General features: G+C 36.6%; 1 protein-coding gene across 3 annotated transcripts; it reads left to right on the forward strand.

Annotated features, from left to right (window-relative positions):
* The first annotated feature begins 44,603 nt into the window (after positions 1–44,603).
* Msr1 (macrophage scavenger receptor 1) lies at positions 44,604–108,072 on the forward strand. Of its 3 annotated transcripts, XM_057752911.1 has the most exons (10): positions 44,604–44,764; positions 52,051–52,156; positions 54,835–54,948; positions 63,895–64,304; positions 66,177–66,363; positions 68,685–68,765; positions 73,395–73,484; positions 75,779–75,832; positions 96,808–96,996; positions 107,251–108,072. In XM_057752911.1, the coding sequence occupies exons 1-10, from the start codon at positions 44,666–44,668 to the stop codon at positions 107,382–107,384; spliced, it is 1,464 nt and encodes a 487-aa protein (XP_057608894.1). In that variant the 5' UTR covers positions 44,604–44,665; the 3' UTR covers positions 107,385–108,072. The 3 variants fall into 3 exon arrangements, with proteins under 3 accessions (XP_057608894.1, XP_057608896.1, XP_057608897.1); XM_057752913.1 differs by lacking the exons at positions 96,808–96,996; positions 107,251–108,072 and adding an exon at positions 77,978–80,550 and having other exon boundaries at positions 44,607–44,764; XM_057752914.1 differs by lacking the exons at positions 96,808–96,996; positions 107,251–108,072 and adding an exon at positions 77,414–77,923 and having other exon boundaries at positions 44,607–44,764.
* The last annotated feature ends 36,107 nt before the right edge of the window (positions 108,073–144,179 follow it).

Below are 144,179 nucleotides of genomic sequence, written 5' to 3' on the forward strand. Positions count from 1 at the left end.
TGGTACATTATGGAGTCTAAATCATAGTTAAATTGGTTACAATGCAATAATTTTTAAAGATCAGTTAATTCTGAACAGGCTGAATATGCAGCATGCAAGCCGAATGCAATCATTGTTATTAATGATATCAAAACACTATTAACTTGGTTGAAGGTTGGATGAAAGATCAATTGGTAAAGGCAAGTTTCAAAAACCTTTTTTTTTCAGAAAATTAATTCTCACAGAGACTGTGTATGACTTTAGAGTCATAAACATTTGCATGGACACTATTCCGATTCAGAAACAGAATTTACTGTTATTTTTTAAGCCTTTGTATGTGCTTGCCTTTTCCCATTAACCTGTCTTTCGCTTTGGTGGAACTCTGTCTCGGTGTTTGTAGCGTCATTTCTTTGTCATTAACTTTGTGTCATATGACTTATGGAAATATTTGAGTGAGAAATTAAATATAGAAAAATTGATAACAGGCTCATACAGAGAGGGCTTAATGGCCAACAAAAAAAGACAGGTAGTGGTGTCCAACAGCTAACAAATGCAAACAGATTTTTGTCTCCTTAAATGTATTCACAGTCTTCTTTGTTCTTCCTCCCAAAGATTACCCTCACTGAAACGTGAGGCATCTGATAGTTATGGGCTGTGCTCTTCTGCTTGCTGCTGTTATGTCCTAGCTTCTGTGCATTCATTAAATGTAAGATCTTATGGAGACTGACAATATGTTCTGCCTTGTAGCCTTCTGGGGCTCCTGTTGCCCACCCTGTCTAAAGGAATTTCATTTTACCTGCAGCACAGCAGGTGCTCTGCTTCCCTTTGTCATTTATCCTCCACACATTAGCAAAAGTTCTGTATTTCAAGGGAATTTAAAAAAAATCCAATTTACTGCTACCAGAAAGGCTCAGTTCCAGGAATGCATTTGTAGATAATCTACCTGGATGTTAAGTTATTACTGTCTTGATTGATGCTTACAAAACACTCGTGTTTTTCCCTGTCATCTGCATCAGAGCTATACCACAGACTCACGGTACTAATGAGCAAAAACGGTATTTTTCTCATGAGTAGTTGAGCAATTTCTATTAATCAAGAGACAATATGAGTTGAAAAAGGTAGGATGAGAACATGTGTAATTATATAATGTATCTTCCTGAAGTCATAAAATGGTATACATGTGAGACAAAAGGATGTGAGGATTACAAAGTGAACTCTTCAAGTTGATAGAGAAACAAATGAAAGTAGTAATAAAACCTCATGTTTCACTTTAGTGTACTTTGATTTTTTTCTTTAGAATGGCTATAGCAGCTTTGCCTTCCTCATAGACTTCTTGAAAATAAGTTACTACACTTTATACAAGCATAGCATCTGTATTTGTAGCTATAACATACAACAGGGCTATTTTGCTGTTTTAATTTGTAGCTTAGAGCGACAAGGATAGAACTGTGTAGAAAGGATAATACTAACCATAACTTTTTATGTAATAAACATTAAGTGCTATTACATAGCAATCATACATTTAATAGAATGGCTATGGTAAGTAATTAAGATTTAGGTACAAAATCCATATATTCATTATATGTATTATATGTCTCCTTATGTTCAATCCTATTTTCATTATAATTAACTCAGACTATATCCTTGAATGCCCATTAAATAAATGTAACACTATAATTTTATTAAAAAGTGAAAAGGTAGTTTAAAAAACTTTGCATAATCATAAAAGACATCAGCAGGATTTAAAAAAAAAAACCATTCAGAATGTTAGTATCATTGTTTAGAAAAATCTCCTAGCAGACTTGAGTAGTGTAACTCAATGGCTCAATTTGTACAAGTTTCATTGCCAGCATAAAATAAAAAGAATAGAAATAAACAAGGAGAGAACACTAAGATGAGCTTAATTGGCCTTATAATAATCTGATTTATTTTTCTGTAAACAAAATTGAAGCAAATATTAGTGAGCATGGAGCATGGTTTTAAGATGTACTGAATATACAGAGCTTCAAAGTTTGTTTGCAAATTTCAGTCCAACTGAGTGAATCCAGCACTTCCCTAAGTCAAAGCAAACTGAGTGTTGAGATTAATGTGGAAGGAGGTGAAAACCATATAGAACTTTCCAATGTCCTCCGATGGACTAAGGAATCATTCTCACAATGCCATTGTGACATAATGTTTCCTTCAGTGCACAAGAATGAACTGCTTGATGGCAGTCCCTAAAAAATAAACAATATTCATAAAAACATTCACACTAATTTTTGTTAACTCATTTATCTTTCAAAAGCATGTATCAGTTATCATATTTTGGGTAGTTGAGCTTAAAAATTATGTCATCTTTAGGTAGATAAAAACATTTTCATTTTTGTATATTTTGCTCAGTAACTTTTTATTTGGGGATGAAATTAAGTTAAGAGAATAATGTGATAAACCCTTTGATGGTTTGAAAACTCTCTAGTCATATTTTTTCAAAAATTCCTTTTCTAATATCCCAACAAAATAAAGATTAGCTTTATTTATTCTTGAGCCTTTGACATGCTTGCATTTCTTTTCTTTCTGCATGGCCTCTGCTTTGTTTCTTCACAGAAAAAATATTTTAATAATTATTGATTTTTGTATTTATTTAAATAAAGAGGAATTTCAGGAGGGGAAAATAATTTCAAAATACATTGTGTGACAAATTCTTAATTAAAAATATTTTTAAAAACCAATATTCTTTCTGTGTAATTCACCTGTTTAGGCTCTCATTTTAACTTCATACCCCACACTTTTAATATCTGGAAGTTATATTATACCTATGTTGTTTTCAGATCTGTTTGCTCATTCCCCATAATCTCTAACTCACATTGTTTCAGGCATTAGAACGAATAAATTATACTTTTCAGAAACTCTGAGGCTTCTGACAGTTTCTTTGCCAATGTTTGTGTCCTATCCAGTTCATTGCTTGTGTAGCTGTTTTATCTTGTATCACACTTCCCTCTTTTTTAAATACATACACATACTTGCACTTGCTGACTTCCAGTCTGCATGCTAACGAGAAACTTTGTCTGGAGTGTGCTTTCCTGCAGATGATATCTATCCACTTTGCTAAGAGTCTGGATGTTTCAAATTGTAACACCTAAAAGAAAAATGGCAACAACATTGCCCTCCCTGAAGAAATATAGATAATGTGGAAGCTCAGGGCTGGTTCTCAAATAGGCCATTCAAATAAGGCAAATAGTTGACACAAGGCAGTGTTTTAATCTGAGCATTAACATATAGCTAGTTATCAAACTGTTTCCTAGCTTTATTTCTCACTATGACTAAGTTTAGTGTTGTTTCCGTGTGTGTGTGTGTGTGTGTGTGCGCGCGTGTGGGTGTGTGGGTGGGTGTGTGGGTGGGTGTGCCATTTGTATTTTGAAAAAGAAAAGTTGGGATTCTTCAAGATTTTCCTGTCTATATCGTAGAGACTAAATGAAGGTAGTCTATGCTTCATTTGTTAGGAACAACATGCAACATTTGTCTTTCTGGATTACTTCACTCAATATGATCTTTTCTGATTCCATCCATTTACCTGAAAAGTTAATTATCTCATTTTTTATTTACAAATAGAATTCCATAATGTATAGGCACCACATTTTTATCTACATTGTTTTCATTTCTTAGGTATTATGAGTAGAGCAAGTATCTGTCAAGTCCTTCAGGCATATTCCAAGGAATGGTATACCTCTGTCATATTGTTCATCATACCTAATAGGTAAATTCAAATCAGAACAACTTTGAGATTTCATGATACCCTAGTCAAAATGACAAAGATCAATAAAAAAAATTGACAACACTGGCAGGGAAAAGGGTCATTCTATGTTGGTGGGATTTCAAATTGGTTCAATCACTATGCAAATAATGTGGAGAATTCTCAAAAAGCTAAAAGTAAATCTACCAGGTGATGGCTAGTTTTTGTTACAACTTGGCACAAGGTAGAGTCATTTGAGAGTAGAGGACCTCAGTTGTTAAAATGCTTCCCAAAGATTGGACAATTGGCAAGCTTGTTTAAGGCATTTTCCTATAAGTGATTGATGCTGGAGGACTCAGCCCATTGTGGGCGTTGTCACTTGTGGAGTGGTGGTTTTGGGTTATATATGAAAGCCGACTGAGCAAGCCATGAGGAACAATAGAGTAGGCAGCATTCCTCCATGGTCTTTGTATTGTCTCCTCCTTCCAGATCCTTGTCCTGACTGCCTTGGATGATGAGCTATGATAAGGAAGTATAACTGAAATATACCCTTTCCTCCTAAAGTTGCTTTTGTTTTACCACAGCAAGGCAAACCCTAACTATGACATTCATCTACTTTCATCTGCTTATAGTGTTGTTGCTGAGAATATATGTCTTAATAATACGTTCAGAACTAACAGAAACTGATTCTTATAATGACCACAGAAAATCAGCATCCATATCTGACTGCTTTTTGGCCCATCTTTGCCTGGAGGCTTCCAAACAAACTGTGGTTTGTCAGAAGTGTGTGTGCTTACATTTGACTGGATGCTGCTGTATCACTTTTTTTCAGTATCACTTTTAGTTCACGACAAACACATATCTTCCAGAAAGCAATGAGGTTCTTGAACTTTATAACGTGTTCTGTTTTAGTTAGAACAAAAGGAGAAACAGTACATGGGAGACAGGAACGTGGAATCATTTCTATGGTATACTCATTTGGAAAACTTTTTAACTTAAATTTACTCTTAGTACCAATGATTTTATGTTCAATGATGTACATACTGATAATATTTCTTTGTACTTTTTCTGTTTTGGGGGCAAAAAATGAAGAAGCAGCATTTCACCGTTATCTAAGAGAGCAAAAAGTATTTACAGGCCTCTGTAGAGATTTTCAAATTATTCTTTCATTTTTTAATTTTTCTAAGTTTTAAAGACATTAGTTGCAATACACATCACATCTTGTTAAAAGGAACTATTTAATAAAATGTATTATCTCTTTCTCTAAGGAATAATAATACAAGTTAAGTGTATCTGAGGATGAAATAAAAAATACAATCTCTCTCTTCAAAGGAAGAAAGTAAAATATACATATACAGTTATTGAGAATGCCATATTGAGTAAAACGTAGATAATCTTCTTCAAATATAACCTTTTTCTTTTAAAAGTTCCTCCCATGACAGGAAAATAGTCTATAAAACTTCTTTCTCTAGTATCTTTCCAGTATTAAAGCTGTACCGGGATGCTCTTACAGATATCTATCATTCTCATCTTCATGAAATCTTTTGACTTATCAGATATTTTTTTGATTCTATCTGTGAGGCATAATTTAGAAAAATAACATTTCTCCCAAAAAGAGTGTTACCCTCAGGGGAGTTAACATTCCTTTCCTCTGCTGAAGATACACCACATTAACAATAACGTAGCAGGAGACTGAAACAAACGATTTTCTGTGAAAACATAACCTAACAGTATTCTGTGTTTGCTATCTCTGAGGAGTTTACCATGTGTGCATTTTATCATAGAGATAAAATTAATAGTTGCTGAAATCTATGATAAATTTTGCACACAGGGTTTATAAAAAAAAATCATAAAACACAGAAGCTCAAGGGACCTTTTGATACACCAGCTAAAGAATAAGCTGTTTAAGGATGTTTAAAAAATAGGCAATAAGCCAGGCGGTGGTGGCGCACGCCTTTAATCCCAGCACTTGGGAGGCAGAGGCAGGTGAATCTCTGTGAGTTCGAGACCAGCCTGGTCTACAAGAGCTAGTTCCAGGACAGGCTCCAAAGCCACAGAGAAACCCTGTCTTGAAAAACCAAAAAAAAAAAAAAAAAAAAAAAAAAATAGGCAATAATCATGAAGTTGATGAAAACCACTAGGAATATCGTGTCACAAGAGCAAAGGAAACATCAGAAAGGATATGTTTTGTGCAATATTATAAAATTAGAAAAGTAATTTATGCAAAATATTTGAATAGGTATTTGCTGTATAGATGTCATTGATGGTGTTCATGTAAGGCTCTGTGTGAATTAGAAGACGAAAATCAGATGTGTGGTATGGGGAAATTGAGAATGAATAGGAAACATAAGTATCATAAACTTGGAAAAACATATAGATATTACTGGGTTATGTGTTAGTGTGACAATAAGCAGAAAATTAACCAATAAGTACTAGGAAAATACCTGAGTGATAAAGTAGGGGTTTTTATTGAATAAAAATTTGATTTCTTATATTTTGATCATGCTTTCTTGAAGCAGAGAAAATGAACAATGCCAAAGTATGAAGAGACAAGGACAGAACTCAAAAGACCACTGTTAACCAATATCAAAAGAGAGAATGTGCTCATAAAACTAAAAATATGGCTATCATTTAATCCATTTTACCACCCCTGAGTATTTACCCAAGAACTCTAAGGTAACATATCCCCAAAAATACTTTCACATCAACGTTTATTATAAAATAATTCCCAATAATGTTCAATATTCTCTTGGTGTCATAACAGAGGAATGGGTTTTTAAAATGAAGAGAAGAGAAGAGGGGAGGGGAGGGGAGGGGAAGGGAGGGGAGGGGAGGAGAGGAGAGGAGAGGAGAAGAGAGGAGAGGAGAAGAGAAGAGAAGAGAAGAGAAGAGAAGAGAAGAGAAGAGAAGAGACGAGGATGGAGCTGAGAAGGCAATGTCTTGAGGAAAATCTGAGAAGAATGAGGGTGTGGGACATGTATATGATCAACATATATATGGGCATGAAATTTTGAAGGAAGAAAAAACAATGTTTAGAAACTGTGTTTCACTAGAGACATGGCTCAGTCATTAAGACTTGTTTCTGCACGAGACTCAAGACTGGATTTCAGATCCCAATACCTACAAAAAAAACTGAAAATTTTTCCTGGCATGCCTGTATTCCCATCATTGGGTTGAAGGAGCAGATCCAGGAAGTCTTCTAAGGCCGACAGAGACCAGACTAGAAAAACAAGACAAAATGAATCAAAATCACAAACTACCTTCACATGGAATAAAGACCTTGATCCTCCCTCAAAGGAGAAGGAAGTGTGTGAGAGAGAACACCTACTCCAATTTTCTTTCTGTTTCATGATTAAAAAAACTGAACAAACCAAGATGGGTTCAGAGAAGTGTTTATTTGCCTTCAGATCTCAATTATAGTATCTCACAGGGGAAATTAAAGGTAGGAATCCAAGGCAGAAAACCAGAGACAAGAACTGAAGTGGAAAACTATAGGAATGCATCTTGCTGGCTCACTGTCCGTGGAATATTCCATGGTTTATTTTCTTTGCTTTCGTATACAGCCCAGGGCCAGCTGCTCAGGACTGATGCCTTCCACAGTGAGTTGGCCCCTTCACATCAATCACTAATTAAAAAAATGGCCACAGATGAGTCTTCAGGTCAACCTAATGGAGGCAATTCTTCATTTGACATCTCCTCTTCCCTGACGACACTAGTTTGTGTCAAGTTCTCAAAACCAAAACATCTCATATCCTCTTCTGAACTCTCCTCATATGTACAGAAAAATACACACACACACACACACATACACACACACACCACACACTATATATATAACGACAATTCAAGCACATAAAAATACAAGTTTATGCCCAACAGCTCTTTCATAAAATAGAGATAATTCTTTAGAAATCTGATAAGTGCCATTAATCATAATGAATTTAATTCATGCACAAGACTATCCAATATAGTATGTAATCTGCATTTCACATAGTTCCTCATTCTCCTATTTATTATTTCTAAGATCACTTTTATTTCATGTGTATATAGGAGTGCCTGCATGCATGTTTGTGCACTAACATGTGCATGCCTAGTGTCCACAGAGAACAGAAGATTGGTTTCAGTCTCATGGAACTCGACTTTCAGGTGTTTTTGAATGACCATACGGATGAAAGGAGCTGAATCCATGTCCTCGGCAAGAGCAGCAAGGGCTCTGGACCAGAGTCATCACTCCAGCGTCTTTTGTTCATATTTATGAGTTGTTATTCCGTATTAATCTACGCAAACCATTTATTTCCATTTCTTTATTATATAGTGTACTTTACAAAATGTCAAGTGTGCTCATCAAATCTTCTTGTGTAACAAATGTCTAGCTAGCATCTGAGGAGGCCTGTAATGAATATTGTTTGCATGTTTATATAAACAAGGAGATGAAAACACTGTTCAGTACATTCATCTTATAATTCTCACCGCTTGTAGCTCTGTGTAGGGTTTTAAAACTCAAATATTATAATATTTATTTTTGAGTGTGTCCATCATTATCCTATAAGCACACTGTAGTTCAAGTTCAAAGGTGTGTAGTTTATAGAGCTACTGCTGAGCAAAGCACTATTATCCAGCCACACACTCATTAGTCTGTGAAAAATAAACAGCTTGTTTATGCCGGTGATTCTGTAGCACATATCGGCTCTGCACTTATGAAGATAATTTTAGAACAAAAATTATTTAAACCAAAACAATTGAATTGAGATGAAAAGTTCATTAGTGCGATGGGAAAAAAATCAATGAAACTTAAAAAAATTTAAAGTTAGGAAGATTTCTTTTTATTAAATGGTCAGAAATCCCAACAATATGATCATTGAAAGAAGACTACAGCGCTGGGCAGAGCTTCTTCTCGCCCTCTCTTTCTCCAGAAATCATTCTCTAGTCTCCTGTAGCATAGCACCAGTTTCCACCTTCCCTCACTCCTTCCCACATCTCCTGAACATCCCACATACCATTCCCTTCTACCCTCCCTATTCACACTCGCTGCTATACCCCAGCCCAACTCCAGCAGCCCCCCTCTGCTCAACCACATCCTATGTCTGGCAGAAACCTAGGAAGTTTTCCTGAAGACTTTCTACATCTCTATTCCCCCAGAACCAATCCCCCAGCCTCCTCCCTAGGGCTGCAACAGAACATCAGCTTCAGTTTTCCCTCAGTCCTGCCCACATCTGTGGTTACCACAGACCTTCGCCTTCAAAACCCTGTTCCCTAACTTGTTCTTTTGTCCCAGAACTGATCTCTGTTGGGACCAATTGAGTCCTGGCCTTCAGCTGCTCTTCCCTGTCTAGAGCCTTCTAATTGAAGTTACTAGAAGCTGTGCCTAGCCTAGAGGATCAGAGGATGGGATTTTCACCTGTTGGCCATTGACTGCAGGGTATTTAAGCCTCCATGGTGCTATTAAAGAAGGGCTTTTGTACCAGCGATTGGAGGTCCGTGTGTTGGTCTGTCACTGCGTGTGTTTCCTCAACCTCCAGCCCCTTGCCCTAAGCTCGCCAACTGGGTTCTAGAGCATAGAGCGCAGACGTGCGGGGGGGGGGGGGGTGCGCGGCAGAGCTCCAGCAGGATTTCCCTGCTAAGCCAAGGGCTGTGCTTCTGAGAGCAACAAGAAGACTGAAGGCAGACCAACATCTCGCCTAGTGCTCCTGAGATCCAGGCGCCCCCAGTCTCATCTCCAGCTCTGTAGCAGGTAACCTACTGTGCTCTCCATTTCCTCTCTGACACAGTGTATCACAAAAAATTTCTCCTCCAACCTTCCTTCCTCCAACTCATCCCAGTTACTCAGTCTCCAACTTCCCAGTGAACATTCTAGCAGAACAGGCCAGAAACAGGCAACACACAACCATTACACTCTCAAAATCCAGTTAGGAAACAGAAACCAAGAAAAAAAAAATCTACCCAACAAAGACAAATTCAGAAATCACCACCTAGATCTTTAATCATCCCAAACACAGATGCTAAGATACCTGTGTAAAAGCACAATCAATAATAGCCAGGACAATATGTCCCCAATAGATCTTGGTGATCCTACTACAAAAGGCCCTTAATTTTCCAACACTGCTGGAGAAAAAGACTTTAAACACCACTTATAAATATGATAGATGTCCTTAAGGAGTAAATGAAGGATTCCCTTAGATATATCCAGAAAAACACAAGCAGTGTAAAGACATAAAACTATTCAAGACCTGAAATTGGAAATAGAATTGATAAAGAAAACTCAAACTAGGGAGATGCTGGAAATTAAAATTTTGGGAATTTGAACAGTAACTACAAGGCATTCTTCACCAACAGAACACTAGAGATGGAAGAGAGATCTTCAGGCATTGAAAATGTGATAGAAGAAATGGATATATAGATCAAAGAAAATGTTAAATAAAAACAAAACAAAACCTGACACAAACATCCAGGAAATCTAGGACACTATGAAAACGTCAAAGATAATAATAATAGGTATAGAAGAAGTAGAAGAAGAAACACAGCTCAAAGGTACAAAAAAATGTCTTCAACAAAATCACAGAAGAAAATTTTCTTAATGAAGGGGGTGCATACAGAGGTACAAGAAGCATAAGAAACATCAAGTAGATTAGACCAGAAAATAAAGTTCCCTCAACATACAAAAATTAAAATATTAGACATCCAGTTAAACAAAGCATATTAAAACCTGCAAAGGAAAAAGACCAAGTAAAAAGCACATCTGTTAGAATTAAACCTGACTACTAAATAGAGACTCTAAAAGACAAAAGGGCCTGGATCAATGGGTTGCAGACTCTAAGAGACTACAAATGCCAGCCCAGACTACTATATCCAGTAAAACTCTCAGTCACCATAGATGAAAAACTAAGATATTTCATGATAAAGTTAAATTTAAACTTTGTCTATTTATAAATTCAGTCATACCAAAGCTGATAAAAGGAAGTCTCCAACCTAAGCAGGTTAACTATGCACATGAATACACAGGAAATAAATATTTTCTTAGAAGCAAAATCAAAAGAATGGAAACCACACACACACACACACACACACACACACGACCACCAAAACCAACAACAATACCATCAAGATATCGGGAATCAGCAATCATTGGTTATTGATATTTTTCAATATCAATAGTCTCAATTCCCAAATAAAAAGACACAAACTAACAGAATGGATGTGAAAAGAGAATACAGTCTTTTATTGTGTCCAAGGCACACACTTTAACATCAAAGATAGATATTAACTCAGGGTAAAGAACTGAAAAATGATTTTTCAAACAAATGGACTTAAGAAGTAAGCTGGAATAGCCATTTTAATAACTAACAAAACAGACTTCAAACCAAAATAATCAAAAGAGATGTGGAAGGACAATAAATATTCATCACAGGAGAAATCCATCAAGATGACATTTCAATTCTTAACATCTATGGTCCAAACACAAGGGCACCCAATTTTATAAAAGAAACACTTCCAAAGCTTAAATCAGATTCTCACACAAAAACAGTGGGAAATTTCAATACCCCGTTGTCACTAATGGACAGATTTCCCAGACAAAAATTAAATAGAGAAATACTGGAACTAACAGAGACTATATACCAAATGTACCTAAGAGATATTTACAGAACATTTCACACAAAACCTGAAAGAGATACCCTTTACTCTATACCTCATGGAACTTTCACCAAATTGACCACAAATTCCAACAAAAAGCAAACCTTCACAGATTCAAGGACATTGAAATAATTCCCTGCACCTTATAATGTCCCAGGGATTAAAGCTGTATATCAACAACAACAACGAAAACAACAGAAAGCTTGCCAACTCCTGGAAACAGAATAACTCTCTATTGAATAAAAAAATGGGTCAAGGCAGAAATTAAAAAAAAATGTAAAAAATAAAGATTTTGTAGAATTTAATGAAAATGAACACACAAAATACCCAAAGTCATGGAACATAAGGAAAATGTGCTAAGAGGAAAATTCATAGTACTTACAACCTACATTAAATAATAACGAGGTATAATACTAGCAGCTTAATAACACACCTGAAAGCTCTAGCACAAAAAGAAGCAATAACATCCAAATGGAATGAGGGTAGCAATGTTCAGACTAAAGGCTGAAATCAATTAAGTAGAAACAAACAGAACAATACAAAGAATCAGTGAAATAGAGAGGTGGGTCTTTGAGAAAATCAAGATAGACAGACACTTACCCAAACCAAATAAAAGGTAGAGAAATAATATTCAAACCAACAAAAGCAGAGTCAAAAAGGGGGACATAACAAGAGACACTGAGGAAAATCCAAAAATTACACACATATGGGCATCTGATTTTGGTAAATAAGTCAGAAATACATACTAGAATAATAAAATCATCTTCAACAGATGGTGCTAGTCAAACTAGATGAATGCATAGAAGAAGGATAAAAACATATACATGTTTATATCCCTCCACAAGACTCAAGTTCAAGTGAGTAAAAGACCTCAGCATAAAACCAGGTACACTGAAGCTGTTAGAAAAAAAGGGGGATAGCCTTGAATGCATTGACACAGGAGATAACTTCCTCAATAGAACACTGACAGCACAGGTACTAAGATCAACAAGTAATAAATGGGACCTTATGAAACTGAAAAGCTTCCGTAAGGCAAAGGACACCACCTACTGGACAAAGTGGCAACTTACAAAGTAGGAAAAGATTTTCATCAACTTCACATCTGATAGAGGACTAATATCCAAAATATATAAGGAACTCAAGAAACTAGATATAAAAAGTTCAGTTTAAAAATGGATCACAGATCTACTCAGAGAATTCATGACAGAAGAATGTCAAATGGCTGAGAAACACTTAAAGAAATGTTCAACATCCTTTGACATCAGGGAAATGCAAATAAAAATGACTTTGAGATTCCATCTTACACCTGTCAAAATGGTTAAGACCCTCAGGTCCAGTTAAATAGAAAGAAGAGGGATTATATGAGCATGGGAGTGTGGGGATCAAGATCATGATGGGGGAACCCACAAAGATAGCTGACCCAAGCTAGTAGGAGCTAGCTCACAGTCTCTGGATTGACAGCTGGCAAGCCTGCGTGAGACTGAACTAGGCCCTATTTATGTGGGTGACTTTTGTGTTTCTTTGTCTAATTTGTGTAACCCCTGGCAGGATGTGTACACCAGGTGCACGAGATAGCTTTTTGAAACCCTTTCTATATAGTAGGATGCCTTGCTCAGCCTCAATGCAAAGGTCTTGGCCCTGCCTCATTTGAACATGACAGACTTTATTGACTCTCTATGGGATGTCTTACTCTTTCTTAGGAGTGGATGGGGAGTGGGTTGGAGGGAAGTAGGAGGAAGAGAGAGGAGGGAAAGGAGGGGAAACTGTGGTTGGTCTATAAAACATAAAGAAAATTTTAAAAAAGAATGGCTAAGATCAATACGCAAGTGCTAGTTCATGTTGATGAGGATATGGACCTACGGGAGCATTTCATGTCCTTACCATATTGCTGGTGAGAGTTTGAACTTGTAAAACCACTATGAAAATCAATATATTGGTTCCTCAGAAAATTGGAAATCAATCTGCCTCAAAACTCAGGTATATGACCACTGTCCTTATACCCAAAGGGTACTCCATCCTACCATAAGGACACTCATTCAACCATGCTCACTCTGGCTTTATTCATATTAGTCAGAAACCACAAACAACCTAGCTGTCCCTAAACAGAATAAATGGAAGAATGGATAAGGAAATTGTGGAACATTTGCACAATAGATTATTAATCAGTTATTAAAATATGACATCATGGAATTGGTAGGCAAATGAATATAACTGGAAAAAAATCATTCTGAGTGAAGTAGCAGACCCATAAGAATAAATATGATATGTATTTACTTTTAAGAGGGTATTGGCAATAAAGTAAACGACAACCAAGCTAGACTGTAGACCCAGAGAGGTTAGATAAAGAGGAGGTGGGATTGGTGGGGGGCAAGATACAGGGAATTCTCTGGGAATGGGAAATAGCATAGATTTTATAGGCAGACTGCATGAAGGTGGGGATGGCATCAGGGATGAAGATCAGGTGGTGGGAATGGAGTGAGAGAGAGAGAAAGTGTTTAGAGGAAGAAGTCTGAAACTGGGGAGACATTTGTGAGATGGGGTGGAAATCCAGTGCAGTGTAAACTTCCTGGCATCTATGAAGGCGATCTCAACTGGACAACTTTTGTAACTAAGAAAGATGGATATGAGCTCACAAAGACTGAGGCAGCAAGCACAGGGCCTACACAGATCTGAACCAAGTCCTCTGTGTGTATACTGTATCTATTAGCTTAGTATTTTTATGGGCCTCGTGAGAACAAGTGGGCCTCTGGTTCTTGTGCCTGCTCTTGGGACTCTTTTCCTCCTGTTGGGTGGACATGTCCAACTTTGATGTGATAGTTTTTACTTCTTATTATATTTTATTTTGTTGTTATCTCTTAGAAGCCTGTTTTTGTCTAGTGAGAGACATAAAGGAATAGATTCAGAGGGTAGGAGAGGTGGGGAGGAACTGGGAGGAGTAGAGGGAGGGGGAAATTGCAATCAGAATATATTAGATGGGAAGGGAATTTATTTTCAATAATTGAAATAAATTATAAAGAAAACTACCACGATGATAATACCAGTTGATGTGGAAACTTGGATAGAGAAAACCTAACAAGGTCCAAAAATGAAGGACTACAGGTAATTAACGACTATTGAGAGGCAGAAAACTAGTTTCTCATGGAAGGAAGGAACTCCCTGATAGACTATTCAGCCCAAGTAGTCAATTGTAGTTTCATATAAGCAACACTAAATGATCTTAGCAGCTCAATCACAATGTGTGTGTGTGTCTGTGTGTGTGTGTGTGTGTGTGAGAGAGAGAGAGAGAGAGAGAGAGAGAGAATAATTATGAAATTATGAAGAGGCCATTATTTTGACAGGAAGTTGAATAGTACAAGAGCTGAAGGGGAAGAAGAAGAGGTGTAGAAATTTTATGTACATACTATCAATAGTCATATAAGACATTCTAAAAATTAAAATGAAATATATACTACTGCACTAGTCTTAATTCTAAAATGAAATAGATATTTATAAATAGCAAAATGGGAAAAATAAGTGAGAACATAACAGCTCTCGTCAATGTGGGAGAGCAGCAGTTCACACAGAGACACTAGGAAACTCTTTGCTAAGAATTACTTTAACAATTTCCAGGAATTGTAATGTGTAAGCATGTGGTAGTTTGAAAGAAAATGACCCTATAGACTCATAGGGAGGGACACTATTCAGAGGTGTGGCCTTGTTGGAGTAGCTGTGGTGTTGTTGGAGGAAATGTCACTGTCACTTCCTGCTGCCTGGCAATTTATATATAGTACTTTGAACTCCAGCATTCTTTCTCCAGCATTTTGTCTGCCTGCATGCCACCATGCTTCCTGCAAAGATGATAATGGACTAAACTTCTGAAACTGTAAGCCGACCTCAATTAAACATTTTCCTTTTTAAGAGTCACATTAGAGTTCTACTCAGCGAAAAAAAAAATGACATTTTGAATTTTGCATGCAAATGAATGCAAACAGAAAACACTATCCTGAGTAAGATAACCCAGATCCAAAAAGATGAATATGGTATGTACTCACTCATTAGTGGACTCTAGCCATAAATAAAGGACATTGAGCCTTTAGTTTATGATCCTAGAGAAGCTAAATAATAAGGTGAACCAAAAGAAAAAACATGTATTTATCCTCCTGGAAATTGGAAGTAGGTAAGATTGCCAGGCAAAAGTTGGAAGCATGGGGGTGGGGGTAAGGGGAACGGGAGAGGAAAAGAGAGAAGGGAGAAGGGGAGGATTGGGGAGAGCTTGGGGGAGTGGGATGGTTGAGATGGAGGAAAGGTGGATATGGGAGCAGGAAAGAAGATATCTTAACTAAGGGAGCCATTTTAGGGTTGGCAAGAGACTTGGCTCTAGAGGGCTTCCCAGGTGTCCAAGGGGATGTTCCCAGCTAGGTTCTTGGGCAGCAGAGGAGAGTACTGAACTGGACTTGTCTCATAGCCACACTGATGACTATGCTGAATATCATCATAGAACCTTCATCAGGCGATGGATGGAGATAGAGACAGAGACCCACATTGGAGCACTGAGCTCCCAAGGTCCAGAAGAAGAGCAGGAGGGAGAAGATGAGCAAGGAAGTCAGGACCACAAGGGGTGCATCCACCCACTGAGACGATGTGATTGATCTAATGGGAGCTCACCAAGGCCAGCTGGACTGGGACTGAACAAGCATGTGAATGTGGCTGACAATGGGGGCTGACTGTGAAGCCAATGATAATGGCACTGGGATTTGAATCTACTGCATGTGCTGGCTTTGTGGGAGCCTAGTCTGTTTGGATGCTCACCTTCCTAGACATGGATGGAGAGGGGAGGGCCTTGGACTTCCCACAGGGCAGGGCACCCTGACTTCTCTTAGGACTGGAGAGCAAGGGGGAGAGGGGGAAAGAGAGGAGAGGGAGGGAAATGGGAGGAGGTGGAAATTTTTAATAAATAGATACAAAAAAGAAAAAGGAACAATGGTGACAACAGAAAAAAAAAAAAAATCCTAACAAGACAAAGCATAACTACAGCAGTCCTCGGAGCAACAAAGAGACTGGATCAAGATTGCAGAACTAGTTAGATATCAATGCACATTTCATTTGTAATTGAATGCTTGCCTAGTTTGATCCTGAAATGTCCCTCAAAACTCTTCATGCTGAAAACTTCTTAACACCTTTGGCACCACTGGAAGATAGTGAAACCCTTAAGAACTGACACCCACCAGAATGAAGTTAGTTTATTAGAAGTATGCCACGACAAACTATTGCCTTCCTGTTTCTCTGATTCTTCGTTTTCTAACCACTATGAGATTTCTCCACCATCTCTCTTAAAGTAAACCCTGTACAGGAACCAAAGTAATAAATTCAATCAATTATGTATTGATACCTCTGAAACCATTACTCGACAAAGATACTTCACTCTGCAAGTTGACTACATCAGGCACTTCACTCCAGAGATGAAAGCTGACTAACACAGAAGCCATTGGATGCTGTAAATAGGGAAATATGTGCAGAAGGCAATCATTGAGCGCATAAGAAAAACAACACTATAGTGACATTTTTTTAAGGAAAGAAATCAGTGACAGTGATTACTCTTGTTTTGTTTCAGTTCGCTGTCATTTGGCATGTTGCTACTGAAATTGTTTTCCTTGTTGGATAATCAATTTTCAAGTGTTGCTCGTCTTCATGTATAGGCAAAGCTTTCCAAAATACTTGTTGAAATGCTGCATCCTGAATGCTTTCAGTGTGTTCTGAAAAGGAGAGTGGTTAAGTTAGAAAGGGTTAGGCATTTCATTTCTTCACCTGGATCTAACTCAGGCTTTGCACTGGTCCTCCTTTTAGTTCACGTCCAGTGCTAGAAGCTTGTGAATTATATTATTTCACATTAAGAGGAGACTTACGAGACTATTCTCAGTCTGCTGCATGAAATTATCCAAATGGATTATAAATCATCTCTTTATTATCCCACAGATGCTACTGAATTGTTTAGATAGGAACAAAGTATTGGAGTCTTTTATTAGGTTGGACAAAAGTGGAAAAACAATAAAATGCCCAGAAAATGTGTCACAGAGGAACAATAAAGTCGTGATAAAAATGACTTGGGTTTTGTTATTCATTTTTGATATCTGGCATCCGGTGCTCAGGAAATGTGCAAGAGGGTCTTGTATAGTAGACAATAAATTATTCAAAGAAGTTGAGTTGTAGAAGTTAAGCACTAAAGTCTTGAGATCTGTGTGTGTGTGTGTGTGTGTGTCTGTTTCTCTCTCCCTTCTATTTTTGGCAACAAGGGACCTCAGTTAGAACATAATAAAATGGAATTTGAGAAAGAAAAGCAAAGCCTAAAGCAGCTTACAGCCATCGTGCAGTGAAACAATGCAAATGCAGGCAGTAAAATCTGGAGCATTTGAAAGTCCCAGAAATGCAGTCCAAATGACAATCTCTAGGAGCCAGGCTACGCATTTGCTCTTGGCGATTTTTAGATGTTGTGCTATTGCTCTATTTACATATCTCTTGTAGCTACAGTAACATAACTTTTCTTCTGAATATTTTATTTTTATTGTTGTGAAGAGTGTAAAATATTAAACTTGTTGATATAGAGCCTAAGACAAAAATTATATCCAAGTAAACTCTGAACATAACTCTAAATAAGAGGCAAAATGTAAATATGACACTCAACTATATGGCCCACAAATAACACTTGGATTTTCCTTGGATAGATTATTCTAGTCCCATTGTAAGCCATCAGCACTATTGTGTTTTCTCTTGGGAAGTAACATTTTACACCTTTCATTTGACTTATTTGTTGGATTTTCATTCTAGTGTAATGATTAATGCTAAATGATGCTTGTTTTGTTGAAGTCACCTGAAATGGTGATTATATTTCATAAAGAGTATTCCAGTTATGTCATTTGTATCATTTATTTTATGAAACACAAGTCCAGCAAGCCAGGAACGAAGGGAAACATGTGTAATTCCAGAACCTGGGAGATGGTGGGAGGAATATGCAGTCTTCCAGGCTATTCGGTTCCACATAAGGTATCCTTCTCCCAGTCCCCAACTCAGTAATATCTAACTTCCCACAAGTTAAATTTCAATTCACTTTATATTTGCCATTTCAAGTCAAACATGGTAGTGTACTCCTTTACTCTCAACCATAGGGAGACTGAGGCCAGTGGATTTCTATGAGTTTCAGGAGAGCCATGGATACTATACTACACAGTGATACCCTCTTTCTCTCTCTTCCTTCCCCCACTCTCTCTCTCTCTCTCTCTCTCTCTCTCTCTCTCTCTCTCTCACACACACATATACAAATGATTTTACAAGTCTCTCATTTTCTAACTTCCTTCACCAAACCCACTCAACACAAAGCTCAGTTATGAACATGGCTTTTTTACTTGTTTATCTTCTAATACTTGTTTAGGTACCCTCTTTTCTCTGAGAACTTTCTTGCCTTTGAATCCCAAGGGCAAAACACTCCTGTGGCCTGCAATGAGCACACACGTTAGAAATCAGCACACTATGCAGGAAACAGGGGAACTCTGCTGGTGGTGATGCCCACAACTGGGGATGCTGTACTGCTTCTAACACAAAGCTAAAGGCACTATGGCTCAGAAAGCTGTGAACATGCAGGATGATAAGCACAGCGTGAAGACTCATCAGTTTCCATTATTCAATACCACATTGTCAGGTATTACTATGGTTACTTTTCAAAATATGTGGATCTCTTTCTTTGGGTCTTTGGATCACAAATAAAATTTGACAAATCTCCTTTGTTCAGCCTAGATTCACCCCTGGGCTCATAAGATCAGGAGGTGTCATTCTTTACAGACCATGGCTAAATATAACTGTGTGGTGTTCTATCACCCTTGGCCTCCCTCTAACCCTGTAGCGTGTGTCCTCTGCACTACCTGTTGGTCACATGGGGCAGGACCAACAAGGGATAGACCTGGGCCCTGAACTTTCCCAAACTGAGATGGTGTCAGAGTACTAAGGATTTTTCATTTCTTTTACCATAAGTCATCTTTATAATTTCAAATATCTCCCCAAATACCTCCATCTTGGAAGCAATGGAGTTGTAAGGAGGATAAGCTTCTGAAGGTTGATTGTACCCTGCATGGGGTGGTTAGGGACCCACTGCAGTACAGAGAAAGACATGAGTCTTTTGTGATCATTGGTCACACCACACAGCCGATTTCCTTACATTGTCCCTTATCCTTTGGTGTGCAGAGGTACTCTGATCTCCCATTTTCTGTTTAATGAGTTACTTAGTAATGAGACATTACTTTCTCAAAAGATTGGATTTGAAAAGGAATGAGAGTAGAGACAACAGAAGACAAAGAGACAACAAAGAAATGGGAGAGAAGGGGAGGAGAAAAAGAAGAGAAGTTGATGCTTTGCATACAGATGCTGGTGAACCTTCTGAAAACAGAATTGAAGGACTTTTAGCTGGACCTAGCCAGGTCTGCAAGTGTTAAGGTACCCAGCTACTCACTAAGACTGGGCTTAATTATCTTTTTATAGTCACAGAGAAAGTAGAAGCTGAGTGGTTATCAAATGAATGTTAATGATGCAAAATATGTTTTCTATGTTAATCATCATTACTGGAGAAATTCTATTATCCTCAGGGACACATACACAGTAAATGTATAATTTCAGAGAAGTATCAGAGTTGATTAAAATTTCTACATGCTGATATCTTTGGTTCACAACCTTTGTAAATTAGTGGTGTGTGTTGGTCTTTTTCCCCCCACTCTCCATATGTGTGTGTATAAATATACACACATATAATCATTATGAATGCAAATTATCATTGTTCAAACTGCCATCTTGTTGTTCCAAAGATATCCTCTTATTACACAGGGCAGAGGGGTATATAGGAACATATGCTTTAAAAACCCCCATGTGCTCATAAACGCAAATCCTACAAGCCTTTATCTCAGATCACTTGCAAGCCAGCACTTCTGTATGCCTCGTCCTGAACATAAGGCAATGAGAAGGCAGTGTTTAATCTATCCCCTGTCATCATCACATTTTCCTCCTTATGGTTAATGTTTCTAACATGCTGTTTGAAAGACATAAATCAAGACACCATTGCCATGCTTAAATCCAAATTCCTGGTTTAGCATCCCTTCCTGGCTTATCCCTTGACAGTTCTTCAGCGTGCATTCTCGTTGCCTTGTACTTCAGGCACCTGGCTTCCCCTACTCTGGTCACACTAGCTTGTTCCTCCTTCTAGGTTGTGAAGTCAAACTGATGGTGTTGGGGAGTTTTCCCAAGCTGCCAAGAAGCCTAGGTCTCAATCACCTTGCCAATATTATATGCTCTCTCTTTAAAAATTGTTCCCCACGCATCTCTTCTATCTCAGTTACTTTATGCTGTGTCTTATGTTCTTCACGGCCATCATGATTGTGAGCAAGTTTCTTCCTTACTTTTAAATCACTTTATGTAAGTATTTTCTCTGTTTTATTTTAATTTAAGACAAGGAAATTCATGAAGTGTAAAGCCTGCCGTTCCCCTTACTTAGTATTAAATAAATGTTGAGTTGAGGTCCAAACATTGTGATGAGATTAAGGGTAATTTTTGTAAAAATAATATGGTACGACTCTACACCCATTATTTCTGAAATGATGCTTCATAGGTAAATAATTTCAATTCGAATATCTGATTTACTTTATTTAAATTTGAATTCCTTTAAAGCCCTTTTAGTTCTTAGTGTTTTGTTTGTTTGTTTTATTTTTTTATCTTAGCTTGAGACTTAAACAATTAGATATTACTTGAAGATACACACATACACATTTGTGAAGTGATTTTGAGAACAATATACTGTATAACTCAGTGCATATTTGAAATTTTGTTACCTAAAAATTCAATGCGGCACGCCGACAATCCTCCATACATATCAAATGTTTCCATGATGGCATGTTAAGGAGATATATCCCGAGGAGAAGCCACGGAAATACTCAGAGGCATGTGCTGGTCTGAGATTGTCACAGTGGAAACAGCTGTGCTGCTCTCCTCAGGAGGACACTGCACTTTGGATCATCGTTCTACGCTATGTTCTTTTTTCTTTATGTTTCTAGCCATCAACTTAAGGGAATGTTGTATTTTTTTTCTCTCAGTTTTTTTTTTTCCATTTTAAAAGGAACTAGGTATGGATAATCCACATCATTTTATTTAATCAAGCTTCTGAATTCAATTTCGAAGAGTGACCTTTTTATTTTGCCAAATTAAAATAAACACTTCTGAAAAGACTTAAGTTCTGTTTGTCCATTTAACTTATTCCGCACATAGGCTTATTTTTTCTACACTATCGTCATCATTGGCATTATTACCATCATCATCATCATCATTATGAGAGAGGACCCCTGTATCCCAGTCTAACCTCTCACTCCCTAAGTAGCCAAAGGTGATTTTGAATATCCAGCTCTTGTGCTTCAACCTTCAAGTGCTGGCATTTCATTTCTGTACCTCCATACCTAGGTTAGGTAATGCAAGGGATCAAACCCAGGGGCTGCTCATGCTAAGAAAACTCTCTATTAACAAAATCACATCCCTAGATTTTTTTTCTCACTTTTAACTCACAGTGTCTTTGTCCTCTTGGATTTCAAAATCTAACATTATATTTAAAAAAAAAATCAAAGCCGGGCGGTGGTGGCGCACGCCTTTAATCCCAGCACTCGGGAGGCAGAGGCAGGCGGATCTCTGGGAGTTCGAGACCAGCCTGGTCTACAAGAGCTAGTTCCAGGACAGGCTCCAAAACCATAGAGAAACCCTGTCTCGAAAAACCAAAAAAAAAAAAAAAAAAAAAATCAAAATATTTGGAATCTTTCTCTAAAAGTAATTTATACCTGAAAATGATAATAATTTAAATCCTGTGCATATTTTAATGTTTTCTACATTAATCTCTTAAACAGCTGCAGCAAAGAATGACAAGCAGGGTATGGCTTCAATATCTACCTCGTGGTTCTTTCCAAGATATGTGCAACAAACCATTCTTCTTTAAGATTTCCAAAATAGCAACCATGTTAAATTTAATTAGGTATCATGAGGTGTTTGAGTTACAGTTAAGAGTAGTTTGGAGAAACTTAAAATCCACAAAAAGCTAAAAAAAAAATCTGCACTTGCTTAAAAGTCAATAGACCAGAGACATATTAGATTATGTTACCTCCACTAATGTGCTTGGAGAAGATAGGATGTTTAATACGCCACAATCCCCATTAGAGATAGTATTGTGGTTTTTAGGTTATTAGTCATCTTTTATATGTAAGTCCACATCCTCGTTTCCTCATAGTCAAATGAAACTAATAATAGACCAGGTGAAAGCAGTATAATTTTATATCTGGATAATGGACCTCAGGATGATCCCGCTATATGATTCCATTATTATTCACAAATGGGCTAGTGAGAGAAATCCAAACTAGTCAGAGCTGACTGCTTTCTGCTCTGTCTGAAGGCAGAAGAGTGGTGGCTCCTCTCATCTGTGCTCATCACACCCTTTGCCAGCTGCTTTTGTTTGCATGCCTTTGTCATTCTTATTACGTAACACTGGTTAATTGTAGCACAATTGAGCCTTAGAGACTCAATCCCATTTTTATTTAATTTTGTCTTTCATAATTTCTCTCTTCTCAATTCTCAGTACTCACTCTCATATCAATAAGGAATGTATTTACGGCTTTTTTTCAGATATGTATATGTCTTTCTTTACAGGTTCATCAAAATATGGTGCTAAAGCATGTAAAAGGGATTCAGCCACAATACTGAATTCTGTAAAAATGAAAACTTTTATCACTGAGGCAGCTGCCCTCAGGAAATAGAAAAGTTGATACCACAGTTGAATGTGCACCTATGAATTCCACACTCTAGCAATCCCCCCCACACACACACATATCATCACAAATGATTTTGTCTTACTCTCAACACTTTCTAAATTCCTGGAATCCACAGTCTTTGCCTGTACTTATCTCTAACCTTATATTCTTCCTCTTTAGGCCAGTTTTCCTCAGTCTTTTTCTCCATAATCATGCATCCAGATGGTTCCCACCGTCATCAATGCAATGCGGTCGGTCATGTACACATCTGGATCTTCAAGGGTAGCATGGCAAATTCTTCGTCTTATCTACTTGTCGTTATCCTTCATCTTTCCACATCCCCTTTCCTCACATAATAGTGACACCTCTCTCTCTCTCTCTCTCTCTCTCTCTCTCTCTCTCTCTCTCTCTCTCTCTCTCAGAAGCATTGGAGTGAAAAGAACACTGATGAAATTTGATTTCTCTGACCATCGACCCTTGTGGGATTTCTGAAAATCCTGACATTACCTAGAATATGGTGGTAGTTCAAACCAGCTGAGACTAGAATTTAATATCTCAATGCATTTCTCGGCGACTTTGCCAGCTCTGTTGATATGCAGGAAGGGAGCTTTAATATTTCATTGAGTTTCTAGAACAGGATGTGAATGCAAAGGAAAATTATTAAAATTCCCACAGCGATTCAGAAGTAGGTGATCTGCAAGATGTTTCTGGAGCTAAGTTTCCTTTTCTTTGAGCTGAGCTGTTGTCTGTGAAGCACCTCTAGGAGTACTGGGATTCTCCATGGGACCAAGTAAGATTGACTCCTCTAAAGCCTACTGTATGGCATCCTTGTCATGAGTCAAGACACAAGAAGTTCTGGAAAGCATTTCTGTAGTATGAAAATAGGATGAAATTAACTTACATTTCTGGTGTTAGCAAAATAGTTTGCGTTTACTAAAGTTTTCTTTCCTGATGGTTTTATCATCCCAAACAGTATTTAGAAGAGCTTATTATACTCATGAAGTGTGTTAATACCAGCTTGAACATGAAGCAGGACAAGAGACTGCATTCACAACTCATTAAATGCCTTCTACACACTTCTGCCTATTCTGGTACTTCAGGGCAAGAGAGACACTTTTCTGTTTTTCCAAATGGTTTTATTTTTTTTCTTGAGATATTTTCCCACTCTTGATCTATTTTATACTATTATTTTACTCTAAAATATCTTTTATGCTATATTTAGTCTTCTAATTTTTAAATTTATTTGCACAGTTTTCATTATCTTTTAGATGTCTTGCTTTTAAAATATCCCATTTATAATATATTATATATATATAATTTTATCTTTTATTTTGTTTATTTATTCATGATGGTTTGATTTGTGTGTAGATTTACCGCAACCCAGAATTACCTGGAAAGGGTTTCAACTGAGAAATTATTTAGAATGGATTTGGCCTATCACTGTGTCTGTGGGTAACTGTTTTCATCGTTAGCTTATGCACAAAACACAGTCCATTGTGAGCAACACCATTCCCTCTTCAGAGGATCCTGGTCAGTGTAGGAGAGAAAAAGGCTAGGTGAAAGCAGGTAGGAACCACATGGGTGCATTTATTACTTTCTCTTTCTGACTATGGATGTGTCATGACCATCACAGCTCCTTGACTTTTCAATCATGGACTGTAATCTGAACATGTAAACCAAATAAACCATTTTCCTCCCTAGTTTTTTTTTTTTTTTTTGGGGGGGGGTGTCTCGTTATTTTATTACAGCAGCAGAGATAAACTAGAATGACCTTACTTATATTTTCTTAACTTTTCTCTCTCCATTCTTTATTTTATTCACACTTTTGTCTTAGCCAACTTTTAATTTCAATCTTCAGTCTACACATTTCAGCCATTTTCTTTTTTTATATTTTTGCATCCATTTTATTTTCTCATTGTTACTTTCGATCAGTACTCAAAATCACATCTATCCTAATACCTTTAATATATGAGATCTTGGGCTCAGGGCTCTAATCCCATTGTCTCAGTAAAAAGAGTATGGTTTGTCTAAAATGACATTGATCTCTTGAGCAGGTAGAGACATCTTTTATTGAGCTACCACATCTGCTCTTTTCATAACTGTAATGACTAATGTACGTTTCCTTAATCACTTTTAATGTCTTCTAGGTATGAGTTTTCTCTGAATTCTCACCTTAAATCTGGCTAAAATCAAAGAAAAACAGCAAACAAGGATAGACGAATAGTTCCGTTTTTAAGACCACTTGCTGCTTTTGTGGAGAACCTAGGTTCAGTTACTAAAACCCGCCTGTGAGCTCACAACCCACTTAAACTTTAGTTCCGGGAAATTCAACACTGTCTTCTGCCTTTTTCAGGTACCAGGTACATACACACATATGTACAAACACTCATGATGTAAAATAAAATAAATCTTTAAAAGAAAATGAAGCATGAAAACTACAGCCTTGATGTTATGATCTCTTAAAAAATTTTCCAACAAATAAATTATTCTAATCCTGATGAGTTCAGCAGCATTAAAACTTGCCAGAATTAATGGAGAGTATTTGAAATTGTAACATGAATGACTTACAAGTCACTTCATATTCCTGCCTAAAACCTCGTGAGCTTGGCCTCCACTCTCTGCATTTCTATCAGCGTGCAGGCATTCTGAATTCCAATAATGCCATTAATCTCTTTTTAAGACCTCCTAGGGGCATCCCCACTCTGCAGTTAGAAGCTCTTCCACAATCCTCTTACAACTGAGTCTCAGATTCCTATGAACCACATTGTCAGGTTTATCAAGACAACCACAAGCTCAGTAACAATTTTCTGCAGTGGTTACTTTTGCCATTACTGTAGTGGAATATCCGGCACAGGCAAGTAAAAGAGGAGGTTTATTTGGGCTCACAGCTTAATGATAAGGAATGCAGAGCCAATGAAGCAGCTCAGGTGGTGGTGGTGAAAGCCAGTGCCAAGCTCATTCTTATTTTGTTACGGAGAATTAAAAGCAGAAGTTTTATTTTCTTTAGTTTTTTCGTCATAAACAGAATAAAAGAAAATTTAAATTTGCATCTCAAGTATGTGTTTTGATTGAAATCTTGCAATGCATGTTGTATCAGGAATCATCTTAATATAAAATTCTGAGTTTTTAACACAGGAGTTTAGCAATGGCATAATTTCCCTTTCTGTATAATAAAATTAACCTTCTACATTAGATGGATCAAATCAGGAATTTGCTTTAACTACTCTGAATAGCTAAGCATTATACAATTTTATGAAGCAAATTACATGTTAAATTATGTTCAGATAATTAAACCAAAAGTCTGAAAAGAAAATTGTTTAGCTTTTAGGTTAAGAAAAATGTGAACTATTTATCAGCCACATTGATGTAAAGATAACAATGAAAAGATCAAATGTGAGAGTTAAAACTATTTAAATTATTGAGCATTATGTAGTATAAATTTGTATTTATGACTGAGGAAAATCATATGGCATTATAAGTGCTTTCTGTGTTTGTGATATTAACTAAAACTACACTGGAGCCATGTTTAGTGAGACAGTTTTATAACACAATAAAAAGATGAATAAAACAGAGAACAAAGGCAGACTCATACAAAAGGTGGTCATTTGATTAGTGACCCAATTCATATCTAATGTAAGTTTATATAGTTATGGCTCAGATACAAAAAAATCCATAGATATATAAAATATAAAATATATGTATAAATAGATTAATTAGTCATCATGGAAATGACAATCATGTACACTACAGAATGGGTAAAATTAAGAAAGAGAAAAAGATAATGCCAAATTTGTAATAACATAGAGCATCTGAAATATCAATTTTCTACTAGTATGTGAATTATCACAAAATTTTTGGAAGAAGTTTATCTGCTAAGTTTGAAATTATTATATCCTTTATTATTCACAAATTCTTTCTCTATAAAGTGTGTCCTATTTACCTACACTGTGATCGTTAGAAGATAATTTGTATAATAGAAACTTGCCAAACCTAATTCCAAGAATGTTCATCAGCCATGTATTTCAAATTAGCACCATACAAACAGTTATAGTGAAATGGATAAACAAATTTACAGCATTCATTGGAATTCTAACAAGTGAAACAAGAGACCTCCAGCAGAAGGTTTCCATTCTAAGACCTGATATTGTAGGAAAGAATGGGAGTCTAACATAAGCTGCGTGATTCCACTCATAATTACAAAGAAGCAAACACCAAATGGCCTTAGATGTCTGCATTTTGAAATGGTTTTCAGTCTGATAATTGCTCAATTCATCACATAGAAATGATATTTTGATAACTAATAAGCAAATATAAACATTCTTATTATTGAATGCTGCACATAATTAAAGATATTCAAGTGATTTATGGATTTTTTTGGTAGAGCTACTAAGGGCCACTTTACTTATACCATGAATGTATATCAGAAAATGTCAGAACAAACTAACAAGTAAAAACACCTATATTTGAAATGCACAATAAAAATCATTCACATTAAATTCTAACGCAATTTAGCATCTATTTATTATTATTTTTGGGGTTTCCATTATGATTTGAGTAGACATTTATAACATCTGTCCTAACAATGAAACAGGACCTGTAGCCATTGTCTCAAAAGTATCTTCAAAAATCAGTATGTCTGACTCAACTAATTTCTTATTATTCCACATAGACCAGCGAAAATGCCAAACCCAAGGTTAGTGTAGCTCTAAAGGCCTCAGAATAAGTCAGCATCAATGTATAGCATAAACAGAGCACAGATTTACATCAGTGCGTAGGTATTTCAATTGCATGTGGATTTTCTCCATTTCCTGCAGGAAATACTATTTATAAATACAGCAATTTCAATGTTTATTCAGACTTCAGATTTTTACTGATTGTGGCATAATCTGTATGATAGACACCAGTGCATAGTAACTGGAAGAAAAGCATAAGTATGGAAATTGAAGTCCTTGCATTTTGAACTTGGTTTTGAAAACAACCTTTTCCATAAATGATTCATTGGAAATCTTCTGTGGTTTATATCCAAAAGTAAGTATTACCAAGCAAGGATATCAGGGCATGCTGATACTAAAAAAAAATATTTATGCCACATGTAGTCATGAAGCAAAATGTTTTAAGACAAATATCTAATAATATTATAAACACATTAAAGTAGAAATAGATTAGAATGGAAACAAGATTTGTCTGAAAGCTAATAGTTTCCAAAAAAAGTGAATTATTACATTTTTCAAAAAGACCAGGAAATAAAGTAAAAATACTAAGATTTTGCTGATGTTTTTACATAAAATATTTAGTGTCTAGGGGCTTGAAAGATGACTTGGAGTTAGAAATCACTTGTTGCTCTTCAAGAGTGACAGAATTTTAACCCAGTCACCCATATCACATAGCTTACAATTGGCTGTATCAATTTTGTATATACACAAATAAATAAATGTAAAACAAATAATAGTAGCAATGATTTTTTTTAAATTTCAAAGTTGTTAATATATGAACGTTGAGTCCTCTTTGAACTTTCATACAGAAATGGGACTTATATTTTAAAAGAAGAAGTACAGGTGTAAAGAATCCTCAGATAAGAAAGAGAAATGTGGAAAACATTAATGTCTGAACAGAACACCGTGAGTCTTGACAATTCTATGACATAAAGGTTGGGCTAGGGGCAAAGTAAGGACAGAAGCCAGGAGATTAACATCCAGGTCTTCTCTTCTAATCCATGGGTACACATCTGCAAAATGTTGAGCAAATGTTATAGTGGCGCCGTGGGAAACTGTCAATATTGATAGTGCTTACAGATGGACCGAACGTACAAAGTGAAAACCAACTGGCCTGCGTCCAAGAATCCTGATTGCTGTGGTCTTTGAGAATGGCTCAATTCAGCACGCATTTCACTGAGTGCATCATTAAAACTGAGTCACTTTCATTTAACCATAATTTGTTTGATATGAAAAACGACATGTTCTGTTTTAGTTTCTTGAGTGTGCTCAGATCATAACATGCACACTGACACCATCTTGCTACAGAATCCAGTCAATCAGAGAACTGTGTTGAATGGGAGTTTTCTCTCTACCAATCTCTGACAAGACTTAAAAGGCAACTGTCTATAAACTGTCTAGTAGATTGTTGTTGTTAATACACCACTGCTGTTGTGTTCTCACAAACTGATCAGACCTCCCAATAGCATTTTTTTGAAAACTATTCACTATCTTATGGGATCCCTCACTTTAGAAACAGGCAATGTGCTCTGAGTGCAGTAGTGGGGCACCTTGATACCAAACAGGCAGCTTCAAAGGATGAGAAGGAACCTTAATGTATGTAGGAGATTGTACTCACCCCATTGACTTTTAAACATTCTATACTAATCTTTTAAGAATCTTTTATAGTCATGCCTAGAAAAATAAATGTAGTATAAATAAACATAGTATAATATAAAATATTAGAAACATTAAAGACCTCAGTGATTTACTTCCTTGTAAAAATAACATCAGGCATGCCTTTTTCTCAGTTGCAGAGTGTAAGCATCAAGTTTGCTTTAATAATTCAGTATAAGCCATTCTAGATTTTCCTTAAACATTTGATTCTTTAGCTTTTAAGTGGTGCAATATTCTTGAGAGTTCCTTTGATGTGGACTCATTTATAGCATCAATTTTTTCAAATTATTTTTATCGCTACTTTGGCAATTTTCGTAAAAATTTCCTTTGTTCCATTCCTGTTGCTGAATGAAAACATTTCTAGACAGTGGGTGTCTCAATGTCCCTGATTTCAACAGCTCTTGTGTAACTCTATTTGTATTCAGTTTGAAATTTGCATCAAGGATTCTCTGTTTTTGTTTCTTCACCAAACTTTCATTTTCCTCAGCATTTCCTCCTTTTGTATTCAATTTTTATAAACTGTCATTTGAAGTTTCACTGAAAAACAGGCAAACAGAACCATTTTCGTTGTTTTTTACACATGAAATTAGAGACTATGCAATGAGCAATCAATTAAACACTAAGGAATTGTTGACAGAGATTTCTGTCCCACCAGATCTTACATCCGTTTAGTCCCAAATAAATGCACAGAGACCTACATTAGTTATAAACTGATTGACCTATTAGCTCAGACTTCTTATTAACTCTTGTAACATATATTAGCCCATAATTCTTGTATGTGTTAGCCATGTGACCTTGAATGCTTGGGACAGAATTTCAGAAGTAGAAAAGACTCCCAAGGTCCAAATGAAGAGTAGGAGGGAGAACATGAGCAAGGAAGTCAGGACCCCAAGGGGTGCACCCACCCACTGAGACAGCAGGGCTGATCTAATGGGAGCTCACCAAAGCCAGCTGGACTGGGACTGATGGAGCATGTGATCAAACCGGACCCCCTGAAAGTGGCAGACAATGAGTGCTGACTGAGAAGCCAAGAACAATGGCACTGGGTTTTGATCCTACTGCACGTACTGGCTTTGTGGGAGCCTAGTCAGTTTGGGTGCTCACCTTCCTAGACCTGGATGGAGCAGGGAGGACCTTGGACTTCCCACAGGGGAGGGAACCCTGACTGCTCTTTGGACTGGAGAGGGAGGGGAAGGGGAAATGGGAGGATGGGGGGAGGGAAATGGGACGAGGGGAGGAGGTGGAATTTTTTAATAATAATAATAATAATAATAAAAGAAAGCTGAATCATTTACTAAAGTTATACAGGGCCCAAAGGAAGCCTTCATGTAACTCTTTCAAAGAGTGACCTAAATGTTCCTCGACCAATGAATGAATAAGGAAAATGAGATACATTTACTCAATGGAGTACTACACAGCAGAAAAAATAACATCTTTTATTTTGCAGGAAAATGGATGGAGCTAGAAAACATCATTTTGAGTGAGGTAATCCAGACTAGAAAGACAATTATCACATGTACTCACTCATAAGTGGTTTTTAAACATAATGCCAAAAAAAAAAAAATTACAAGTCACAATCCCAGCGAAATTAGACAACAATGAGGACACTAAGAGATACATACATAGATTTAATCTACATGGGAAGTAGAAAAAGACAAGATCTCCTGAGTAAATTGGGAGCATGGGGACCTTGGGAGAGGGTTGAAGGGGAGGGGAGAGGAAGGGAGAAGAGCAGAGAAAAATGTATAATGATATGTTCTACTTGTTCTTTATAAAACCAAACATCACTACCTCCAAGAAGTACCCCAAAAAATACTCAAAGGAATAAAATCTGGCAGACGGATATGTTACATTTTGTAGAATTTGGAAAACTATAAGGCAGATTATTGGATCTATTTTTAAAAAGCAACAACTAGGTACAAACATTGGAGAAATTTTACCAATACGTCAGTATAATATTTCCAAAGAGATTATTTATATGGGAAAATAATATGAATGTTAATGAAGGTTGGTAGATTTTTAAATTTTTTCTTTGACTTTGCATGGTTGCTCACTCACATTTGTTTGTTTCTTTGATATCTTGTGACAGTATCATATTGTGCAGGCAATACTTGTAACATAGGAAACACATAAGTTATTCTGCATCAACCTCACCATGCTAGACTTAAGGTAAGAACTACTGTGCATAGCTTCTTTTGCTGTATTTATTTTTTCTTAATTTTAATATTTAATTTATAGTTTGTTATTAGGCAGCAAACTAAATGGGAGGTACAGTAGATACCAAGTACTTTTATACGTTTTGAAAAAAACATGAAGTTAACATTTGGCTTCAGCCACCATCCGAAAAGAACTTTAGTTAATATTTAATTTAATAATCACTTGACCAATAATAATCTTTGGCTCAGTAACTTTCTTACCTAATGTTACATATCATGTTCTAGATGTTGGATTGAAAAAAAAAAAGACCTAAGCACCCTAGTAATATATGGGCACTAGTGTCACTCATATTTTTAAAGTAAGAATCTTGCGTACTCAGAAAATTGAGGCAGGAAGATTACAAGTCCAAGTTAGCCCGGGCTCCATAGTAACTTCCAGGCTAGACTGTACTACACAGTGAAATCCTGTTTCAGAACAAAATGATAATATATTAATAATAAATAATTTATCATTAATGATAAAAATGTTTGGTTCCTTGGCAACACTGAAGGCAGACAGAACTGAAGATTTAATAATGTGTTTCTTAAATAATAAAACTATATTTTTTATCGTAATAGATTTTCAGTAGCTGATTTATACTCCGTCATTACTCATTCTTTATTATTCACTTTTCCATTATGTATAAATGGAGGAAATGACTTAGATGCAAGACATTTATTTCAAAATGTAAATGTAATAATGTCCCAGCACCAATTTTAAGGTAATTCTCTTTCATCTTCCTTTGACTTATAGATACACTCACAAGAAATGTAGTGTTTTTCTTCTAAGTCATAAGATAGGCTATCTTATATGCCTGTCTCTACCTCAGTAAACAAAAATAAAAGGAACAAATATTAAAAAAAAATCTTCTTCATATAATGAAGATACAGGAATAGAAGACTGCTCCCTCGGGTTATGGTAATGCCATGTGAAGTGCTATGTAAATTTGTTGCAAGCATTATAACAGATGGAGATGAACTCATTTGCATTTTCAAAAAGCTTTTGCATAGCAAAGCTATATCCTTAATATAATTTGTATTCATATATAAATAATAAAAAACTTATCATCATTCATATTATTTAAAAAATGCAATCTTGAGCTACTTATTATTGTTTTGTTTTTTCATTTTAGACATTTTTTTCTTATTATTCAAGACATCCAACTGACTTTTTGTCCTTGTGAGGTCTCCTACACTTTGGCTAATTACACGACGTGACTGTTTTCTCTAATCCGCATCACTATGTTCACTGTTCTTAGATGCATTTAGGAAAATCTTGTCTTGAAGAGAGCTGTAGGACATCATACCACCAGAGCCTATTTAATGATGTGCTAACTACACTTTTAATCATGGACTTAGTCAATGAGGATGATTGTCTCGAAATCTCTCAGATCGAAAGAACACTTGAAAATGGGTGACCCCTAAAAATGACAAGATATATCTCGTATCCATGACAAGTATGGGAAAAGGAGTAAATAGGGCAAATTATTTTGAAAAACAATCTGTGTGGTCGTAACTTCCGTGATTTGGTAGAAATAACAGGCCATTTAAAAATGGAATTGAAGAAGTTTAAGCAATTAAACTTTGTGTCTTAAATACCGAATTGGGAGAGAGTAGGGGAAATTTAGAGGAAGAAGAGATGGAAAGACGGAATAGAAAAAGGAGAAAAGAAAAGAGATAAGAGAAAGAAATATAGAGAGATATGATAGTCTTGGATAGAAGCTAAAAAAATGATAATTGGTATCTTTCACTTCTTACATCAGCTATTTTCTCTTTGTTGGAGAATCATTTCCTTCTCCTTGGTCCCTTGTTGGCTATCTAGGCTCAGTGATTATTCAAACTGAAGCACAAGCATCTAAAACCTAAAATCTAACATTTACATTTAGGAAAAGTATGCAATGTTTGTACCATGGGGTCTGGGGTTACCTCAGTCAAGTGATCATTTCTGGCTTCATCCATTCACCTTCAGGTTTAATTTTTCTTAACAGCTTAATATTATTGCATTGTATTAATGTATCACATTTTTATTATTCATTAAGTTAGTGGTATTACACATGCTCCAAGCAGAAGGCCCTGAGGTCTTTTCCAGAATACATAAATAATTAAATATGTAAGAGTCCACTGTTTATAAAATACATGGCAATAAAAATGAGTTATATATTGGGGGATATAAATATGATGTAGTATTATAAAATTTTTAATTTAATATGTATTAGGAGTATATGTATCCTTATTCTTCATTCTGCTTGAAAATTTGGACCAAGAAATAATACTAAAAAAATAAAACAAGAAATTTAGGAGAGCAAAAAATTTATGGTGATCTATTTCTCTGTTACTTCTTTCCTGCTACCTCCACCTTTTTTTTTTTTTAAATCTTCTTCTAAAAGAAAGTATTATCTGGTGATTAGCTCATCACCAGATTTAATCAATTATAATTCCATAAAATAAAATGCATCCACTTCTGAAACTTTTAAAATTTGGATCACCTATACAGTACACTCCTTATGGGAAGTAGTAGGGTCTCATACGTCTGTGTTGCACAATATGTTTGTTTCTGTAGAATCAGGTGAAGCTCTGAAATCTACAAATTCAAGTCTACATCTCCAAGGGTTGGGTTTTGTTTTGTTGTTCAATAAGAATCCATCATTATCTGCTGGAAAGAAGTCAGAGGTAATCAGTGTACTCTTATATGAATGGTAAGGCCTTTCCAGGAAGGTTCACTATGTGTTCTTTTGTTGACATATGGAAAATTCAGTGTGGACCCAGACCAGATCCGTTCTGAAAAAAAAAAAAAAAAAACAAACAAACAAAAAAAAAAAAACAAATAAAGTACAACTGTCTCTTTCACCCTTGAATCACTTCTCTCTCTGTTGAATGCTTGATTCATGTGTATGTTGACTGAAGACTTTCATCTCCAGGAAGAAAGCTGCATAAGGTACACTATTTTTTTTTTTTTTTTGTTCTTACGAGGTGAGTTTGATAGAATGTTTTGTTTATGAAACTCTTAACTGGGCAAAACCACAAAATATTTCTTTTCTATATACATGCCCAGTAGAGGGCACCCTCCCACCCCACAAGGATCCAGTTGACAGCTTCTGAACAGAAATCCTTCATTTGTACCTACGGCACTTACCTTTCTGTAGAAGCAGCATGAAGTGATGAAGTGATTACCATCTTCTGTCCTGGGGTCTGCCTAGAGGAGTATTTCAGTAATTCCGTTTGGCTCTACAACCAGGAGGATTGTCACTCTGCACCCCAGCAAACCAATGTGGATCCTGCCAATTAAAAAATATTCCTTCTCGTTATTCATTTTGACTTTGTACTTAGGGAAAACAATCCCAGGATAGGTTCACAGTATCCAGAGATATAGAAAGGAGTTAAAACTTAGCACACAAAATTATGTGTGTTCTGACATTCTAATGTCAGTGCTAATCCTTAAAATATATTTAAATAATATTTGAGAATTTTATACAATGTATTTTGTTCACATTCTTTCCCCCACATCTCTTCCCAGATCTACCCCCACCTCCCTTCATTCTCATCTTCATATCTTTATCTCTCTTAAAAATAGAACAAAAACAAAATAAAGCAAAGCAAATGGCACAAGGAAAGCATGGGGTTAAGTGTGTGTTGTCCAATGGTTCCAGAGAAAGGGACCTGCCTTGGAGTGTACTTGTATACTCAATTGATGTGGAATTCTCCTCTGTATGCTGTGAACACCAGTGGATAATAAAGAAACTGTTTTGAGCCCATGATAGGGTAGAACAGAGCTAGGCGGGGAAAACTAAACTGAATGCCGGGAGAAAGAAGACAGAGTCAGGGAGAAGCCTTGGAGCCCCGCTGAAGACAGATGCCGAAACTTTGCCAGTAGGCCACGAATCTCATGGTAAAATGTAAAGTACTGGAAATGAGTTAATACTAGATGTAAGAGCTAACTAGCAATACACTTAAGTGATCACCCACGCAGTGATTTAATTAATACAGTTTCTGTTGGTTATTTCTCGTCTGAGCTGCTGAGCAGCTGGAATGACCAAGTAGCTTCCATACAACATTCAATGTCATTCCATCAAAGATAATAGTTTTCTGTCTCCAGCGGCTACTATTTGCAAATAGCTTCTCACCTATGGCAGGATTTATGACCACTTTCCTTTCTCCAACTGGAATCTGTGCGTGTCTTACGTACACCGCCTCATTCTCTATAAGTTCATATGTGCAGTAGACACAATATGTCTGGGAAATCGCTTTTTTTTTTTTCTGGGAGTCATCTATCACTTCTGGCTCACTCAATTTTTCTGCATCATTTTCAACATAGACGCCTGAACCTTGAGGGGAAGGGTATGGTGAAGACATCCAATTTAGGGCTGAGTGTCCCAATGTTTTTAAATTTATTTTTATTTCATGTGTTTGAGTGTTTTACTTGCATGTGCACTTATGAGCATGTTTGTCTGGATCCTGCAGAGGGTATCAGATTTCCCTTTTCTGTGAGTCACCATGTCAGTGCTGGGAACCAAACCGAGATTCTCTGCAAAAATAAAAAATGTTCTAAAACTCTGCTATCCCTCCAGTCACTTGCATGTATTCTTATTGGACAAATAGAGTTATCTTATTAGCATGTACCCCATGTATGAAGACAGGTCCTACCTTTAAAGAAGCTGCTAAACCAAATAGACCCTAATCCTATCGGACTAATGTCCTTAAAAACAGAGGAAATCTGGTTAACACACACATATACACATAAATATTCACTAAGATCACACAGACATAGAATAATAATATATAAAAACACAGAAAAAAATGGTGGAAAACCAAAGCCAGGAGACTTTTGGCTGAAACCAAACCTCTTGAAGCATTGATCTGCCTTTACATCTAAACCTATGAAGTGTAAACTTCTGTTTTTAAACCACCCAGGCTTTTATTTTGTTACTACACTCAAGGAAACGAGTAAAACTTTCTATTGCTCTTCTGCTGCTGCTGTGACATGTCTACACAAACAGTGCTTAAAAAGCAAGAATTTCCTCTTCTATAAATTTATAGATTACGCGTTCCAAACAGATCTCCCAGAGATAAAAATCAAGTTGCTGATGTGGTTGCATTGCTTTCTGGATGCTTGAGAGAAAAATAAAATCTGTGTCCATTTTTACCCTTCCCCATTTTGGGTCCCAGGCACAATTTTTAGCAAATAGCCTTCATTCTCCATCATCAAAGCCAATGATTTTACATTTGTCTGGCTATTCATTCGGAATATATTTCCTCTGATTCTCCTACTCTTTCTTTGTTTTCAATTTTTACTTTTATAACTGTGATCCCACGGGATTCACTCAGGTAATTCATAATAATCTTGTCATGTCACCTGAGTGATTTCAATGTAAATGTAATTTTACATACAAATGTGGTTTCCTGTTTGCCCTGAAATGGGTACTTCTTTTTTACAAATTAGGATGTGGACATCTTCAAACTGAGGGAGATATTAGACAATACTTTTCTGCCTCCCAAAACTCCTGTTGCCAGTTTTCTGGAACTTTCTTTCAATTCTCCATCCCTTGAGATATAGTGGAGCTTGAACCTGTGAACTCTAGAACTAAAATGTTCTGGATGCTCAAAACAATAACAAGTGTCAAAGACAGTGTGAATATAAGAAATATTATTATCAAAATCTTACAAAACAGACCTAGACATTTTGGTTTGCTTGCTTATACAGTCAAGTAATTACTTAAAACTCTATAAGAATTCTATGACTATGCTTATCTATTTCATTTTTGGGTACTTGATGTGGAAGTTCATATGGAAATGAACTCTTCTTCCTTCTGGAAATCTGCTGTTTGGCTTCCCCTTGACACAGTGCAGTCAGCAGCTGGAGGTCAGGCAGACACTTGACTCTGAATAATGTGTCAGCCTTCTGGGGCAAAGCAGAAGGCTGGCACAAGGTAGAGAAAGCATCTGAAGTAACAAAGGAGAAAAGTTCTGTTTTCACTGAGAACATCAAGCAACATCCTCCCTGAACACTAGTCTTGAACAAAACGGCTTTCATGTCCTTCAGAAATTACTTAAAAATAAAAAGACAACTTATCTGATCCTGAATGTGTGTTTTCTCAAGTCCACATTAACTGAAATTGTGCAAATAAACTATGATTCCACTACTTATCCTATAAGATATAAACATAACATTTGTATAATATTTATCCTCTCTTTAATTGATTTTATCCCATTTAGTCATTTAACAGTTAGGTACTTGCCAATGTTTGCTAGCCTGTTTTACAAATACATAAAAGGCACAAATAGAAGACTCAAGATTTTATGTTGCTTGTAGCGAATACTGTAGGAAAAGAAAAAAGAAAATACGAAGGAAATATCATGGTCTCCTGTCAGGTGTGAGCTAGAAAAAAAAAGCTGAATCTGGATGACATACCTTAGTTTCCTAGGGAAAAAGTCAGAAGAACACCACATTTTCCCAGAAGCAGAGACTTAGTTAGCTGGGAGTCAAGCAAAGGTTTGATATTCTTAGTTCAGGAGCTTGGGGGCCAAGCAAGAGTTTCTGTGATTCTTATCACCTTCCCCACGATTCCTCTTTAAAATTTGCTAGTGAATCATGCTAAGAGATGCGGGGAACATGAAAAGCCAACCTTTATTGTCCAATTGTAGGCAGATCCAAGCACAAGAAACAGAATGTAGCTTTCAAGATCCCACTGAGAATAAAGAGCAATAACGTCTGGAGAAATTAAGGTGAGAGAAGATGCATAGAATATGCCATTGTGTGTGATTATGGAGGGTCTAAGGGACCCTGGTGATTCAGTGGGGAAAACTTCAAACAATATACATTCTGATACCATGTTCTGTTATTGACCAGGCAACCCTAGAGAATATATGAACTTGTTGTCAAATTTTCTAATTTTAAAATAGAGACAAATAAAATGGAAGACATGAAATGTTTATAAAATAGTTTCTAATTCACTCCAATCCACCCATCCAAGATATAGCTTGCCCATTCTCTCTCTGTCTCTCTGTCTCTGTTTCTCTGTTTCTCTGTGTGTGTGTTTGTGTGTGCTTATGACTGGCTATGTATGTGCACATGTGTGCACATGTATGAGTGTGCATCTTTATGGAAACTCGAGGTCTGTATCAGTATCTTCCTTAATCACTCTCCAAATTGTGTTGCTGCTACTATCTTTGGAGGACAGGTAATCTTATCAATTTCTCCAAAAGGGCTAGACTGGCCGCATGGTGAGCCCCAGGGACTCATCTGCCTCTGCCTTTCAGCATGTGAATTGAAGGCTCTCACTGTTGTGATCAGCCTTAAAGCTGGTGCTTGGTATCAAACTCTGGTCCCTAGATCCTTTACAAAATGAGACATTTCTACAGACCCTGAATTCTGTTTGTGAAATCCCTGGGTTGACATCTCAAGATTTCAGCATTTCTGGGCATGCATTTGCTTGCTGTTTCTTAGATTTTACTTAGTGGACTTTTTCACAACTCTTAAACGTACTTAAGCTGAATCCTGCCCTCATTAGGATTCTGAAATCATACTTGCCTCAATTCAGTACAATGTGTATTCATATGTCTAAAATAGTACCCCCAAATAGATTCATATCCACATTTTTTTTCTTACATTTCTGGTTCTTTTTAGTAAAGTGTAATCGTAAGGAAAGGGAGAACCGGGGATGTTGGTTGCTGTAGATAGCTGACGTTGCAAGGAAATCCGCCACTATTGTTTTGTAAATGCTTATTTTATACTTCCTTAATTGTTGAAGAACTGTGTGGCCTGCGGTGTTTAGCATTCACTTATGTGAGGTTGCTTTAGTGACGTGTTGGCCTTTGCTTAATGTTCCCTACAGAAAAAGCCTTCAAAAGCTAAAACCTCCTCTAGTATACTCTTGTTTTGCCTTCTCTTTTGATTTTGACTTTCCCTATATACTTCCTTTTAAAAACTAATATACATAAAAATATGTACATACAAATGATATAACATGGGCTTGATAGATTACATTTAGAGATGCATATGTATACAAAAACACACATGTGTGTCTATGAACCAGTTGTAATCCTGATCTTGAAGAGGCCAGAATAGGATGTTGGAGCCATTGAAACTGGAGTTTCAGAGGGTAGTAAAGCAACTGTAAAGGAACTGAAAATTGACCCTTGCTATAGCCCATGCTCTTAACCACTGAGCCATCTCTCCTGAGAACCCCTCATGCACACAGTCATGGTTTTGTTTTTTTTGTTTTTAGGTAAAACCACAATGTTTGGGAGCTTCTAAGAGCCACAAGTTCTAGGCTACCTCATTTTGCTTATTTTAGCTTTCTGTTATTTTTCAAAATTAATATTTAAGTGTACTTGTTATAATACAAATGCTGAGTCCATCAGCACCAACCGGCTAGGACTCACCAGAAAACCAAAGTTAATTACTCTTTGTATTGGTGATGTTTGTTATTTATGTGACAAAATAGCTGGCCAAAAGCAAGGAAGGTTTCATTTGTGCTGTGGTTTAAGAAGAAACCACATGAGAAGGAAGACGTGGCAATGGGAGCATGCAACATCTGGTTACATTGAGAGCCTAGGCGCTAAGAAAGAGAGAATTGCTAGCAGCTAGCAGGCATCCTTTTGAGTCAGCCCTGAAGCCCAATCTGGCTTATCAAATGGTGGCTCACAGCAGTCAGAATGGCTCCTCCCTTCTTACTGAAATCTCTCTGGAAACACTCTCACAGACACCTCAGAGGCATTTTAAGTTGACAGTGAAGATTAACCATCACACCACCCTAATAATCTATCAACTAAAAGGACAAACAATAGAATAATTTAACTCAGAGAAAGATGCACCCAATGGATCCCAATAAGAAAAAACAAAAGAATCCAGTGGTCCCAAGTTTGTCTTTGGAGAAGGGGTCCTGGTCAAGGTTGGGACTAGATGATCCTCATCTCTTCTCTAACTCAGAAAGCTGGCTCTTAGACGTGCTTGCTTCCTGAGGCTAGTTCTCTGGTTTCCCTAAGATTGTTCGTGCTCCAGTAGAGTGTTTTGCATTTGATATGTGCCTTCGATTATGCTTGCCAGAAAGTGAGGTGTGATCTGTCCTGTGACAGTTCTATGGGTATTTGTTCTTTGTCATAAATGTAGCTATGATTGGTACTGCTCCTGGAATCCAATATAAATTCAGATTTGTCTTCCTTCTCTGGTCTGAAACAGAACATTGTAAAATCTCGCAGTAAAACATCTAGAGGAGACAAATGCAAAATGTGGGCTTTGGGGCTCAAGTGAAGAGCCATGGATTCTTTTTTAAAAAGCAGTTTCTATGTTATATTCCTACAAGTTTGAGCCTCCAATGGATTCTGCCTGAGGTAAGCCAATTTCTGCTCAGCTTCTCTCAGCCAACATTTTGCATTATTTTGGTAGTTCTATATAGTCATAATATTTACTTTAATATATATATATACATACATACATACATATATATACATATATCCACTCCAGAATTCTCAAACTCTGTACATAAATCAGAACTCATCTGCTTGATTTCAGGACACACAAATATTAATAGAAAATATCACATATTTATGTCCAAACATGAATTTATTATTATTTTTATTATATGCGTGTGTGTGCATTTGTGGATTTGTGCATGTGAGTGCAGTATCTGTGGAATGCAGAAGAAAGCGTTAGATGCCATGATTGAAATTGCACACAGCTGTGTGCCACTTGACATGGGTGCTTAGAATCAAACTTGGATCCTCTGGAAAAGCAGTATATATTGCTAATTCCTGAGCCTTGTCTCCAGACTCTGTATGTCATATTTTATCTCTTACAACTAATGACCAGTTGCAAATTTAAACATATAAGTAACTCTTAGAGAATGTAAAATGTTATGTCTTTAGTTAAGCTTGTGATGCAATGAACCCTAAAGCATTCAACTCAGCTTTTCCAGTCCAGTTCCCTAATTGAAGATAACATTTTACTGAATACTAGGCAAATCTTCTGCAGTCTTCACTGTAGATACATGTTTAAAGATAGAAGAGATAAAGTGACTAGATCCATCCATGTGTCATGAGACTAATAATAGGTGACCACCCAAAAGGCCTGAAATATGCCTAAGTTTGTGATTGATTTTTCCATGCAATGCTTCTGATGAGGACTGCACACACCCTTCTATGGTACACATGCTGAACCAAGATTATGAAATAATGTATTTTGACACAATCTGAAGTCAGTATATTAGACTACCAATTCCGGCAACTCACACCTCAAGGATATTGAAATTTTACTTAAGTATGTCTTAAAGTCATACTTCCTTTCTAAAGAACATTTAAGTTTTGATGAGTTTTGGGGATGACACTTCACAGTACACACGTGGAGGTCAGAGGGCAGTTTGAAAGAATCAGTTCTCTCCTTTCACCATGTGGATCCTGGGAGTAAAACTTAGATGGTCAAGTGTGGGGGCAAGCACCCTTATCCTCTGAATCTTCTCCTTGGCCCACCACACTTTCTTAATCAGGCCTGGCAGAGAGACTGTAAGTAAATAAGACAATAAAGCCCCAGGTCCTTAGACATTCCTCATTCCTTCCCCAATTTCAATTAGCCCTCCATCTGAGTTTAGTCTTTTCTCCCTGATTTCCTGGTAAAGAGTTAGATATTGTACCATATTACACAATATCTAATAGATAATATAATATAACACATTATAGAATTACAGATAAGCATATTTATATACAAACAAAATGCGTGGATAATTCATATTTTTGTAGGTAGAAGAAATAGGATTTTTTTACATGAACCATTAGATGAACCAGAAAATGAGGAAACAATGAAGACGGGAAGTGGTTAGCATTGTGAAGTACAACTAAATATATCACGCTGTTGCAGAAAGGTTAGACATGCAACTGACTCTAGTCTAAGTTCTCAAAAAAAAAAAAAAAAAAAAAAGAAAAGAAAGTTGGAAAGTTGGTGTCATAATTGGTGACTCCTTGAGTGTGATGTTAAAGATCTTATAATATTAACCGGTTATTTCCATTTAGCAATATAGAAAATCTTTTTTTTTTCTTCCTGAGACGAGATCTCACTAGATGCCTAGGGGACCTCAAATTCTGTATCCCCTTACTCGGTCTACTGAATGCTAGGTTCAGAGGCCTGCATTGCCATGCCTGGGTAGTATGTGATTCTTATACTCCCGATATCACAGGCCCCGTACCCTATAATTATATTTATTCACAAATAATAATAAAGAAAAATGAATGAGATCTTGTGTCTGTTCATGGTTCCTCTTTCTTTAAAATTTTATGAGAAACTTCTGCTGTGTGGCTATGAAATAGCCCAATAGCCTTGGGGCTAGTTCAGTGTGGGTGGGTTTATAATTCTACTTTTTTGTTTAAAACGTCATGGCTAGAAGTTATATGCCCCCATTTAAATATTTCTTTTGCTATTTTTCTTTTAATTAAAAAAGTCGTGATGCTAGGGATTGAGCCAAGGCACCTTGGCTAATACTACACAAATGCTCTACCACTGAGCTATATATACACCTGGCCACTCGTGGTATATTATTCATTACCTTTAGAATAGGTTCGCCATACTGTTATCATAAACACTAGTACTATTACATTGTCATTTGTGTTTTCTCAAATGCTTTTGTCTTGTTTCTACCACACATTGTCAACTGACTGCAGGTACCTTTGGGCTTACTGATTTGTTCTATTGTTGATTAAGAAACATGATTCCTACAATTATTTCTCTCCCTTTTCCATGAGGTTCCAAGCTCCAAGGGGAGGAACTCTATGGAAATCTCCACTTTGAAATCTCTCGCTGCCTAATGCTGCCAGAAGAAGCCTCTAATGGCGATGGTGTACTGAATCAACTAAGCAGGGCTCATAGGGGCTCACAGAGTTTGAAATGGCAGCTTGGGGAGCCCCATGGACCTAGACTAGATACTCATCATATATTACAGTTGTTGGCTTGGTGCTTTGTGGGGCTCCTAATAGTGGGAGCTGGGTGTCTCTGACTCTTTCACCTGCTTTTGGGACCCTTTGCCTTCCATGGGTTGCCTCGCCCAGACTTGATATGAAGGTATACACATAGTCTTACTGTAACCTGTTATGTCGTATTCAGTTGATAACCCCAAGAGGCCTTCTCTTTTATGAAGGGGAAGGGAAGAGCAGTAGAGATGGAGGGGAGACAGGCACTGGGGGGCATTGGGGGGTGCTGGCAAGTGTGGAGGGTGGGAGGCTGATGCAGAGATGTAGTGTATGAAAGAACAACATTTTATTTTAAAAAGAAGAAGTGAGATTCCTTCTATTTGGAGCACCAACCATTGCTTGTGGAACATAATTTGTGTGTCTCCTTTTAGAAATAATAGCTATAAAAGCTTAACAATGCAACATTGAATTTTTAATTGTGTCATATTTGAATTTGTGGAATGTGAGTGCATGAACAAAACAGAACGTACAAACTCCTGACCATGTGTCAGAAAGGTAAAGGGTTCCCTTCCCATTCAGCTGATATTTTAGCTTGCTTTAGTCCGATATGCTCGTAGATAATAAAGAAAACGATACTGCTACCAACATTACAGAGAGAGCTGGAGTGAGCTGCAGCGCTGTTGTTTTCCATTGTTAAGTGCCAATGACTTTCCTTATGTTTTGTTTTATGCTTTTGTTTTACTCTTTTCAAAAAAGACCAGGGGGAAAGAATGGCAAAGAGGAAAAAAAACAACAGGGATTCTTCTCTCAGTACTGTATGACTGCAAGATGCGATGGGAAATAACGGATGCTGGAGAGGTCATACATAACTTATGCACCAGGGATGACTGGTATGGGGTTAATTTTGACCTCTGCTCCAAAATTCTTGCTCTTCTTTTGCTTTAACTTCCCTTTTTCTTTTTACAATATCCTGTGAGGAAAGGGGAATGAGTTATCTGACAAATTTAGATTTTGCAAACTTGTGCATGGATGAGACGGCTATTGAAACACATTTCAAAGAAAGATTTTCAACACACAACTGTGTCATTTCCTTTCCTTGTGGGCCAGATGCTGAAATACTATGTGATAAAAATTTTAGGTTTCAATTGTAAAGAGAGGGAAGCAGATAAATCACTGCGGTCTTCTTTTCCAGCAATGACAAAAGAGGTATATTTTAATTTATTTTTTTCTGAAATTACTTCTATTGATGGTGTGAGTCTAGTCTGTGTACATGTGAGTGTGTGAGGGGAGAGAGAAAGAGAGAGAGCGTAAAAGAAAGAGAGAGTGCTGATTAGTAATTTCTAGCAGAACTCTTCCTCTATCACTAATAGTTTGGTTTTGTTGTTTAACAGGTAAGATAATAGTAAAAATTCTTGCCAAGGTTTTCATTAATGAAAACACAATAAATATGCCTGAAACAAACTACTTTATGGTCAGCTTAGCAAGTAATTCTGTGTGTTTTGCTAAAATGTTGGCTTTATTCAAACTATGTTTAATAAATTAGTTTGTTCCTTTCTCTTCACGTGACATGTATGGTTTTAACCAGATGGTTGTATTAATCTTGACTTGTTCAGAGAGTGATATTGTCTGAGTCTCTTCTGTAGATAGTTTTTGAATTGCATATGGGGAAGGGATACAAAGAATAAAATACAACTAATATAACTTGAGCATCCTACGTAGATTAAAATGATATAGGTAACTACTATATGAAGAGGAGGGGCTCTTACTTTAAAAGGAGAAAGAACTATAAAAAATCAACTCATGGAGATGTTACTATTTAGAGTGATATTGATTGATGAGTAAAACTCACACAGCATAAAACTGGGCTGGTGTTATCACTGGCCATGTGGAACTTGGGCAGAATAGTCACCGAGCAAAATGGTGAATGTTTAGGGTAGTAGCTGAGAGCTCACATTGTATAAGTACACTATCTGCTTGTTTTCAAATCCACCACTTCACTTCCAACTATATAACATTGAGTAAGTACCTAAACCATTTAGGTGTTACTGTCCTAAGGTGCAAAATAGAGAAAATCTGATTCTATAGTTCACAGAGCTGCCTTGAAGGTAAAATAAGTAAGTCTAATATGGTAATATAGAATTGCAAAGCAGTGCTGAGTCATATATTGGCATATTATTCTGCATATCAGGTAAGCTTAAAATGATTTTTGCCTCTGTAGTATTCCTTTACACACACACACATAATATTATAAAAATATATATTTTTATATTTCAAAATTGTTAAGATATGTGCTTTATTTCTTAAATACCACTTACCTAAAATATGGCATATTTTCTTTTCCACTTGGCATGCTTGTTAATGCTTTATTCTTTATCTTTCTGTTTTTATTTTTTGAGAATTTTATAAAATGTATCTTCATCACATGTTTTTTGTCACTTTCTGCTATTAGATTAAAACGTTGATGCTCCTTCTATTTCAAAGGATAATTATCACTACCATCAGGCACATATACGGTTCAATTGCTAACAGAAATTTTTATACACTCATCTCTTCAGCATGGAAACAATGCTTGCCCAAATATACTGATTTTAAAAAATGATGCAAATTTTCAACTACTTATGTATAAAAACAAGGTTACTATTTTAAAAGATTAAGGTCAATTACACTGAAGCATTTTGCCTCAATGTTAAGAATTTGGCTGTAAGAAGATCACAGCAAATATATGTAGAGATTTATCTTAGAAAAAATGATGCACAGTAAATATGAAAAGAGAGTGGCAGTAAGCATGGTCACAAGTCTGTGATCTAGTTACTTAGAATGCCAAGGCAGTCAGACAACAAGCTCTAGGCATGCTTGAGCTACAGTGTGAGTTCAAGGCCAGCCTGGGCAATTTAGTGAGATCTTGTCTCAAAATTAAGAGAGTGTTGGAGGTATAGTTCACCTGTGACACCCTTTGATGAGCAGACATTTGTCCACAAGTCCAATGCTAGGACGACAACAGCAACAACAAAAACAAATAGTTAATAGATGACATACACAAATCCCTTACTTAGTTACATATGGGTTTAAGAAAATGTCCCTGTATTATTGTTCAAGCAATGGATATGAACAGATAATACCTAAGGGGTACAGTAATTAAGAAATGATTGATTGGAAATATCTCTTCTACAATAATGATAAACATGAAAACAAAGATGTCATAAAATAACACAACTCTTGTTAATATCTAAGCAAGTCTATGGTGATGAATTCGATTTATAATCTCCTTATTTACATATTGCTCAGACATATATGGTATTATACTATCTTTCTAAACAATAGTAGATACCAGAAAATTCACAATAGTTTTCAGTTAGTCTAGTGGTTCAACAAAAGAATATCAAAAGAATAAATTTAACTGACCACAATAGCTATGGCATCAAAGTTTATATTAGAAAAATTATGTGTTCCAGAAGAGGGGGGGGGATAAGAAACTATCTACTATACATTCTCATGTTTGGTTAAATATCATGTAGTTCATTATTTTAAATTTAAAAAAGAAGATCAAAGAAGGAGGAAAACATGATTTCTAAGCTAAATGTGTTACACCCATCAATATGCGCACTACAGTGCTCACTGTATAAATCCAGACATATGCTCAAAGACTAAAGTTACCCATGATGACTGATGGCATTTTACTGTATCAAAATGACAGGATGGTAGAAGTTGACTTCTGCCTCAGGTTTCCATGTCCCTCATTGTTTTAATGATAAACTGGAAAGCAAAAATGAAGACTGTGGTTCGTGTGAACCACGGAGTTCTTTCATATGGCTTTCCTGTTGCTACTTCCATGAACTTTTGACCCTTTATAAAAAGCTGACACGGTAGAGAAGTGTTTTGCTTCTCATGAGAACACTCTGTGCATAGATTGTACAAGCTCAAAGAATTCCCCGATCCTTTATCAGTGCAGCTGGGTGTGGCGGGAAAAGCCACTGGATGTGAAGCTGTTTGGTGTTTGCAAAGTGCATTTAGCATCGCATGAGAATGCTGACAAGGAAGGACTCAACCTGGGTATGTGCTCTAACATTTACAAAATTTTCCTAGTAATAATCAGAAGAAAGTTGAAATAATCCAATTAACTTAATAATAAGTTCCTTTGGGATGAGATGGGATGCACTGGTGATATCTTTTGTGTTAGGGAACTAACTTCATGCAAGTCAGAAAGAAACATGTTCCAGGGAAAAGCAGAAATTTTAAATTTCGCATTTAAGAAATATGAACTTTCCTGAGGTACAAGCAGATCTATGAAGCCCAGTCATCCTAGAAAACATTTTTTTATTTATATATGTAAGTTTTGATTTTCATTTTGTTTTGCTTTATCTTTATCTTCATTTTATGGCTCTGGGGATCAAACACAGATCCTTGCATCTGAAATGCAAGCACTGAGGTCTAGCAAATAGGGAGAGACAAAAGGATAAGAGCTGGCCCTGGCACACTCACTGTGCAGGTATGGGGGAAGGCACAATAGCACACCTGTAATCACAGCGTTTAGGAGTCTGAGGGAGGAAGAGTGTGTGTTAAGGTTAGACTGGCTGACCTAGTAACACATTGTCTCTAAGCAAAATCATACAGAAAATAACAAAAGGTTTATCTGTATCTGAAAGTACAGGATCGTTTTGCTAACTTGTCCACTAATCAAGCTTGTTTGCAACTTTGTTTCTCAATTTTGTTTTTTTGCAAATGAAGCTTTCTGCCCGTTTCTCTTCCCTCCAACACAATTTAAAGGGCTAAAACTATAGGGAGTAAATTGAGAGAAATAGGACAATATGTGACGAATTTTTGTTGCTGCTGTTGCTCATGAAGATGTTTTTGTCACGAATATGAATGTTTATTAAAGCCATCCCAGCAGTAGATTGCTGAGAGCAGATGTTGCCCACAGTGAGGAAATCGCTACATCTACGTTCAGAGTCGATGTTCATAATGCTCAGAGAACTGTGGGTGTCGAGGAAAATACTGTGTGTGAAAAAATACAAAGATGAGGATTGGGAGTGTTAGAAGTTGCCATCTTCCCAGCCACACTTCTACCATCTTTGAGATCATCTGTGCCTACTTGTTAGCGTCTGTCACCACTGAGCCTGTGGACTGTTGACATCCTCTCGTCAAAGTGTGAATGAGGGAGTGGGAAGGCTCACTGGACAGTTACCAGAATATCTGGCCACTCTTCCAGCTATTTGCATGTAGCTATACAAGTGGGGTTATGAACTCAGGAATGGTCTAAGGGCTACATGTAGGCTCGTAATTAGTATGGAAAGGAGGCTTCATCTATGCAAAGACGTGAAAGAAATCATCCATAGACTTGCCAGAGGAGCTGCACTAAAGTCCGCCATGTTTCTATAAAAACCCATCAGCCATGCACTTTAAGTAAGCCCAGTAAATCCATTGTTTCCCAGTGTGAACTGTGATGTTCTAGAATAATATTGTCATTTATCACTAGAATCTAAAAGGAGGGAATAGACATTGTTCCTATATCTTTCACAAGAAACTTCAGAAGCTGGGAATAACACTGCAAGAGAATCAGAGATGTGGTGATCTAAAAACTATTATTGTTGTTTAGAGGGTAAAACCTAGCTTAGATAAACATCCTACCAAACTAATCTCCCACACCTGCATCACCCTGGTGTAAAGCTAGTAACATGTCCCTGCAAATGTCAGTAGGATGTGGATGAAACCAGTGGCCAGTTGTGACTCACAAGAATGAAAGTATTGCAGACAAGGACCAGGACAGAGGCAGTTTGTGTTCCTAAGCCCAAAGGGGCAAGTCTACTTCTGGATCTAAAAGACAGCAAAATATATATACATTAAAAAGGAAAATTACTCTAGTACAATTTTATCCAAAGTATTTCAGTCTGGCTTCATCTTCCTCATGTTAGTGTTCTAGCTTGTGGAGAGGCTGAGACAAAGCTAGGAAATATACACCTTGGTTTTGATGGAAGCTCAGGCTGCCTAAACTAGAAGATAAGCCTGCCTCAGATTGTCAATCGGGATATGAATTTTCAGGGCGTGACAGGATATTTTCTATAAGAGGATGAATACTAAAAAATAAAAAGAAAATTGAAATACTAAGTTCTTGTGGAGCCTGTTACATTAATACAGGGTCAAGGATGGTATTGAGGGACCCTAGAATTAAAGTAAAAACGCCACAGAATCTGGATCACAAAAATTGTAAAGATTTTCCGTATGCAAAAGAACTCACCCCTGCAGTTCCCTGGTTTTCTAAACGTCCACCTCACTTGGCAAAGACAAATGCATGAGATTAAGTCTTAGAAAGTCTAACACAGTTATCCACTCAATACTTATAAAGGATATTCAAGGTTCCAGGTTGCCTTAAGCTCTGGCAATACAATGTTGGACATAAATGGACACGGATCTGCCAGCTTATATTCTAGAAGTATGTTTCAGGTACATGTGTCTTCATCTTTGTTCATAAACATTCCTCCATAGACAGTAGAGTGAATGGCCTGCAATGTTTCCGTTGCATTAAGGGGAAAATGAATTCAGGATATCTCAGGGGGCATGCTAGAGCCTTCTTTACTCATTTGGAGAAGGACCAGTGACAGCGAGTAGCAAAATGATTTCAGTAACAGTGAGCAAACACTTTTCCATCCAGTTTTTTACCACCTGGCCTCTGTATCTCTTCTTGTCTCCAAGTCCCTGCCCTGTCTGAGGTTCTGTCTTGACTTTCTTTGGCAAATGAACAGCAATATGAAAGTATAAACCAAATAAACCCTTTCCTCTCCAACTTTCTCTTGGTCATGGTGTTTTATTGCAGCAATAGAAAACCTATTTAAGATATTTTGTATAAGCCGGGCGGTGGTGGCGCACGCCTTTAATCCCAGCACTCGGGAGGCAGAGGCAGGCGGATCTCTGTGAGTTTGAGGCCAGTCTGGTCTAGAAGAGCTAGTTCCAGGACAGGAACCAAAAAGCTACAGAGAAACCCTGTCTCGAAAATCAAAAAAAAAAAAAGAAAAAAAAAGAAAAAAGATATTTTGTATAATTGGAAGTAAGAATGAGACCTGTTACGTGCCTGGTAAGTGTTTCAACACTTGGTCATAATTAAATTTATAAATATAAATATAAAAGTGTACATCTTAGTGAGTACTATGTGGTAATTTGTAAGTATTGTGTCGAAGTAAAATAATGTTAAATATTTCCTTTTAGTGAAAACTTTCAGGATTCTTTTTGCTATCTTTTGAATGTGCTTTCTTAACTCTCACCTCAGTGTGCAATCCCAGGCCAGACATTTGCTCCTCTCACTATGACTTGCAAATTATTGACCCTCTCCACTCACATATGAGGAAGTCTGTCATGGTGGCCCATTTAGCTCCATATTAAGACACTCAAGGGCTTTGATCACTGACAACTGCCACTAGAGATAAAGGTATATATTGTTCAGTAGAATAGTAATTGAATTAAAATGATACAAGAACAGACTTATGTTGTGCAATGTAAACATACAAAGAAAGAGAGAAGAGTTGGGGAGAAAGAGGAGAGAAAAAGAAAAGAAGGAGGACAAGGGGGAGGAAATGAGGGAGAGAGCGCCAGTTAGAAGGGAATGAAAGAAAAGTTACCTTTTCCTGTGCATTTAAATCTAATTACTTGACTTTATCTTTCTAAACAGATAAGCAGATGCCCTGGCAAGGAAGTCTGGCTCACTAAGCTGTGTGTAACGAATCAGCCCAGAAAGTCACAGGAAATATTTGTCCCAAAACATGAGGCTATTTGTTCTAAGGGAAATCATTTGTTTTCTCTTTAGCTAGTTATTTTTCTGCCTGTTGAACAGTTTTGTCCTTAGAAAAGTAAGTCTACTCCTTTCACACGCAAAGACCACATGCCTGTGAACACAGATGCCTTTCCACAGAGAACAGCACAGCGAGTCCTCAAGAATCGGACCTCTTCCGTCTGTTTTTCATATGTTTGTAACTTATGTGTGAGTGCATGTTTGTGTGCATGTGAGTGTATGTCTGGAGGTAGTGAAGTTAAACATGTGAGCCTGTTCGTGTGTGTACCTGTATGTGAAAACCAAAGGTCAACGCTGGATATTGCCTTCTGCTTCTTTGCACCATCTATTTTGTGACAGGATCCCTTACTCTCTCTGAGACTCATCAGTGGATCACACTGCCTGGCCATCATAGTGCTGGAGATCCTCCTGTCTCCATGTCGGATCACTAGGACTGTACCATGTCTAGCTTTTTGGGGGATGATAGGCATCCAAATTCAGGTATTCATGCTTGATCAGCAGGCACTTTTTTGGCAACTATCCACACAGGCCTATAAATTTGATTTTTTAATACTTCAGTGAAAAGTCAAGAGAAAGATTAATATTGTGCTTTATATGGCATGTGTATTTAATTATACTTTTGCTTGCTAAAATTGAATATTAATTATAAATAAAACACCATGAGAAACCTCAGCAATTTCATATGGGATTCGTGTATTCTGTGTGTGTTTAATAGATCATAGAGCAACAGAGGCTCTTCCCTGATGAACCAGAGGATGCTGATAGCTACTCAGAATCTGTGAAATTTGATGCTCGCTCAATGACAACATTGCTTCCTCCCAGTAAGTAGAAAATGACAGTGGCACAGGTCCTGGGTTGAGTGGCTTAAATCAGTGCAGATTTGTTTGTTTGTTTGTTTTGTCACAGTTCTCTGTCCCAGAAGTCTTTTTTTTATTAATTAATTTATTTAATTATTAAAGATTTCTGCCTCTTCCCCGCCACCACCTCCCATTCCCTCCCCCTCCCCCTCCCCCAATCAAGTCTTCCTTCCTCCTCAGCCCAAAGAGCAAGAAGGTTTCTCTGCCCTGTGGGAGGTCCAAGGACCACCCACCTCCATCCAGGTCTATTAAGGTGAGCATCCAAACTACCTGGGCTCCCACAAAGCCATTACGTGCAATAGGATCTAGAACCCATTGCCATTGTTCTTCAGTTCTCAGTAGTCCTCATTGTCCATTATGTTCAGCGAGACCGGTTTTGTCCCATGCTTTTTCAGACCCCGGCCAGCTGGTCAAGAAATTAGACCGTAAAAGGTTAATCAATCCAATTATAAAATGGGGCACTGAGCTGAACAGAGACTTTTCAACAGAAGAAGTTCAAATGGCCAAAAGACACTTAAGATCGTGCTCAACTTCCTTAGCAATCAGGGAAATGCAAATCAAGACAACATTAAGATACCATCTTACACCGGTCAGAATGGCTAAAATCAAAAACACCAATGATAGCCTCTGCTGGAGAGGTTGTGGAGAAAGGGGCACTCTCATCCATTGCTGGTGGGAATGCAAACTTGTGCAACCACTTTGGAAAGCAGTGTGGCGGTTTCTCAGGAAAGTCGGGTTCAACCTACCTCTTGTCCCAGAAGTCTTAAATCAAGGTATCCAAATGGACAAAGGTCATTTAAAGGCCATGTCTCTTTCTAGTGGTTTCTGGCAATTCTTGGTAGTCCTGGCTTTTAGGTGCATCCTTGCACTTCTGCTTCTTGCTTCTGAGAGTTTGTTTTCCTGTGTATGTTCTTTTCTCTTCTTGTAAAGATCCAGTCACCAGAATAGTTATCACACCACAAGACGTCATTTACACTTGGCTACATCTGCAGTGACCCTAGTTCATTAAAATCGTCTTCATAGTTATCTAGAGCTAGCACTTCTGCATATCTTTTGGGGAGATAAAAATTCCACTTACAACTGATGAGTCAGATTGGGACAGGAACACAAAAGAAACAAAGCTCACCAGCTTCTGATCAGGCTTGAGGTGACAGAACAGAAATTTTTATCCATCTACTAACCCTTGATGTCCATATCTGAGGAAATGGGTGAAAAGAGAAGCATTACAGAGAGATTTCAGGTAGAGGAAACAGCATGCAAAACTCATGAGTTTACATTTGCAAATTCAAATCACATGTGGCAGTTGACACCTGTGATTCCTGTGTGGGAGAGGCAGCAACAGGAAAATCCCTGTGGCTTCTGGGGCAGTCTATCTAATTAAATTTGTAATTTTCAGGTTCAGTGAGGGAACTCTCAAAAATAAAGTGGAAGGGACAGAGTGATTGCTCCATGTCTAAGAGCACTTGCTCATTCAAAGGACCTGGCTTTGGTTCCTAGCATGCACGTGGCATCTCATAACCACTGCGACTCCAGTTCCAGATGAACTGACCCCTGACCTCCTTATGCATCAGACGCACACAAGGTGCACAAATGTGATTCCCATTTAGTTAGCCTGAAATACAGACAGTTTCAACTTGCTTTTATAATGGGTTGTTCTTTTCATTTCCATTCTTTACTTTTTTTTCTTGACTGTACCTTTTTAAATGTTCATTTCTTTCCCTTTCAATGTCTCACAAAATGGGATTGAATAGAGCTGAACAAAGTGGTGCACATCTATAATTCCTGAACTTAGGAGATAGAGGCAGGAGAATTGTGAGTTAAAGGCTATTTTCTGCTGCAGAGTGACTGTGGTGCTAGCCTGGGCTATACAAAACCCTCTTAGGAAGATGCTTAGGAGGTGGCTTATTCAGTCAAGCGCTGGATGTGCAAGCAGAGAGACTTGAATTTGGATCTTCAGAAACTGTGTAGAAAGCACAGGGTGGCAGAGCACTCTTCTGAACACAGCACTGGGAAGACAAATACAGGCAGATCCTTGAAGCTCCCTGATCACCAGTCTAGTCAAACCAAGAAAATATAGGTTCCATGAGAGATCCTCTCTCAAAAGGGAAGAGTGACGAACAATAGAGGAGGACATCTAAACACTGACCTTGAGCCTCCAAAGAAATCTTGACATACACAGGCAATCATAGACAAACATGAACACACACATACTTCCTAGTCAATAAATATAAAAACAATTTACCATTTTCTCTCTGTATCAGCATAGTCCCATTGCAATCCATATCCCTTTATAAAAATTCCTGTTCTATGTGAAAGTATGTCAAAGGGATAAGTATAGTTATTGCATTCTCATATATCCAGAGGATGGGTTTCATTGATGCATTCCGAACTTTTATCAAAATGTGACTCACTTTTTATCCATTTAACATAATTGTGTGTTATAGCTCAATCGTGTGAGATGTACAAATAGGAGATCATATATAGTCATGCTCCCTCACTTGTACAATAAGCACTTCATCTGCTAAACCTTATATCCAGCACCAGTTACCAAGACTTTAATGAAGGGTTTTTTGTTTTGTTTTATTTTTTGTTTTTTAATAATAGTCTGGGGTTTTGCTTTATTCTCTTTTGCTCTGTTTTAGATCCTAAAAATGGCTCTTCCCCTCAGGAGAAGCTGAAGTCCTTCAAAACTGCCTTAGTTGCTCTCTACCTTCTTGTGTTTGCAGTTCTCATACCACTCATTGGGATAGTAGCAGGTACAGTATCCTAGAATCTTGAAACTTTGTTTGTGTGCTTATTGTGAAAGCAGAACTATAACAGTTTTGTATGATGGATTCATAAAGAAACTTCATATGCCAAGCATTCCTCGATTTCGGCAGATGCAATTAAAATAGATTCCGTAATGTAAGTAGAAGGTTCTTTTAATTTTATAAATAAAATATAAAAGAGTAAAGTAAAAATATTGACATGAAGAGAGCTCAATTTACATCTGTTCTCTCTCTTTCTCCTCCCTTGTCTCCAAATTCTTCTCAAAACCATTATCTATTATTCTTTGTTACTGTGATATAGATATGTGTATATACATATGTATTTCTGAATATGTATATGTGTGTGTGTGCGCGTGTGTGCATGTATGCATGTATCCAGTGAGTTCATTAGTTGTTGCTCAAACGTGTATGTATTTAGGTCTGAGTTCTTGGGATTGGATAACATATGAGTGCACTCATTTCTACAGATGACTCAGTCTTCACCGAAAGCCATGTATTCAGGATTAGGGCCTTGTGAGATTTCCTCCATCTATACTTAAAAGTCGATTGGTGGTGTCATTTTTCAGGTCTTGTTTAGGTGATCACAGTGTTAACATTTCATGAGTGCCAATCCATGTCGTACATATAATACATCGTCTGTCAGTAAACAGCCTGGTCCTCTTCCTCTCATAGACTTTCTGTCTCCTCTTCTGTGAGGCTCGCTGGACCTTGGATGTACAGGTTGTATTGTAGGTGTATCAATTTGGCATAGGTATACCAGGCAGTTGTTCTCGCCATTTTGGCAAGTTGTGGATTTCTGTAGGGATCTCAGTCTACTGAGGGGCACTTCTCTGAAGAGCGGTGATGAGCTGTGGGAGTTACACCCATCTATGGGCATAGATAATTATTTAGAAGGCAGTTAGAACTTGATTGTAGTAGGGATGTGGCTCTTGTATGCCCTCTAGGCTAGGTTTACAGTTCAATATGAGCAGGGGGAAGCATTTTCACCCCAAGTTGCAAAATTTCATTTAAACCGTGTGTGACTGTGTGTGCAGATATGCATGTCTATAATTTTAAGCAACCATAAAATACTGTATGGGGTGCATCTTCACTTGTTTAGAGTGTTGTTAGCTTCTTTCAGAATTTTACATATATCATGTACATGTACTGGTAGACATGACCGAGATTAGATTCTCTTCTTGCTTTTGTAAATCTAATGAATTTGAATTTTACACTGCTATTGCTCATTACTGTTACATATAAATGTAATTGAATTTTTATATTCAACTTTCTGTAATTTTTGAAAAAGAAAGTGCGGTGATAAGGTTTAGACTATTTCAAAAGAAGAATATACTCAATAGTTCGTAACACTTCTAGTGTTGGACTGAAGCACTCCTGAAATTCCAATTACTGCATAATAGAAATGCCCCCTAAAAGAGAATGAAGTTAGCCATGGTTCTTTTGTGTGTCTCCAGTGTCTTCTAAAGTATGTTTAGAGAATCTAATATTCTGTTTCTGACGTATGCGTTAATGTGAAAGCAAGTATGGTCATTTACCCTAACAATGTCTATCCCAGAAAAACATGCCTGCCTGCTTTTCAGAAATTTTATACATCAAATGCAAAAATCAGATGGTAATATCACATTTTAAAAACATGACTGTTGCAGGGAAAATAGCCTGCTTGTTTGTCCTGGCTGCCTGGCTAGCTTATACCCGAAACACACAAACACACACACACATACAGAAACTATGTTAATTAAAACACTGCTTGGCCCATTAGTTCTAACTTCTTATTGACTAACTCTTACATCACAGTGTAACCCATTTCCATTAATCTGTATATTGCCACATGGCAGTGGCTTACTGACAAAGTTAATAACCAGCATCTGTCTCAGGTGGAGGATCCATGGTCTTTCTCCTACTCCACCTTTCTTCCTCCACTCAGTATTCAGTTCTGTCTTCCCCGCCTACCTAAGTTCTGCCCTATCAACTAGGCCAAGGTAGTTTCTTTATTCACTAACCAATGAAAGCAACACACAAACAGAAGGATCTTCTACACCACATGACAATATCTAATTAATGTATTTAATGTTCCATTATTTAAGCAGTTTTTAACAATTACACAGCAACATCCATTGGGATTTTTTAAAATAGAATTTGTGACTTGGGTTCCCTGTGGTGTTCTCTAGGCATGTATTTCTCTAAGAAGTTTGCTTATATGGGGATAACATTTTCAAATAATATTTTTTTCCTGAATACATTCTTTATCCCAGGCTGGCTCTTCTAACTTGCTATGTGCCAAAGAACGACCTTGAGCACAGATCTTCCTGCCTCTACCTCTGAGTACCAAGATTACAGCATCAACACAGTCAGTTCACCTGGTGCTGGAATCAGGGTGACCTGCATACCAGGAAGGCAGTCTATCAACTGAGCTACCTCCCCAGACAGCTGATTTTCAAATTTGCTGGTTTGTCTTTGTTGTTTTCTCATGATACCCCCTCGACATATTTGCTATATGCACCATCAAGAGAAAGGCTTAGGAAAAGTTCAAGTGAATCTGCATTCTAATCTCCCTAAGAAAATACTCCTAAATTCAAAATGAAACTTTTGAGAGAGTATCTCAAAACAGATTCAAAATTCTCCTCAGAAAGAAAAGCTAAGGAAATCAACAGCAATTGTAAAAGTAGCTATCATTTAATCATTTTACATCACTTACTATGGCCAAGCACTGGGCTCTAAACTTTCAGCATGTCATTTTAATACGTCTTTACAATTACCCTTTCAGCAGACACTATAATTACCTTCATTATCCACTCCAGAAAACTGAAACTCCTTGGTAATGGAGAATGTGCTCCCATCTATGACTTTTGTGTTCTAACCTCTCTTGTCTACTGGCTCCCACTGTAATTTGGTTATTATAATAAAACATGATTGTCCAGAAAAAAATAACATGAAAATAGAATTGTCATAATGTTAGCCAAAAGATTATTCCTACAAAAAGTCCATAAGCAAACAAGCAAAAAAGAAAAAGCAATAACAACAACAACAACAAAAAAAAACAGCTCCTGTTTTAGCCATAAAAAGCAGAGAAAACAAACATCCAAATATAACAACCAAAGCAAACAGCAAACAAATGGCAGCTACGGAATAAAGAGAACTGAAGTTTCTAGTATTGTAGATTCCTCACGAGTAAAATTATTTTCATGTTGTCCATGTGGACATGCTTATCTGAAATGTGAATACAAAGCTGAAGGACATGACCTTGTCTGGTGTCATCAAATTTACACCAGGTAGAATTTGAGCAAATTCCATCTCAATGTACAAAGCACAGTCTACAAAGCCTACCTCAAGGGCTGAGGGCTCTGATAGGCACTGACCCAAGAAAACAGAAACCTGAAAAGTATCCATGCCTGTAATCAAGTTCAAAGTTTTTGAGTCATTAACAAATATTACCAACTCAAACATCTGTTCTGGAATAGATTGCCGCCCACCGCGCCCCCGTGTCTGTGCTCTGTGCGCTGGCACCCAGTTCACGAGCTTCGGGCAAAGGGGCTGGAGGTTAAAATACACAAACACACACAGACAGAGAGACAGCGACATGGGACATCCTTGAATTCCCCAAGAATGCCCCCTTTGTTGTGTTCAGGGGCAGATTATATAGAGACAGCCACGCCCAAGCCAAACCCACCAGAAACCACTCTCCTGCCATCAGGAACTCCTGAAGGTCTCATGCTCAGAGCAGCTGTAGGCACTCAGATCAGGGGATTACAAGAAATTCAGGATCTGGGGTCTTACTGCTCCCAACAACAGATATTAATTGATCTGTGATTTCTGTTTCTTAAAATTACGGTAGGAACCTATTAACACGTATAAGGAATAGGATATTCTAATCTTGTAAATTAATACCAGTACCAAATTCACCAGAATTTTAAGCAGAACTCATTGTGATTATCATGTACCAATAATAGGTAAATTACTGCACTTGTAACTTTTAGTACCAGATCATAATATCTTTCAAAGAAAAGTTAAAATATGTTGCATAGACAGGTGTGATATCAGTAGTTCACAAATGTAGAATGTCGAAAGCACTGGTGCAACACATGAATTAATAGGTGAAGCAGAATTGTGGACATAAAGCTATTCAGATTTAAAGTAACACATGCGTGAAAGTTGTTTGTTCTCTTCATGGTCTACTATATGTGACAGCTTTCTTAAAGAATGTGACGCCGGGCGGTGGTGGCGCACGTCTTTAATCCCAGCACTTGGGAGGCAGAGGTAGGCGGATCTCTGTGAGTTCGAGACCAGCCTGGTCTACAAGAGCTAGTTCCAGGACAGGCTCCAAAGCCACAGAGGAAACCCTGTCTCGAAAAACCAAAAAAAAAAAAAAAAAAAAAAAAAAAGAATGTGACGCATTCCTGACGGAAAATAACAGCATACAACTGGAGCAGTGCAAAAAAATATCTTCCAGAATAAATGTGCATAAAATGCTGTTTTATGTTTCAAAGGATGTAAATTTTAGATAGACAAAGGTATTACTAACATGAGAGAGTAAATCTGGTCTGTATAATCAAATACCACCAGCTCCCTAGGTATTTGCATATGAGTAAATTTTGACTTCTTTTGCGTAAAAGAGAGATGTTACATAACGCCATCTCTCCAGAAACAAGCGAAAAGAAATACACTTTAGAAAATATGAACTCTCACGTTCTCTTTTGACTTTATTTCTGAGATTATAACATAATTTTACATTTAACATTTCTACTTTATCTTTCCTTTCTTCAAACACTCTCATATCCTCCCTACTCTTCAAAAATTAATGCCCTGTTTTCACTATTGTTATTGCTTGCATATATGTATATGTACATAGATATATAGTCCTAAAATAACCTGTTTACTTAACTGAATACTGTTATTGTATGGATGGTTTCAGCATTGGCTGCTTGGCACTGTACCTGCTATTGGTGTGTTCTTCCTTGGGGAGAACCACCTCTTTTACTCCCAGCTTTTTCAGTTGCCTAAAGTTCTTTGGGTAAGGTTGTGACCTCATGAGCTTTTTCCTGTCCTCGTTGGCATATTCTTTGGCCTTGTCCTTGTGCCGTTCTTTATATAGCTGTATTATAAGGAGGTAATCCCTACTTTATATTTTTTCTTACCTAACTTTTCTATTGATGTGATAAGACACCATGAGCAAGGCAACTTATAAAAAAAAACCCATTAATTTGAACCTTACAGTTACTGTAACTGTAACGATAAGAGTCCATAACCATCCTGGCAAAGAGCATGGGAGGAAGGAGGCAGGCATGGCTCTAGGAGCTCGCAGCTTGAGATACAACCTCGAGCAAGAAAGAGCTAACTAGAATGGCCCAAGTCTTTAGAAACTTCAAGTCATGCCTCTATAGATGTTCTTCTTCTACAAGATCACACTCTCTAATCCTTCCTAAGCAGGAAAACCAACTGTGGAATCAAAACATTAAATATATGAGTGTTTGGAACCCTGTCTCATTAAGACCGTCACAGTTAGTTATTGCTGTAGTCTAGATTCTAAGGTTCACATGCTTGCCTGACAAGTACCATAAAGCTCCTTGATCCAGCACCCAAGTGAACTATTTTTAAATAAAGTAAAGCTGAAGTTAGCTTTATTTATTATTAAGGAGTCAAGAAAAACTATGTTCTTAAAATAAATAAATAAAGCCTTTATTATCAACTTATGTCTATGCTGTCAAATTAAAATCATAGTTGATGCAACCTTTAACAACATCCAACCTCTTCTTTCTATGCTGAGAAAAAAATACTATTTTACTATGTGAAATAAAGCTTGTTTTCAAAGCAAAGTTCTATGATGAAGCAAATAGGACATAGATTTTGTAAAATAAAGTGCAAACTGCTGTGTTTACAGACACTACTCCCTACAGGAATGTTTTTATATTATACAACATACTAATATATTTAGTATAATTTATTAATTAATTACTTTGACTTCAGTAATATATTTATACTATACATAGTTAATATATCATTATAATGGAATTCATCAATATTAAGGATGTAGATATAAGACGATACTTTAATCCTGAATCATCAAATGATCTATACACTTTTTATATACTTATTTGTTGTTGATAGTAGTACTAGCATTCTATTTGCACAGTTGGTAAAATGAAAGCTTGAACACTAGTAACTAGTCCAATATCATTGCTCATAAACATAGTCTTTAATGTTAATCCAGCATATACTACTCAAAAATTTTGCGTGGTAACTGCTGACTAAATGAAGCAATGTTCACCATGGGACAATTTTGAAATAGTTTTTTATTGTTGTTGATTTAAGTTTATTATTGTTAGGGACAAAATCCCTTCCCAGTCAGTTTACTTTTTTTAATTTTGAGACTGTGTTTTAATAGCAACACTTTTCTCTTCCCTTTCCCACCTCCAAACCTCATATACCCATCCCTGAGCTTCTTCAAACTATGGCCTCCTTTTTATCAATTTTTCTTTCTTACATACATGAATTTGTATATACATATGTATTCCCGAGCATAACCTATTGAGTCCATGTGCTACTTGTATTTATGTTTCTAAGTCTGACCATTTGGTAATGGGCAACTAATTGTGTTCTTCCCTGGGCAGGGGCACCTCTCCTGATCCTAGCTTTACTCAGTGGCCTGTAGTTTTTTGGGGGCATGGTTGAGACTTGTGGGGTGTTCCCTATGCAGTTTTGTTATGTTCACTGGTATTGTCTTTGTGTCATTCTTTATCTTGCTATATTTTCAGGGAGTAATCTTTAGTTCTAAATTTTATTTATTTACTTACTTTTTAATTTGCTTGCTTAGTTAGTGTCCTCTTCAGCTCCCGTTTGGACAGTCATGTAGGTGAGACTTTACAGCTGCATCTCGCGATGTTACTAGGAGACACAGTTTCACAGAAGTCCCTGATCTTCTGGCTCTTGCAGTCTTCATGTGCCCTCTTCTGTGATGTTCCTTGAACCTTATGTGTGAGAGCATTTTGTAGATTCATTGCTTGGGACCAAGCTTTCCAGTGGATTTTTATTGATAGTGGTTTTGTGTAGTTATCTCTGTCTGTTCCAAAGAAAGCTTTTCTTGATGAGGCATACAATTTTACTGCCAGTTATTCAATTGGTAGTTCAAACCAGAGGTGCTCTATAAGTAAAGCATTAAATTGATTAAGTTTTACATAAAAATTTGCTTCTCAGTTTGAATGTAATAAATATGATTATCTGTAGCAAGCAAACATACTGTATGTCTAATTTTTTCATTACTTTATAAATAATACCAATCAAAATTTCCACTTCCTGCCCTCCTCCCACTTCCCTCCCAAACCCCACACACCCTCTTCCCTCCTTCTCCAGTCCTGAGAGGTGTGTGTGGGAAGTCCAAGGCCATCCCCTCTACATCCAGGCTTAGGAAGGTATGCATCCAAATAGAACAGAATCCCAAAAGGCCAGTACATGCAGTAGAGACAAATCCCAGTGCCATTATCATTGGCTTCTCAGTCTGCCCCAAATGTCAGCCACATTCAGAGGGTCTTTTTGATTCCATGCTAGTTCAGTCTCAGTCCAGCTGGATTTGGTGAGCTCCCATTAGCTCAGGCACGCTCCGTCAGTGGGTGGACAAACACCTCATGGTTCTGACTTTCTTGCTCATATTCTCCCTCCTTCTGCTCTTCAACTGGACCTTGGGAGCTCAGTCCAGTGCTCCGATGTGGGTCTCTGTCACTATCTCCATCTATCGCTAGATGAAGGTTCTATGGAGATATTCAAGATAGTCATCAGTCTGACTAAGGGATAGACCAGTTCAGGTTTGAATTTTGCATGTAAATGGATGGAAATAGAAAATACTAACCTGACTGATATAACCCAGACTCAAAAATATGAATACAGTATGTACTCACTCATTAGTGGATACTAGCAATAAACAAAAGACATGGAGCCTATAGTTCATGATCCTAAAGAAGCTAAGTAATAAGGTGAACCCAAAGAAAAACATATGTAGATCCTTCTGGAAATTGGAAACAGACAAGATCGCCAGGCAAAAGTTGGTGGGCTGGGGGGAAGGGGAGAGGAGGAGAGAGAGAGAAGGGAAGGATTAGGGAGAGCTTGGGGGAATGGGACGATTGAGATGGAGAAAGGATGGATATGGGAGCAGGGAAGGAGATATCTTAATTGAGGGAGCCATTTTGGGGTTGGCAAGAGGCTTGGCTTTGGAGGGGATCCCAGGAATCCATGGGAATGACACCAGCTAGGACCCTGGGCAGTGGAGGAGAGGGTGCCTGAACTGGCCCGTATGTCTAATTTATTGATTAAGAAATACAGAATGACTGACATACAATAATTCTGTTTCCTGTTGTGGACAATATCAAAAATACCATTTATATATTATTATATTCAATAAGCTAATTTCACACAGAAATATAACATGCTTTTAAATTAAAAAACACAGTAACACTTATTGTTAATATAAATAATAATCAATTAGCAGACATTTCTTTCTATGAGGGTAAAAGCTGCAAGAATTCTGATAAGACATTCTTTCATGTATAATCCACTTTGCAATGGAGTAGAATTTCCATGGCTATCAGCTGCCTGTGATAGGATTTACACATTTAGTCTACTCCACGTCAGCCACTATTGAAAGAGATAGTACTTTAAGTACCTCCCAAGGTCCCATGCTCCCAATTTACTCAGGAGATCTTTTCTTTTTCTACTTCCCATGTAGATTAGATCTACGTATGTCTCTCTTAGTGTCCTCATTGTTGTTTAAGTTCTCTGAGACTGTGATTTGTAGGCTGATTTTCTTTGCTTTATGTTTCAAAACTACATTCTTGATTTAGGATAGCATTCAACATACTGTAATGGAATGTAGTGCAGAGACATAGAAAGTAGTGATGAGCACAAAATGATATAGTCTATGATTTGATTTATTTTTATTTCAATATTCAGCTCAGCTTATCAATAGGGGAATGAAGAACTGCTTTGTTGGTTCAATTAACACAAGTGATACATTTCAAAGTCTGATTGGAGAAGAAGACACCAGTAAAGTTGAAATGAGATTTACAGCCATCATGGAACACATGAAGGACTTGGAGGAGAAAATCCAAAGCATTTCAGACTTAAAAGCCAACCTCATGGACACAGAACGCTTCCAGAATTTCAGTATGGCAACCGACCAAAGACTTAATGATGTTCTGCTGCAGTTAAGTTCCTTGATTTCGTCAGTTCAGGAACATGGGAACTCACTAGATGAAATCTCCAAATCCTTGCTGAGTCTCAATACCACACTGCTTGATGTCCAGCTCCATACAGATACACTGAACCGCAAAGTCAGTGAGTCTACCGTGAAGCAACAGGAGGTAAGCAATTCAGATTACAATGGCGTAGTTCATTCTAGAACAAAATTCATACAGATTCTGTTTTCTTAGGCAATTCAGAAAGCAGGAGGAACAAAAGTTTTCTACTTCCCCTACTGATGTAGACACCTTTTACAATCTAATAATAGATCTTTATAGATGTAACTGGAGCCTTTTCCAGACCCCCAGAAAAAGAGAATATTATTTTCCAATGGATCTAGGTTATGAAGTTACTTTTATATTATAAATACCACTTATTATCTTGTTAGACTACACCACTTATAAGATTTAGATTACCTGAACATGTCTAAGAAGGTAAATACCTGTATTGTGAATCCTATGAATAATCTAATTATCTTTACATCAAAGTAATATGCATGTTATTTACATAGATGTTTTATGAAGCAGAATTTTTAGACAATTTATTTTGCTGTTTCTAGAAGATAGATACACTTAAGTTTTTTGCACTGGTAACTAAAATTAAAATTTGAAAATTATAAATATACTTAAACATGAGTTCTTAATAGGATAACGGTGTATGCTTAGAATTACCATAAGATTCAATATGCATTGCTTTATATTCCTATTTGAGCTCTCACAGGGAGGGCTTCTGGAGAGGAAAGAGGTGGAAGACATTGCAGTTAAATTACAATCTCAAAAATTGAGATTCAACAACAAAAGCACACTCATGATGAAGCTATTTTCCAGATAATAAATTATTGCTCAGTGGTAGAATGATAACAGAACAGACACAGGGCCCTGGACTCAGCCCAGCACTGCAAAACAAGCAAGCAGAAGTAATAGTATTACAGCAGCAAAAGCTCTTGTAATTTTATTTTTGAATCATAATTTAATGACAAAACTCCCTTACTTCCCTCCCTCCAAGACTCTATACATTTTCTCAATTCTCATTCAAATCCATGACACCCCTTTTCAGTAATTGTTATTTTATTCATATACCTGCATATATATTTTCAGGCTTACCATTTGGCACTGGACAACCAATTGGTGTGCTCTTCCTTGGGGCGGGCCACTGCTCCTGCTCCCATTTCCTCAGTCACCTATAGTTCTTTGTGTAGGATTGAAGCCTTATTTGCTCTTGTGCTTTCCATTTCCTGTTTGGTACATTCCTTGGTCAGCCACCATTTGAATATGTGTATGATAGCTAGTAAATGTCTGAAATCTCCGCACTGAAAAGGTAGAAGAAGAGATTCAGGAGTTGAAGTTTGCTAAATAACACATGGTACATGAGATAATATCTCAAAGAAATATGAAGAAGAAAAGAGCTGTACACACTGTGTATATGTGCATGCATGTATGCATCTACAGATGGTCTGTTTATAACTGATGAAAATACAAAAGTATCAAGAGAAGAGGCAATAAAAATTGAGAGTAAAATGTTATGAAAATGCAACATGGACATCTTACTAAATATGAAACTCTGTTCTTACTGTCATTATCACTGAGAATAAAACCAGTTATTGCTATGAAACAATATCATAAAGTAAGAATGTTTAACCCCAAATGAACTGTGATGAAATTTCACTTTGAATAAATTAAAATCCCTATGATAAGTGCTATTTTTAATTCTCAATATTTGACATTTGTTTATTTGGGAGTAGAAGCATTCTTAGATGTATAGGCAACTGATTTTGTTTGTTTTGCCTAGGGATCTTAGTGAACCATTTAGTTTAAAGAAGAAATGCTATTCAGTCAGAGAGCTGCAATTTTGAATACTCATTTCCTTATTCTTATCTTATAGCACTTGCCCAATGTTATGTGATTTTACAACATTCAAATTTCCAAAAACTCTGTTCACTTATATATTTCCTAATTGCATGTAACAAAGGTTGCGATGCTCACTGTGTGTTTTAGGACATCAATAAGTTAGAGGAACGTGTGCGCAAAGCATCAGCAGAAATCCAGTCTGTGAAAGAAGAACAAGAACATGTGGAACAGGAAGTAAAACAGGAAATGAAAGTTTTGAATAACATCACTAATGACCTCAGACTGAAGGACTGGGAACACTCACAGACATTGAAAAATATCACCTTAATTCAAGGTGAGACATCTTGTCCCAGAAATGAGACGTTAAAATACATCCTTATATGCAGACCTTTGGTATTTGAAATCCTGTCGTCTAAAGGAAATGATATTTGAGGATGCAGTTACTACAGACAGTTACTATGCAGTTACTATGCACAGAAGAACAGTTAATACGAGGGCAGGTGTGGTAATGTCACCCACACCTTAGAATTTCTTAAAGAGAAATGTAAAACCAGACATGGTGAGTCATCACTGGGCAGGCTGGGGCAGGAGGTCACAAGTTTGAAGCCAGACTAAGGTTCACAGTGAGAGCCTGTCTCAAAAAAATCAAAGAGAGAGAACTATAAAAGCACAAAAAGATCTCTTTCCTTCTTTTCTGACTACACTGTCATTTAGAAACACCTCTTGAATTCTTAAAGATAATCTTAGATAATAGATTTTAGTCATTTTCACTTTATGAATATTTTTCTATAGTTCTAACTTTCTGGTCTGTGTGCTTATTGTTTGTCTCCTGTAAAAATTCTTGAATTTGAAAACCTGACAACTTCTTTTCCCTGTATCTGTTTCTAGGGGGGGGGGTTGTATTTTTTTTTCTTTTTCCAACTTGATTTATGTCTCTCTCATTTTCTTGTTTTGTTTTTTCTATAGTTGATGTGAATTGTTTTTATTGAATTTATCTTTTCATCAAAGTTACCAAAGAGGTTTTGGAAACTTTATGATATATTCCATATGTCTTGATTGCAATTGAAATGTTGTAATATACATTAATGCTAGTCAGCATCTTAAAAGATAACTGAGTTGTATAGGGAACTGAAAGTGCTTTGCCTTAAGACACATTCCCTTGTGCCCTCGTATGAGATTACAGTTCATTTCTATGCTATTGACTTTCACAAACCAGAGTTTAGTCTATGTTGCTCATCTTACTTTATATTAAAATAATTTATTAAGACCTGCCCATGAACTAGCCAATTAGTCCTTTAAAAAAAAATCTATATCATCCAACTTTTTTGGGTTATCATCCTTATTCATAAAATGCTTTAAAAGTTCACCCAGCAAAAAATCAATGGTATGATCTTTATGTCATTTTCTTTGTTTGCTCTTGATTTTTCACTATCTCACTCCATACAAATTTTTACATTCATAATTATTTTGGTTATTTTACGACAATAATAATTTATGGGAATTGTGCCTCTGAATACCAAGTATACCAAGTATCTGAAGAGGCCCAGTACTTTTTCTCTATTGTATGTATTTTGAATGACTGCAGAATTAGTTACTATAACTAATAAAGAAAAATATTGTGTAATATTTGCTCTGTATTCTCTCTTAGGGAATAAACACAGGAAAATAACAGTCGTGCTTAGGCATATACCATTTTCTCACGCTCATGAAATAAAGCCTAGGGCCTTGGACAGGCTGTGTTGGTAACTCTACAACTGAATTCCACCTAGCCACCTGGGTTTGTTTGTAATTTTAAACATTTTGTTTGGAAAGTGTTTAAAACTGTAAGTGGTGCAAAATGATAATAAGATGTCCCAGTGCATTTTGGAGAAATTATTCCTATGGGTTTTGGTTGCCCTTAACTTCATTCTTCTTCTCTCTGTCTGTAACGCCTGTGAGATCACAAATCTGGAATTGTGGGTGGAGAATGTTTGTGTTAGATATTTGTCGCACTTCTACCATTTTCCAGTTTTGTGTGTTGTATCAGCCTTGTAACTGATCTACACAGTCTACAGTTTTCTCATTCTACCTAGAAAAGGAATCGCTTAACTTTATCAACACTTATTTTATAGATTTTTAGGTTTTTAAGTTAAAATATATTCCATTAATTTCCCCCATTCCATTTTTTTCCACCCAACCCTTCCCATGTACCCTACTTTCTATCTTTCAAATTTATGGCTTCTATTCCTTTAATTGTTGTGACATGTACATACATTCACCCACACACTCATACACACATATACACACATTCATATGCATATGCATATTTATCCCCATCAAGAGTATTACAAACCTAAGTTTTAATATGTACAGTATTTATGTTATTTTGTGTTATCACAGTGACCCTTTCTCTGTTACCACTTTATTATAACCTAGCAAAATATTAACCTCACAACAGTATTTATGTGATTTAATTTGAGGATATGACATTTTTTCTCAGATGAGGCCATTATAGTTCTCAACATCAGAGTACTTAGCCATTTAGAAAGGTTAGAGTTATTCATTTTATATTAATGTACAGCAAATAAAAATATTTGGATTTCCATATAACTATCTTGATAAATGATAATCTTACCCTTGCTTTATAATTATAGTCAATACTTGTGTTTCTTAAAGGACCTCCTGGACCTCCAGGAGAAAAGGGAGACAGAGGGTTCACTGGAATAAGTGGTCCACCTGGCATTCCGGGTTTAAATGGTAAGGACATAGTAATCACTTAATCATATACCATGAGGTTGAATGATGTGTATCTATGTTTGTAATTAGGGATGAATGTCCATTTCATCTTTTCTGTGGTGTAGCTGTGTGTGAGTGTTTGTAAATGATCTCATGTGTTGGAAATTATAATGTATTCTAGCATCCTAATCACATGGCAAATTAAATGGTGAGCATTAGTTTATTTTAAAGTATTTTATTATTTTATGTGTATGTTTTGGTTGCACATATGTCTGTGCACTGTGTATACGTCTGGTATCTTCTGAGATGTAAAAAGGGTATCAGATCTCAGAGAACGTGAGTTACAGATAATTGTTAGTTGCCATATGGGTTCCAGGAATACATCATGTGTCCTCTGGAAGAGCAGCCAGTGCCTTTAACTACTGGGTCATCTCACTAGCCCAAGCACTAATTATTGACTTTTGTACATTATTTAATGATTTATCAACAGCTACTACATGAGCTTGTTTATGAGTCTGAGGGCTTTCACAGAGACCACATGAAATATATTGTTTACATAAACCTGTATGTGAAGGAGAATAAGAAAATCACCTTCACATTGGATTAATTTGTAAGCTATGATTTTTCCAGTTATACAGAAACATTGATGAGTCACAAAATTGTGCTTAATTATTTTCCTCTAAGGATGTCATAATCTTGAGAGCAATGTTTTGAAAGAAGATTATGGAAGACATAGAAAAGGAGAGAGAAAATGAACTTTGTTTGCTCAAAAAACAATTCTGTAACAAACAATAAAAACAATGTTATTGCCATGCATTCAAATGCCATCCTTTGCCAACAAATTCCCTTCATACTGTTTGCAAATAAAATAGACTGAATGACTTAAACACAATTAGAAAGGCTGACTAGTCAATTTACCTAAATACCTTGGATTTGTTCTTAGTTTTTCTCTTTAGATGAAATAAGCATTCTTTTTTCTATAAATATTTTGACTAGCCAAAATTACATGAGAAAAAATACCCCAAGTTGAAAATCATGAATAAAATCTATCATATAAGTATATCATTGTGTATCTTATACTTGCAATATTAAAAATAGCAGTAAACTCTTTCTCTACCTACCTATCTACCTATTTATCATCTCTCACATGTATACATACCTTTATCTATAAAGAGTGTATATTCATCTTTATGTAAGCCAGTGAATGTGTGCATTTGACAATAATGGCAGATAAGTGTGTTTATCCCACGAAATCCTTGTACTTGTTGAAGACTCCACACATCTTAAGAAAAATGCATTCATATCTTAAGTAGGAGAATCAGTCAACATTATTGCCCAAACTACTGTTTTCAAGATCCGTAAGAAACTACCCCCTACTATGAAGCATAGTTTCTAAAACCCTGTAATGCAAGCATAGAAAGTCAATGTGGCCCTGATTTACTATATGAGCAACATCTGGAAGGCATTATTCTAAGTTTCTGGTATGCAGATGTGTGAGATAGAACAGCATTTGAAATTTTCTGTTTTAGTTCCTAGTGTAAACAGACACCATATCAAATCAAATATACCATGTCTCCTACCAAATTAATTAGGGTTGTCCAGTTGAACAGAATGATGCACAATGAGAGAGAGAGAGAGAGAGAGAGAGAGAGAGAGAGAGAGAGAGAGAGAGAGGAGAGAGAGAGTGCGAGCTGAAGGTCTCTCTCCTCAGAGATCAGGAAACCCCACAGTGGGATGGGAGGAAAGACTGTAGGAGTTGGAGCTGGATGGAGGACACCAGACAAACATGGCCGACCGAATCAACTGAGCAGAGTTAACATCAGCTCACAGAGACTGAAGTGACAAGCACAGAGCCTTCATGGGCCAGTACCAGGTCCTCTGAGCCTATGATATGGCTATTAGCTTGGTGGTTTTATAGGGCTCCTAACAGTGGGAAAGGGTATGTCTTGGACTCCTTTGTCTGCTTTTGAAACTCTTTTTCTCCTGTTGGTTTGCCTTGTTCAGTCATGATATGATGACTTTTGCTCTATCTTATTGTATCTTATTTTGTCCAGTCTGGCTGTCATTTCTTAGAGACTTTTTTTCTGAAGAGGAAAAGGAGCGGAAGTGAATCTGGAGGAGAGGGAAAGTGGGTAGCTAGAAGGAATGGAGGGAGGGGAAACTGTGCTAAGGATATACTGTACGAAAGAAAAATTTACTTTCAATAAAAATGGAAAAAGAATTATTAAGTTGACTTACACAATAGGTGCTGAAAAATTCAACAGCTGTCTTCACACTGGAGAGGAAGAGAATCCATTGGCTGCTCAGTTCATAATGCTGACTGCTTAACAGTCCCCATCTGGAGCTAAAATTTAGGAAATTCTTTCTTCAGTTCATGTTGGAACATTAAGAACCTGGAGTCTGATGTCAGGAAACAACATCGGCCACAGTAGCAGCAGCAACAGCAGCGGTAGCCACGTCAGCAGAATAAACTCATCTGCAAGAACCAAAGTCACACAGCAAGCAGCACTGTGTAATCCTTATTGCTATTTATCACTGCTGGGCTGTTGCTGGAAGGTGCCATGCACTCCAGGAGAGGGACTTCCCCCTATTCAGTTACTTCTTCTTAGAATGCCCTCTCTTGGACCCTCTGCCCCCAACACACACAAGGGTTACTCTTTTACTCAAATTCCAGATCCAATCAAGTTGGCAGTGAAGATAAATGATAGCAAGGGTTTATCATAAAATGTCACTGCACATTTACACAAATAGGCACTGTGCATTTTCCTCATAAAACAGTCAATTATACTTTCTGGTTGATAACAGGTGTTTCTGGTAGAGGGCTGATATTTGATTTGATGTTTGACAAAATATCAAACTATCCAAATGTAAAACAGAGATGATTCTTCTCCCTCCACACAACACACACTCTTAATTGCTGTATGCTATTCAGTGTTCTGTCTGGTTGCTTCAAATCTGATACCGAAAAACTGGAACTAAAGGATAGATAATACTCCTAATTCTGCTTTTATCAGAGCCCCATATATACTATTATTTAATTCTTTAAACTCAGCTCACCAAATACTTCCTCCCACGGCTGTGATAGAAATATCTTAGGAACTGTAGTGGTTACCATAGGGACCCTAAATAGTTAATGCATTATAATCATTAGACATCCTCTAGTGTGCATAGTAGATTAAAATGTACTTTTTCTTGAGGCAATGTAATAATAAATCATTTTATAGTACCAGTCTCCTGGAATTATGTCTAGAGAATGGTGTATTGCTTTTCACTTTTCACTCTAAAAGTATATACTGTGTATTTGTTGCATGCAATACCATGCGGAGAACAAGGAAGCAGCTGTACAGTCTGCCTTCATGGAGCTTGCAGGGTATTAAGTTATGCCCTATTAGTAATCAGCTCTGATGGTATTGGTGAGGTCAGTACCCCTTGTGATGCCTTCTACTCACGAGAACACTACCAAAACTTCACTATCTGAGCATTTTAAGGAGACACTTCATATGCAAACCACGTTTCTCAATAACTGTAACGACAGATGTCAGGCTGCAAAATTAAGAAATATCTAAATGTCAGTTTTCCCAGGTAAAATAAGTTAAGCTATTTTAGATTATATGCTAAAAAACTTAAGTGAATATACACTATAAAGTTCTCATGCAATATTTGGTATACATAATAATATGTGTGTGTGCGTATTGCTCATTGCATAAATATGGTGATTTATAATGGCCTGCCTTTACTATATAATGCCATTTATTTAGATTACATGCCTAATTTCTGTTAGAATAAACATTTTGTAATGATTTGAATAATATTTCTTAACTATTTGTCATTATATATTTCTTAAACATAGCATTTTAAAGATCATTTATCCAGTTTTAGATATATGTGTAAATGCATAGAAAACATTTTTAGTGGGTTAAATACATGCAAATTCTGCTCCATCTTGTGAACAAAGGCAATATTTGTAAAGTTTGTCATTGAAGTAAGAAGTACAAACAATTTGTTACAACATGCTTCCATGAGGATGCAAATGAAAATTGCATTAATGATTCTCAGTGAACTGATAACAACTCTGGAAACAAGGTAAAACAGAACACAAGCTGTTTTATGTTAGCTTATGTTAACTTTCTCACTCTATGACAAATACTTAATTTCATAGCAGTCACTTTTCTACACATGGAGTATGAAGAAATGAGCTAAAATAATAGTGATTTTCAGATTTCATTATATGAGTATTTCATAGCCATGAGTAATTCAAGGTTGTGGTGTTTAAATAAATACTCATTGATACTTTTTACTGCTTTATCATACTTTTATTAATGCAAATATTAAAATGTTAAGCTTCAAAATTTTTTTATACAAGGTATAGAAATATCTGTCACTTGATATTGTCTGACAAATGATAGTAGCTTTCTAGCTAAAATGGAAAAAATAGTGCTTTTAGATGACTGACAATGTGCTTTTCATTGACTGTAACACACTCATTGCAACAAATTTATGTCATTTATTATATTATCTTTCAATTGAATGTGTGAATGGTTGGAAAATGTCATACTCTCCTCAGAGATTCACTTACTTCATTTATTGGGTGTTCAAATATGTTTGAAAATTAATTGCTAGACATTTTTGTTTTCTTTATTAATCACACAGGTGCTCCAGGCCTTAAAGGTGATAGGGGTCCAGCTGGCTTCCCTGGAAATAGAGGATACCCAGGGGCACCTGGAAAGACGGGGAGGTCAGGTATTGTAAAGCTATGGTTGTTATCATAGAATATGAAAATAAGCACTGGATCATTGGAAGTGTTTCTAAAATGCTTGCGTAAAAAACTGTACTTATAGAATAGCAGTACTCATATAGTCAAATTTATAGTTTAAAATAAATTGAAATTAGTTTTTACTCATGAGAGTAAAATTCCTATGCCCCAAAATAAAATTGTTGTGTACACAGATCATATATACACATTCACACATACACACACACAATCTATTAATTTTACACAATAGCAGCACACTATGAAGAAAATTATCTACCATAGAGTAAGCAGAGTCAAAAGACTACCAAGAAAAAGAAGTGAACAGTATAAAGAGCCTTTTGAACACAATTGGCTAAATTTTGGTAAGTCCCAGTTGAAAAAAATATTCATAACAAAATTAATGCATTTATCTTGCATATTAGTGCGTAATAATCAACGTTGCTCAGTAATGTCTCTTTTGCACAGAAAACAATTGTTATTACAACTAATTATATTAATAGACTAATATTGGATTGTGTTCTTTGTACAACAACATCAGTAGGGAATAAGATTATTTCCTATTTAAATGATAGTAATACCAAGGGAATACAGTCCATATTGTTAAGATAGTTTTAATAGATTTTATCACTTATAGGTTTATAGGAAAATGTCAAGGAAGGCATTCATTTCTCACATACCTCTCATTAAATACACTGAGGAAACATTTGACACAAGTATTAAGCAGTAGTAGTTCATAGTTATTAGCAAAAGTCATTGATTGCGTTATGGTTCACTCTTTGTGTTCCATATTGTTTGAGGTCTGACAAGTGAACAACATTTCATCTCTATAGTGTTACAGAATAGACTCTTAGTTGCAAGATAAATTGTTATCCACTTAAACACTATGAACTCTTCACCCAACCTCTAACACACTTCAGTACATGAATGGATAAAAAAGTTGTGAAGAAGGCAAAAAGCAGAATCATAATTAGCAACAAAGAGAAACAGACAATCAGGCCAAAAAATGATCTGGAAAAATCTTAAATGCATATTGCCAACTGAAAGAAGCTGATCTGAAAATACTAAACTTGAGGATTCCAACTTTGTGCTCTTCTGGAAAAGGCAAAGTTGTGGAGTCAGGAAATACATCTCTGGTTGCCAGGTGTCTAGAGAAGGGGCCATGATGGTTAGGCAGACCACAGGGTATTCTTGGGATCCTCTTCTGTGTGATGTTGGTGTTACACTGTGTAGAAACGGTAGCTTTACTGTATAGCCATCACTGTATAGAAACAGTGGCAGCAGCTGCGCAACTATTTCTCCTTCCTAAGCATGAAATTCAAGCGGAAATATTGAAACTGAGTTTTATATTGTGGCTCTTTTCTCTGTGAAGAATAGAAACAATGAACCATAAATGTTCATCATAAATGTTACTTCTCTCCCATTTACATTTTTTAGATCTTTTATTTTTCTTCTTGAACAATCTGAAAATTTGGTAATACTCTTTATTAAGGAGGAGTATTCTTTAAAAATTAAAATGTTGGGGTCTGACCCATGATGAACATTTCCATATTTACTTCTAAGTTTGAATCATTGACCCTTATGTAACACTTGGGCTACATCCCTATGTAAATAGGTGGGTATTCTCGTAGCCAAATGTGATTAGTCTACAGAATTCAGGGGCCAATTAACACTTAGGAATGGAGTCATTAGAATTCCTTCAAGTCCCTGGACTTATACAATCCAGTCTTTAGGATGTTCTGTGGCAAAGGAATAAATAATGAGACATAAAATAAATTTGTAATGGGAAATAGTAAAGATATGGGATGAGTTAGAAGATGCTGAGCTGTTGGAGGAAAGAAAGGACAAGGTCAGATAGGGAGGAAAATGAAAACGAACATGCAAAATTATACTACATTTCAATTTTGCCTGTTTTGTGAAAAGGGGACATATCACACCCTTGTAAATAATTGTAGATGTTATAATACTAAAATTATAATGGGGTTTCAAAAGTGGCCATCATCATTATCAGCATGGGATGTTTATTATACTTGACTAACTATAAGTTGTTATAAATTGGCATCTTATTTTGTGGTGTCCTATTTCCATTTAAAACAAGTTCTGTGGAGTTTGAAACCGCGCCTTAGTGGTACATAGCATGGGTTTAGTATACACAGGCCTAGAGTACAATCTCCAGCATTCCAAAATGAAAGAGAAAAAGAAAGAGGTAGTGAAGAAGCAGAGTAAGATATCAGCATTTTCTGCTGAACTGATTCTTTTCTCTTTTGCTGTTTTTCCCCTTAAGGATATCCTGGACCTAAAGGCCAAAAGGGAGAAAAGGGGAGTGGAGGCATATCAAGTAAGTTCATGACTTCTTGTTTTCTATGTCAGTTTCTTTTTAAAATAAAGTTAGAATTTGATATTAGTAGTGTAGGCTTAAAACAAAAATTGAGAGATTTAGCATTATCTGCAGAGTTCTGGAGAAGCCAGCCACAGTTTTTTCCAAATAAAACATGCTAATTAGATAAAACAAATAGATTAGATTACACAACTCTTTCAAACTCATTATGCATTTGTACTCTGTTTTTCTTCTTTTTTGATTAGCACTATTTTCTAAAGAAAAAAAAATCACATAGAAAATTGTCCAATTTTCAAGTCAATTTTTACCCACTGAAGGGAAATCAAGCTTTTGAATAGAAACAATCACAGTCCCCTTACACACTAAGTGAGCCCATGAAAAGCTCATATATAGACATGTGGGCAACCTGAAGACCTTCACAGAGCAATTCCCAGGCAGTTAGAGCTTTTGTTTTTACTAAAACCTTGAAAATGTCACATTATATATCCAAAACTTTCCAACCTTCAAAGGAATAGATTTCACACCAGGAAGCTCCATTATAATGCAAACTTTTCATTGAAATGCAAAAGACCTGAGTATCAGATTTTAAAAATTAAGTATCAACTGAGATGGCAATAGTAGCCTAGGTTCTAAGTAATTTTGTTATGCGTATAAGATGAATACACATTAACGTAATAATTGTGAAGAGAAATGGATACCCCACTTGAGTTATTGAAATCAAAGAGTGCCAACTGTCTTCCAAAAAGAGTCTACATGTGAGATGCATGTTGTGAATATGTCTGGTATGAGCCAAAGCCATGCCCTGTTTTAGACAGATCATGATAAAGTCTTTATTAACAAAACATTGCTGGTTTTAGCTGGGATCATTTTTTTTTTCAAAAACATAGAATCAGTATTTCCTTGTTGTCACAAAAAGTTACTTTAGCCTAATACGTTGTACAGATAGCACAATTAGACAGCATGGGGTTATGACTGTTATGAACCATTGTAGTCCAATCCAACTATGATGCTTTCAAAGCTGAACAACACATAGGAATGATGGAATCCTTAGTACTTGGGTGCTTTACCCGCTGCTCTTAGCATATTAAGGCAACACAAACGCATTCTATTGTCCTTGTTTTCTTGAATTCAGGTGCCACTTCTCTGCTGGTTGCTTGTTAATGGCCCTTTATCTCCTTTCTCTTTCATCCCATCTAGTTTCAGCTAATCTCTTATCGGCCTCTAGTTCTTAAGTTTCTGTGTATCTTTGTCTATGTCTTTATTTTCTCACACTTTATATAAAGTATCTTGATCTCATCTCTTTTCCCTGAGGCTTTGTCAGAGCTTTGAAACATTGACCTTAATTGAATGTGGCACCTAAGGAACTTCTCTATTTTTAATCTATAGATTGTAAAGCCACATCGCTTTCTGTTTCTTGCAGCTTCTAAATGCTTGTAAAAATTTTTCAGCTATGTCTAGAAATTTGCATTACAAATTTGGACGACTATTTGGGAGTGAGTACTTTCTCTGAGAAAGCAGTAAGAGCTCTTTGAGGGGGAATGAGTGTAGACAGCCCCTTGATTCTTCTCCATGTCCCCCCAGAGAGAATGTAAAGCACTTCCACAACACTCCAAAAGAAGAAACAATAATATGCATATGCATCTAACGTAAAAGGTCCTGGTTTCCTGTGTTTAATATGCAATCACAAGTGCTTTGGCCTCTTTTCTCTCAGTGATTAGATATTTTTTTTTCAAAATACTACAAAAAAATTACAGAGATATCACAATTACCACAATGTAGTCATTTATTTCCTTTCTCTTAAATGGTCAATATTTTTGCTTGCTTTGGTTTGGCTTTAATAATCAATGTTCTGTTCACCATTTCCTATGATGTTTTGTGAGAATGTTGTGAAATATAGGATTTACTAGAAGTATAATCAATAGTTCAAGGTTATATGCATTTTACAAAGAGGTCTTGCAAATGCCTCCACAATGATTCTATAGATTATTCTGAATGAAATTACTCAGATCTCCACATTTTAATCATGATCTTAGAATTTATATTGGATTAATTCAATGTATATGTTAATAATTCAGGTATTTTTGAAATATAATAAAATAATCCTGATTTCCTCTTTTACCTATGCACCTGATCATATTGGGGCAGGACCCTTTTAAGATCGGGTGGGTTGAGCAGAATGCTCCACTATCATCTCCTTAAAAAGCCTTTCACCTCTGGACAAGCCATCAGAACAACTGACTTCCAGGATCTTTCTGCAGCTCCTTCAAATGATTGGCTCCTGTGTCATGTCATTACCTGGTCTCTTCACGACCTCTTCTCCTGACTCTGGGTGCTGCGCAGGCTCCCAATTCCATATGTATACCATCATGCCCTCTGCTGTAATAACCACCATCCCTTGGCACCCTTCACTTAGATGCACTCATATGCTGTCTACTGGGATGTTCCTGCCCCCTTCAGCCCTTCCACTGCTCACTCACCTAATCTTGTGGAATCCAATTTAACCCATTGGGCTCTAGGAGAAACTTCATGGATATTGATTAAATATGGATTCTTTAATATCAAGACATTGTTCCCAAATAACAATAGGGATAGAATAAAAGAAAATGTAGCCATCCATTCTTTCACTCATTCATTTAGCATAAGTTCAATGTGTATGTTGTGAAGTCAGAAATAACAATAAATATGTTTTTTCTAAACTTATAAATATACCAGTTATAAACAAACCACAAAAAAACTACCCTAGGAAAATAATAGGACAGCATAGACATTGAAAGGAGATATATACTCTTAGTGTCTTTTATATTAGAAATAACATTTTTATTGCTTATTTCACAATGCTACCTTCTTATTCTCCAATTCAAATCACACACACACACACACACACACACACACATATATATATATGAGAGAGAGAGAGTAGAGAGAGATAAAACATAACTTTGATAATTTCTTCAATATGTTTGAATGAGAACCATACCTAACTTCATGAATTGCCTATTCATTTCAAACAAAAACATTTGATCATGAAATAAACAATCAAAGATTTTATTCTAGAAAACTCTTTACATTTACTTGAATTTTATGTTTTAAGTGTATATACTAGAAAATAAATATTACAATAGACATGCGATATTTTATAGAGAAATGCAAAACAAGAGAAGGAAAGAAAAGAAAACACAAGAATAATAAAGACATAAGATTCCATGAAGTTTTCATGTTGATTCCTCTCTGTGAGCCAACAAATATTTCCCAGGGTTTTCTTTTTTTTCTTCATGTTTTAACACTAAACCTTAAGGTCCACAGCATTAAGATAGAAATCTAATTGTATGTCTATGTGTATCTCAGTTTTTCCATTTATTTCTCTGCCAAATGATGTCCCTTCCTACCTCACAGGGTTGTTGTGGGGACCAAATTATGTGTGAAGATGTTCTGTAAAATCGTAAAGACCTTTAAAGTCGAAGGAATGGTTCATAGCAATCCTTCTGAACATAACAGCTATTCTTTGGCATTTTTATGCAGACATATTAAATCTCTAATCATATTAGGACATAAAGAAAAATAGAAATGCCAGGAGCCATATATATGTTTTGGGCAAAAAGAGAGATGTTAGAGAATAAGACAATATTTTTATGCTAGATGGACAAGCAGTGCAAGTGTGCCCAGATCATAAATCAGTGAATTTGTCTTAGCACAGCAGAAGAGTACTAGTTGCAAGTAAGAGAAGCAGCTAAACCAGAGACCGTATCTGTTGACGGAGGTCAGAACAAAATGTCAAACTAATAAAGCAAGAGTCTGGGCCTCAAAGAATGAAACCTGAGCCCAGGACACTTGTTGAGAAAGTTCTGAAAATGGTAGCAACAAATTGGTATTCTCACTGGTAGTAGGTTCTGTCTGTGTCTGCATGCCACCAAGATATGATCAAATCTGCTCATAAAGGAAAAGAAAAGGGCATTAGCCAGTGATTGTAGTAGTCTACAGTACTAACAGACTAGTAATTCTGTGCAAACATCTAGAAAAAATTGGATTTGGGCGTGTGACTTAATTGGTTGGGCTGTGGAGTGTGAGTCTGACTATTTTCTTGTGCCAGACAGCATTGCTGTGGACAATTTTGGCTTCATACAGAATGACCCTGGTCCCAGGTGTGCAGGCATTCAGTGTTCAGGCATCTGTCTTCCAAAGCTAAGCATGGATGTGAAGTGTAATATAACCTGAACTTCCCAAATTAACGAAGACAGCTCTATCTTTCTCTTTAGATAAAAACAGATTCTAAATGCCACGTTCAAAGGCATCAATTATCCCAACTTTTATCATGTATGATGAAAAGTGACAAATGACATGTTTCAATGCCTTGTTAACTAGAAAGAGTGTTTTTGTCAAGCAAGGGAACCATATAAGCAAACACTGGGAGGCACCATCTTAAAGGGTTCTGATGCTTATCTGTGTGTGTCAGCAAGCTCTGCACATCATCAAAAGGAGAGATACAATGTTAATCTTTGGAATCTTATTCTGAAATTCCTACAATGTTGTGAAAAAATGCATTTGCTATGATTTGTACTGAGAACTCAATTCAATCGTCAATAAACTTCTGGTCTGTCTCAAAACATTTAGTTGACTTACGTTAAAACTTCCTTCTCCCATCACTAACTATGATAATGAACATTCAGAGGATGCTTGCTGTGTACAGGGTACTTTTGATGCATTTTCATACCTAATACTCAGAGAGCCATTGGGCTAAGTGCTATTAGTATCAGTGTTTCATGAACTTGAATCTAATGTTAACTGTTAATAAAGGAAAAGAGGGCAAATTCAAACATATGCCAACCAGTTTCCAAATTCTCATGACTCTGTGAAATGTTTCCACACTAGTCAAATATTCTATGCATGCTAATACTACAGATATTTCATATAGAGGGTTTGGAAGTGGAAGAAGAGAGAGGGTATTTGCAATTAGCAATTCCACTTTACAGAATGAGCTTTATAATTGAGATAAAAATCTATAGACTAGGTCAAATTCCAAAAGTGTACTATTGAGTCATCTTTGTTTATGTTTCCACCAACATAACTACTGCACACGTTGCTTGCTTTCTCTCCCTCAAGTCTATTACTCAGACACATCGTCTTCCTGGAAGTGCTCTCAAGACTTCCATTACCACTAATGAGAGTTACTTACTTGCACCTTGGGGAAAGCTACCTGCTAATAGTCTACCTTTATTTCAGTAACTGACTCAGTGTTCACATTTTCTGGTATCATTGGCTGCTTTGATGCCTCCTTGCACTTAAAGTGTTTTCTTTTTCTCAAGTTCCAGAGTGTAGTTTCCACAGGAGCACTAGTTATGGCCATCAAAACAAGACACATTATACCAGAGCAGGAATAGCTCTCCGTAAATTAGACAAGTGCTACCTAATTTTATGACAATTGCGTTTTGTCTATAGCTTCTAATGATCCTCCCAGTTGTTAATAAAAGCAGACAACATTTCCCTAACACATTATGTATGGTCCTTAATAACACTATTAATATGTCTTGTAAATGGAACCAGAGATTTAAATCAGCAATGGATAAGTAGTTAGCTTGTTCTTGTTCAGTACGTCTCCCCAATGACTCTCACGGCCGGAACTTCACCGGATCCAACTAGAAAGGGAAAGTCACAATAATTCTTTCCAGGATTTGTACCAGCAGACTTGCAGTTCATCCAATATGGACATGGGTTCAGAAAGAGAAAAGAGGCCTAGCATGGATGCTACACATCCTTCTATAACCTCGGAGGAACCAAGAATCTCCCTACACCCATCTCTAGTCATGAAATGCTGTCTTCTGTGCTACAGTGGAAAATTCTGCTTTATAGGAACACAGGATCATCTACTTATTCCCATTAAATTGCCTTAAAAGTAAAGACTTGCACCCTATTATTTGGTCTTCTCCTCCTGTCTTGTCTGGAAGTGAGTTACAGTTAGAAACTGAACCTCAAGTTCAATTCCCTAGAACAATAGCAAGCTTGACTGCATAGGACATGTGCAGGAGGATCTCTGCAATACTCGCGCTAAGACTTAAGCTGGGTGCTCTTCACCCTTCCTTAGAATACTGAAGTTATTCTTATTTTATCCCTCCTTTAAATATACACACCCTGATTAATACACATTGGAGAAAAATATGTGAATTCCTGCAATGTTGCAGGGCAATTTTAAAGCCTCCATTATGAATTGTGCAGTAAAATGACTGTTTTCTATTGATATTTTTAAATTATTTTTTGAATAATTTTGAATTCTCGCTTCCTTGGAATGCAGACAAGTGTGATAGAACACAAATATTCAGTTTTCTATGCACAATATTTTCATAAAACTCCATATGGTTTATAGCATGATTCATTAGTCTCCAGCAAAATAATTAAATGTTCTCTTATAAACTATCATCTAATTGAAACTCTCTCCTATCATAGCCACATTTGTTTTTCTAATATTAATTTTTAGTATTCTATTAGTTCTTTGATAATTTCATATGATGTGTTTGGATCATATTTACCATCCTTCTCCCAACCCTTCCAAGATCTAACCGTGCTTCTGTACAAACCCCAACTTTGTGTCTTAAAAAAATATCAAGACCAATTAGTGTCACTTATATATTCTTGGATGTATCCACTGGAGTATCGTCAACTTACCAGAAGAAATTGACTCTTTGTCTTCCAGCTGCTATCAATCACTAGTAGCTCCTTAGCTAGAGGTGTGACTTCTCACCCAGTCCCTCCTTATCATGCCATGATTAGTTGTGACTTGAGCTTGAGCATGAACCAGTCTTGTGCATGCTGTCACAACCACTGTGACTTATGTGCAGCTGGCCTCCTATATCCAGGAGACATTGCTTCCTCATAGTCATTGACACTGCTAACTCTTACACTCTTTAGACCTCTTCTTCCACAATGATCCCTCCCTCTGTTGCTGAGAACCACACTAACACCCACAGGAATTCAATTTGTGCATCAAAAGAACATGGATTTCCAGTCACAGAATGTAACCAGTTGAATAAATCTTATTAATATTTGCTAAGAAGCCTAATAGATCCTTAATAAATATTTTGAAATTTTAAAATCAGACATTTTTTAGCTGAAAGCAATGTGGGGCTTTGTACAGTAAAGTTAATACTATACCACTGAGTTGGATTATCTGTTAATAAATTTCCTCATTGCTCTGACAGGAGCACCTTATAGGAAGAAGGGTTTGCTTTGGCTCACAGTTTGAGCGTGTCATAAACATAATAGCATGTAAATTCTGGAGTTAGGAACATGAGAAAGCTGCCCATGATTTGTTCATAGTTAGGAAGCAGAGAGAGGTACAGACTGGTGCTGACCTTGCTTTCCTTCTTTCTATTCACTCTGGGAACCCTGAAACTTCTGTAGGTGTCTCCCACAGTTATGGTTGGTCTTCCTGTCTCATCGAATGCACTCTATAAACTCTCCTTCAGACATTCCCAAAGGTTTGTTTCCCCAGTGATTCTAGTTTCTCTCAGGTTGACAATGTTAACCAACATCCCAAACTCTTAAGTAAAAATACAATAATCCACTTAATGTCCTTTTGAGATAAGACTCACTAAACAGTCCAGTCTAACCTAAATATAGTGATCCTTCTGTCTCAGCTTCCCGAGTGCTAGGATTAAAGGTGTTTTACACTATGCCCAGCTAAAAAGCAATCCTTTTAAAGAAGTTTTTGATGTGTTCAAATCACAGTATAGCAGATGGGATACCCTTATTTCCCATCGAAAAATGAAAGAAAAGCTCGCTCTTTCAAGCTCCCTTTTATTTGCTCTCTTACCTATGAATACTCAAACACAAAACATAAGTGAAAAGGGAAAAGTAAAACACGTTACTGCTCTTGCACTGTCCGAATAAGCTGACTGGTCTTGTTGAGATTAGAAGTCGAAGACTGAAGTGCCCGCAGGGTTGGATTCTCAGGAGACCTCTCTGCCTGGCTTGCTGATGGCCACAAAGCCATTCTGACCTCTGAGGATCATATGATATTCCCCTCCTAAAGCACCAACCCTACCGAACTAGGACTCTGTTTTTATCAAGTCTTTAGGCATAAATTCCTCTGTAAAGGCCATAGTTCTAAACACAGTCACACTGGAAGTTACATACATAGGAAGAACATACTGTAATCCTAACAGAAGATATAAAAAAAATTGACCCTGCTCTTCAACAACAGAAGAGTGAATTGGTATTGACACCATGTCTATGGGTCATCTTATATCTGCCTTTATACAAAACTAGGAAGAGAGTCTTTCTATTGGTTTCTCTCAGTTTATCCTTAGGGGAGGCCTATATGCCAGTAAAATTTAAGTCATATTGATGCTGAAACTTACAAGAGCAATTTCACTTGTATTTCCCTTTTTACTAATTTTTAAACTTTAAATTTCAACGATGTTATTTAATATCATGCCACTTCATAAATGAAAACTACTACCCAGGAAATTTCACCTGAATATACAATAACCAATTTTTAAAAGGTTCCTGTCAAACAGAATGACCTTGGCAATCCTGTATGTTCTTCCTCAAATAATTGCCACCAATATGTTTGTGAGAGCAGTTAAGAAGGGTGAGAAGGCTGGTACCACCCTGTTGTTTCAGCATTTGGGAGCTTGGAGCAGGAAGATTGCAAATTTGAGGCTAGCTTAGGACATATAGTAGGAGGTTTTGTTTTAAAGAACAAGCAAAAAACTGAAATGACGAAGACAGAGGCAGAAGGATCTTTGTGAATTTGAGGCCAACTTGGTCTGTAGTGCTAGCTCCAGGACAGCCAGGGTTGTGCATAGAAACGGTGTTTAGAAAAAACAAACAAAAGCAAAAATCCCCTTCAGTCAGGGCTGTACATAGAAACCATGTTTAGAAAAGCAAACAAAAACAAAATTCCCTGCAGCCAGGGCTGTACATAGAAACTGTGTTTAGAAAAACAAACAAAAACAAAAATCCCCTGAAAACCTTAAATGAAAAGTGACAAGATGTAATAAACTTTCTCATTAAAGAAATGAATGTATTGGCTCACATAAGAATTCTACAAAATGGATTTTACTTCATAAATAGCAGGATATAGGGTGTATTAGGCTTCTCTAATGAAACAAAAGTAATGGGATGGATATATATATACATATATATACATATATATATGTATATGTATGTGTATATGTATGTGTGTATCCTTCCTACACATATGTGTGTGCACACGCGTGCGCGCGTGCACACACACACACACATATACAGAGGTAGGTTTTAAAATAGTAACACAAAAAGAATTGCTTCAGTGATCTGAGAACCTGGTATTCTGAGGCTGGGTGTCTCAGCTTTTAGAACAGTCTCACAATGGCTGTCTTTCCCTTGGGAAAAGGCAGATAAGTTGATCAACAGATAAGCTAGTAGTTGCTCATTCTATAAAGACTGGGTGCCTCCTAGTCACGACCTGACACTGGAAGCCTAGAAAGTTCCAAGGTCCTAGTCCAGGACAGCAGCTGGGAAACAATGGTCCTGCTATCAGTGAAAAAAGCGGCAACAGGGCAGACTAATTCCAGGAAGATGGAGGCTAAGAGAGCAAATGGTAAGATGAACTTCCTTCTGCCACATTTTTTTTAATCCGTGCTGGTTTCAGAAGGTACTGTCCATATCCAGTGTGAGTCTTCTCATGTCAATCAAAGCAATCAAGATGGTACTTCAGGTAAGGCTCCTTCTCAGGCAACTCTAATCTGTCACAAATTGGCATCATAACCAAGTACAATACAGGAGGGAGCTCAAGTTAAATCATCTGGACTCAGTCTCTCTGCAAGGCTCTCAGATTTCATATTTCTCACCTCTGTTGCAAATAGCTTCACGCTGAGCCATATTATGTTTACATCTTGCTACTGTTTTCCATTAAAAAAAAAATCCTCTGATTCATCTCTGCTTGGGGGCTGAACTTACTCTTGGCTACTGTGTTTAGTGATGGGTATACTCATTCCCTAACAATGCTCTAAATGCCTAGTAATTAGGAAGACGTGATTTCCTTTTCAGAATCTCAAGGGTACAAGGACACAGAACATGGAACAGCCCTCACCGTGTGGTTCAATAACATTTAGGAACAATCTTCCTGATTGCTCATTGGACGGCTATTTTAACAGCTCAATTCTTTCACAGTGGAAATGAGTTATAATCAAGAAACCACACTGCATCCTAGGAGCCACTGGTCTATAAGTTACTCGTAGCTTGGGGGAGTATAAGAATAACCTCTGGGGTTTCTGTTACTCGCAGACTTGACTAAACACTGATTTTGTAATTCATTGCTGCCACCATCGCCTTTTGCTAAGCATTAAGTGAGATGTCAGCACTTTTATGAAGCAAAGTTATGGCTGGGCGGTGGTGGCACCAGCCTTTAATCCCAGCACTCGGGAGGCACAGGCAGGCGGATCTCTGTGAGTTTGAGGCCAACCTGGTCTACAAGAACTAGTTCCAGGACAGGCTCCAAAGCTACAGAGAAACCCTGTCTTGAAAACCCAAAAAGAAAGAAAGAAAGAAAGAAAGAAAGAAAGAAAGAAAGAAAGAAAGAAAGAAAGAAAAAGGAAGGAAGGAAGGAAGGAAGGAAGGAAGGAAGGAAGGAAGGAAGGAAGAAAGGAAGCAAAGTTAGGAAAAATCTTCCACTGGGCTTGGCATTCTTCAATACACCTCTAATACTTTCTCTCCTCCACTCAATCCTCAAAAATAATCTGTCACTGTGGTTTCCCCATAAGTATTTAAGAACGAAAAAAAAAAAAAAAACTCTGTAAAACCTGCTATAGGTCTAAGCATTTTGACACCTGGCTTAGTTGACGTTCAGCTCAATGACAACATAATGACCCTTAAACCAGCTTTTCCTCTCAAACATCCTTACAATACATTGTGGTTTAAGTTAGGCCTCATCACAATTCCATGGGAGATCATTGTAATAATAAATAAAAATGCAAATATCAGAACTGCTTTTCCATATTATAAGGCCAGTGTCACAGTAGGGACTAGAAACCCACCTACGTCTGAACCTGTACTTGGGATATTCTGAATGTATTTGATGCTTTCATCTAACTTAGAGTCTGTTTATTGCGATCCACCATTCACTAGGTCTCTTTTTCTGTTCTTTTTCTCGTCTAAACAAAACAAGCCAATCTACATTCATTTACAGCCAAAGTTTGACTGGTCAAACAAATGAAGGCAACTATATTCTGAATAAGGAGACTGGGTTCTCTGTTGAATTTTTGAGGTTTCAAGTACTCTATCTCTAAATACTGTTAGGAACAGCGGCGACCCATGTATTATGACTGCTCTTGATAGAAACCAATAGAATAAACACCACACACACACACACATAACTGACTTCTGCCAGTTCCATTAAGTCGGTTTGACTACAGTTAGCGGAAATATAAACATTTATGAATGTAAACAAAATATAGCAACAGTGACATATGAGTGAATACTGTCTTTCAGTTGCCTCCAAATCCAATTCAAGTTATAAACGACTCAGTAATTATGGGAAGTCACTTTTCTCTCATATAAGTTGGGAAACACTGTAGTAAATCAGAACTCCAATAACTAAGCACATTAAACTTTAAACAAGATTGGGAACAGTTTTTTTTTCTCCCTAAGCTTTACATTTTAAATCTCCTTACAACCTACAATTTTACAGACTAATTCTCAAAATAAATTATGGCTAACTTTCACTGTGCTGTTCCTATAGTAGCTCACATATTTGGATAACTTGTTTTGCGTGTTATAACATTTGTAACCCCAATCCCAAGAGACAAATGATAAAATGTTTATTCTGTATGAAGAAGGACATAAGAATTTCATCAAAATGTCTGAAATGTACAAATTTATAAATCAGCATATACAGTGCCCTACACCATACTTTTGAAATCCTAAATGAGCCTTGTTCAAATTCTTAAATTTGGACCTGATAATTTGGGGTTCCCAGGGTCTGAAATGATAAGCAAATAGTTTAAACAAACTAAACAGCCCCCAAATAGGTAAATTCCACTGTGTAGAATTTTTAAATTCCTCCTTTTAAATACCTTTACAAATTAAGATTCACTTAGAAATGGTACTAGGTAGTTCTAGTACAGCAAATAGCCTAACAAATGAGCTCTCACACATCTACAGAAATATATTTCACCAGAATTTAAGTATCTTAGTATTTTTTCCATTTTAAGTATTTACCACTCTCATAGCAAAAGTATCTTTAAACCTCCATGATTCAAATTTTTAGTATTCACGATTTAAATATAGGAATAGTAGCCTTTAAAATTCTTTCTATATTGAAATAAGTTACTCAAAATTGTTCTTACAATAGTATCTAAGTTTATTATAATTTATTTTTAAGAAATATCTCCTCAGTATTTATTGTAATGTTTGTTAAAGTGTGTAGTTTAAAACCGTGATTGATTTTGAGAACTTACTCATTTCCAGCACAAACAAAACTATTACTGTGCAGCTTAATTTGTAGACTTCAAATGTTCAACAACTTGGTTTTTAATATTGAAATAGAATTGAGCAGGGGAGAAAGAGGAAGAATGGAGAAAATATATAGCTCAATAAAAACAATGAAAAAGAAATAGAATTGAACATCAACATCATTTTAAAGGTTGAAAGCTCCGCTAATCAACAATACTTTGGTAAAAGTAATGTTTTTCTTTCTTATTCAAGTTTCTGCCATCTCTGTGTTTCGTGGAATTTCAAAAATATAGTCACATTACCTGAAAATCTCAGTAAGTGACCTGAATTAGAATATATATATATGTATATAAGAATCATATATATATATATATATATATATATATATATATATATATATATATAACAAAATTAGTTCATACTGGATTAAGGTGATAGGAACATACCCAGAGAAGAAGATCTAAAATACTGTAACTGCATCCAAAGCCACCAAGATTGGTAAGAGACACCAGGGGCTGGGAAGAAGCAAACACAGATTCCACAGAACCTTGAAAAAACGAGGTGTTTCCATAAGCTCCTTTATTTTAATCTTATGAACTCCTAAACGGTGAATTTCTATTTTAAGCTACATAGCCCCAGTCATTTGTTATGACAACCGTTGGAAAAACACTTTCGGTTCCAGGTTGTCTCCAAAGTTCATTCCAACAATCAGTCCACATCTCACTCTTCATTGGAGGACATGTAACAGCTCTGCTTAGGCATCTAACAGCATTGTTCCCTTCATAAGGGGAAGAATAAGCACAAATCTCATAGAATGTTAACTTGAACCTCCACTAAATTGTCTTGAAGTTTTCTGCTAGACTGGACACCGCTGTCTTTGCCATCTCTGTAGTGTAGCGTCCACCCTCACAGCAAATCCTCTCACAGTTCTCTTCAACACATCCTCTGGCTTTATTCCTGCCCCTTCTGACTTGTGAAGTAAGATCCAAAATCTGTATGATGATTGTTGAATAAACACAATATCTGGGATTTCATCTATTAAAAATCTCATTAAGGCAATTGATTACCATAAATTATCAGCTCTTTGCAGAAATTTCCCAAGTTGTGAAGTCCTTCAGATCAAAGTGCAACCAGGTAAATACAAACTTAAATATCCACATTCAGGATTAAAATATGACAACTACCATTGTAATAAGTTTAACCCTAAAATCTAATGCTAACAGAGAAGAGAGAGAGGAGAAAAAAGAAAAAAAAGAAAGGAAGGGTTGAAGAGAGAGAGAGGAGAGAGGGAAGCCCAGGGAGAGAAAGTGATTACAAGCATGAGTAAGGATTATAGCAATACACATGTTTCTCTGGGTATACTCATCATAAACTGAAAATATCATAAATCAATAAAACAAAGGATACACCTAAGCTCCCAATCCTCTAAATTCAGCAACACAACACACTATGATCTTAGTCCTTCCTTTACTCTGAACTCAAGGCCGGCTGGGTGCTGTCTTCTGCTTCCGCTCGTCTGCGTTTCTAGAGGGTACAAGATTGCATGTCAGGGCCACGAGAGAGAAAGCCAACTCAGAGGTCAAACCTCCAAGTTCAGTTCCTGTTGAGCATGTGTTGCTTTTGCAGCATTGTGTTGTTCACGACCATTAAGTCAAGCCACTGTAGGTTGAGAACTGTCTGTAATGACTAGTTCCTCCCCGGCCATTTGTAACTTTAAAGAAAGATTTTTGCACGAAGCACTTTCATCATTTATTATTCATCATTATTCATCCTAAATAAATGTTTAGGATCTGCTGTGGCTCTGTCAGCATTGTTGTGAATGCGTTAACTTCTTTAAGTTAAATATATTTCAAATGTAACGAAATACTATTTACAAAAAATTACTGCTGAGTGGCCACAGATGCTCTACCATTTGGACTTGTAAGATGTCAATATTTACCGTATTAACTACGTATTTCATCTGAGTGCTGCCAAGGCCTTGCTGTAACCACCTTCCAGGCTGCTTAGGGTAAACCTTTATCATAGAATTTGTTTTTACTTGTATACTTGTACATATAAACAATAGATTGTATTGTTTTGTTTGTTCTACATCATAAATGAATTATAATCTCTAATTTTCAGCTAGGTCTTTAACTTTTTAAGTTTTATCATGATATGCAATAATGCTATAGGGAAGTTCCTATGTTGTGATAAGGAAAAAACTTTTAAGTAAATGTAATCATATGATAATTTTAATATGTCACCTAATATATAGCAGTATGTTGTCATGCTTTTCTCTATTTCCTATGTGTTTAGCTTAACCATTATATTTCATGTTTCTAAAATACATAATGTGGTGGATTGAATAGGAATGACCCCCATAGACTCACATATTTGAATGCTTGATCATTAGAGAGTCATGCTACTTGTCAGGGATTGGTTGTGGCCTCCTTGGAGGAAATGTGTCACTGAGGGGTGGGCTTTGGAGTTTCCAATGCTCAAGGACCAGTCTTTCTCTTTCCTGCTGCCTACCAAAATATAGAACTATCAGCTGGCTCTGCAGCACCATGGCTGTCTGCATGTCATCGTGCTTCTAGCCATGACAATAACGAATTAAACCTCTAAATCTGAAAGCAAATCGTTTTCCTTTATAAGCGTTGTTGTGGTCATGTTGTCTCTTCACAACAATAGAACATTGACTAAGACATAATGTAGTATAATGATGATAAAAATTCCTCTATTCTGAATATTTAACATATTTCTTTTTTGCTCAACCTTTGAAATTATCCCTTAATAAATAAAAATAAATTACCGAAATTATTAATCTTTATTATAATTAGAGGTATCTCATTTGAATAGATTAGCAAATATTTTTATATTATCTGGTTTATTACTTTTCTTTTGATGTCTTATAGAAATATAGATGGAATATGTGTATAATAATGATTCTTATTTTCTGTACAGACTTAGAGATATAAAATATATCACAACCATAGTCCTCCCTTAGGTACTTAACCTTATAGAGTATTAACATACATAACAGCAAATTTTGGCTGTTTTCAAAGGCAGCAATAACTGTGTCTCATTATTAATTAATTAATTAATTAATTAAACCAGTAACTTCCTGATTTTGGTTGTCATCATCTGCAGTTTTCCCATGAAGGAACCACTGTTGCAGTTCCTTGTCTTGCAGATTCAAATCTCTCTGTGTTTAAGGTGGCTAAGCAGACATTCAGTCAAAAAATTTCTGTCTACCACGAATCAGCAGATAAGCAACAAGTCCTCACCTCTAGCTGAAGAGACTTAGCTATTAGAATATATATAACTGCAGGGCAGCGGCTTCCACCAGCCCCCTGCCCTGCTAATGGCAAGCTCACAGGAGGCAACACTGTCAGTTACTCCCTTAACAAGACTCAAAACAATGTAAATTAAATCAATCTTTTCATGACGTTACCTTGCTTTTACTATACATGCCAAACTGCTTAATCTAGAGACCTTGGCAAACAATACAGTCCATTTTTCTATTGTTTCTTTTCCTAAGATTTTTAACAATTCAATTACGTCATCTTCTGAAGTCCTTCATTCAGGAAGATCTCATTATTTATCAACACATATGGCCTTTCTGGTAGCTGCTTGTCATACGAGCCCTAGGGTACCACCTGCATTCTACTGTGTGCTGGAAAGATAGCAAAGGTATGAATCACGTGGGGGAAAGATAACCCATGCACACCTGGAATACAGGGTGGAGAATTGAGAGGGAAGGTAGAGAGGGAAACAAAGAACATTTAAGATGAGGACCCAGATACAAAAAGTATAGAGGCTTCTTTGGAACACTGGAGAGTCACAAGACTGATGAAGAGGGAAGAAGGAGAAGGTAGAAGAGAAGGAGGATAAGCACAAGGAGGTGGAGGAGAAGGAAAGGGAGGAGGAGAAGGGAAAGAGGAGGAGGGAAAGAAAGAAAAGGAAGAGGAAAACACAAAGAAATGGAAGATAGTTTTTCAATGGATCATAGGAGATAATGATCAAACATTAAACGACAACCTGAATTACTCTGGGAGTCTTAGTTATTGGGCAGACATATTCCTACTGGAACCTGCCATCATTCTACAGAATTGTATTTGTAGCTACTCAAGATACTAAACTGACTCTGTGACCAGGTAACAAACATTTACTTCTTATGCTCTTTTTATGCTGCTCACTCACACTATTGGAGACTGAAGGCAGCCACAGAAAACCTACAAATGAATAGTTGAATATACATCCAAACAAACTTTACCTGAAGATCAGACAGTAGGTTGGAATTACCCAAGGGCTAAAATATTCCTCAATGGCAAAGAAGAGCTCCAGAAAGTAGTAGAAAATTATTCAGTAAATTATAGAAATGACTACTAAACTCTTATCTAAAACTATCCAGTAGGTCTTGAATTCCTGCAGCAGCTTGTCAGAGTTGACTACTAGTCCCTGTTTGACAAGAACAAATGTTACATGAGAAAATGGTGAATATGAATATCTACACACATAAATATAAAGGTTTTAGTACAGACAGATCATGTGCTATTTCTGCTGATTTAACCACAAAATAAAAACTTTAAATTTTAGATAAATAAAAATTCTGTGCTTGCACATAATTTTAAGGAATTCATTGTTTATTTTAAACCTTCTAAAAATCATATTAACTTTAAAGAAAGGATAGTTGCTTAAGTAAAATTCTTCCCAGAACCCAGAAATATGTCTGATGCAGTGGATTTTGTTTAGTTACATGTATTTTGATAATATGCATAATATTTTCTCTTCTAACAGCTGAAAAATAGGGGCCCACCGAGTTTAGCACATGTGGCAATGTCCACTAACATTGTCTAAAGCAGATCCCAAATCCAGAGTGCCTCCTGAGTTTATCAGTTTGGTTATACTGTGTAAACAGGAAAGAAAAAGAATATAAGGATAATTATCTAATTATAACTAATATTGAGCCAATGTAGCATGGTTATTAAAATATTTTTATGGAAAAAACGTGAAATTTGTCACTTGAAACTCTGCCTTTGACAAGGAAATGGCGTACCACCCTCTCTCTAAACACACCATGTTTATCACATGACCTTGCTTATTGGCCAGTCTGTTTAATCCACAGAAAGGTTTCTAGCCTACTCCATGTTGTTGGAAGGCTTGTCTGCATAGTTTGAAAGTGTCATTAAGAAAACTACTGGAGGGCTGGAGAGATGGCTCAGCGGTTAAGAGCATTGCTTGCTCTTCCAAAGGTCCTGAGTTCAATTCTCAGCAACCACATGGTGGCTCACAACCATCTGTCATACCCTCTTCTGGCCTTCAGGCATACACGCAGAAAGAATATTGTATACGTAATAAATAAATAAATAAATAAATAAATAAATAAATAAATAAAAAAGAAAAGAAAACCACTGGAAGAGGGTGTTAGGACAGCTTCACCGTGCAACTAGAGATAAGCAACCTTCTGGAGTTGGAACAACCGTAGAGAAAAGCCATTATATGTATTGCAAAAATCCCAGGGGAAGGTGTCTGTCTTGCTAAACATACTAGCATGTTAGAAAGATATTTGTGTTGGTTTTATTCATGTAACTATAAGCTAGTTAAGTTCAGGAGGAACTCTGACCTTCAGCCTTCCAGACAAATATTACAGTCAATATTTTGGGTATGAAATGCCATGGATAGTGCCTATGAACTTCGGTTTGTCATGCAAGCTGCCCCTAGTGGTATTAGCGACTACACCTAGGCATTCCTATTGGAGGGAAACATCGCACTACTGTTGTACATCTTTAGCCTTGCTTTGTGGTTTTCAATTCAAGACAGGATCTCATTAAGTTGCCTGGCCTGGCCTTGAACTCACACTTTAGAGCAAAGGCAAGCCTTGAATTTTTTAGGTCTCCCACTTCAATCTAACAAGCAGCTGACTCAGAGAAACTGAATGGATGTGAGTAAGATTTCTACACTGAGCCTCTTTCCAATCTCAGAAGTGACAAAGGGTTAGCAGAGATGGTCATGTGTCAATAATTAGTATATAATTGAAAACATCCAGATGATAGGCTTGCATTGGCATATTACAGTCATTCTCCTTGAAAACAATGAATTATTTCACTATTAGAGCTTTTTCTTTTCTTTTAAATTTAGTTTTTTAAATCTTTGACAACTACTTACTTGCATACAATTCATTGATGTCATAGTCTTTCTACACCATTATCCTCTCTTCTGTCCTTCCATTTCTTGTCACTTTTTTATGCTACCCAAGTAGACCCTTTCCATTTCCATGTGTGTGCGTGTGTATGCATGTGTGTCTGTGTGTGTGTGTGTGCATCTGCACCAATCTCTGGTGTGTGCTCATAATTGCTTTGGCCATACCATATTTAGAAGACAGCATTTTATAAAACTCATTCCTATTCTCCTCCTCTTACATCCCTGTAATCTGATTTTCTGTGATGTCTTCTGAGCCTTGGTGTGGGTGAAATAGATGTCCCACTAAGGGCTCTTTCTAATATAACATGCCTCCTTTCTTAAGTGTACAATATCATCCTCTGGTTTGTGCATCTCAAAATGTGGGATGTGGGTGCTGGGCCAGAAACACCAACACCACCTGGGAACTTGTTGCACATGGAAAATATGAGGTTCCACTTAGGTCATACTAAATTCGGGCCAGAAGTTTAGGATTTTGCTGCATACCAAGAATTAAGAACCACTGCCCCAGGACAAGCAAGGCGCATCAATGGTACCTGTAGAGAAAGAAGATATTAAGAATGCTTCTATACACAAGTGTGGGGACAGCCAAGCATACATAATTAAATGTTTGAGTATGTCAGTTTATCCCTGAATGAAATATATATATATTTATATATGTATATATATTTATATATGTATATATATATTTCATTCAGGGATAACACTTCTGAGCAAAATATGACACTATTAATAAAGAAATCTTTATGAAATCTTTCTTAAATTTTTTTTTATTTTCTTAGGCACTTGATTTAAATGATTAATAAATGATTAGGTCACTCATAGATTTTTCTCAGTAGTTGAGAGTTTGGATCCTGTCATAGCAGGCTACTTATATTTTAAAAATTTTTAGTTTTTGCTTGAGTGAAAAATAGATTTGTTTATTGGAATGATTCCATTCATTCTGTAGAAAAAGAACATAGTTATAATAATGTCTTTCTACATGCCACACCACCTATGATGCTCCTGTGTAGCTGAGTTAGTCATTGTATGAAAGCTTCAACCTCCTTTAAATATTGCTCTATTACTATTTCAACAAAATTTACTTGAATCAGGAGAAAATGCCCCTGAATATTTCTTAAGTATAATAAACTCTAAAAACCAAAACCACCAAAATTATACTTGGACAGCTGAGAACTATTTGCTATTTTTATTTTATGAGTCTTGTAGGTATGTTTGTCTGTGCAACATGCGGCTCCTTTGTTTCCAAAGATGCTAGAAAGACATTCCTTGCAACTGCAGTGATAATGGGTGTGAGTCACTGTGTGGATGGTAGGGATCACTCACTGGTACTCTGGAAAAATAAGCAAGTGCTTTAATCACTGAGTCGTCTATCCAACACTCTCCGGTTTGTTTTATAATTTAGTATGACTCAGACCTTTAATTGAAAGGATACATTTAAATATTACTTTATATTTTTATATATACAGTGTATCTAAATCAAATACAGCATATACATGAAATATTAAATTGGATTTAAATAGACTTACTCATTGGCTGTTGTGATTATAGAGATGATGATATTGTTAGCATAAGTATTTTTTAAATTGTTTTATTATTTGACAGTTTATGCATATAATGAATGTGGTCATGTTTCACACCTCCAGTTCCCCCCACTCACCACCTACTCTCCCAGCCAAACCCTCTGTTACTCTCCTGTCTGTGTGTGTGTGTGTTTCAAACTCCCTGGGTTTATTCAGGATTGCTTGTCTGGGCATATGTGGGAGATTATTTACTGGTACATGGCCAGCTTACCAGAGGCTACACCACTGAAGAAATTGGCACCTGCTCCCTAGGGAGATGAGAAATTTTAAACATTTAGAGGGGAAAAAAATCTATGAAGTCATAAAACAAGGGATGCTCTTGATATTTCTAAGTATAACTACTTGCTTTTCTCTGAATAAGATTACTCTGTTTAGTTTGACAATCTACTGTTTTGATCCTCTTAACTGTTGAGAGTTATGGATTAAACATTAGCGAATTAGGAAAATAATGACACACTCTGTGGCACATTTTACAAATATGTGAAAATTTATGAGAAATCTATAAAGCTGCAATAAACTGGTATGCATCAAGGTCATTGGAGAAATCTGAAGTCTTCTAATATATTTAAATGTTACTTCAGCTTTACAGGAAAGCAATGCTTGCAGTTAAACTCTTTTGCCAATAGGTGGCGAAAAAGTTTAATCATTCCAATAGTTTAGTTTACTGAAGAAATGTATCAAACACTTTCCTAAAAAGAAATAAAAGTGCCAGGGTTCACCTCCAATTACCTCAAAAAATTAGTGCAGCAATATGCATATAATCAGTCTTTGCTGCCTATGTTACAGCTACTCTTAAGAATGTTCGACTGGTTGATGGCACTGGACCTCACGAGGGCAGAGTGGAAGTCTTCCACCAAGGCCATTGGGGCACAATCTGTGATGACCGCTGGGATATACGTGCTGGACAAGTCGTCTGCAGGAGTCTAGGATACCAAGGTGTGCAAGCCGTGCACAAGAGAGCTCACTTTGGACAAGGTAACCAAAAATCAGGTTGTTTCTTTAAAACCTGAAGTTAGCTTTTTAAAACATTCCTTGGAGAATTTCAAACACGAGGACTGAATGTTCATCACCCATCTCCCTTTCTCTTCCAACTCCATCCACCCTGTGTCCAAATTCTCCAAAGTAGGCAGGATTGTTTGTTTGCTTGTTTGTTTGTTTACCATTTGGAAACCAAGTAGGTACAGAAGCATGTAAGCCAAAAGAAAAGAATTCTGCACAAAAGTTTTGAGGGAAAGTAAATGCCTTTAGAAAATATGCATATAGATACATATTATGTATGCATATGTATATAAGAATATGTATGCATATACATGTATATACATGATATATATGTATATATATCGCTTTCCCTGACAGCTTAATATCTAGATTTTATTCAAGTTTGCTGGTTAGTTGGCAAAGCCAGTAATATCATTGGTCAGGAAGATGGAGAGGGATAAGTATGTGTGAGTTATTGACAGAATGTAGTACATCATTGGTGGATGAGTTTGCACAACTGATTCTGGAGATGTTTGTTCAACATTTGTGTTGACTTATAAACTATCGGTGGTGGATTTAGAGGAGGGTCCCAACCTCTGTTCAAATGCCACAGAAGTAAAGTTTGTCATCCTCCTCATTTGGCTTGTAAAACATGGGATACTTCTTTGGCTACATATATGCTAATATATCTCACCTAGATGGCAGCAACCAATTCTACGACTACATTAAAGAGCTAGGAGAAGCCGGGCGGTGGTGGCACATGCCTTTAATCCCAGCACTCGGGAGGCAGAGGCAGGCGGATCTCTGTGAGTTCGAGACCAGCCTAGTCTACAGAGCTAGTAGTTCCAGGACAGGCTCAAAGCCACAGAGAAACCCTGTCTCGAAAAACCAAAAAAAAAAAAAAAAAAAAAAAGAGCTAGGAGAGAATTTACAATGGAAAATATCCTTAAATGTACACCCATAAATATTTCATTGTAAATTGGTATTTCTAAATTTGTACCTTATAATAAGTCTAATATGTAATAAAACATCTTAAACATCTACAAATGTTTTGATTCTGGATAACAAAGAGATAAAGGAAACATATATACACTTTCATTTTCATCTATGTTTTCTAGATATTCCAGCCTTCAAATAGGTTTCTCTGTATTGAAGTTCTAGCTTTTGTAAATTTATATCATTATTATTCCTGATGCATGTGGTCAATCAGAAAAAAAAATAGAGAAGGAATTTATGTAAAATTATAAAGTAATATGTCATCTCATATATATTTAAATATTGGAAAATTATCATAACTCAATACTAGAATAAAATTAGATGTTTAATATTCCCATTAGAGATATGATTTATGACATGATACCACAATTTAGTGATAACTATGAAACTGATATTCTGAGCACATTAATAGTATTGACAATGGGTCATGATTACATTCTTTTCTTAAATTAATTCCCATAATAGGTAATAAGAGATGGATTTGAGCAGAGACTCCAGATTCTATGTTTTCAAATGCATGCTTTAATCTGGTGAAGAAACCACATGTAAGATAACAGATTCCTGGTGTGCACAGTTTGTGTCAAACATTAAGTTCCTGGTTATCTATTATTTAATTTGTGCCATAAAATGTGAATTGAAAACACAAAAGAAATGTAAAATACCTATATTTCCCATAATACCATGGATTGACATGGTTACAAACTTCTCATCCCTGTCACACCTTCAGGACTTTTATTCTACGTTTTAGTTGTGATTTTTTTATTATGGGATCCCACATCTATACACAAAGCACTAGAGATGCGAAGGCAGGAGGATATGAAGTCAAAGCCTAGGCTACCTATCAAGACCCTCTCAAATAAACAAAACAAATGAAAAGAGCAACAATGATATGTGTAGAGGTTAAGCATCCTTCTACCCTTAAATTTACTTTTTAGAATAAAATGCTTTGGATCAATGGGTTAATTTTTTTCTAAAAGAAGAGCTAAAAGAACTGAAATGGCAATGTGAGTGTCCATATGCTATAGAAAAAACTAAGTATCTGCTTGATTTAAAAAATAGAATATAAATATGTTTTTTAAATAAATATTTTAAACATATTTATAAATAAAATATATTCAAAGGCTTGGTCACTTATGAAGTCAGCATCTCTGGGTTTAACAGAATTTGCCATTTCTGCCTCAATGCTTGTTTTCTTGGTAAGTGGCTGATCCTACTTAGAATAACAACAGATAGAGAACTTGTATTCTTAATCGCTATCTTCATTGCAAAAGAAAATTCCAAATCTATAGCTATACTTGTTTCACTGAGACCCGTGCAGTTAATTCATCTCTCATATCTTCAGACGAACCTTTCATCTACTACAGAAAGAACATTGCATCAAAGTGACACAAATAGAGTAATTTTAATTCGGGAGTATTAATGAGCTTCAGTAAAGTGCAATGTGGTTCTGCACCTTATTTCTCTGAGCTTGAAGACTTGCTATGTATTTCAAGTTTGTTTTCAATAGATCCTTACAACCTAGAGGGAAATAGCATTGGGAACGGGCATGATCCTGAGATTGTGTTAACTGTAAGAACTAGCGTCACAAGTCAAATATTCTGGAGATGCCCTCCCTAGGCATCTTGAGAGGCATACTTCACCATCTAGAAGATTCTAAATCCAGTCCAGTTAACAATGTGGTTTAATCATCACATGGTTTTTCCAAGTTTGTATTCATTCCCAGGAAATATACATCTGAGCACACTGCCTGAAAATGCTTTCTCTTCCAGCAGAGAGTAAAATGATAGGATTTTGCATCAAGTGATGTGGTGAGGAGGCTGCTAGTCCTGAAATAATCACACAGATACTGTATTAATTAAATCACTGCTTGGCCCATTGTTCTAGCTTCTTATTGGCTAATTCTTACATCATAATTTAACCCATCTCCATTAATCGGTGCATCACCACAAGGTCATGGCCTACCAGCAAAGTTTCAGCATGTCTGTTTCCGGAGGTGGCTCCATGGCTTCTCCCTGACTCTGTGTTCTTTTCTCCTAGTATCCAGATTAGTTCTTCCCACCTAGCTCTGTTCCCCTATAGCTCTGCTATAGGCCCAAAGCAGTTCCTTTATTAACCAATAATATTCACAACATACAGAGGTAAATCTCACATCAAAGTGAAAGTGAAATTATTTATGTAGCTTTTCAATGATAAATCTCTTAAATGCTCTCTTTTTGACATAACAGAGTTATATTTTAATAGGTCTAACTTAATGAGGCTGTGCATGTATGGTATATAGTAAATCTGAACACTGTCTCAAAACTTCTTCCAATAAATACAGTAGAAACACACATTACTTTTTTTTTTTTTTTTTTTTGGTTTTTCGAGGCAGGGTTTCTGTGTAGCTTTGGTGCCTGTCCCGGAACTAGCTCTTGTAGACCAGGCTGGCCTCGAACTCCCAGAGATCTGCCTTCCTCTGCCTCCCGAGTGCTGGGATTAAAGGCGTGCGCCACCACCATTCGGCCACATTACTTTATCTTACACATGTCTGAGCACTTTATGAAGCAAATTAGAAAAACCAGAAGCTGTAGAACTCAGAAGATGTACATTGACGCCTCGGCACTGGTACTTTTATCTCAGCATTTCAATAAAATGAGAAACATGCTGTCACATACCTGTTTAGAATATTTAAGGTACTAGCCTGTGGAAAGCACCCAATAGAAGCCCCTGCCCAGCACTGCCTAGTACTCAGAGGTCTGTGCTCACAAGCAGTTCACACTCAACAATGAGAAGTCCATTTGGCTTTCTGCTTGAAAGAAGAGGCAGAATTATGTAGAATAATGTAGAACAATACCACACAGTGACCTCAGAGCTAGTCTGTGAGTCAGAAAGATCCAAGCAGTCTTCCCCCGTGAGAAAAGCAGTCTGACGAGACTACTCCACATCAGCCCAACTCTCCTTCAGTTCTGTAGAACTCACGACCAGCCTACTGAAAAGGGGGTAGATAATTTAAACAATGAAACAAGATGAGTGTGGAAACAGACATAAACAAAACCAAGATGGGTTGTTCTGAATAAAAAAATGAAAACATTTTGAAATATAGGTGTCGTGGTTTACATCATGGAATATTATATGAGACAGAGTTTCCCAGTAAGCTACTTTGGGATTAGACCCCATGAACAACAATTTTTGTAAGAAATTTAGGACTTTGTTCTAATATCTCTCCACATTTACTTACAGTTTCACCCAGGAGGTGGGAAAAAGGCAAATCTGATGGCAGAATAGAGACAAAAAAGAAAACCTAGAGATAAGAATGAATGATAGGTAGCAAAAGACGAACATGCTTGTGAGTTTTAACTAGTTACTGTTTGCTTGGGAAAATATGAAGCATCCAGTTAATTTTATATTGTCTACAATTACCAAAATTTAAATAAAAGAATAAAAATTTTAATTCATCCACTTTGTACAATTCACCCATTTCAGAGAGAATGTAGTTTTCTGGACACAGTTTCTTCTAACACATATTTCCTTTTTTTCCCTTTTTCTTTGGAAGTTTCAAAATAGTAAACCTGACTTACCAGAGATAATCCTCGTTAGCTTTAAGAACAATTAGTTTTAGAGCTGCAAGGAAAATGATTTATTGGAATAAAGCTTAAAGCATACTCCTTTAAATAGGTTCTTTCATTTGCATATGTTGTTTGCATAAAGTAGAATTTTTTTTTTCCTGAGTAGTAGAAACTGGTAAGTTTCTGGCAGTGAAGAGAGTCATCTGACCTTTGTTGTTGTTGGAGGGAGAAGGACCCTGTTCTCTGTCCAGGCTCTCCCATCTTCTTTCGTGTAGCAAACAAAGATGAACTTTATCAGACAATGGTGCTTTTCCAGGATTCCACTAATGAAAGTGAGAACTGAAACAAAAATACATGTTTACTTTCTCCTAAATTAATCACTCTAAGCTCTAAACTTTAGAACAGAAGCAAATGAAAATTCTCGTCTTATTACTGTCTCCTGCTCATTCTTAGCTGACTCCCACTTTTAATACTTAGTTTTCCAGTGAAATATTTCAAAAAAAAAAAAAACAACGCAAAAGGAGAGAGGTAACAACCCAAATTTAACTCTTAACTCTACATCTTTGACCTATATTGCAGTGAATGGTTATAAAAATAATCCCAAAAATTAAGGTGATGTAGCTCATTTGTTAAAATTATAACATCTTTGTTAAAGATTTGGAAATGTGCTGGCTGGCAATATGGCACTTTTGATAAAGTATTTGCCCAGTAACCAACCATAAGAACCTGAATCCATAGTCCAGCACCCAAATAAAAGTCCATATAGTGGCAGCAGGCTTATGTCAGGCTGGTCCTGGGAGTGATAGAGATGAGCAGATCTCCAGATCTCATTGGCCATCCCAGTTTTGCTGAACCAATGAGCTTTAGCTTCGATGAGAGACCCTGTCTTAAAACATAAGATGAAGAGTAATCAAGGATACTTGAGTTGACCTCTTACCTCCACACACATGCATACATACACTCACATATACACACACCTGCACCCAAATATGCACATACCTGCTTCCTATCTACCTGCACACATACATATTTTGTAAATATTTTAAAATCAAATATTTGAATTTTGGGTGTTATGAAAGAGATCATGGAGCCTGTTTTACTAGCTATAGTAGCCAAGGCAGGACCAAGTGTGCATTGTCATCAATTTCCTTACTGTATGATCTCATTTGATGATTACAGGTAGGCATCTTTGAGAAATATATACAATAGCCCAAACTCTTTTTTCATAGTGTAGGTATGGTTAGTATAGATGACAAAATTTGCCCAAACTTTCAGTCACCAGGCAATCAAGGATTTCTTGGCTAGTTAACATCTTAATCCAGCACCAATAGTTTACTTTTTCTACTAGATCGAATCCTTCTAAATGTTTTGTCAATGATATTTTTTTTTGCCCTAAATAACTTGCTCATTTAGAACCTTAATGTCATAGAATACCAACATCAAATGGAGTATCAGAATCATGCTAGCCCTTAGATTCACTATAAGACAAAATTATGGGAACTATATATAGCCTTTCAGAACCACAAAACAAGACTCTGAACCACAGGGCCAACATCTTCCTTTCTATTTTGTTATCAAAGTTGTTTCAGGTTCAATACAAAACATTGTTTTTTCCCAAAGCAAAATGTTTGTACAACACACTTCAAAGCTACAAGTATAAAAGTAATATGAATTGATATTATCCATCTACAACTAGATAAAATTAAAATATATTCAGATACTTTTAGTAAACAGGGATCTTTTGGCTAACAAGTCTATCTGCTAAGCAACTGGCCGAAAATCTCATCACCTCACCATGTATCAGTTAATATGTGAAATATGACGATCATCCTCCCTCTAAAATTGGGATTGATCTGAAGATTAAACATACTTGTCACTCAAAAAGTGCTAATATTGTTCCCTTTTCAAGGTTAAGAGGAAATAGAACCACCCAGCAATATAAACCAGGATCATAAACTCCAGAAACCATTGATAACACTTTCATTCTTGCTTGATTTTAGAAACACAAAAGCATGTTCTTTGTTTTCTCTAACAGCTATCAAATTTCAAGGGAAATAAATCATAAATATATAGATGCATACATAGGTGTGGTAGAGAGATGATATATAGGTAAGTAGATAGGAGACAGATGTATAGAAAGATAAATGATGGATAACTGTAGCTAGGTCAACGGAATAACAGTTTGGTTGGAAGACATAGCTACTACATTCCTCACAGTTTACATATGTTCCCAATGAGTGCAAAGAATATATTACAAACACCCAACTGTGACTGCAACAACAGCAGAATTCCTTGAATAATTGCCGATATCTAAAGAAACAAAAACAAATCTACTTTTTAATCTTTTAGGTTTGTATAAAGATAAAATTTTACGAATTTCATGCTACCTTCACATTAATTTTTAAAGGCATAAAAGAATTTGGAATAAGCTGGAAAATATGTATTAAATAAAATTTTCCCTTAGGCTCAATAGTTCTGAATATATTAACACACAAATAAAGCAAATATTTATAAATTATTTCTTTACCTCTATTTAGCTTCTGTTTGACAAGTAAATATTACTGGGTTCGGTGTCTCCATGGTTTTGCTTGGCTTTGCTCTCTGCTATTTTGAGATTGCTTTGTAAAGTCTGCGTCTGTTTATTTATCTATGAAATGAAAGTATTGCCTTTATTTTAAAGGTTAGGAGTAAGCAGAATTAGATGGAGAATTACCTAGGTTATCATCTTCAAGCACTCCAAATGTTCCCATGGTTTCTGAGTCCTTTCTGCCCAGCAAAAGAGACAGTTACTGAAGGGACCTTATATTTTATCATGAGGCTCTGTCCTCACTATGAGGTCTAGAACAATAAACAGAAGTTATAGATGCAAATATAAATTCTGCTACCACATTGGTGACATCAACTGTTTTTATCTACCCAGAATATAAGCCCCAGGTAATAGTAATTTCAAGTGAAGATGGATTTGGATTCTTTGTTCTCAGAATGGATTCCTGGTAGCGTTAAATCTAAGAAATACCTAAGAATGCTAGTAATAATGATTAGCTCTAGGCAGTCACAACACAGGGATTCGGTGTGACTTTGGGCAAAGTCTCCACTTCTGCATGATTTTCTGTTTTGTCAGTAGAAAATTAGAACAAAAATGGAATTTAATGTGTTTAATATTAGTGGATGATGAAATAAACCATGAGTGAGTCCTGTCGCATATGAAATCCTGGAAGAATAATTCTGCATTTCTGTTATCAGCACCACAGTCTCAGGATTCTAGCACTCAGGAACTGCTTGATTATAGTTTCTAAAACCATGTGTGTCCACAAATCAGCACATTAGCTGGGTCATTTCTTTTCTTTTTTAAACTGAAATTGCTACAACCAATGGGTCTCTACTCACTCTCATTTCCCTTTCCCTGTATGACAAAAGCTGCAATGCTAAGATCTGGACCAAATGAATAGAAATTCAAAGTAAATCATAGTTAACCTATCCCAGTAGCCTGGGTACCAAGGCCACGAGCGTTTCCTTTCTTCTGTTGCCAGAGGGATGGATAGCAAGGCCATGGTTTCTCCACTTCTGTTTATTTACATTTGCATGTAATAAGTACAATTGGTAAATTTCTCTGCTTTGTCTTCATTGCATGCTAGCATGAGAGTGAACATACACTGCTGTTATTTGCATGCAGTTTTTGAATATCTCTTTGCAGCTTTCCAGAACTTTCTGTGAGATTTTATGTACTGAAAAAAATGCACACACAAATACTCACAAATACAGAAAAGGCCATGTCATACCCAATAAACAATCAGAGAACTAAAACGCATTCCTGGCAAGGTTCCTACCTTGGAGATTATCTTTTTTATATTATTTTTTATTTCTTCATATTCCGATCACAAAAGAACAGTGCCATTGTAGACATTCTCCAAATGCTTGAATTCTCCAGCTTATTAGTACTGCTTTTATATTTCAGCATTTCAAAAATTCTTTGCTTTTTCTCAGTAGGAACATGGTGGTCTGGAGGTGTACCTTAAGAGCAAATCATTTGGACTTACTTAGAATGCCCAAGATCCTGGATTCAATTCCCCAATGACCAAATTAAAAAACAAAACAAAACAAATAAATCAAAACATAAAGGAAATATTTGGATTCTGATAATTTAATAACTATTACATGAAAAATATATATTTATAATTAGCTTGATAATGCAAACCAAAACCGTCTTCTGTTTAGATCTTCATAGTAGAAACACACATTACTTAAATCTTAAAAGAATGCACTAATCTATGATATATATGGAAAATATTTTGCCTGTTCTATTTTAGGAACAAATAAAAATTGAATCTTCAAAGTAAAGTCCCATATATAAATCTTATGAAGTGTCTTTCTCCCTTGCAAATTTTTCCATTAAACTTCCACTCTGATGTACAACCCTAAAATATAAATCTAATGTTGTATGCATTTTGGTGGCTCACCATGTATAATTCAAGAGTTTTTATAATACAGTCGGACTTTCAATTTAACCTGCCAAATATGTCTTGCTTCAGTCACTAACACTGATTGTGTTTTAGATGGCCAGAGCTGATTCTAAAATATCAAGCATTTCCATGCTTCCTTTGAAATAAGTACCTTTGTTTATAATGGGAAAATTTTGTCTGTGTTTTAGAACATCTGTTATCCACACTACGAATTACAACATTACCAGTAACTACTTGTTTCTGTATGCGCATATTACAATGCAATTATGTATAAACTCACTATCTACTTGTTGTTCTGGAAAACTCATCTGGAGGTTTGAATTTAATATACCCAACAAAAACTGATGTAAGCATGTTTATAGGTTTTCTAAAGATTCTGTTTTCTATTATCTTAAGGGTAAAAAACAAGAAGCATATTTATGGTGAGAAACTGAAGAGAGAATCTTCAGAGAATATCAGAAAAAAATTCCTAGCATTTATTTTTAAAACTGTCTTGTCACAACCTAACTTTCTTTCCTAAAATCATTGTTTTTTGTGAAATTTTAGTCTGCTTATTTATTAAATTAAATATTTGTTAGGTAGTCTACTAGTTAGCAATTCTTCTCCACTATAACAAACCTGTGAATGACCTCAAAGCAAGTAAATGTGTTTTAACCTCACCATTTTCTTATTTGCTTGTGTTTAAAAATCAACATTATTTCCAGTCCAGGGATTCCTTATAGGATGGCTTTCCAAATATTTAACTAAATAAATAATGGTAGTTTAATTAAACTATTTGGTAACGTGGACACTGCTCAATGAAATAAACTAATAGCTTAAAGCTGAGAAAGAAATGAAATTGCTGCCATGTGGTCCTTTTGCTGGCAGTATTTTCATTTCTAGGTATGTACCAAAATTCCAGCCTCGAAAACCCTTTCAATCATCATGTCGTTACATAGATCTACTGTTCTCACTGCTTCCTTATTTTTAGATTAACTACAACAATAACAACAAAAACCCAAATTCATCCTTAGGAAAACAATCAGTTTCTCTATCATCTGGGCTTTCACAAGATTGTGCAGAAACTTTTGTAACTATTATTATTTTTCAGTCTAGTAGTTTCCAACTTGCAAAGTATGAAGTTTTTCTGAGGCAGGAAAGCCAATTGTATATTCCTAATACTTCCATGTAAAGAATAAGCAATATGTTGCCCTAATCAGTCATGAACACTTAGCCACACTTACTAATACAGATATATTTTTTTATTGCAGGTACTGGTCCTATATGGCTGAATGAGGTGATGTGTTTTGGGAGAGAGTCATCTATTGAAGACTGTAAAATTAGGCAATGGGGAGTGTTAGTCTGTTCACATGCAGAAGATGCTGGAGTTACGTGTACTTCATAATACATCATCTTTTCACTAACTTTTATGAAATTGCTGTTGTAAAATTATTTTAGTCACCTTGCTCCACTAAAGTCATTTCAATGAATAGTAAATGAATTTACAATATAGATAAGAAAGAATTATTTTAAGTGACTGAAAAAGGTATTTAAACACATCAAACTCAATCTATGTCTATACACGTAGTATTCTAACTTCCTGTAACAGTTAATTTTGATTGTCATCTTGACAGAATTTACACATACCTATGGTGACAAGAATATGACTATTTCTAAGAGGATACTTAACAGAGGTAGAAATGTTGGTAGGAATATTTCATGTGCATGGGATGTAGACTGAAGGAAAAAAGAAAGCGATAGAGTATCATTTTTCATCTCTCTCTGCTTCCTAACTATGAACAAAATGTCATTCACTGACTATATCATTGTCTGAAGTCGTGACTCAAAATAAGTCCATCTTCCTCAAGTTTCATTTATAACAATATGAAAAAAATTGGATAGAGAAAATTTATACTAGAAGTGGGGTTGTAGCTGTCATAAACCTGCTTGTAGCTTGTAAAATTGTTAAATCAATTTACTGGAGGAGTGGAGGAAAGTTGGGAGCCATAAGCAACAGATGTTTTAGAATGTTATTAACAGAGCCTAACGGACAATTCTGGTAGGAAATTGGAAATTCATAATGGATAGGAAAATGCAACACTGAAAGTCAGTTTCCAGTGGTCTCAAAAGGAAATAAGGATTCTAAAAAGAACTGGAAAGGTCCACTTGTGGTAAATTCTGGCAACTACTATGACTTCATTCTATTTGTATTTTGAAACTTGCAATAAGACTAAATAAAAACCAATAGACTAATATCTTTAGTGGTTAAACTCTATGTTATAATAGGTTTGGGCTATAAGATTATTGCACATTGCTGTTCTCATTCAAATCTGCATTAAAAAGGAGCAACACATGGAGTAGCTAAAATATGCAATTTTAGCAAAACATCAGCAGGCACTGGTCTAAAGTTGCTGACAAAGAAGTAAAAGAGAAAGGAACTGTGATTGTTAAAACGATTAGAAAAATTAACAAGAAACTTCACATTTTTCAGTAGAAAAAAATTAAGGTGACTTGAGGGCAAAATCATTGAAAGCCTCCAACTTACCAAAAAGCAAATTTATTTGAAAGGACAGAAATTGAACTCAAAATTCTGCTCAAGGTATTCTGTGCTAGAAAACAATCGCCTAGAGAAGTTTGCCAGCAATGTACATGAAGATCTTTATAGGTGTACTAGAAAGGGGTCAGCCTGTATCTCAAGATAGTAGCAGAACTTAAAAACCTCATCCATATGATATAAAATAAAAAAGCAAGGGATTCATGTAGATTTGCACCAAGATGCCAGAAGACAGTGCGGCCAGGAAATACATGTTAGAGTTAGATTTCCTGTTAAAAAAAAATAAATCCCTTAGAGGACATTGTTTGAAACTGTGAGGGTAAAGCATAAGTTGAAGTGGGGATGCCAGGGCTGAGAGATATCTACTGAGAAAAGCCTACAGTACAGAGTGGAACTTTTCCAAGAGTAAGTTTAAGTTTCCTGAGAAAGCAGAAATAGAGGTTATATAGGTTACCCAGTACTGTAGGAACCCAGGTGATTTCATCAGGGGCCAATGTGCCTAACATGGAATTACATGAATTGATATTTACCATAATAGATTTCAGTATTTCTTTGACTATTCCTTCTTTACTATGCTCCAATTAATCTCCTTTGGTTTGGAATATTTATTCTGTGAGATTATATACTGGAAGTTGTAATTTGAACTTTTTAAAAATTAGGATTTTACAGGTAAGAAATTACCTGATTCTCAGAAAGGATTCTGAACTTCTATTATAACAATTTTAAAACTCTTACATCTTTGGGGTCTCTAAAAATAAACTAAATGTATTTTGCATTATAAGATGACATGTGTTCAACTATGTTCATAGCAGCATTGTTTGTCATAGCTGGAACATGGAAACAACCAAAATGTCCCTCTATCAAAGAATAGATAAGGAAAATGTTGTACATTTACATAATGGAGTACTACACAGCAGAAAAAATAATGACATCTTGAGATTTCCAGGCATATGGATAGATCTAGAAAACATCATACTGAGTGAGTTAACTCAGACCCAGAAAGACAAACATCATATGTATTCACTCATAAGTGGCTTTTAGACATAAAGCAAAGAAAAACAGCCTACAATTCACAATCCCAGAGAACCTAGATAATAATGAAGACCCTAAGATCTAATCTACATTGGAAGTAGCAAAACACAAGATCTCCTGAATAAATTGGGAGCATGGGGACCATGAGGGAGGGTAGAAAGAGAGAGGAGAAGGCAGGGGGAAACACAGAAAAATAAAAAAATTAAGAAATTAATAAAAATGATTTAATATTAAAACACATTAATGTATGAAGATGGACACTAAAAAGTAATACCACACTAGCTCAGAATTGAGTATAATAAAGAGTTAATTTTTTAGGGATAGAATCACAGATCACAATCATCTGTATGAATGGGGAATAGGAACTGAATTCAGTAGTCATAAGTGAGAGGGAACATGTGCTTACATCAGCATTTATAATATAAGAGGCCACGCCCAAGAGGTAACTTAAAGGCTACTGGTTGTAGAATTTCCTAAAGCACCTCCCCCTTTTGTTTAAATAAGAGAATTCTAAGCCTAATACAAAATTATATATAATAAGAACAAATATCAGGTATAAAAATTAGAATTACAACCAGCATAAACAATATCAAGCAAGAAACATGATAAATGTTTCAATAATTATCCTATCCTAAGGAATTTAAGTCTTGTATTATAATAACTTGGTCAAGTTATGAGAAGAAAGTAACTGTAACTATCTAGTCTTCAATCCCATCAAGGTTCCAAGAAGAGAAATAATATTACTTGAGTAAGCAGGAAGTGCAATCAAGCAACTTGTGTAACAAATGACAGAGACAACTGGCTACCTGAGCAATCTCCTAAAGTCTAATTTGCAATGTTGGAGCAACCAACTTTGACTAAGGTCTACAGCAACTGACAGGCCATTTTCAGAGGCAGGAAAAATTTCAAAACTGTCGTACCCTGTCTTGGTAAGATTTGACAGTCTTTTTTCTTGTATCCTGTTTGTCCTGTCCAGAAATCATCCATTTTGTCATGGTCGATGCCTGGTGATTTCCTTGTCCAAAGGCCAGTTTTGCCAAGAAGAAAGCAAGCTCCAAGTGGAGTGCCTTCAGTACTCACCATTTTCTTGGAAATAAATTGGTGCTGCCAGAAACAATCATGTCTTAGTTCAACAGAGTCCTAAGTTATTTAAATGCCATATTCTACAGCTCTTTCAAGAGGTTGAAGATTACATATCTATGTAGAATATAATCTCTATATATCTAAAGAACATGATTAGTCTAACTATAAGTATGACAAACATAGATGATTATTGACCTATAATTCTTAATACCTATATAAATTAAAGACTAAGACTTCATATTAGAGTGTTAAAAAATCTTTAAACAACTATGTAACAAATGAGGACAATGTCCTCAAAATGTATAAGTATCTTAATCAGAGGTATAAATGTATATTGCAATATGATAAATATATCCTAACATTGTATCAATATACAAAAATGTTTTAAACAGAGGTAGAAGCGTGCATACAATATGACAAAATAACTTTGTCTAGGTATACTAATATTGTAGGTGAAAATAGGAACATATTCAATATAATTTAAGTTTGTATATTAATATACAATAATCTATGCCAATAAAAATGCCTATAAATAATAGCTCACAAGTATTCACTCTATTACTCACTATTATTATTAGTATGAGTAAGCTCACACTAACCTATTATCCCATCTAAATTCCCCTTTTTTTTCAAAGAGATCCCTGAGCCTACATAATTTCCTCCCAAACCCCCAATCCTATACCAATTATAATATCTATATCCAAATGTTCCTGCCATTTTGTCTTCCCTCTAGTAATGGCCTATATATCAAAGCATGTACCCAAATAAATCTATCATTCAGTAAGTTGATTTAAACAGTGTCTTGCACAACAATGAGAATAATAAGGAATACATTTTCTCTAAGACTTTAAGTGGAATTTTAAAAAATAATAATATATCCAATTGAGTTTTTTGAAATTTGAAGTCTCTATAAATGAGAAGAATAAAGAAAAAAATCAGAAGAAAGATGTCCTCGCACATTGGGAATATTGGAATGATTGTTCTGGATTTTGAAACTTAGGTACAAAACTTAGGAGATTAGAGACTTATAGAAACTTAGGTACAAAACTTAGGAGAATAGAGGATTATAATTATGTATGGGGTTGGGTTCTCTTCAAGTCACCTTTTAAAGTAGGATGAATTCGATGCTAAACTTTGCTTTATGAAGGTAATACAATGCTGAAATTGAATCATTTATTCTCAGATTTCAAGCAAGTTATATAAAACAAAACCAATTCTTTGCAGTTTCTTTTTCAATAAAAAGTCAGATACCAAAAATACAAGGTATATTACTGTATTTATTTTTAAACTGTAGACATAAATGTGACTCTTAGAGTTCAACTGGGTTCCCTGAGTTAAAAACTATAAGAACTACATACTGGAATAGTTTTAGGGAATAAAGCAAGAGACTGAAATGCAGTGTTAGCTATCCATCAAGAACCTCCCCAGGGCCATTCAGTTTATCTAGCCTTCATGGAAAATATTTCCTTTGTTAATTACAAAATATCTTTGCTGCTTCATAGTCTCAAAAAATTGCTAAAATTAATGACATTATTTGTTTCTTTTCTTTAGTAACAAAATAACTATCATTTTAAAAATGTAATGGTAGAATAAAGAGAGCATACATCGATTACTCTGAATAAAATAATGATTAGGGATTTCAAGTATTTCTCAGAGAACTGGCACATCATAGATCCCAGTTAACTGACGGAGTAATCAAATGGGAGAAGTGATAATCTGGGAAAGTTAAGAATAAAACAAAAGAAGAATGGAAGATATAAAAGAAGGAAGGAAAGCAGAAAATAGGGAGAGAACTACAAGAAACAATATATTTGCCAATCATCATATGTTAAACATTTTGAATTTGAATTTAATTATGCTAGTTTTTGATATGTTGAAATGGTATGTGCTCTAAGAATGGCATGATAAATTAATTGAAGGAGAAGTCCATTTTGGCCATAGTAATCTTAGGCAATTATTTATATCTTAGTACTCAAATTATATAAGTTTTAACTTTAACATACTAAAATTACATAAACAAAACACTTATCAAACAAGAATTATAATTAAATTATTTAGTCCATTCATATTTGGCAATTTGAGGAAAATATTCTAACATCTATCCTATCTTTGTGGGTCTGAAGTTTTATATCTAATTTATCCTTTATCATAACAAAGGAAAACTATAACTACTAGTCTTCAACTCTTCAAAGAACATGGAAGGATATATTACCTAAGTAAACAGGAAGTGCACTGTATGCAACTTCTAAAGTCCTAGAATTGACAAAGACATCCTTTAGCCTGGACAGTCACCCAAATTTCTTCTGTAACATTGGGGCCTCCATCTTCAGCCTACAGACCCATAGTATCTGGCAGACTTTTCCATGAAGTAGAAAATTTGAAAGATTGCTTTGCCTCTATTGACAGTTTGTCACTTGCCCTTTTCTGTGTCCTGAAGAATGTTTGGCAGACTCTTTCTTGAAGCAGAAACACTGAAGGATTGTCTTGCTTTCTTTAGGCAAGTTCAGCATATTATTTCTCCTTGGGTCTTGCATGTCAAGTTTACACAGCATACTATCAAGCAGTCCAGGCAAGAGTAGTTTCTTGCCTAAATGGCTAGTCTTGCCATATTGAAGGCAAATTCCATAATGAGTTTCTTCAGTGCCCATCAAGCTCTCTGAAGCAATTGGTGCTGCCAGAAGCAGACATGTCTCACTACTGAGAAAAGTCTAAGTTCTTAAAATATTTTAAATGCCGTATTCTGTAGGTCTTTGAAAGAGTTGAAAAGTACCTATCCATCTGAAATATATGTCTGTACATCTAGAAAACCTAACTAACATAATTAAATTTTGATTATTATAGATGACTATCTATTAATCTACAATTTTTAATTATTCATTACATTTTTAGATGAGCTTCACAAATACAATACCTTAAACAAGAGCAAATATACATATATACAGTATAATAAAATCAACCTTAAATTTATTAAATTTATTAGTAGACCAAGATCCATATCAATGCATAATATTCACCTCTATATCACACTCCCCCATTTTAGAAAGAGATTGATTGTCACCATTTAACCATTTATACCTAACCCCTTTTAAATGAAAACAAACATTTATAAAAAATTATTTTCAGAATTTCGGTATAGTTTTCTCCAAAATGCTTCCTGCTATTTGGTGGGCAAGTTTATAGAGACCTTTCCGGAGTTTTATACCATCAAACCACATTAGCCTAGAAAATCCACAAGTTCCCATCCTTTGTTGAAACAAAAGCAGAACCTCTTTTCTAAAGCAACATATCCTTAAACTCAGATTTTGAAGTCAAGATAACTTTAAAACTTATGTGTTGGTTTATCTTAGCAGCCCCCAGAATCAAATGTCTCTCTGCAGTCAAAGAATTCAAGAAAACACAATAATATATATAATCTAGACTCATGTATATTACATCTTTATGGGACATACTTTTTTAGTCTTTTATTTTTTAATATTTACTATCTTTATTCCTTTAATCTATGACTTTCTGTCTCATAAGGCCATATACATTTATCCAACACTATGACCTGTTTAGAGATCTTTTCCATCTGAGTCTGTCTTTATTTCATATTTGTAATCTTTTTCTAACCAGGAGTGCCTTTTTTTTTTAATGTTTAGTGGACGTGGGCAGGACTACCGTGACCCTTCTATTTGTTCTCCCCAGTCCTACATGGTGGAAGCATGTCCACTGTTCACCAACTCTGCCAGTCATGTTCACCACACCAGCTTCTGGGATGCAGCAGGTCTATGTCATCATTAAGCAATTTGTAACATTCTGCTCACAGACCCCATTTAATTGCTTTGTAACCACACCAGCATGAACCAGGAAGCTTGCTCTTAAAGGAGCCATGAAGTTTTCGCTGCTAATGCTGAGTCAGGAAGTCTTCTTTTAAAAGAATAATGCCTCTGTTTGTTTCTAGCAAACAGAACCCCCTGGAAAAAAATGTTTCTCTTCTTTTGTGTCTATAATTGCTTCCCAAGCACTCTCAGGTTTTATGTGAATGTAGGCGCCCTATGTTGGCACCGTTTTTAAGTGGAGACAGCTTGTTTGTTTCCCAGCTGCCCAGTCCCAAATAATCACACAGAAACCATATTAATTACAACACTGTGTGCCCAGTGTTTCAGATGTTTTTCTAGCTAGCTCTTATCTTAAATTAATCCATTTCTATTATTTTATATTTTACCATGGTACTAGTGTTTTTTCTTTTTTTTATCTCTTGCTTCTTTGGCAGGTACATGACACCTACCTCCTTCAGCAGCTGCGTGGCATCTATTTTACTCTGCTTACTCTCTATATATATCTCTGTTCAGATTTCTTGCCTGGCTTTATTCTGCCCTGCCATAGACTAAAGCAGTTTCTTTATTAACCAATACTAATAAAACATATTCATAGCATACAAAAGGGAATCCCATATCAGAAAGATTATTTTCATACAATATATTCTGATACAGTCTTTCCTCTCAGGTCCTCTCTATCTCCCCTCCCATCTGAATCCCAGCCCTCATGTATTTTAACTTAATATTAGACTGCCATGTGTCATTTCTTCATTAAGATTAAAAATATGATACTGCTCTATAAATTAAAATAGGAAAATGATTGCGTGGATGGAACTTTTAAGTTACCCAGATTTCTCAGGGAGAGAAAATAATGTGGAACTCAGATTAATATAACACAGTGAAGGAAGTGGTTTTCAATCTGAGGAAGACAAAAATCTATAAGGAGAGAATTTCCAATCCTTCCTGGGGATCCTTAGAAGGACAGTGGAGAACACCTACCTGAGGCCTTTATAGGGGTCCAAAAACAAAAACAAACAAAACAAAACAAAACAAAAACAACACAGGGAAAGGGTAATTTTCCCAGCGACTGATACTAAGTGGAACTATTGTGAGCACTCTAACCATGAAAAGCCCAGGTGGAGTAAGTGAGGCAGGCTGAAGGTGGCAGAAACAGCCCTGATACGTTTTCCTTGGACTTTCTGAAGTACTCCGTTCTTTCTCTTTGCTTGAATTCTTTTCTGTCTTTACTGTCACCTTACCTACCCTTCTCTCCAAAAAACAAAACAAAACAAAACAAAACAAACAAAAAACAAAAACAAAAATCCCAGTAAAATGCAGTTTTTCACTTAAACGCCATCACAGGGAGGTTGGCTGGACCTACAGAAAGCTTGCTGGGAGCTTCTCTCAAAGCAAATTCTCAGAAGCCATGGTCAGATTCCAGACAGGTTGGGGAAAGCTGCAGAGAAGTAAGCAACAGATAAGAAAAAGGAAGCAAGTTGGACCTGTCTTTGAAGTTCTCAGAATCTAAAGAAGAATGTGGTTGACACCATGATTTTTATAAGTAGTACGTGGGATAATTAAATACTCAGGGTGACAAGCAAAGCCATTGGCACAGGGTGGAAACTGCAGACCAGAAGTTTTTAATTGGATCCCAAAGACAGCTGGAAATGAGAGCAACTGTGTTGGAACGGAAGGACGACGTGATGGTGACGACGTGATGGTGCCTGCGATGTGATGGTGCCTCTGAAGGCTTCAGGGTGCAGGTGGGCGCACCAGCGTCTGAACAGGGCTTGTTTCAGCTGAAGTGATGCTCTGCAGTCTCTAAACCTGGCCTAATTATGAAATGGAAGCTCAGCCAGACCCCTCATGAGCACGGAAACCAACGATGCCTCCTTTCTAGTACTAAATACCTTTTAATTTTTCAAATAAGATATCAATGTCTTGATCCTTTCTCTAACAGTATGACATTTGTGATAAAAAAAATTGTAACAACAGTTAATGAAAGAGAAAAGAGGCCACAAATTTGAAATAGGGCAAGGGAGTACAGTATATAGGAGAGTTTGGAAGGAGGAAGGGAATGGAAAAATTATGTCATTTTCTTATAACCTCAAAGAAATTATACTGAAAAGAATAGATTATGTTGTGAAAATGTGTGTAAGCACTGTAGTCTCATAATATTTAAATTAGTTTCTTTATTTTTATTATTGCTGTCTAGAAAGAGGCAGGGAAAGACTGTTTTATTTTTCAGTAAATCTGGTTTGGCCTAATTCTTTACTCAGAATTATAGGTATGTGTGGGGAATTTTTAATATTTGATAACAATTCCAGTTTCTTCATAATTCTGATTAGTCATTTGGGTGTAATTATCTCCCTTATTTTATAATTCATGGATAGCGTTGGATATCAGCCGTGTTAGTAACAGAAACTCCTCTAATTTCTGTAATTTCTTTAAAGAGCCTAAGGTCCTAATTGGCACACAAAAAGCACAAGGTTGTATGAAAAATATTAGGGGAATTATTTTGGCAAAGGACACAGCAGCCGGACTAATATAACACAAATGTCACTGGCTCTCTCAGTCTCATGGACAAAAGATTTGGGGTGCATGATAGTCTCAATACTCCCTAGTTTCTACCATTACCATCCATCCATGAGTATCATGGATGTGGCACAAAATTAATGACATTCCCTTTAAAAGTCAATAAAATAGAACTTGTAGATGGTTCAGTGGGTAAAACCACTTTCTAGCCATGCGTGAAGACCCGTGTTTGATCAAGGAACCCACAATGAGAGGAGAGAACCAGCTAATGAAAGTTGCCCTCTGAATTCCACATATTGTAGTTGCCTGGCCTTCACATCCATCAACTTGTGAATTTAAAGATTTTTTCTGGTACATGTAAAACAAGACCTTATGTTACAGTTCAGCCTGATCTTGTACTCAACTGTGGTACCTGTACACATGTGTACACACACACACACACACACACACACAGATATACACATACACACACACACTTTATACAAATCAGTAAAATAATGCAAGGGTGTAAAGAATGGCTTAATGGAAAAGTACTAGCTATTCGTCCAAGGACCCAGGTTTAATGTCTAGTATCCTTCTGTCACCCCACAACCATGTGTAACTCTAGTTCCAGGAGACCTGACACTGTTTTCTGGTCTCTGTGGGAACCAGGCATTCACTTGGTGCACAGGCATATGTGAAGGCATAAAATAAAAAGGAAAATGTAAGAGTAATTTGGGCTGAATTTTAAAAAATAGGGCTCTATAAATGAAATCATTTCCAAGAGGAATTTTCAATAGAAAAAGACAGTACGAAGATTTGTTAAAAAAAATTTGAGGACAAGGAGAATGGACAGTCTCCTTTTATCTGAGGGACCACCAGAAAATTCTCCCTACGTTCAGGTGGACCTTCCTGCTTCCAATTATCTGAGCAAGAGAAATCCCAACAAAGGTCCTGAGAAACCTGTCTTGTAATTGATCCCCATCAAGCTGGCAATCAGAATCAATCGCCACAGTGTTGGCAATTACTAACCCATTCTCTTCAGTTTTTGGAAGCAGTCTGAATGTCAACTTTCATCAAAGAAATGTGATCACAGCCGAGGGCAGATGATGTCCATTCTAGTAAGAGTCCTCAAGTATCCCTGTGACAGAAGTTGCTTTCTCAGTACCACCCCTCTGTCAGCCAGCTAAACTACTGGCTTGTGACTTCATTATCTAGGTAGCATAATGTTGCTATTTCCTTATACAGTTTCTCATGTCCTGCCCAAACTTTTATGTTCTTAAGGTCCTACTTAGTAGTTCACAATGCATTTTCCTTTTGTGTCTGGCTGGATATTCTTGAGCCAATGAACCCTAATTGTAATTCTGTTCCTATTGAGACAGATTATAAAATCTCCATCTCTCTATTGCAAATTATTTGATATCACTTATTATTTGGGTTCAACTTGAATATCAGTCTTTTGGATACTTCCCACGCTGTACTTAGAAGAGCTTAATTTCCCTTACCCACTCACTCCCTGTTCATCTTATTTCTGACTTCACTGACCCTGTGATGTGTCTCTCCAGTCGCCATTTTAAAACAACTTAAGCTTTTTATAACTTTACTTTACAGGTTATAAAATATATAATTTTATAGTCTACTGTTTTAAAAATAATGCTCCATTTAGAAGATAATACGAAACACTACTAAATCAAGTCCAGAATTGCTAATAGACCATAAAAAGTATTTGTTCACATAATTACCCTTTGCTTTCTTACTTTACCCTTTATCTGAGCATAATATTAATGTCCCTATACTGCAATAAGTTTATTTTTGAACTTTAAAATAAGCCCTAAATGACTTAAACATCTGGTCACTCAAAGAAGCATAACCTTCCCTGACTGTTGATGTCAGGGCATATTAACTGGTCTCCCTGAACATCTCCAGACCACTCACAGCATATTTTAATAAATTAAAGTTAAAGTAAGCACTTATAACTTAAATAGCAGACAGATTGAAAATATAATAAATTAGTTGTAATTTCTTTTTACAGCTGTACATTCTCTTAAAGAAAAGATAGTAGAGTACAAGAATCAGTTTTCATTTTTAGACAATAGAAAGAAGAAGCTAGAAATAGAAGAAGCTAGAAATAAGAAGGGAAGATGGTAGAATCCCCCAGTATCTATGCTCCCCAGGATTCAGTAATCAAGTAGAGTTTTGGGGGATCATAAATTTAGTACCTCATTTCCAAGTGGAGCAGAATGGAGCATACAGAAGGAGTCGGATGGTAGGGATTTGTCTAATTTGGTCGATTCTCTTCGGTAAAATATCTGGAATGTAACGAGGTCATCTGAGCTTTAGGTTGAACATGGTTGTATCCAGCACTTCACAGTAGAAAGTAACACAAAATCTAAAGTTAAGAGACCTGAGTTCAAGTCTTGACTCTGTTTCTCAGGATTACCAAATAGAAAGCTGTTCTTGTTTGTTTTCTGTTGCTGTGATAGACACATGTGATGGGTAGTATTATGTCAATTTGGCATAAGCTACAATCATCAGAGAAGGGAAACACAATTGAGAAAATGCCTCAGTAAATCTAGGTATAGAAACTGCTGTAAGGCATTTTCTTAATTAGTGTGTGATAAGATGGCCCAGTACATTGTGGGTGGTACGAGACCTGGGAAAGCAGTCTTGAGTTTTCTAAGAAAGCAGGCTGAGCAAGACACGAGGGCCAAGCTAATAAGCAACACTCCTTCATGGTCTCTGCCTCAGTTTCTGCACCCAAGTTAGTGAATGATTTAAATTTCTGCCTTGGTTTCCCTCAAAGAACTGTGGTTCAACAGATGTAAGCCCAATAAAATGTTCCCTCCCCCAGTTGCATTTGGTCATGGTGTTTCCCCACAGCAGTAGAAAAGGAGCAAAAACCACACCATAACTCAGAAAAGTAGGGATATATTTGACTTATACTGTGAGGTTTAAATTCATCATTCAGGGTAAAAATCTCAGAACAGAAACCTTAAAGCAGGAACTGAAGCATAGACCATGAAAGAAAGATGATCACCCTTAGGATTTCTCCTCCTGCTTTCATATCTTTTATAATCCATTACGATATTTTCTTTCTGATCCTACAAGATCTCTTCCTCCCCTCTTCTTGCCTCTGTTTTACTTTAAACACACTCATTCACACACATGTGCATGCATATGCACATAGAGAGGTACTCATTTATGCATACATATATACACACATATATACACGCATATACACACTTATCAGGAAGTTGCTTTTTACTCTAGGAGTCTTAGTTATTGGCCAGATATATCCCTACTGGAACCTTCCTTCATTCTACAGGATTGTATTTGTAGCTACTAAAGATACAAAACTGGCTCTGTGACCAGGTAGCAAACATTTTGTTTTTATTCTCTGTGATGACTTATGAATTTTAAGATTTTCATACTTGTATGCTGTATTTGTATTATATCTATCCAATCCTCTAAAGATCCCTTTTTAAAATTATTATTGGTACATATGGATCTATAAATATAGTCTGCTGAATTTGTGAGTATTGTTAATAAGTGAATGTGATTAGGGCTGACCACTTGGGACTGGGTAAGCTACGAGGGGATAGTCCTTGGAGTAGACCATTTCTCTCCTTTAGCCCTTCTAGGGGTACTTGCCTTACTGATATTAAATTATACAGGTCTTGTTTAGGTGGCCATATTTTTATAATTTCATGGGTACAGCTGCCTGTCACATAAAAAAGACATGATCTCTCAGCAGATGTCCTGTTTCTCTGGCTCAGTTCTTCCAGTTCCTAGGTCTAAAGTATATGGTGTCTTTAGCAATAAGGTCTTACCTTCAAGTTCTGGAAGTTTACCAATGGCAGTAGCATATATTTGGAGGGAAATGTTTTGAACTCTCCTGAAAAACAGTTCAAAGGGAGTTTTCTCATTCCAGGCACTAAAAGAGTTTCTGTTAATCTCTGTCTCTTGGGAACATTATCACCCAAAGTGACATAACCTCATTTAAATCATTTATATATGTACATATGCATTTATATGTATTTTATACACATATTTTAAGTGAACATAAAACAATGTTTTTCTGTCTTTTTTTTTTGAAGTTCCTTAGTGTTCTTTATCTGTCCTCGGCCTCTCTCTTTTACTTTGCCCTCCATTCTTCTTCCTCAGATAAAGTGCTTCCCGAATTTTCCCATTTAACTTTTCATAGCACTTGTGCCCTACTTTCTTCGGATCTAGAACTCTTTCTCCTGTGACATAAGATATGGTGTTTTTTTTTTTCCTGAGTTTGACCCATTTTGCTTAACTTGATGATGACTAGTTATATCCACTGTCTTGCAAGCATTGTCTCTAGTTTTCTTAGTGGCTGCATAAAATCACTGTATATAAGTACCACATTTTACATATTTTCTTATTTTCTGATGAATACCTATGCTGGTTTAGCATCCTGGCCATTGGGAACAGTGCAGCAATAAACATGGGTGTACAATTATATCTGTGATATGTTGGCATAGAGTTATTCAAGTACATACCAAAGAGGACTACAGAGCATAGTGCAATATGTCTATTTTTGGGTTTTTGAATGGCAGGAAATGGAATCTCTAAGCAGCTTGTATTTCCCTATTAGCTAAAGATACAGGACGCCCTTTGAAATACTGGATGGATGTGGTTCATTTTTTCAGAGTTGTCTTTTAGTTATCACCTCATTTATTGATTGCACAGCTTCTTTTATTTATTCTTTATGAATCTCACATGTGACTACCGTAATTACATATTTCCTCTGCTCTCTTTTCTCCTTCCATCTCCTCTGGAATACCCTTATCCCTTCTCAAAATTATGGCACCTTCTTATTCTTATTATTATTAGATATGTACATGCATATAAATTTTGAAATACAATCTTCTCAGTTCATTTACTGTTGCTTATATGTATAGGATTTATTATTAGAATGATTTAGTTAAGTTTGTATGTATATGAGATTGAATAACCTATCAGGGGCTCATCGCTGAAGAAGAATTCATCTCCTTCTCTTAGCAGCCACTAATTAATTACCTATAGCCCTTTATTCAGGAATGTGGTATTGTGATGATTTCCCCATCATGTTGGTTTGATAATTCATATTTACTATTTCAGTTTTTAGAATTATACTTAGGAGTAGATATTGTTTATTATATTTACGTATGGGTACATGTATGTATGATGTATGCAGTTATATGCATGCCTGTGGAGGCCAAAGGACCACCTTTGCAAATCTGTTCTCAGTTTCTACCAAAAGCTCCATATATCCAACTGAAGGCATTATAGCATTATACTTTCAGAAAAATCATTTTTGACCAGCTGCGCCATCTTGCTGTCACTCTTTATTTATTCACAATATTAATCTCCTGTCCAATACATGCAGTGATCAAACATTTACTTCTCCCATTCCATAGGTGCATGATAATTGAAAGTGATTGCAGAAAGAGGAAGTGTCAGTTGCAGCCAGTGCAGCTGGGGGCACAAACTTGCAAGTTGATAGAGTCTTATAGTGGAAGAATCTGCCATATTATTTTGAATTGAAATTTAGTTTTAAAATTTTAATTCCAGTAATCTAATCTACTGCCTTGTCCATACAGACACCTTTTCTCTCACCAGTTAACCCCAAAACCATATTATTATGATATTCTTCACTTAGTTTGAGTAAACTAGTAGCATGGTGTTTACAAAAAGATGAAAATTGAAGAAGAGACAGAACTACAAAAATTCATTAATTCCAAGGGAATATGGGTTCCTTTTGTTTAAATTTTCCTTGTTTTGTATTTCTTGTTTGCTGTTTGCTTTCTGTGACAGGGTCTGATGTGTCCCCAAGTTGGCCTCTAACTCACTATGTCACGAAGAATGATCCCGCGTTCCTGATACGCACATCTTCATCTCCCAAGTGCTTGGATTACGGTGGTGTGTCACTGTCCTGTCTCAAACTCCATGCTCGTATGACCTGGACATGGTTCATAAGTCATCCTAGCATGCACAGATTTACCATACATGCTTTGCTCTGTGTATACAATTGTCACACTCAGCAAGCACAGGAAACAGTCTTTCTCTAGGTGCAACTACAGCATGGCAAGTCTTTGACACTTTCTAGAAGCTTTGACTGCTTGGGACTAGAGGTCACCTCACATAAATGACAAGAAGCAAATAAAGATGGTAGGCACCTAAGAGTTAAGAATGAAGGAGTTTGTAATTGTTGACTCACATTAAGGGGCCAGAGCAACAGTTCTTAACCTGTGGCTTGAAATCCCTTTGTCACAACTTGTACATCAAATATCACAGTACGGTTCATAATAGTAGCAAAACTACTGTTATTAAATAACAACAAAATAATTTTATGGTTAGGGGTCACCACAGTATGAGGAATTGTATTAAAGGGTCACAGCATCAGGAAAATTAAGAACCGCTGGGTTAGATGGAAAGGAAGGAATCTAAAAGTCAGAGAGAGACAGCAGAAGAACAAGAAAAGTAAAGTCATGTAAAAAGAGAAGATTTGGAAAAGTCTTCCTCAATTTGAAGTTATTCAGCCATGAGAACACATTTAATATTTCCTTTGCCTTCAATAAATACAATCACAATTAAAAACACATTATCTGTGCATAACACATTGTCAGACTATGTGGTCTCTTCAGCAAGCAGCCAAGCTTAAGTATTTAACTAAATGCTTACAAAAAAAAAAAAAAAAAAAAAAAGTTAATCCTCTGGCAACAGTGTCTGGGAAATACTATTCTCAAAGTGAAGGCAGAAATAAATTATCACAATGGAAGGTGATATCCTAACGCCATACTAGCACGCAAAGACGAGAAACACATACACAATGCTAGTAGTTAAAATAAGATTTAGTGGGTGATCTGCTCTTAATAGAGACACTAGAAGTAGAAAATAATAACACAAGGTGACTAGTTACTTTTGAATTTAAAATAAACAGCAATGTTTGGGTGCGTCATTTATAACTGAATGGAGAAAAATAAGAACAAAGGTACACTGCTTGCTACAGTTAAGACCAAAATTCTCACCAGGTCACATAGCATGCAAGCTTGTGCGCGTGTGCATGCACGTGCGCGCGTGCGCACACACACACACACACAAACTCCAAAAACAAACAAACAAACAAAGCCCTCACATCCTATTTTTACCTGAGCAATTGTATCTTGCATCAAAGCAAGCAAGCATAGACTCATAGCTGCAGTCTAAAATGGCCAGTTTATATTTGATTTAAAGCCACAGGTCGAGTTACTTTGTAGTTCTCATATTGGAAGAAAAAAACTTAAAAACTTGGTAAAACAGTGAATATCAAGAAGTTACTGTTTATTCCTTATATGTTTATATTAGTTGGAATCAGAACACTCCATATTTTAAATCAATCAAATACTATAATATAAAAATCTTTGCAGTTCACACTCCAGAGCCCAAAGTTAAAATTCACCACCAAACCTATCAAAAGCCATGCAGAAGAGACAACAAAAGTAGGTACCATCATCACCTATCTATAAATAGTCCCTGTCCTTTTTCTGTAACTTAGGCTCAGTTGTATACTACTGTATATGACAGTCATAAATATCCAAATGGCTTGATAATTGTGTGTCAGGGGAGAGAGAGACAGACAGAGAGACACAGACAGTGAGAGACAGACACAATAGAAAGAGACGGGAGAGAATGAGGCACAGTGAGGGGGAGGGAAGACACACACATACACACAAAGACACACCCACACAGAGACAAGCACAGAGAGACATGCACACTGAGAGAGACACACAGAGAGACTTGTACAGACACACACAGAGAGACATGCATAGGGAGAGACACATAGAGACACAGAGAGAGACACAGACACACACACACACACATAGAGTGTAGGGTAAAAGGGACAACTGGAACAAGAAAGGCACCAATCACTGAGCACTCTGACTTTGGACCCAGAGTCAAAGAAACACCCTGTATTTGAGACCTGGGCCAAGGAAAGAAACAACTTTATCCCTGACCCTAGAACTAAAGACATGTACCCTGGCTCTGAAAGTAGTGTCAAAGAAACACACTTTGTCCCTAGAATCAGAGTCACTGAGAGAAATATGCCCTGGTCCTATGATTAGAGTCAAAAGCTAAAAAGAACAAGTGAAAGAAACACAGTTTGGCCATGAAGTCAGAGCCATCTCTGCCCCGACCAGCTGAAGTGACCGATCCCTGTGCAGGGAAAACCTAACAATCCCCCGTCTCCCTGGGAAAACTGTCCCCTAAGAAGCCTTATATAAGCCTCCCCACCACTTCAGTTAAGAGCTGCCTTTAATCCCTCCCTGGCAGAGGCAGTCACTCTTCTGGATTCCTCGTTCCTAAGTAAATCTCTTTCTCAAAAAAGTCTTGGGTGATGACCTTCATTCACAGGCGTAGAGCAGAAGAACCTGGCTGGGATGTCCCTTAGGGGACTGAGCTGAAAAACCTTGCTGAGATGCTCCCTAAGGTGCTTTAGCAAGGAGAGGCAGAACAGAAGAACCTTGCCAAGATGCTCATTAAGGGGGGCTAAGCAAGGCCAGAAGTTGGGGGAGTAATAACTTTTCACCAGAGCCAGAGGAGATTACTATATTTCTGCAGGGGGATTCCCTTTAGAACAGTGTTAGCAGAAGACACATCTTGGGCCAGAAAAGAAGCAGGAAGCTCTGCTAGAATGCTCCCATAAGGGAACAGAGCAGAGCTCAGCTACGGCGGCTCTCTGATCTGAGCAGGATCCCTATATCTGGTGGGGAGACCATCCCTCACCATATCCCAGCTTTAGGTAGCCTGGTTTCCCAATAGTCAGGACAGCTTTTCATCCAGGGCTGAGCTGTCCTATTGCAGGCCCAGCATCTAGAGCTGTCCTATCATGGCTCTAGGTAGCCTGGCTTCCCAAGAAGTCAGGATATCCCAACTCCACTTCTGTACCACATTCCCCTACAGAGAGACGCACACACAGAGACAATACACAGAAAAAGGCACATGGAGAGAGACACACACAAAGACACACATACACAGAGACACACACAGAGAAAGAGAAAGGGCATAGTGAAACAAAAAGACATGGCAGAGAGAGACATAAACAGAGAAATGTACAGAGAGACATACACAGAGAGACACAGAGGTGAGAGAGACACTGAGGAGGGAAAGAGAGACAGAAAACAGCAAAGAGACACAGAGGAGAGGCAGAGAGGAGCGAGACACAGAAAGACAGAGACAAAGAAAAACACATAGACACTGAGGACAGAGAAGCAGAGGCAGGGAGAAGGTAGAGATTAAACAGAGATGGAGAAACATACACAGAGATAAAAACATACAGAGACTGAGACAGAGATAGGAAAGTAGAGGACACATATTTTTAGAGTACAAGTGTGTGCCAAGAAATAAAGGGCTTAGTTATATTAAGATTTAATTTATTGGGTTACAAGAACTTCATTTGAACTGAATGTCCGTTATTCAATCTGACAACCTTAGGACTTAGGCTGCTCCCTGGCTTCCAATCTGAGTTAAACATTCACATTCCTTCTGGTTCTCACTTAATTTCATTTTAAATTATATGTCGCACTGCTCTCCTTTTTCCTGTTTTATATATCTTTTAGAGTAGTAAGAAAATGGATGCTGTTTCATTTCTCTGAGAACTTGCATTTTAAACTAATTATTTTTGTCAATGTAAAATACAATTCTTTCTCTAAAGGAAGTAAGAGTTTATTAGGAGCTAAATATGAGCTACAATCAATGTTTCGGAAAATGGGTCCATGGTAACTCTCAAGAGTGTGCTGTTATGTCTTCTTTCATTGGTACTTATAAAAAAATAATCATAAATAAAAAACATTTACCAAGAAGTCGGACTACAGGCCGGGCAGTGGTGGCGCACGCCTTTAATCCCAGCACTCGGGAGGCAGAGGCAGGCGGATCTCTGTGAGTTCGAGACCAGCCTGGTCTACAAGAGCTAGTTCCAGGACAGGCTCCAAAGCCACAGAGAAACCCTGTCTCTAAAAACCAAAAAAAAAAAAAAAAAAAAGAAGTCAGACTACAATAGAACATCTAAAAATGTCACATTTATACTAAAGACCTACAGACAATTTGACCTTAGCTGACTAGAACAGTATGATCTTGGGATGGAATGATCCTATGCTGTGAGTGGAGAGACAAATTATCTCAGGTGATTGTTAGTCCCTTTTATTAGCCATTTGCTTGCAGGCTCTGTGTCCAACTTTAACATTAGTTGGTAAAGTGGGGGAACTTTTAATTCATCACTCAACATAAAAGACCGACAGCTTCCACCAACCCTAAAGCCAAGAATGCTATCAAATTCCACCTGAGCTCTCCAGGGGAGGTTTCAGAAAGGGAAAGTCACTTTTCTCAAATAGAGTCTCATTATGTATACAAAATACTCATATTACATATGAAAAGTGATAAGTATTTTTTCTTGGTGTCCTTTAATTTCTACAAATATATAAAGTGTGTATTTAAAGCTTTCTGATAGTTTCAACTATTTCACCTCTATTAGAATTTATGTGATAGCAAATAGAGAAGTGGCTCTACGAGCAAATTCTCATATACTCTGAACCAAAATGGACACCCATTCAAACACCACATTATCTTCAAAAGAGCCAAAGCAAAAGGTCACAATGTCTACATTTTACATAAAAATATTAAAAGCCATATAGAATAAAGCTATAAAGAAAAAGTTAGGCCATTACCCCTCACTAAACTCCAAGACACCCAGCATGGAGATACGAGATGGTTCAGTCTACACCTTATATTCAGAGACCAGTATGAGCGCCAACAGAGTGAACTCCAATGCTGGGTAAAGCACTATGCTACTAGTCAAACACCTGTGAGAACTGAGCCCTAAGAAGGAAATTAGGAGAATTACTACTATTGCTGCTGCACACTTAGGCATTTGCTATATTTGAACCATTTATCATGAGGTAGGTAGTTTTCAGAAGAGGATCAGGAAGACTTCTCTAAGAGATTTGGAGTTCATCATGATCTGGGCGTGGGGTGAATAGGCTGGGTGGCTGGCGATTGTCTCATTTGTCACAGCTGCCCTTAAATGCATGGCTAGACCTTTAATCAGATCACCCAAAATAAAACATCCCCACAGACTGCCTCCACCTCGGTGTTTCCTGAGGAGACCTCATACTTCCGGTCATCAGTCACCAAGTCAGAAGATCAGCCTTCCACCCACAGAGGAACACATCATTTTTCAAGTGAAAACAACCAATCTCCACTTCCTCTATCCATTAACCATTGGCTTTGTCTTCCTCAAGTCCAAGTTGATAGGTGATAGCAAGAAAAGAAAAGAAAAGGAGAAGAAAGGTATCTCTGTAAAACTCTGCTCATGGTTTTGATTCATTTCTGTAATAAATGAACAGTACAAGTGTTCAACGAAGAAAATCAGTCAGTGCTTTTAAACCCAGAATTACCTTTTTGAAAAGAACAACACAGAGTCTAGTAGCTTTACACTAGCAAATTTCCCCAAGTGTGAAGCTTGTTACCGGGGTCCTTCCCTGTAGTCAAGCTGATGAATAAACAGTGGAACTGCATGCATTTCTACATGGTATATAAGCCTTAGGAGAAAAATTGAGCAGGGTGGCTCTTACAGGAAGACATACAGGAGCATTGTAAGCTTTGTTGATGAGACAGAATGGGGTGGCAAAAAAATAGTTGTTAAATAACGAAGAGGTCCCTGCTCTACAATGAACAAAGCAACCTTTCCTGAGTAGCAGAAGATACAGAAACTTCTGCAAGATTTTGTGTTCGCAATGGTCCTCTAAGACACAAGACTTTTAAAAAAAACTTTTAAATTGTTACTTTCAATTACTCTGCTCCATAAATCATACTTTACTTGAGAAATTATTCTCCCCTGCAGGTGCAAAATCTCCTGCATGGAATATATATTTCCAACTCTAGTTTTTCATATTAAAATGTCTAAGTGTTTCAGCTGAAAGAGGATCTCTCATCTAGATGCACTTTTGCAAAGTAAAAATAACTTATTATTTAGAATATTTTTAAATAATTTAAAGTGTTAAAATTGCAAAAGTCTTTTTATTTTATTCTAGGGAGGAACTAATTGCAAATGTATTTAATCATAAAGAGAAGCAGTAGAAAAGATTCTTTTCCATGTTGAGCTATTACACCAAGTGCAGAATTTAGAAACTGCATCTTTTATCTTGAGTTCACATCAACTCGTTTGCATAGTTCCAATGTTTCTTTTTATGGACAAACTCCTACCATTTTCTTTCAAGTTCTACTTTCTAAGAGGTTCTGGATTTTTGATGTTCTTTTGGGGTTTCATGATAGTATTCACCCTGTCCTGAGATAGATGCCCTTTGACAAGGAAAATCTGCTTTATTGACATGAATGGATATAGAAAGAGGTCTTCACAATATAAAGGATAAAAAGAAAATCTTCACTCAAAACTTATAACAATGTCAATCTAAAACTTTCCCATATATTTGAGTGGAGCCAATAATTTCTTTCCCACATAATATCTAAAGTAGATTAAAATGGTGCATGCTAGATGCTGGCCAGCCTATTAAGAGTCAGGTCATCTTCCGCATTCCGTATGACTGTGTCATGCTTTAAACAGTATGTTGGATGGGGGAGGGATTTCTGATAGCCCTGACTATCAGGAAACTTAGCCTCATATTTCAATGTTTGGATGAAGACATAGTGTGGAGTTTAATGGGAAATATGTACATTTCTCCAACACTGACAGTGGATAAGGGATTATTTTGTTTTTATCAAGTTAATCAAATTGGCCATTGAAGGGAATATTAGTTCAGGAATTATGAATCTATAAACATAGATAAAGAGGATTAAAGAGACACAAATGGGGAAGAATATTTTAAAAATTGGGTCTACTTAGATTTGGCCTAGAAGTCCTCTAAAGAAGTTTGTTATATATGATTTTGAGTGGGTTTTTGATACTTAAGATTTTTTCAGTTGGTTTTTATTCTTTAAAATTTGCATACATATATACAATGTATCTTGATCATATCTAGTCCTCACTCTATTCATCCAGCTTCCTCCAAGATTTTTGTCTCATCTCCCTCCAAACTTCATGTCTTCCTTTTACAACCATTTTAATTTTATAAATCTCCGGAGTCTGAGTAGTGCTACCCATGTATACATGAGAAGGAGTCATTCACTGAGGCCTGGAGCATCTACCGGTGGTCACACTCCTAACAACACGTGCCTCTCCCTAGGCACAGCAGATAACAACTACCATAGCTTTTCAGCTAAGGGCCTCCAGAGCCCCTACCCTCTGTGCTGGAAATTTAGTTTATGGTTCTTTTTTTTTATTATTAAAAATTTCCACCTCCTCCCAGCCTCCCTTTTCCCTCCCCCTCCCCCTACTCCCAAACCCTCTCCTCCCCCTCCCTCTCCTGCTGGAAATTTTAACTGACTTATCTTGTACAGGTTTTATGCAGGCACCGAAGCTCTTATGAGTTCATGTGTGCAACAGCCATATTAAGTCCAAAGGACACAACATCATTTAACATCATTTTCCCATCCTTTGCCTCTTACCATCTTTCTGACAAATCTTCAATAATGTTCTTCTAGGCCTTGTGGGCCAAAGGTTGGTCAAGATGTTCCACCTATGACTGAACACATATAGTGCCTTATTTTCAGCTTTGAACAGCTATGAGTCTCTGCATTAAGCACTACTCACGGCAATAAGAAGCTTCTCTGCCCAAGGCTGGGAGCAGCACAAATCTATGGATATAATCATTATTATGTAAATTTGAAGTTGTGAGTTTAATGATTATTAGAAATCAAATATCCATGATTAGTTAAAATGCTAGCAGAAGATTTTGAAATATTTTTAATTTAATGGAAACCAAATGCTTATGAAATAATTGCACAGAACAGCTGTCTTGAGTAAGCATTCATCACCGTTTGGAGCTGCAAACCTGGGTATGCAAAAAGCCAGGTGCTGGAAAGAAGGGCTGAGTAAATGCTGTTTCATGAAAGCCAGATGCCAGGCTCTCAGGCAATCTTGACATAAGTAAGAAAATTGAAAGAGAAATTTAAGCTAATAGATAAAATCATAGATTACATTAAGTAAATGATGAAACAGCCAGAGTTGAAAGTGAGGTTGCCACTAATGCTAAATCATTTTAAGTATATTTTTTAAACAATTTTCTGCAATTTTCTACTCTTTCTGGTAGTTATCAAAGATGATCACAGCAATTTCGTATGAGACGTTAAACATTTTTCCCCCACGACATTGATTAAAACTCAATGGCAAATATTGTGAGCTGCCCCCATGCGCTCCTGAAAGCAGATCATCACTGCAACAAATTACTAAATCTTTCTGCAGAGGCAACGAACCACAATCAGGCACTTGAAGTGAAAGGAGACTGCACTGAGCAGATGATAGGATGCTGAGTACATCCAGTGTCACTTTAGGCAGCAGTTTGGATGTGCTCACAATTTGTACTGGAGGGAGCAGCAATGAGCTTTTAGCAGTGTTTGCGGGTGGAGAACAGCAGTGTCTGCTTAGGGATGGGCACACATGAACTGACTTTGGGGTTTAGTCCCAGTAACGTCTCAAATCTCTAGCATGAGCGGCTTCTCGGGTAGTGTCAGTCTACTAGGGGGTAATGACTGGTACATTCATCAAATAATTATAGAGAGATGGAGAGAAACAGTGAGAGAGAAAGGCTAGGAAAGAAAGATGAGGTAGAAAGTTAAGGCAGCAGAGAGGAAAAGAAAGAAGAAAACTGAGAGTGATGATGGAAAAATCAAAGCAAAGGGAAGGTGGGGGGAGAAGGGAGGGGTGGGAGAGGGAAAAGGAAGAAGAAAAGAGGAAATTAAATAATTTAAAAAAATTAATTCCCTACCACAAAAATACTACTGTCCATCAAAAATTGAATAACAAAATTTAAAAAAAAGTATAGAACATCCCCATTGCCTCAGTGTGTGGGTGCACCCCTCGCAGTCCTGAGGTCCTTGCTCGTGCTCACTCTCCTTCTGCTCCTCCTTTGGGTCGTGAGACTTCAGTCCAGTGCTCCAATGTTGTTCTCTGTCTCTGTCTTCTTTCATCGCCTGATGAAGGTTAATATTCAGGAGGATGCTTATATGTTTTTCTTTGGGTTCACCTTCTTATTTAGCTTCTCTAGAATCACGAATTATAGTCTCAATGTCCTTTATTTATGGCTAGAAACCAAATATGAGTGAGTACATCCCATGTTCCTCTTTTTGGGTCTGGCTTACCTCACTCAGGATAGTGTTTTCAATTTCCGTCCATTTGTATGCAAAATTCAAGAAGTCATTGTTTTTTAGTGCTGAGTAGTACTCTAATATGTATATATTCCATACTTTCTTCATCCATTCTTCCATTGAAGGACATCTAGGTTGTTTCCAGGTTCTGAACCAAGGCCAGCTGGCCGGGGTCTGAAAAAGCATGGGACAAAAATGGTCTCGCTGAACATAATGGACAATGAGGACTACTGAGAACTGAAGAACAATGGCAATGGGTTCTTGATCCTATTGCACGTAATGGCTTTGTGGGAGCCCAGGTAGTTTGGATGCTCACCTTAATAGACCTGGATGGAGGTGGGTGGTCCTTGGACCTCCCACAGGGCAGAGAAACCTGCTTGCTCTTTGGGCTGAGGAGGAAGGAAGACTTGATTGGGGGAGGGAATGGGAGGTGGTGGCGGGGAAGAGGCAGAAATCTTTAATAATTAAATAAATTAATTAATAAAAAAAGAAAAGAAAATAAATAAAAATTAAAATTAAAAAAAAGTATAGTATCTGTTGTAAGGAATCAGGAGTCTATCAGTAAATACAGTAATGAACATCAGAATGGGTTATCACCTACTCAGTCACTATGACAGTAAGTGTGTGACTCTCATCTCAGAGTTCTGTTGTCAAAGATTTATTAATTGAGGTTTTGTCAAGAGTGACCTACCATTATTAAAATCAGAAATGGGAATCACAAAGATACTGTCACCAGAGATAAAGATCAAAGCATCAGTTTCTGATCCTGAAACAAATATTTTTGAGACGTACTCTAATTCTAAGAATTAGGTAAGTGCTAATGTCACTTATTCAATAACCTCTCAGAAATTACTGATGTAAGTGGAGGGAAAGACAGAAATGAAGGGATAAAATGAGAAATAAGAAAAGAAAAAGGCAGATACCTCACCTAATGGTGTGTATGTTTTTAAGTGAAAGTGATCTAAAATACTTCCTATGCCCAAGCTAGGCTGGCTCCTATTATGAACGGAAACTGTATCTTATTCTGTAGATCTCATTTGACAAGGTATTAATAACATCAGTGGTTATTTAAATTTTGGGGTTTTCTTACTGTTCATTGACTTTCATTTTTACTGTATTGGCTTAATATTTTATAGTATTAGATTAATAAATTGATCTACATATATAATAACTTCTGGATTAATTCTGTACATTTAATTTTTGTTTATTTCACCTGTACTTATTATGCAGTTCCCAGGATTTGTGTAGTATACAAAAGTGACAGACTTCACAGGATGTAGTAAGCCAATATCTTCAAGGCACTATTTGACTCTGTGATTGATGAGTCCACTGTAGTGGGTCTGTTTATACTTTTTCCCACTTATAGTTAAATAAGGACATTTTGTTTAGCTGTATATAAGACAGATAGATAGATGATAGATAGATAGATAGATAGATAGATAGATAGATAGATGATAGATAGATAGATAGATAGATAGATAGATAGATAGATAGATAGATAAAATAAGAGCAATGTACCTAGTTTCTTTGCATTGTCCTCTCTTCTTTGGTTTTCATTTCTTTCAGAGGATTTGGTTAAGAACAGGAAAGACTGGCCCAGAGGTAAGAAAGAAAATCAGTTGACAGGTGAGTTGAGTAGCAATAGATTGCTTCTAAAGCACATTGCAGAAACGTTCAGCCTGCCCAACATGAACTTCAGCTAAAAAGCATATCAAGAGAACCAAAGACTCCTTCCAACATTTCCGAATAGTCCCCTCATTTTAAAAAGAATCAGTTTTTCGGCACTGATTGTGGAAGTTGCAATCGCTTGCAATTCTCCTTAGAATCAGGTACTGGTACACCAATGGCAGGGATGCCCAAAGACCAAACAGAGCTTTGCTTGAACACTGACTTGTATCTAGCTTCTGTACATTCCTTAAACTGAGTTTTCTTACTTTCTCTGACACAAGGTCCCAAAGAGTTCCATGAAATCATACAGTGAAATAAAATTTCCCCAAAGCTAGCAGAATCTTCCTGAGATTAATTACTTTAGCAAAAACTCATTGTAAGTTATGGCTAAGAATAAACTTGCATACTCTTTGATTTGAATACAGTTGTTAGCAGTGTGCACTCAAAATAGTTTTAGTTAGATGCTTTCTATGATTTATGCTGAGAAAATGTACTTATTGGATCATATTTTATTCATTTGGTACTTTTCCCATGGTAAAGTAAAAACATGGATCACTAGACCCCAGCTATTATATTGACCACACTTGCATTTGCTAGGTACCATTCACTGTCCAATGAATGTGAAACAAAGCAAATAAGTAGACAATGATTTCATCATTACAACAGCTCTGTAGGAGAGATTACGAATTAAGATTGCTCTGGAATAAGATTCAAGATTGTTTTAACTTAAAGTTGCCATGTACTTGTACAAAAGATATAACTTTAAAACAGGTGAATGTGGGGGTGGGGGTTAAAAGTAAGTTCTACCTGCAAATAATCTAGAAATCTCTGTCAAGTTCTAACTCCATGATCATTATTTTAATTTAAAAAGTATTAACAGGAAAACTGATAGAATTGACTTCTGCCTTTAAAAATATCTCCCTATCTCACAGGATGGTGATTTTACTATCCAATCAAGGGATATAGTATAGACAAGGGAATTTTGTCAAAGCAGAAGACTAGATAATTAGACCCAAATAAAAATGGACTTTGGGAATGCCGGGCAGTGGTGGCACACGCCTTTAATCCCAGCACTCGGGAGGCAGAGGCAGGCTGATCTCTGGGAGTTCGAGGCCAGCCTGGTCTACAAGAGCTAGTTCCAGGACAGGCACCAAAGCTACAGAGAAACCCTGTCTCGAAAAAACCAACAACAACAAAAAAATGGACTTTGGGAACTATTCAGAGGTCTTGAAAAGTCCTGTAGTTGAGGTCCATGCTTCATGTTTTTGTCATGTTTTTACTGTGTATTTCCTCTTGTCAGTGGTACATTTGTAGCTGTGGAGAAATGAATTCTTTCTGGAAATAGCATTAAGCAGAAAGATCCCCTCATGATATGGTAGATAGCTTGAAGAAAAATTTTGCTTTTAAATCCTTATATTCCTAATGCCTGACACATTACATAATAGATGAAAAATTAATAAACTGATATTAAGTGAGAAAGAATAAGAATGATACTTCATTCTTGAGCAATCTCTTTTGAGTTAAGAGCATATTCTCCTACCTTTTTACACAAGTTACTCTATTCTCTGATCTGTGAAGTCAGGGAATCAGGAGATCTGGCTATTCCTACACTTTGATTCTGAGCTACAGGTCAGATAATAGGTGTGAAAACTGTTTTGAAATCTACTCACATGACAATGGAAAGAGTTACATACTTTCCCCCTTAGGGACATGTTTGTGATTTGCATTTTTCTGGTCACACTCGTTCACTTAATCCACTGACTGCAGCCAGTCAAACAGAACAAACTACAGTTATTTGTCCCCAGTGGAGCACCATTAATCACTTTGAAGTTCTTGACTGAAGTTGGTGGCATAAACACTTCTTAGGGTTCGAAAGCTTTATTTGGCTCACAGTTTCTAAGGGCCTGTTCTTGGGTTTCTGATTCCATGAACTTGGGCTGAACATCATGGCTATCCCAGAGTATGGCCCCAGAGTTACTAACCTCAAAGACAACAAGAAGCATAAAAAGTAAAGGCTTATGGACTAGGTAGAACCTTAAAAAGCATTCCTCCAATGGCCTGTTTCCTATAAGGAGGCATGGCACCCTTAAGGTTATATCATTTTCCCAAAACACACCACCAGTTACAGAATCAAATATTCAATGTGTAGGCCCATAGGAACATTTCATTAGAACCATAACAAAGCTGTATTAAAACTCTGACAGCATAGCTTTAATATATACTCATGTTCTGCTAGTTCAAATATGGATCTGTTAGGAATTGTCCAGAACACCAATGCTTCTGAATGTTGACATGAATATTTTACTTCCCTCTATCTAATCTTACAACCTTTGACTTTCAAGATTCACTGGTATGTAAACCTTGGCAATACTTTGCAAAGTAGTTTTGAGGGCATTGCCATGGAGTTTGCCTGACCGTGTCTGTTGCCTCCTGTCTTGTGCTGAAGTCCTCTTCAAGTCTTGGTCTCAGCACATTGTTATAGTTGCAGATTGACCTCCAAGACCCTGCCAATGCTTGCAACAGGCGCTGTGTAACAGGATTTCAGGTCCTTTCTATACTGATGCAAATATAGTGTACAGGATTCATGAAAAACAATGACTCTCCGACCATACCCGAGAGATGCAGACATTCGGATTTCAATGTTTGTAGATCTTCATTAAAGATCATAATGCTAACTTATCAAGAAGACAGTGCCTACCATGGCTGACCTGAACTGTTTTCCTTTTCTGCTTGGGTGATGGTTCTCTTCTCTTTGTCCTGTGACTCCTAGACAAATTGAGCTTCTTGGTTTCCTACATCACTTATTATCTCTTCATAAGGCCCTGTGCTTCTTCTCCACCAGGAAGTTTCTTTCTCATATCACCCCACTATGTGACATCAATGTATGATTACATTTTCGGCCCTATCTCATAGAAACAATTTTTTGTTTGTTTGTTTTTTATGTTTTGTATCTTTTTAATTTTGAGATTATTTAAAATTATATCATTTCTCCCTTTCCCTTCTGCTCTCAGAAAACTTGGATATACTCCTCATTGCTCTCTTTCAACTTCGTGTCTCCTCTTTACATTATTGGTGTCACATGCATATATGTAAACACATGTATATTCCTAAATATAACCTGATTCATTTATATAATATTGCTTGCTTGTATGTATATTTTCATGCCTCATCACCAAGCAGAGGTTAGAGAAGGAAAGAAGGCAGAGTTAGAGAGATACCATGTAGCCACCAAAGGAGAAAGATGCCAGAATCTTACTTGTAAACCACAGCCTCATGGCAATACACAGATTAATAGAAATGGGTTAATTTACAAGCTAGCACAAAATATGTCCAAGCCACCAGTCCAACAGTACTGTAATTAAATATTTTTAGTTTTCCAGAATTTTATACAGTATATTTTAAGTATGTATTTTCATAGTTACCCTGAGGCACCATCTTATTTTTGTTTCATGAACATTTTATTTTTATCTTTTACTAACCTTTATGCAAAGATTATTGCTGATGAGCAGTGCACGCAGGTGCACACACACACACATACACACACACAGAATGTACCAAGATTTTTGCAAACTTAATAACATCACACAGATTTGGTCATGAAACACTTCTTCCTTGTGCTGGACCTCCGCTGGATCCTGCCATTTCTGAGGTCTAATGCCAGGTCATCCTCATGCCACAGCAAGACTCCTTCTCCCAAGGAATCAACAATGCATTTTCCTAACAAAGGAGGCTCCCTCCCTAAGCCTTTTTTCCCCTATCGCTCTTGAGAACTCAATTTTCTCCCTCATTACATTCTCCCATGGGCAAAACAGTCATAGCTCCTTGCAAATTCTTTTTATTAATTCTCTGCTTGAATGTTAGGTGAAAGATATGCCCAGTATTACACAAGTCCCCTTTCTTGGTTCAGATTCTGCTTTATCTTTCTAACTCAGGGATGATCCGACTCTCCCTGAAGATCCCAAAGGGTCTGTTTATAGAAGTTTCCTGTTTTTTTCTCTCTTCCTTTGAGAGTTTTACTGCCCATAATGGTCTTTCTTGCATCCTGATCAATAAACAGCCCCCTCACACTACAAATGCTCTATAGTGAGGTATAGGGGGACATACTGACATATTTGATCCAAGCAAAAGAGACTTTAGTCTTCATTTAGGAAGAAAAATCAAAGATGTTCCATAAATTCCCCATTCAGAATCTGTGGATACCTCTTTGATTCATTGTTGCTTCCCTTGCTCTGATCCTCAGCTAGATTCCCTAACTATGAGGTTTAGTGCATATGTCATTTGCTAGAAACATTTAACTGAACTAATATGCAGAGGTTTTCCTGTCTGTGAAAGGATGGATGAGAATGTAGATAACCCTGTGTCTGATGTTGATGTTACTGATTGCGGTGACATCATGGTCTGGTTTCCTGAGCAGAAAGAGTCAGATACGTTATAATCTTTATTAAACTTTTGTATTTGACAATTTAGTGCAATATATAATACAGTCTGATTACTCTAACCTCCTACTCTCTTTATCTTTCTTCTACCCTATAAATACTTTTCTCACTCTCATGTCCTTTGTTTTTGTTTTTGTGACCCTTTGAGTTTAACTAGTACCTTCTGTGTATGTGTGTTTAGAACAGAATGGACCCAACAATGAGTAAATCACTGAAGATTATGAATGCCCTCCTCTAGGATATACCAGTATCCAAATGTTCAGAAGGATGTGGTGGGGTCCAGTGAGTTACTCCCAAATCTATGATTGACTGTGCTGCTAAACTTATAATTATATCTAATTCTTAGATAGTCCCTTAAAACTTTATATCAAGGATATATATCTATCTATACATTTGAGAGATGACAACCTTAGAACATTTTAGCAGTACCTTCATCCCATGATATCTGCTGGTGATTGGTTCCAGGTTCTCCACCTCCCACTGCATAAATAACTCATGGATATTCAAGTCCCTGAAAAAAATGACACATTTGTATGTTACTAACTCACATCTTCCTATATGTTTCAGATTACTCAAAAGGCATAGTATAATGTATGTAATGTATAATGTATGTTATATCCATAGTTGTGATTATATATGGGATAATGACAAGAAAAATGATCTATACAAGTCCACATGATGTAGGTATTTAAAACTGATCTGTGATCTGAGGCTGGCTACAAGCATGAGTTCAGAATTCAAGCAGATTAGTGTTCAATAATATATTCTTTGAAATTCATTCTCCCTAAGTTTTGTCTTAGCACTACTTATGAATGATTGTACTTTCTCATAAATGCCCTAAAAATGTTAATCAAAACCATGAGAGCATCCATTTGCCAAGGGATTAATCACCTTTCAGAGCACAACAGGAATAATTTTGGAGTTCTGTATATCAAACAGAGATATTCATCTTTTATCAACAGAAAACTCATTTTTAAAGAAATAATTATGCATATTGATGTACAATATTTATTTGTCTACTCCTTCATGGGGAAACTTCATGGATTTTGTCACTCATAGAAGCCTGTTTAATAACAGCTCTTATACATAGCAATCTGCTCCCAGACTACTGGCATATCCCCTGGTTTATCAGTATTCCTCAAACCATAACAAATTCATATAATCAAGGTTTTTCCTGGCATATTTACAACGTCCTTCTGGTGTGGTGTGCAGGAATTTCCTTGTGTAGGCCAATGTGTATGGTTTTAGCAAACCCCAGAGAGAGCATACTGAATAACATGGAATACAAGAGAAGCAGCAGAATAAAATGTTTCTAGTCCAGAGGGGTGGGAGGAATGGAGCCTTTTTTCCTTCTCCCTTCTCCTGCCTTTCTCTTCCATTTAGATCCTCAGTTGGTGGGATGGTGTACCCATGGAAGTATGGGTTCTCTCCTCTTTTTTTTTTTTTTTTTGATTTTCGAGACAGGGTTTCTCCGTAGCTTTTGGTTCCTGTCCTGGAACTAGCTCTTGTAGACCAGGCTGGCCTCGAACTCACAGAGATCCGCCTGCCTCTGCCTCCCGAGTGCTGGGATTAAAGGCGTGTGCCACCACTGCCCGGCTTCTCCTCTTTTGTTGAACCATATGCCAGATTGATGTCTCTACAAACTTCAGCAAAAGCCCACCTAGAAACAACCAGTTTCTCACCCTGTAAGCAGTCAAGTCCACACGGATCCCAAAATGCAGGTTATTGATAGCTGACACCTCCCCTACATTGAGGACAGAGGAGGATGACTTTCCCACTAACTGCAGGATCCTGATCTGCTGGAGAGTCTTCACACTTGGCATGCTCCATGTGCCTCTTCTATTCTGGGCTTCTGAACTCCTACATGGCTTCAATTTCATCTGTAGCTGTCTTTAATCTTCCTTTTCATCAGATGCAGGATCTTAATCTTGTCACCAGTTCCAGCAGAAGTACAAGCTCTTGAAGGATTTTAGTAATGTGAAAACTTCATTTTAGTCACAAAATGGCTCGTTTGCAGCTTATGGCACTTTGGTCTCAGACTCCTTTCATCTCCTCCCCTCACCCCAGCTGTACATCTCCTTTTCCACCCTCCTCCTCACTCTGAAAAAAAAATGCTTTGTGGTTTCTCAAGAGAAATAGATTATCTCTCTTATATGACATCCATATTCAGTAAATATAATAAACACAGAACTTGACAAAGTCAATTTGCTCCTTAGACTATAAGTAAAAAATCTTTGTCCATGTTCCAGAGGATGCCCATTTCCACACACAAATGGACAGCACTGGGGCTGGAGAGATGGCTCAGTGGTTAAGAGCATTGCCTGCCCTTCCAAAGGTCCTGAGTTCAATTCCCGGCAAACACATGGTGACTCACAACCATCTGTAATGAGGTCTGATGCCCTCTTCTGGCCTGCAGACATGCACACAGAATATTGCATACATAATAAATAAATATTAAAAAAACAAACAAACAAACAAAAAAAAGGAAATGGACAGCACTAACCAGACTTAGTCAGGGGGAGGGCATATAAAGCTTAGAGGGGGATATGTTGTAGGGCAGGTAGGGGGAAGGGTTCTGGCGGGGGTTGGAATGGAAAATGGGATGGATATGACCAAAACATATTGCCTACATGTATGACATTCTTGAAAATTAATTATAAATGTTATATTTAAAGACATTTTCATTTAAGTACTTTACAATCTTGCATGCCTAGTAGCCACCACTTTGTAGTGCCCCCCTCCTCCTACCTCATTCAATTCCTTTCCCAGATTGTTTCATTTCTACTTTATACATGCATGTGTGTGTGTGTGTGTATGCTGTGTATTTGTGTGAATAAATATGTATTTATATGATTTTCAGAATGCATGCACTCAGATAGACCTGAATTAACATATGAAATATTTATTTCTGAGCTTAATTAGTTAAGCTTTACATAATATTATCAACCTCTATAATTTCATTCTTTATGGCTCGATGAAATTTCATTGATTATATAAAAGCATTCTATAGTTATAGAAAGAAAATATGTTTGTTTATTTTCTTCAGAACATAAAAATGAAGAAAGGTAGTGTTACTCAAAATCCTGTTACACAGAAACAGCTGCATTAACATTTTGGGATATCTAATTTTTAATAAATAATAATACATTAATAGCTATTATTTAATTATTGGGGCAGAGAGCAGCTTGTTGGTTACCAGCCGCTTATCCCTGAAATAATCACACAGAAACTGTATTAATTAAATAACTCTAAATTAGCTCTAGCTTTTTATTGCCTAACTCTTTCATATTAATTTAACCCAAACACATTAATTTGTGCATCACCAAGAGGTCGTGGCTTACCAGCGTCTGTCTCTGGTGGTGGCTGCATAACTTCTCCCTGACTCTGCCTACTTTCTCCCAGCATTCAGTTTAGTTTTCCCTGCTTACCTCTGTTCCCTGTGCAGGCTAAACACAATTTCTTTATTAACCAATGGTATTCACAGCATACAGAGGGAAATCCCACATCATTTAATAAATACAATAAGTGCATTTTCACAGACATATATTTATATAAATGACATTTCATTGGAAATTATAAAAATTTTCCTTTATCAATTGTCATTTTTCCATATAATCATTCTCATATGCTAATATTAATAAACATAAAATTTCATTATATATTTTTTAACTTCTCAAAATAGTAATATATATGTAAAATACTTTTTTATAAATTTTTTTGCTATTATCAACACCATGAAAAATAACAATCTCATAATAACAAATTTCATATAAATATAGGTTGATGGTACCCTTTTAGGTTTAAAGAAAAATCGTGCATTCAGCTACTCATCAGAGCAAAACACAATGAAGATTTAAGTAAGAATCAACTTTTAGAAATTGAGTAGCTTCATCATGGGCCAAGGTAATGCTTATATATGTGTGAGGAGATGTTCTGTTGAAAATAACTTTCACAGAGTCTTGAGACAGTATGGTAGTTTGAAAGAAAATGACACTCAAAGGAAGTGGAATTATTAGGGATTGTGGCCTTGTTGGACTAGGTGTGATCTTCTTGGAGGAAGTGTGTCACTTGGAGGTGGGCTTTGAGGTCTCATATATGCTCAAGGTATGCCCAGTTTCTCTGATCCCTTCCTGTTGTCTGCTGGGTAAAGTGTAGAACTCTCTATTCCCTTTCCAGCACCATGTCTGCCTGTATACTGCCATGTGATAATAATGGATTAAACCTCTGAAACTGTAAGCCAGCCCAAATTAAAGGTTTTTTTTTTCTTATAAGAGTTGCCTTGGTCATGCTATCTCTTCACAGAAATAGAAACCCTAATTAAGACAGATAGCATGATAGGTTCACTGACAGATTTCATTTGAAACATGATAGGTAAACCATCTGTAGATATTCACAGAAAACTACTGTCATGTGAGTAATAAATTTCCTGATACTTCAAATCCAAGATACAAATTTTTAATTTTTTTATGTTTTTGTTTTTGTTTCAGCTTGTTTGGGTTTGGGGTGTCTGTGCTCAACATTTTGCAAACAGGTACCTTATCTTGAGCACAAATACCCCAAACCCAAACAAGTGTTCACTGAGCTGTAGATACTGGAGATATAATGCAGATGCATCCATTGAGGCTGGCTCCACATAATCCATTGATCACTACACTGTATTCAGTTGTGGTTCTCTGTGATGGTCTCTATTTTATGTAAGCTTCTTTAGTGATGTGTGGTAGCTACACTTATCTTAGGATATAAGCACGAGAGCCATAGATTTTCAAAACTCCCAGTATCACACATGAGAATATTCCCTTTGAAGGATTGATCAATGCAGGCCAAATCATTCCTAGATGAATACAGATTAACAATATAGCCCTTGGTTGTCTCTCAGGGGCTGAGGATGAGTACCGCTTGCTGAAGATACTGCATTCTTGAGAACAAAAGATCCCAATGATCAAAGTGGTTGTGACCTGAAAGTCTTTTTCCTGCAGCCTAGCTTCCATGGGTCCATAAGACATTATGCAAGCTGCAAAGACAGGAATGCGGATAAATACATCTACTAGCTGCAATACTACAAATCACAACAATCATCAAAATGGCAAGATATGCAAAAAGGGACATAAGTAGCACTCACTTTTCCATGACAACCACCAAATGTCTAATTGAGTTTTGGTCCACTCATTAGGGAAAAAAATCATGCCTAGTACTTGAAATCTACTCAACTTCCCTGGGTTAGTGAGGTAATAGAGCTTAGAAAAGAATCTACTGCCACTTCTTTGCTAGAACAGCATAATTCCTTAATACATTCTAAATCTTGTGTTTGTTTTCAAGAAAGTAATCTATCCAACTATATACACCAGAGAATATCAATATAGAGGATGTAAGCATTGAAATTTTGCAGAAACTGAGCTTAAGAATGCCCTTTGCAGGACCTATGCTTTGGATCTACAAGAAGAAATCACTAAAAATATATAGAAAACTCCTGAACAATAGTTGGCCAGTTTGTTCTGAGACTTTTCTTAAGCCACTATAGGGATTTATTCACCTAAAATGTTATCATAAGAAAATTTATCTCATCCAAATACATTGACATATATAACACACATGTATCTATGCTAATATAATGTGTAAATTTAAGACTACTTTATTCAATATGGAAAGAGATAAATATATCATTTATATGTACTTAGTTCTTTATTAAAGAAAGATAGTGGAAAGTAATTCTATTAAAATGTTTGAAAATATTTAATTTTCAACAGGGTAAAGATAACATTTAAAAATTATTTTTGCTATAGAGAAATCTTATGTTTCTCTAATGATCTGTTTAATTTTTATTTTCCAAAGTTGCATCCCATATAAGGAATCTTTTCCCTATTGTGATAATTTCA

Source organism: Chionomys nivalis, chromosome 20 (assembly GCF_950005125.1).
Source record: "Chionomys nivalis chromosome 20, mChiNiv1.1, whole genome shotgun sequence".
Lineage (NCBI taxonomy): Eukaryota > Metazoa > Chordata > Mammalia > Rodentia > Cricetidae > Chionomys > Chionomys nivalis.

Bases quoted from the DNA above. Each gene is read 5' to 3' on its own strand.
- Msr1 (XM_057752911.1), top strand. From the start codon at position 44,666: ATGCTGAAATACTATGTGATAAAAATTTTAGGTTTCAATTGTAAAGAG. The intron at 44,765-52,050 runs GTATATTTTAAT...TGTGTTTAATAG, and splicing joins TTCCAGCAATGACAAAAGAG to ATCATAGAGCAACAGAGGCT. The intron at 52,157-54,834 runs GTAAGTAGAAAA...GCTCTGTTTTAG, and splicing joins GACAACATTGCTTCCTCCCA to ATCCTAAAAATGGCTCTTCC.